Source organism: Elgaria multicarinata, chromosome 5, assembly GCF_023053635.1.
Source record: "Elgaria multicarinata webbii isolate HBS135686 ecotype San Diego chromosome 5, rElgMul1.1.pri, whole genome shotgun sequence".
In the NCBI taxonomy this organism is placed as follows: Eukaryota; Metazoa; Chordata; class Lepidosauria; order Squamata; family Anguidae; genus Elgaria; species Elgaria multicarinata.
In genome coordinates this window covers 32,226,463-32,370,641 of record NC_086175.1, presented here as the reverse complement: position 1 = coordinate 32,370,641, position 144,179 = coordinate 32,226,463, and the positions used below count along the sequence as shown (strand labels likewise).

At 41.2% G+C, this 144,179-nt stretch overlaps 1 protein-coding gene across 3 annotated transcripts; it reads right to left on the bottom strand.

The window, feature by feature from the left end:
• Positions 1-57,771: 57,771 nt before the first annotated feature.
• Positions 57,772-120,299, bottom strand: RBM26 (RNA binding motif protein 26). 3 transcript variants are annotated; one of them, XM_063126073.1, is made up of 25 exons: positions 120,144-120,298; positions 110,848-110,966; positions 109,813-109,949; positions 109,057-109,145; positions 108,019-108,236; positions 105,896-106,156; positions 105,230-105,469; positions 103,922-104,059; positions 103,305-103,445; positions 101,834-101,942; positions 99,656-99,815; positions 97,758-97,922; positions 94,615-94,746; positions 91,022-91,093; positions 86,748-86,876; positions 81,751-81,825; positions 80,127-80,297; positions 79,379-79,483; positions 77,949-78,158; positions 76,752-76,838; positions 73,370-73,483; positions 68,890-70,006; positions 66,885-67,118; positions 65,867-65,946; positions 57,772-58,124 (listed from the first exon to the last, which is right to left on the bottom strand). In XM_063126073.1, the coding sequence occupies exons 1-22, from the start codon at positions 120,212-120,214 to the stop codon at positions 69,917-69,919; spliced, it is 3,033 nt and encodes a 1,010-aa protein (XP_062982143.1). In that variant the 5' UTR covers positions 120,215-120,298; the 3' UTR covers positions 57,772-58,124; positions 65,867-65,946; positions 66,885-67,118; positions 68,890-69,916. The 3 variants fall into 3 exon arrangements, with proteins under 3 accessions (XP_062982143.1, XP_062982144.1, XP_062982145.1); XM_063126074.1 differs by lacking the exon at positions 86,748-86,876 and having other exon boundaries at positions 120,144-120,299; XM_063126075.1 differs by lacking the exons at positions 109,813-109,949; positions 120,144-120,298 and having other exon boundaries at positions 110,848-110,958.
• Between the last annotated feature and the right edge of the window lie 23,880 nt (positions 120,300-144,179).

Genomic DNA, 144,179 nt, shown 5'->3' with positions numbered 1-144,179 from the left:
GTTTGTCAGAAGTGTCAGATAAAGAAAAAAAGAAAAAGAATGGGTCGATAAATTAATAACCAAAAACAAGAGTTAAGGTAAGTAACTATATTTACAAGATCATATCACTAACAGTTAACATCTGGAAAAGACATTAAACTTGCATATAAACTAGTAACCACCATAGAATATACACAGAATTTTTTATAAAAACAAAACGATAAAAACAGGTCAAACGCATCTCAACAGAGGTGTCTTCTTCAGTGACCCCTAAATAAACAGAGCTTCTGTATAGGTATTAGACTGGGCTGACTCAAATTTAGAGGCCCAAAAATTAGATAGCCATTGTCACTCCCGTAGAACTAATTACATCAGGCTCAGTTTCGCTGTTGCTGGCTACAATTCACTCCTTCTACAGCTGATGTAAATTAATACCTCAGCCCACCACAAAATCAGCCCACATTCTTTGACCCTCGCTAGACTAGCAACTATCCCTGCAAATTTCATCCCATTCTACCAAAAATAAAGTAGGTTACTGGCCGTTTCCTTTAAAACGAAACACACACACAAATTATATTAAGGTATGTAGCACCAAACCCACGGCACCTATTTTTCTGAGATTTGGCAGATGTGATCCCCTTCTAAGGAGCTACTATTTTTAATGCATAATATCTGCTGCCTTAAGTCAGACAGTTGAAGAAAGCTTGACCACTTCTGACCCTGTAAACTATGCTGATAAATGGGGTCTATACCACTGACTGCACACAATTCAGCCAATTACCCTCAGTATCTAGTTTACATAAACTTAAATACACCAAAGCAGGGGAGAGGGTATGCAGAATCCTGTACCCCCCCAAATCAGCTCTTGAAATATTGTAGAGCAAAGAGGCATTCATAGGCAGCTTTAAAAGAAAAGAAGAGCCATATTTTCTCCATCTCCACGCACCCAAAAGAACGTATTCTGCACAACACAGCTATGAGGGTTTGAAGGCAACTGAATTCTTCTGTGCCCAGGTTTCTCAGTGGACATTGTCAAGTAGTGATGGGAATTCCTGGTTTCCACTTGCCCACTCTCCCATAAATAATTTTAAGGAAACTTCATCTTAAGGTTCTGCATTTTAAAATATAACTGTTTGCTTGCAAGAAGAGGTAACAAAGGCCTCAATACTTTGAGCCATCTGCACCTGTTACATTAAAGTATAGGTAGCCTCAGGAAAAAGCAAAGGGCTGTACTCCACATGAGCACTAGTACCAGTTCATGGGAGTTTGAAATATTTGCTTAAGTGCAGGATTATCAGACATAAAGCCCAGAAGCTGTATCAGCCCCTTTAAGGGCTCCCAATGTAGTCCATGGCAGGAGTGGACAAAAGGTAGATTGAAATCTACTGGTAGATCTCTGGGTGATTTGCAGGGAATTGACAAGGGTTTTTGATACTCAATTGTCTCACAATGGTAACAACTAAAAGCTCTCTCTCTGTCTCTGTCTCTGTCTCTGTCTCTGTCTCTGTCTCTCTCTCTCTCTCTCTCTCACACACACACACACACACACACACACACAGAGAGAGAGACAATTAGGTTGCTGAAAAAGAATGCTTTAGAGAAAACAGGGGTGGATTATTTTTGTCTACCCACCCCTGGTCCATGGCATTCTTGACACAACACACACATCACATCCATACATTATGGAATAACAAGCCAGTGTGCATCTGACATAGGTGCTCAATACCTCCTTTGATATCTGGCTTTTGGGAGACAGACAGAAACATTTCCCACTGTAGCTTAACCCAACTCGTTTGGGTCCACTTGAGATGGAACCTCACAAGTTCACCTCACTTTATTCAGTGGCAGTTCTGAACTCCCCTCTCACCCACCATTTGGAATTGTCAGATTAAAAGACACTACACTATTTTGGATGGGAAAAACAGGCTGCAAACTATGAATGGTTAAATTCCCTACTGCAGCAACCCAATTGATTGAAAGAGTGCTACAGCACTTTGATGAATAGAAAACAGAAGCTAAGAGTGAATAAAGTGGCTACCGGTATCCCAACTGAATGAAAGAGTGCTACTGCGCATTGATGAATAGAAAACAGAAGCTAAGAGCAAGTAAAACAGCTACCGGTATCCCAAGTGATTGAAAGAGCACTACTGCACTTTGATGGATAGAAAATGGAAGTTATAGTAAGAGCGAGTAAAGCGGCTACCGCTTTGATGAATGGAAAAACTGGGGTGCATTCTCTGAATGGGGAAAATCCCCTAATGGGGAAGAAGGGGCAACCTCACCCCATGACCAGGCCACAGCCAGGTCACAGAGGCACAGAGGATGTAACACAGGGGGAACGGGGCACACTGCCACGGCATTGCTCCAGAGCTGCATTTAAGAAAAACAACATATTAAAAGGACTTTCTAAAAATGTGCCTTTTCCAGAGCAAAGTAGATGGGTGGCTGTGGATTTGCGAAAGCATCATCTGTTGCAAATGACCCTGACATGCTCTCCTTCCGCATTAAATTAATGGTGTAGATTAGCCCCTGCTTCTCTATCAGTGTAATGGTAGCCACATCTGTTCCCTAGGACAAAGTAACCAAGCCAGCATTGCAGAATATGCTAGCTGTAGTTCAGACTATAATTCTGAAGGCAGATGTGACAGCCACCTTCCTGAATCAAAGCAGATCTAGGTCTGGTCAGTATTTGGAGGGGAGACGACCTGGGAACTCCATGTAGCCACCTTGAGTTCCATGATGGGAGAAAGGTGGGATATAAATGCAATGAATTAAAATAAATATAATTTGCATTAAAAATCCCACACTACATGTCGGAGTAACCATATTCACACATACACACAAATCCACATGATAGTCAAATTCAGGAGGAGGACTCAGTGGAAATCATCAGAGCTCTTCTTCAGAATCTTAGAAGCATAGAGCCAACTCAGCCATGACAGTCATGAACTTTTTCACCAAAATGTGTAAGAGATACACTTTGTGAATGGACTGCAATCAACATAAGAGTAAGTTTGAACTAATTAACAGGGTTTTTTTTAAACATAAATTGGATGGATGGAAAAACCTATTCAATTAAACACCTGTTTGGCGCACCGAATTTATTCCAGTTGATTAATGAGCCTGCAAGACTAAATAACCTCTCAGGAAAACTGTGTCTTATCCATAGGGTAGTTAACTGTCAAGAAGAAAGTCAAGTGTGCTGTGTATTCCCTCACTATATATGGACATTTGAAAGAGATTAGGCCTCCCAGGATAGAAACATTTCACAATATTAACATACAAGTAGCAAAACATTTGGAAGCAGAGGAAGGTAGAAAAATACTAATAAGACCACTTTATAGGTGGGGGAAAGGACATTGATGGCCTCTGTAGAGATTACATTTTTAGATGTATACCCAAGATGAGAAACCTCAAGCCTGGGGACCAAATCCATAACCGGCTGGGGGGGAAATCCGGGTTTCCCGGATGCCCCCCCCTTCCACCAACCACTGAACACTTATTTATTTATTTTATTTATTACACTTATATACTGCTCCCATAGCCAGGGCTCTCTGGGCAGTTTACAGAAATTCTAAAATTAAGATAGAAACAAAATTTAAGTATACAAAATTTAAAATTCTAAAACACAGAACATACACACATAAAGCATTAAAACCATTAAAAAACTAAACATGTGAGTGATTAAGATGTGCCGCCATATGCCTGGGCAAAGAGGAAAGTCTTAACCTGGCGCCGGAAAGATAGCAACGTTGGTGCCAGGCAAGCTTTGTCAGGAAGATCGTTCCATAGTCTGGGGGCCACCACTGAAAAGGCCCTGTCCCTCGTTTCCAGACTCCGAGCCTCTCTCGGAGTAGGCACCTAGAGGAGGACCTTAGATGTTGAACGTAGTGACCGGGTATATTCACGTCGGGAGAGGCATTCCGCTTGGTGTTTCCCCCAGATTTATGCATTTCCCCACCCCACCCCATTCTAAAAGGTTAAAATGCCTCTCCTAAGGCTTACTTGCTGGGAGTAAGAGTGTTAAAATAAACTATGCTGGCATTTCTTAAAATAAATAAATATATTGGGCTCACTCCTTTGCCTTTAGTCCCACACACCACTGGAACATGGTTCCTGAGAGCTTCTCCAAAATTGAATTCCACCCTTGGGCTGAAAGAGGTTCCCCAACTATAAATTATCTTAAATACAGGTAGAATTTGGGGGTGGGGGTACATGGGGTTTCATGGTTGGATCCAGACCTAGTCATAGGTCTGGATCCAACCAATAGGACTTAAGTTAGACTAATTTAAGTCCCATTGATTCCAATAGGTCTGCTTTAAGCATGACGAAGGCCTTAGCTAGACCTAAGGTTTATCCCGGGGTCGTCCCTGCCTGCTCCCGGGATATCCTGTGTGTCATTTACATGAACAGGGATGACCCAGGGATAAACCTTAGGTCTAGTTAAGGTCCTAGTCTGCATCCAACCATATGCATTTATCCTTTTGCTTATGTTAGGTTAAAACAATACAAATATTTAGAAAACTAACATCTGCTCATGTAAAATCTGATTTCCCCCCTAAAGGCAGGCTAGAAAAATGTGCCTATTTTACAAGTGCTTAATTCCTGGACAATATGCCACATACAAGCTCTATGTTTTGTGACATGATGCGTAGTCCGTGGATGAGATCACTTGCTTGCATTACTGGTTCTGCACGTAGTTCTAGTTCTTATTTTTGTGCTAGAACACTATACTAGTCTGGATTATGGTAGACTGATAGTGGTGGCCTCATATCATCTGGTGGAGGGCAGCTACCCTTTTCTTGTGTTAAAATTCCATCCTGGATCCTAATCAGGGACTTCACATTTCTCCCTGGCCGCAGTAAAAGCCAATGCCACCCAGATCTAGCTCTGCAAGTAGAACCCCAAAGGGCAGGGCAGGGCAAAACTGGTCATAGGCCCAGGCCAGATGGGAAATATAGGCCCCATTTCAAACTGCTCATTAAGTATTTTTAATCAGTTCTAAATACATATGAACTAGAATGATTTATAAAAAAGGTAATGGCAAGCACTTTTATTCAAGATGTATATAAGACATCACTTCTTCACATTCAGAAATGCTTTACGTGCTTTTCTTTGGGCAAATTCATCATCAACAACAGAAAAATCAAGCAACTTTGCCTTGTCAATGTTAATGTTCAAAACTGCTAATCCATTCAAAAGTTCTTGCACTATTGAGTAGGCCCCTTCAAAATCGTAGGCCCATGCCAACTGGCCCCACTGGCCCACCCTCTGCCCAGCCCTGCCAAAGGGTGGCATCCCAATACAAGCAGGCGTAGGTGCTGGCCTCTAGTCCTGAGTCATGGCTAATCCGTTACTGTATAAGGAACATTCATAAAGCTTTGGAAGATGGCTGTCAGTACTTGTCCAGTATAAGAAGCTGGCCACAGTAAGTAGGCATACTACAAATAGATTATATTGTAGCATAATGTTCTACATTCCTAACATGTGAATGAAGCCTGAGAAAGCAGATTTAATCCAGAGGTCCTTAAAACTATTCTGCTGTTGATTCAACCTCATTTTCTGTCATTTTTGTAATTTAGACAATTTCATTGTGAATTTATAATTTACCAAGCATAGCCTGCAAGTGATATTGCCAAACCAACCTATTGAGGGGGAGGCAGTTCCTTTATTTTTCCAATCTCACACACATACACACACACACACACACACACACACACACACACACACCGTGGGCTCAGGCTGCTAGAAGTTTGAAAAGAACATTCACCCCTGCAAAATGTGTCTCTGTCGTATCATATTTATTATTGTATGAATTATAAATGATGCTTTGATAAACCAAAATTGATACAAATCAAATTCTAAATATATTAATCAAGATTTACACAAGGCATGTTTCAGATTTCCCAATGCATGTTTAGGTAAACATCTTCTAAGTGATGAAGCAGAAAAATAGGCTGGAGAAGTGAGAGGGTAGAAGTTGACTTACAAATGCCAACACAACTCGGTGCCCCCCCCCCAAAAGCAAAATGCAGCCCACCAACAGCTTCTCCTTACCTGGGATTACAAAATAAGGTGGCTATATGTCCTCCAAAGAATACAGCCCTCTCGTTGAAGGGTGGTCACAGTCCTCTATCTGAAGGTGTCCGTCCACACTATCCTGAGCTGTCCTGTATTTCTATTTAAATCAGAACCATTACTTCTAACTTTGCATCTGTATGTATATATTAGCTTACGGAAATTTTATACATATTGATGTTCTCTTTTTTTAATGATGCATTTCCTGTTTCGGGGCAATGCGTAAGTGGCCACCCTCCTGCAAAAACAAAGAGCTGCACCTTGTCGGCCACAATACTCAGCAGCTAGGCTGTGTTCGGTTTGGTGGATCCCCTGTGGTACACACTTAATGTACAGAAATAAAGAAGGGCTAGGCGTGGTCAGAGCCCTCGTTGTACCTCTCAGTTTTAAGCATGCCCTATTCTGCTTCATTGCTGAATACTTTACTTCAATTGTATTCATTACTTCAATTGTATTCACTATGGAATCTACAGATTTCAGAACAAAAAGTTGTTAATATATTGTTGTGTATCGTTGTTTCTTCCTGTGGGCTCATTTTTACATTAAGATTACGTGGTACTAACATATAGATGTTTTTATTATATATTCTTCCTGGCTGCCTCCTAGGGAGAGATGCCACATCAAGAGCTACTCCATCTGCTTGGTTTGGTCCACCTGCGTTTGGCTCCTCTCTCCCAGAACTATCTCCTGTAGTCATTTAACTTTGGTATGGAATGCTATGAAAGAGTTGTGACCTTGAATGTGCTTATATTTTCCTCTTTCCCCCCAATCCTTTTCCTTTTAGGTCAGGCCATAACAACATAAGAGTAGCCCTGCTGGATCAGACCAAATGCCTACCTAGTACACCATCCTGTTCTCCACAGTAGTAAACCAGATGCCTATAGGAGCCCCCAAAGCAGGATGTAAGGACAGTTGTGCCCTCCTGTTGCTGTTCCCCAGCAACTGGCTTTCAGAGGTATGCTGTCTCTGATCCTGGAAGCAGTAAATAGCCAACATGAGCAGCCGTTGATAGCTTTAACCCCTTTTAAAGCTGCCCATGTTGGTGACAATCACCGCAAATTCCATAGTTTAAGGAAGTGTTGCATGAAGAAGTACTTCCTTTTGCCTATCCTGAATCTCCCACCATTCAGCTTCACTGGATGACTCCAGGTTCTCATATCATAAAAGAGGGGGCAAAGCACCTTCTCCACACTATGCATAATTTTATAAACCTCAGACATGTCTCCCCTTTTGCTCCCCTTACTCTTTGATTCCTTTTGTCTTGTGCATCTTAGCCATGATTTTAAATTGAAAACTGCCATGAGTGTTTTGGTGGAAAGACAGTATATCAGAACAGTAAATAAATAGATATTCCTCCCATATATTCAGGCAACAAGAGTTGTTTGATAGAGTGGAAACCCTTCAAACTATGGTACTCAATTAACCTCTCCATTAAACTGAAACAAGGGTCGGCAGATTGGAATCTGCTGGTATTTTGCTGGATGATTTGCAGTACATTGGCAAGAGTTTCTGATTCCCAATGGTTTAACAATAGTAAAACAAATAGGGTTTCCCCTGCTCCTCTAAACTAGGCTATTAGGGTCATATCCAATGTTAGTCCTACTTAGACTTGACCCAGTGAAATAAATGGGGTTTAAGTTAATCAAAACTAACTAAAGTCCCATTCATTTCATTGAGTCTACTCTAAGTAGGGTTAATACTGGATACAACACTTTGAATCCCTGATCTATGGAGACCCAGTTGTACTCATTATATATGCATGCCAGTGCATATATAATTTGCATATCCTGTATATAATGCGTGTGCCCTTACTTGACCACAGAATAGTTGTTTTTAAAAGGATATTGTTGTTTTTATGTACTTGATGGTTTTAAATGTTGTATACTTGTTTTTAATGCTCACTGTTTTTAACTTCTGTAAACCGCCCAGAGAGCTTCAGCTATGGGGCGGTATATAAATGTAATTAAATAAATAAATGAATGAATAAATTAGGTCATCCCAGTGTATGGCTCATGAAGTGGAGTTGGTATTTTGCCCCATCCCTTGTGCTGCCATTTTGCATTTGGCCTTCTTTGTATATTGTTCATGGACTACTAAAGGGATATCTAGAATGTTGTTGCCATTTTTAATTGAGAGATTATTTTAGATTGCTTTCTTTATGGGTTTGAGTTGTTCTTTAATCGTTTCTATTATATTCATTGTGCTTTTTTTTTAATGTACGCAAGTTGTAGGACAGCTAATAAATAAGAAAACAAGTAACTATTAAAGGAACTGGGATGTTTAGTTACCTGAAAAAGACAGGTGAAGGAGAGAGCAGAGCAGAGCAGAGCACCTAATAAAAAATCTTTTAAAGGTTTGCCACCCAGACAGAGACAATAATTGCTCACTGTTTCCAAACACAGTAGAGTAAGAGGAAATGGGTATAAACAGCAAAGCAGCAGATATGGATTAGTTGCTCTCTTAGCCATTCATAAATGGCTAACACACAGGACATGTTGCTTAATGATTTTTGTAATCAAGAGATTTTTTTAAAAAACCAGGAGATTGGTTAAGGAGACTCTGAAATGCATGTTTAGATAAGGGTGAGCGCTCAAAGGATCATAGGAAGCGGACTTATAGACTTATTTTGTTCGTCTATTCGCCTGATGGTGTCTACTCTGACAGCATCCCCAGAGGCAGAGAAACATATTTCATATTACCTATTACCTGAATCTTTTAGAGATGAGAGGGCTTGAAAGTGAAACCGAAACTGGTTGCAGCTAAGCACTCCATGGGTATGCTCTGGTCCCTCCCCATACAGGAGACATGTGACTATCGCCTCTTCCAACGTTGAGTACAAAACTAGAGAAAATGTCACCTCATAAATCTGCTAGCCCAGCTTTTCCCAGCCTTGAGCCCTCCAGATGTTTTGCACTATAGTCAGGAAGACTGAACATTGTAGTCCAATACATCTGGAAGGCTCCAGATCAGAGAAGGCTGAATTAGCCTCACATATTTTCTCTCCAGGACCCTGCCTTCAAGGCACCACATTGCTGCCACTCTGCCACCAAACACTGCAGTATCACTGCTTGGGGGTAGCAGCAAGTAATTCCCACTGGAAGAGGCAGTGCAGGTTTTCCAGCAGCCATTCAGCTCACCAGGTACTCCCCCTGACCCTTGCCCGGCTTCCAGCAACCAATCAGAGGTCACCTTCCACCTGGGAACACCCCTCAGTGCAATGCTGGAATGAGGTCAGACGGCAGAAGAGCCGTAGTGACCTCACTCCAGCAGGAAACGTCAGTGTAAATCCTCGACTTTTCCAATGTGCAGCTTTGTGGGAAAGCCCTGCAGTGGCTGTGAGGTGGCTGCTGCATCGTATAACCAATGCAGCACCATCACGCAGCCAACGCGGGGCTTTTTAACTGTATAGACAGCCCCCAGATCAGACAGAAGTGTGTATCGATTCAGAATAGTGATGGTGCTAAAGCTGTATGACAATATAAAAGAGCTTAGAATATTTTCATACTATTGTTAAGGGGAGGGGTTAGTTAAAAGCTTCAGCCCAACATCAGTAGCTTTGTGGGAATCTATTGTACACTGCTTGATTTCTCCTGATGATTCAGACCTGGCCACAATACAAACATTTTTATATTTAAATGTAATTATTGTAGTGTAATGATAGCATTTTTAAAACTTAGATGCCAAGTAATCCAAAAACCTCCAGGAGTTCTTCAGTCTGTATTACAAATCCCTTAACACTGGTACTCCCGATAATATCTTCATTTCCACAGACACAAAGCAAAGGTTTGGAAATTCTGCTTCTTACACACTCCATCCCAGGAGCCAAATTACCTAACACCTCTTTCTCTCTCTCTGGAAGTACTTGGGGAATAAGGGACAAGGAAAACTGATATCTTTATCCCCAAAGAAATAATATCAGTTCCACCAAGCCAAAATGAAGATGTGCAAACAGTACTTTTAATTCACTCCAGACCGTTTGTCATTTATAGCATTTTCTTTATAGTACATAGAAATGCAAACTCAGTCGCTAAACGAGCAATATTTTCTCTCATATACTTGTTTACAACGAGCGTTGGATGTTTGCAGGCAGGGGGTGCTGGAAAGCCATTAAAAAATGAATCTGGCACCCCGGCAGAAGTTTATATTGTATATCCTTTGTATATTTCATCCTTTTATGGTGCAACCATGAGAGATCTGGGGCCCTTTAGAGTTCTTTGTTTTTCGTCTTTCATTGTCTCAATTCAGCTCTGATGGAATTACAGCTGCATATCGACAGGGCAGTCTGGGGGGAACCTTTAAAAGTTTTTTTCCCCCCTATTGCAGTGTGTATGCGCGTATTTGTTTTTGTTTTGTTTTTAAGTAGCTTGAGCATTGCATTTCTAGGACCAGATCCAAAGTAGGAAAGAGCTGAACTGCATATTACACTACAGCCGCAAGTAACAAAACCCTAAGACAAGAGTGACCATGTCCCTTACTTTAGAGAGAAATGTCCTTTAATTGAAAGGCCATCAGATGACCATCCTCTGTTTGTCAGACTGTTCAGTCTAAATCCAGTTTAAAGGTTTGCATAAACTTTCCATATGCTGATTTGATAGGTGCTCATTTTGAAATAATTACTTGAATTTAAACAGAGCTACAATACATCTCACCATAGTGTTGAAGACTGTAACCGGGTGACCTGGGTGCCTGCTCAGTCTGCTGCCCAGGTGGTCATTACTGTTGAGCCCTTTCTCTTTCTTCTTACGGTTCTTTTTCTTTAAACCGGGGTTTCTAGGTGGCGAGCTCAAGGAAGATCGAGTAAATTTGGGAAGAGGGTGTGATTACATAAAGTATGAGAGAGACGGCTCTGCAGAAGAGCATGCAGAAGCTTTGATCTGCGTTTTTGTTCCCAAACACAGAAAAAGTGTCAACATCCTTAGGGAAACCAAGTAATGTAGAACGAGCAAGAGACTTTCTTTTTCCTCAACTAACCCAAATACACATATTTTAAAACCCGCCATTTCTGCCTCCCGTAATGCAATTCCGGGCTTCCAACTCTGTGGCACTGTCAGTAAAAATTAATTTTAAGAGTGGCACACAACAGCGACTCGAGCCTTTTGCCTTAATTTACTTCTCCACTAAGAGCGGAGATCAGATGTAGCACCGCAGAGGAAAAGGATGGACGGCTGTATGCTATATTGTAGGAGACGACAGTGCTAAATTAATCATGCCCTATCTGGAATTTGCAATTCTTTCAGAGATGCTCAAGACCGTATAAAAAATTTAGTGGTTAACAGTGAAAGCAGGCAAGAGGTTGCAAAGCAGAAAGCTTCAGAGGGCACTTTAAAATGTGAAAGATGCATTACAGTTTCTCACACATGAACACGATAGCACATCTGACTAAAAATATAATAAAATAAGGAGTGGGGTCCAGCAGCTGCAACAGGGAAGGGACTTCACTCCCAAGCAGATGTGCTGGGCATGACTGACACGTTTTTAGTTTTAGGGTTAGATACAGGAGGGGACATCATTGAAACAAGGGGCCGTTATAGGGGACTTTCACATGGTGACAGTGACACACTATTGTTTATACTACCAAGAGAGTATGCAAAATGTTTAAACATTCTTATTTTGCATATCATCAGGGTATGTCGTCTTTTACAAAGGACAGTCCTCTATTTTGGAGACATCCCCTATGTGAAGGGTTGTCAAGCCGAAGTCCTGGTTAAAGATTAAAAAAAAAAAAAAAACATCAGAAGGAAGAGCTCTGCCTTGAAGTGGCCCAGTCAACAGTTAGCATCTGGTCAGTAGATGGAGCAAGGCACACCGGTCACCTAGTCAGCACCTTTCACACTATTGTGAGATGTACTATACTTCCATTTAAATTATAGTTATTTCCAAATTTGCATCTATACATATGCACTAGCATATGCAAATAGGTGTCCTCTTTTTGAGGGAGGTGATACATTTCCTCTTCCTCCCCCCCTTTTTTTTGTTATTTGTAAGTGGCCACCCTAGCTACATGTGAGGACCCACCATGGTTCTCAGTAAATCTGCTTTTGCTTCCTGTCAGAGACTGCAAAAGTGTGGTGGGGGTGGGCGGGAGCAGGGTATGTTGTTTCAGAGAACTTCCATAGAGGTTTCAAAGGACAGTCAGCATTTTCCCAAACTCAATTTGTGGCTAACTTCTAAATCCTAAGTTACCTTGCTTTGCCATTTCTTGCTTTTTGGTTTTAGGTTCCTGCGAATACCATTTTTCAAATCATCAACTCCGCCTGTGCTGCTACTCTTGGCACTAGGTGGCTCTGAAGTGCCGCCAGCAACCAGCTAGCTGCCTGGTCTCCTGGAGTGGAGATTTCTCCATCAGACAGTAGATGCACCCCAGGTCAGGGTTTGCACAAAAATGTCCCCAACGTCCCCTTACATTTTGAATTGTACGTCTAAGATGTTTAAGTGCCTACCTGAAAATGAAAAGTGTGAGCAACAAGCAGGAATAAACTTGTGCTTGCAAAATGTGCATCCATCAATGTGTATTTTCCTATTTTCTAAAGACATTTCCAAGTCATGTCTCATCAGAACTTATCTTCAGTGCCCAGGAATTTGCTAACAGAGCTGGGCCTGAAGAGCCCTTCAACCCAGATCCTTCTTCAAAAGGCAGAGCCATGTACAAACACACACACACACACACACACACACACACACACACACACGTGTGTGTGTCTTCACCACGCTGGGGTGGAGCTGCCTCTATCTCAAACTCCACACTTTTCTTCCCCCAGGGAGGCATCAAGTAATCCTGAGAAAGGAGCACAGGGTTTCTGGGTGGCCATCTGGGATCTGGAGCCGCCCCCCCCCTCTTCCTGGTGGCAGTCAAAATGTTGTAGTCCCACATACTGTACACACATATATCTGAGCCTCCATGCCTTAATCTTCCAGCCCCAATCTTCCTCCTCTGCAGGTTGAGAACAACACTATATAAGACAACAGTATAGATAAGCTTGTACATTCTTGAATTTTAATCTTGCCAACTGAGATCTTGCCAAGCTTATGTTAAGCTTCAAAGGCCAAATGCGAAAGTAAATTCAACAAAATTACCATTCAGGCATATCAGAACAGACTTTAAGATTTGCTTTTCTCATAAATTCTTTTTTTAAAATTCTGACAGACAAGGTCCTGCAAAATCAGTGCCGTGCAGTGGTTAAGCATACCTGAAAGATGGCTGTCCAGCTGCCTCTTGAAGGTCTCTAGTGTGGGAGAGCCCATGACCTCCATAGGAATTGGTTTCGTTGTCGTACTGCTCTAACAGTCAGGAAGTTTTTCCTGATGTCCAGCCGGAATCTGCCTTCCTGTAACTTGAGCCCATTATTCCATGTCCTACACTCTGGGATGATCGTGAAGAGATCCTGGCCCTCCTCTGTGTGACAACCTTTCAAGTACTTGAAGAGTGCTATCATGTCTCCCCTCAGTCTTCTCTTCTCCAGGCTAAACATGCCCAGTTCTTTCAGTCTTTCCTCTTAGGGCTTTGTTTCAGACCCTGATCATCCTCGTTGCCCTCCTTTGAACCCCCTCCAGCTTATCTGCATCCTTCTTGAAGTGTGGTGCCCAGAACTGGATGCAGTACTCAAGACGATGCCTAACGGGTGCCGAATAGAGGGGTGTTGAATTTGTCATTTACTTCTATTAAATTTCATTCTGTTGTTTTCAGTGATTTTGATAAGCTGGAGCAATGGGCTGAAAACGACAGAATGAAATTTAATTAGGCCTCATCTTGAGTACTGTGTCCAGTTCTGTGAACCACACTTCAAGAAGGATGCAGTCAAGCTGGAGGGGGTTCAGAGGAGGGCAACCAGGATTATCAGGGGCCAGATCTACACTAAGCAGGATATACCACTTAAAAATGTTATTTATTGTGGCCACAGCTAGACCTAAGGTTTATCCTGGGATCATCCAGGGTTTGCCCCTGCCTGAGCACTGGATCCCCTGTGTGTCACCTAGATGAACAGGTTTGACCCCTGGACGATCCAGGGATAAACCTTAGGTCTAGCTATGGCCTAAGTATTGTGTTGGATTGCGCCACATGGCGCTTGCCTTTTAACGTTTTATTGCTTACCCTTTCTCTGGTTCTATTTTCTGATCTTATCAGTACTAAGTCATTATATGAGCTCTTATGTGCCTGATTGCATCGTTAGAAACCTTCCTTCCTTTTTTTCATATGTTTTTCCTTAGCCAGTCACCTTCCTCGGGGCACATTTCTTCTGTTTCCGCGCCCAAAGTAGCAGCAGTTTTTCCGGTTTCTTGCCTTGTGTTCCTGTTTGCAGTCACTTTCATTATCTGTTATCGGAGGATTGTTTGTTTGGAGAGGATTTTCGAGATTTGCAAGGTTAGTTTTTCTAGAAATATAGTAAATGCTACCTTGACCTTATTGGTTCTCTGTAGAGAATGCTGTTTTGTTTCATACCTTCATTTCCTGGTTTAATTCTTTGTTTTAACACACACACACACCCATTACAAGATATAATGTGTGGCCCAGAGTACTGTATTCCTACCAGAAAGGAAAACGGTAAGAAACATTGTAATACCTACATGTGCCCCGCTGCGTTTAAAATCGGTATAACATATTACATTAACTGACTGACAAAACGACATTATATATACCAGTGTAGATCTCCCCAGGGTCTGGAAACAAAGCCCTATGAGGAAAGACTGAAAGAACTGGGCATGTTTAGCCTGGAGAAGAGAAGGCTGAGGGGAGACATGATAGCACTCTTCAAGTACTTGAAAGGTTGTCACACAGAGGAGGGCCAGGATCTCTTCTCGGTCATTCCAGAGTACAGGACACAGAATAATGGGCTCAAGTTACAGGAAGCCAGATTCCGGCAGGACATCAGGAAAAACTTCCTGACTGTTAGAGCAGTATGACATTGGAACCAATTACCTAGAGAGGTTGTGGACTCTCCCACCCGAGGCCTTCAAGATGCAGCTGGACAGCCAACTTTCAGGCTTTAAGGTGGATTCCTGCATTCAGAAGGTGGTTGGACTCAATGGCCTGACTTCTATGTCAGGAATTTCTTGGAATGGCCGCTTTTGGTGGAATTTGTCTCCCAACAGTTATCGGGGTAATTGAAGTCCCCCATTACTACTACATCACACTTCCTTGAAATACTGGCAATTTGCTTATCAAAAGTTTCATCTTCATCTTTTCCTTGATTGGGTGGTCAATAGTAGACTCTGACTATCATGTTTCTTTTATTCCGCGCCCCATTTATTTTAATCCATATGCTCTTGATTAGGCTACCAGGCTCATCCTCCTGTATTTCTGTGCAGGGAAAAATGATCCCCACCACCTCAGATTCCAGGCCGCTATCTTGAGCCAGTCAGCTGACATCCAACTTCTCTGCCACTCATGGTGGCTTCTGCTCACTTCCAAGAATTCCTCAGGAGTATGCAAACAATCCCAGTCGCTTCAGATCCCAGGCCGCTGTCTTGAGCCGGTCAGTTGAAGTCCATTTCATCTGCTGCTTGTGGTGACTTCTGCGCACTTCCCAGAATTCCTCAGAAGTGAATTCCCTTTGTATGCTGGAGATGCAGAAGCTGACTTTTCAAAGTGTTGATGTGCATTCTACTGGAATACTTGGCCTGGTAGGGGGACCAGTTGTTTTCCCTGCAATGTTGGTCTGTACTCTTCACATGCTAGCTTGGGAAAACGAAGATGACAGTGAGCTTTGATTCATATGGATGCAGGATTGATCAGCTAAGCATTGGTATCAGCTCTGGCTTCTGCACTGAATGTGGCAGTGCTTTAGATTATAAAGGTTTTAGTCTTGTCACTGATCTGGGCTGTGGCTTTGGCAACAAGCTGGGCAATGCTTTTGGGCAGGGGAGCGGCACTGGCTTGGACCAAGAGGACGGCACTGGTTTGGGCACATCAGTCGACCCTGGCTTTGCAATAGACATCTCCACTGTTTTTTCCACACAGGTTGCCACTGGGTTTGGCGAAGACATCTGCACTGGCTTTGGCCACAAGGTGGTCACTGGGCTTCACACGGGGCGACACTAGCTTCGGTGAAGATGTTAGCACCAGTATTTGCCAAGAGGCCTGCACTGCCTTTGGCCAAGGGGTCTTCAGTGCCTTTGGTTGAAACATGGGCCCTGGCCTTGGCAAGGAGGTCTCCACTGGCAGAGATGTTGGCGGTGGCTTTGACAGTGCATTTAGATGTATCTTTGGTAGTGAGCATGTGTCAGGACGTGGCTTAGGGAGAGGTCTTGCTGTTGCATCCACTTTGCAGGATCCTCACTCCAGAGGGATCCAGGGCATTTTCAGTCATTTCTGGATTCTGCTGGGAGGAAGACACATCAGTTTATGCAACTGTTCTGTGTGTAATTCATCCTACACTATAGATACAATGTATTCTACATACTGTTTTATATGTTTATGTTTTTATGATTTGTGTTTGCCACTTTGAAATCTATAGATTTGAAACATCAATAAATACTAATAAATCAATAAATATTATTGAGATTGTTGTCTCTGCTGCATCTTCTGTTCATTAGTACCCCTCGTCCTGCAAGGAATGTGATAAGCCCACTTGCTGGTGGTGGTGAGTGTGTTGGAAATCCCCTAATACTGGGCCAAACCACTGGGCCTCCCTGTCTTTGCTGATTGGCAGCCATTCTCTAAGGTCCTCACAGGCATAGTCCTTTCCCCATGCTGCTCCTTCAACAGGAGTTTCCAGAGCACAGTTGCTCAACATTTTGGGGTTGGTGGGCACATTTGGCATTTTGGAAAGGTGTTGTGGGCACACTTACAAAATAAGACTAAATGAAAAGTCTTTTGCCCAAGAAAAAAAATATGAAGCAGATATGGAGCCTGAGCACCCAAACACAAAAACACTCCTTTGAACCCACATCAAGATGGTGCTGGAGGAGGTGTCTATCTCAAGTCAGCATTGAGTAAAGAGGAACCCATGAAATGAGGATCCTTTGCACTTGCTTACTGCTGTTCCCACTGCAATCCCAAGATTCTACTGGGCCAGAGACTCTTATGATGCAAAAAGGAATCCAAAGAAGGGCTTGGCCTGAATGGAAGGTGCTGGGAGGGAGGGAGACTGTTAGGGGAGCCAAAGAGTAAGTCAAATCACACAGCAAGTTAGAGGAATAAGCATTTGCTTTGACCAAAGTGTTCTCCCAAATGTGAATGGAATAATCTCGGTGCAGTCCTAGGCACCAGCCAAATGTCCTTCACCTTTTATATATAATGATGCTTGTTAGAGAAAACTATCTAATTAAACATCACATTCTTCTCCCAAACTTCCTTTTTTGCTTTGGATTAATTAATACACAATAGTTACCAGCTCCCTCGGCCCTTTCACTCAAAAGCCCCAATGAGATTTAAGTTGCAGCCATGGGAAACCAGAGCCAGACGGTTCGTCTTCTAATACCATCTCAGGATTGTAGTGGGAAAATAGGAAGCCCTCATGGTCACTTTATTCTCATACATTTTTTTATTCTATCACTCCGAGGGCCCCCAAAGTCTGCTGCACTTTCCATAGCCCTGGAAATATGCGAGCGCTATTCTTAAGGTGGCTAACTAAAACCTCATTGGCATTGCTGGGACAGAATTGTGACTGAATTTGCTGGATTGTGGCTCTGGACTCACATCCCCCCTTGCTGCCCCTTCTCTCACCTTATTGCAGCTTCCACATCGACGTATTTTACCTTCTCTAACCTGTCCAAAGGCTTTATCTCTTCCCCAACTCTGGATCCGTAACCTCACAGCTGTTGTCTCCATCAAGGAAGGGTCCTTCTGAACAATGAGGTGGAAGAATTTCCTACCTGCCACGATGACAGAAAAGGCCCTGAAAAGACAACTCTAGAAATCCTTTTCCAAAACACTGGAGAGGCAAGCTCCAACACACCTTACTGTCCAAACTTCCAGTACGGAATAGTCAATGAAGCTGCAACAATGCAAAACAGTTTACTGCTGTTCCCATGGTAACCCTGGGCGCAAGGAGAATATTCAAAGTGGGATGTGATGATGAAAGATGATGTCATGGCAGAAGGTAGGGTGACCGTATGGAAAGGAGGACAGGGCACCTGTATCTTCAACCTTTTTAGAGAAAAGGGAATTTCAGCATGTGTCATTTGTACGCATGCGGCATCGGGTGAAATTCCCTCTTCATCACAACAGTTAAAGCTGCAGGAGCCCTGCCTAGCATGACCAGATACAAAAGAGGGCATGGCTCCTGCAGCTTTAACTGTTGCGATGAAGAGGGAATTTCACCCGATGCCGCATGCGTACAAATGACACCTTTTCTTCTACAACTGTTAAAGATACAGAAGCCCTGTCCTCGTTTTCATATAGTCACCCTAATTAGCAATATCCTAGGAAACCTAAGGGAGTATCAACGGGTCACAAGTTGGACAGGTTTGCCTTACAGCAGCCGCAAGAGGCAAATTATGATGAGAAAGTAGGTTCATGCTGTCACGGCCTGAGGCGCGCTTAATATGGGATGCGCTTACCTCGCTCAAACTACAAGCCCACCATTAGGCCCTGCCTCCGGACAACACATTTCAGGCCCAGGAACCCTCATAACAGCATTCTGTTGTTGTTGTTGTTGTTGTTGTTGTTGTTAAACCTGAGAATAAACTAACTCTTGAATAAACACACCAGACTGCCTCAGCTCTCAGGCCTGTACTAAGGGGAAGGGAGGCTCCACCCAGGCCTCCAGAAAAGGAGAAACTAAAAGTTGCAGGCTTCTTAAAGATATAGACACACAATCACACAAACAGATCACACAAGCAGACCACAATTTTACAAGCTCTTTGGTATGTGCTAGAAATGTGGGGAATTCAAGCAAAGCCTGTAGGAAAGGCCCAGTTCCCACAGTGAATTCCTTGCTTCCTTCTCGCTCATTAATTTAGGCCCAAATCCATATCTAACAGTTACATCTTTGTAATTTTTTATTTTATTTTAGAGTTTTATTTTATTGTATTGCTGTAAACCACCTCGGGAGGGCTTCTACCCTGACAAGCAGCCAAGAAATATTTTAAATAAATAACTTAGCACCTGGACAGTAGATTGAACAAACACAAGGCTCACCAGGTCACAGTCGTCCCCACTTTGGCGAGATGTATTGGGCCTGTTCAGACAACATGCTAAGCCATGCTTAGCATTTTTATTCACCTTTGCAGCTACTGCCAGATGGCGTAAATACAGATGCTGTTTTATCCCTTGCCGCCTTCTCTCCTCTCTCGTTTAACATCAGAAACATAGTTGGGGACAGCCCTGCTTTCGCTGTATTGCTTTCCCTCGGCTTCCTTTCACCGTTTCATCACTTTTTCGCACGACAGCCCTTCTCAACATCAGCTGCGTCAGGTGAACAAAGAGAGATGCAAGTTATCCCCATTAGCGGCTCACTGCTGATTGTAGACCGCAATTTGAATTAATCAGTGCATGCTTGGCTGCAGCAATAAGCAGAAGGGAGACACAAATGTGCAAGTTTGTACTCCTCGTGTGCAATTGTCTTCCCTGCAAGGGATTTCAGATCAGAGCCAGACTTCCGCAATGCCACAAAGCTGAAGGCCACAAATGTACCTTTATGTTGGATCACAGACAAGTAGAAAAGAATATCAGCATTCTGCCTGTACAAGAAATTCTCTATGTATTACCCCCTACCCACCACCACCTTTCAAGTACCTTTAAAGTGGCTGGCTTAAATCGGTAACTAAGGTCACAGAACTGGTGCAGATTTAAAACAGCAACAACAACAGCAAGACACCAAGTCTTTCTTTCATTATTCTCTCAGACACACGTTGTAAAGATCAAGACAAATGCATTTGTCTCACTTCTAGATCCATTCAGAGTTTAGAACTATCGCATGACAATTGATAATGTCTCTAGACGGCTCTTAGTGCCACCAGTCGCAAGGCATTCTGCAGGTCCATCTTTTCCTCCTTAACAGAATTTTTGTGGGAAGAGAAAAGACAGAGGCAATTAATGGTTTCCAATTCTGAGTGCTGGTAACTGGGCTTTGAATGGACTTTTAAAATTGCAAATAACAATTTTAGTCTTTTCCACTTAAATCAGTTTTTCCACCTTACCCAGTTTTGGAATTTTCTTGTCTGGATCCCACACATTCACGCAAATGCCTGAACAGAGCTACTATGAACACTGTCCCAGTTTAAATGGAAGTGCATAACTAAAAGTCACCACCATGTGCTGAACCTGTGCAACTGGCAGCAGCTCCTGGTGCATATCTACTGTGTGTTGCAAGCAAATGTCCCTCTGTCAGAGATGGTGGCAGGATCTACACTAATGCACCCCTTTCCCCTGAAATTCTTGCAAACAAGGACTCTATAGATAGCTTTGTAGTTCACTCCTGTACTTGTTCACCTAGATGTAAGTCCCATAAGATTCTGTGGTCCTTTCTCCCAAGTAAACATGTTTAGCATTGCACCCTTAATCAGGATTTTGAGAACAATCTTTGTTGGCCTTAGCTGTGGTTTGATCTAATGCACACAAAAGATATTACTTGTGGGATCAGTTCGTTAATATTTCAGTGTTACATTCTCTACAGTCACCTTCTCCAACCTGGTGTGCTCCAGATGTTTTGGACTACAACTTCCAGCATTCTTGACTATTGGCCATGCTGGCTGGTACTGATAAGAGTTGAAGTCCAAAACATCTGGAGAGCATCAGATTGGGAAAAGCTGGTCTACAGCCTAAAAAGCAAGTTGTTTTGCAACTGATATATAATGGCACAAATCCGTACATTTGCCACTGCGGATTCTTACTCCCCCACCCTCAGTTCTTAACAATGCTGAATTTTGAAATTCAGGTAACAGGAGTAAAGTAGTGAGACACACCACCAAAATAGACTAGAAAGCATACCATTTGCCAAAGAGATATTAGTTGGAAACCAGACTGGGAGTTATACTGCAAATCTGAATGCACATTAAGCAGACAACACGAACTGGTACAGATACTAAGAAAACAGACATTACTGGAGGTTACATTAACTGGTAATGTTCAGTTTTCCAATGCTGATTCTAAGCATTCAATAGGAAGTATATTTAACCTTGCAAAGTGTTTCTCAGAATTTTAAGCGTGGGGAGGAAAGTTCATTTTAAAGAGGAAAGCACATTTTCTTATTCCCTACTGAATTTGTGTATATCCCATGCTTTCAGTTTGGCTTTTATACAAAGCTTCTTTTGATCTGCAGCTGCTGACACATTCCAAGAAATGATGATTTGGCTTTTTATATCCTACACTCGCAGCTTCATGTGTAGTGTAGTCCACAGTGTTAAAGCACGCAGAGCAGTGAAAACTGTGTAAACTCTGTGCGTGCGCTGGAAACCTACGATGCTTTGGATCGTGTCCATTATGTGGATGCCTTATTGGCTGCAAAAAAAAAAAAAAAAAGCATGTGATTCTGCTACTGTGTCCTATATTCAAAATGATTATCATGATACATTATGGAACAAATGGTTTGATTCTACTAAAAAGAAGAGATTTCTACATAAAATACATGGTGGATTTACAACCTTTTAATCCTACATCTCTACCTGATAAAAAGTCTCCTTTACACTTGAGAAGGATGATACAACCCAGATACCTAGGATGAGAGTTCACCCTGGGATAACTTTGTTGTTCTGTATAGGTGTTCACTCACCTAATTAATGTTTACACATGCATACCGTGGATCACTTACCACTTGGTCAATATTTAACTGTATCCACCCAACGACAAGTTCAAATACAGGATACAATCCAGTCAAAACACAGCTTATAGGTTATGTATGTAGAATTGTGTTCCTCTAGAAAGGTCATTTGTCTGATACAGCACAGCTCTTCTTACATTGCTAAAGTGATTTTAGATAAAGTTCTTATTCCAGTGTACAGAGTTTATATTACTGGAAATATCTATGTGTGTTCCTTTTTTTTTTCTCTTTTTTTACATTTACAGGTATTTGAGATGTCTGACCTTTCCATAAAAAATGTATCTATTCTGCACATCCTGCTTCCCCATTTGTTTGTGATAATGGCATGAATTTATTTATTTAAAACATTTATATCCCGCCCTATATCATTAAGATCTCAGGGCAGCATACAGAGGGTGACTGGGATCAGACTATTGTTGGATGAAGTTGTTTTCAGATTTTTTAATTGTCCTCCAATGGATTTTTGTCCTATAGATTATTTTAAAATACAAAAAACATGGCATTTTAGCTGTTGATTTTATTGAATTCTTTTTCACAATGCTACAGCAATCTGACTGTTATTCATGATTGTTCTGGGATCTGACACATATTAACATAGTCCTGGTCTTCACATAACATTAACCTATGGTTTATTTATCCCATGGATTGTTGTGATGTGCAAATCCAGCTGTGCCAACAAACCATGGTTTGCTAACCATGAACAACTCAGAAAGCGAATCCATGTTTTCTTGTTGGGTTGAGTACTCTATGTTGTTTAAACCATGGGTTGTTGTTACGTGTGAATCCAGGACCATGAGTTTTTCAGTGGTTGTTTTGCTAGACTATAGAAGCGTTGGGCAACAATTAATAATAATAATAATAATAATAATAATAATAATAATAATAATAATCCAGCTGCTCTACATGCTAGTGCTACAGTGCCGCAAATGCATTTGGGATACAGGTGAAAGAGGAGGGAAACAAACAACATAGGGGTTAAGAAAACAAACTGCAGCCTTTTCAGACATCTGTCAAACAAACTCTGTGTAGAGCAACAAAGCATGGGTTAAATAAACCATGGTTTGACATTATGTAGCTTTCAAAATATGTGATTTGTTTGAGGTGGCAGGAGGGAGTAGTGTAATTAGGCATAAAGATGGCTAGATTAGAGAGAGTGTCATTCCTGCAAGGCAGAACGATATTACTTGGATTTCCATTTGGAAGATCATGGAATCTAAATTATGTCCTACAAAATAATTTTTGGGAAAAGCTCAGTGAAATTTAGGAGGGAGTCCAAGTGTTTTCAACCATGTTCATATTCAAGCGCTACAATAGCTGGAGTTTGATAACACCACATCATCGTGCAGCAGCACCAAAAGAAGATGTAAGCTAGGAACTGCAGCAGCATCAACAACAACAACAAAAATGTACATTGCGAATATATAACTATGGCTCTATTCACTAACAAGCGGCTTTTTAATTATACATGGGCTTCCACAAACAAGTTAGTTCAGAGAGTGTTCAATTCACCAAGGCCTCTTTCCCTACACTCGGGGCTCTCGGTTCTGAGCAGTTTTGCCGCTATTGAAACAGCTGTGCAATTTCTGATTTGGTCATGGATAGTTTTAATGGTGGCATAAAATGAAGAAGAGAAGGGAGGGTCTATTATCCTGCCAGCTTCACACAGTACAACCAGCCAAGCTCGGCATCCACAGCACACCAGACAGAGAGTCCACTTCGACTGGCACCTGCCAGTTACTGTTATGAGTTTGGGCAGAAGCTGCAAGCTTTGACTCAGTGACAGGAAGCAATGAAGTGATTGCACTAAAGTATAGAGTGGAGGACTGTTAGGTGGAAGGAAAAGTACATGTAGCAGGGGGTGGGGAAACCACATAGAATAGGAGGGGTGGGTCAAAATATAAAGAGATTTGAGCAAGAATGGCCAACTTCTGTAGTACTGGAGATGACTCAACGCTCCACATCAGACTTCCCCAACCTGGTACTCTCCAGATGTTTTGGACTTCAATTCCATTAGCCCTAGGTGGTATGGCCAGTGGTAAGCAATGCTGGGAGTTGTAGTCCAACACATCTGGAGGGCAGAAGGTTGGGGAAGGTTGCTCCACCCAGCAGGCTGGGGCCCAGACAAGAAGATCCCTTCACTCCATAATAAGTTGGTGCTTGGTGGCAGTAAAACCTTCACAGTTGTGGAGTACATTTGCTCAGGCACAGCTGAATGGGGCTGAATAACTTGCCTCAGGGTCAAAGCTAGTACGCCAGTTCACCATTCCTGGATAAAGAGGCTGAAAATAAGTAATATAATATTGCCAAATTGTACAGCCCTATAAATGCTACTTCGGAAACATCTTAAGACTTTAGCCCTATGCAGGCATTTGTCTGCTCACATGTAGGGCTACAGGAGGGAGGGGGACAGGGGTATGTACAAACATCGCTATGTACCTGACTGCTGGTTAGACTTTCATGTGTTAAGAGCAAAGGTCTGAAAAGGGCTGTGTAGGCTTATTCAGCTGAACGCAGTTACAGAGCTCCCATGACTGGAAAGCCTAATAAGGCAGTGTTGGGAATCATGGGAAATCTGTCCGTGCATTCAGCTGAGCACTTTTCAGGCTTTCATGCTCAACATATGATGGTCTATCCAGCACTTGGGTGCATGAGAACATTGGTGGCAGGGCTTACATGCACACCCACATCCTGCTCCCCTTGCAAGCAGGCAAACACCTGCATGGAGCTATTGTCTGCTGAATTTGGAACTAAGATAATTTGAGGTAGCTGAAGAAAGAGGGATGTGAGGGTTTTCCACATACACCCATTCTACTTCTTTTAAACTTCCTGTTGCATTTGCCTGGGAACAAAGTCCTCAGTCCAAGCCTGTACAACATTGTACTCAATGGCAAAGTCTAATATTTCATTGCTGTCAGTAGAAGACATTGGCCTGCTCAGACAACATGCTAGGTCATGGTTAGGCCGCTAACCCTTTTGTAACCCTTTTAATAAGCATGTTTCAATCATAATTATATAGCCACCATTGTTAAGGAATGGTTCACATTAAGCCATAATGTTGAGCTCAAAATGCTTCACCATTATGGCTTAGCGTGTCATCTGAACAAGGTCTTTCTGGACATCCCGCCAGATGCTTCAAGGTTTGGGACAGCCCTGTTTTCCTTAGCTAGGATTAGGCCAGACCTACACCTTGTGTCAAAACATTATGAATGTGGAATAAAAAGCAGGATATAACTCTATGAAAGCGGCATATGGAATGTGGATTGTGCTCCAACAGTTATCATTGCACTTCAATACCACTATAAAGCAGTAGTGTAGATCTAGCCGAAATTCCCCTTGTTAATTTGGACAAGGCCCTCTTCTCTCTCTCTTTCTTTCTTTTTTGAAGAAAGTGAAGAACAAAATGATCTAGGGAAACTGTTTTATTAAAATAAAAGTAGTTTAGTATAGAGAAGAAGGAGACATAGCATAAAAATAACAAAATGCAGGAGTACATAGATGGATCATGCTTTTATACATTGCTTGGCTAAGGTAGGATGGCCAAGCTCCTTGGTGATCCCTACTTGCAGCAGCTCTAGCCAGGACATCTGTTTTCTAAGGAGGCATCAGGTAAAAGAATACAGATTCCCCCAGTTCCCATGTTCATTGTCTTTTAAAAGCTTACTCTTCTCAATGGGCAAAGGACTGAGAGCTGGGACACCTACATAAATGCTGATTAATCAGCTAAATCACAGACTGAAAGGAAGCATTGATCATTCTGTGTTTCTTTGTGATGAGTTTACAGGTGTTTTCTGGGTGGAAGCAAGGATGAAGTGTTCTGTCTATAGTCTGGTATAAAAGCTCTACTATAGTCCTCTCCAAGCCCCGCAGTTGGGTTTGATAACAATACCCATAATCTGCAATGGGTATTCTGGTTGGGAATGGTGTGCATGGTAGTACAACACATCTGAAGAGTACCGGATTGGGGAGGACTCCTCTACTATACTCAGAATTAAAGCCCCATCTCTTGACTCTGCAGACTACACCGTACCCCAGTAGAACAGCAGGTGCCAACATGTGTGGGACCAGCGGAAGCATTCCGGAAGGATTCAACTCTTACATTAGCTTAATTGCAGATCTAACCCCTTCTTATTATTAACTAGAAACTCACCCTACAATTCCTTTGCTCCACAGACACTAATGCAACTATTCAAAGGACTCCAAAAGATCTTTTCCTTATCTTCCCTATGCTTCTGCCCAACAACAGAAAACAAACATCTCAAGAGATGAGGAGAAATGGGAAGACAGCAAGTCTTTGTTTCCAGGGGCTCAATTTTAGTAGTGTGGAGGAGACTTCCTCATCTTTCAAGTCTCCAGGCAAGATTCTTCAGCAACACCTAGAATTGAAGTCCTCCACTCCTGAAGTGCTAGGACTACCAATCAAAAGGCACTGTGCAGTTATTCCACTCTCCCCCCCTTAACTGTTTTTGTTTTGTTTGGGGGGATTTTTGTGGTAAGAAAACAAAGGTAGAAGAAGTGGAGGGGAAATTCAGGAAGGTCACAAATGGAAGACGCTGGCCATAGCTAGACCTAAGGTTTATCCCTGGATCGTCCAGGGGTCAAACCTGTTCATCTAGGTGACACTCAGGGGATCCAGTGCTCAGGCAGGGGCGAACCCTGGATGATCCCAGGATAAACCTTAGGTCTAGCTGTGGCCAATGATGTCTGGCCTCTCTGTGAACTGTTGTGAATGAGGGAGGGCAATTTCACAATAAAAGCCTCACCTGGAAACATCCTAGCATTATAAACAATGAACCATACTAAGTATGCACATCAAAAGACACAAATCCCTTTGCTTAATAAAAAAGGGAGCATGTTGAACTATGTTGATTACCTCACAAACGGGGTATAAAAAGGTAACCACAACACACACTCTTAAAATAGCTCAAATATTGGGGGAGGCAGTTAAACAGCTTGATCCTGAATATGTCCAAGAGGAATCCTTTGAATGCTGCTAAAAATTCTCCCACCCTGAATCCAACTGGTACCCCAGTTTGTCCCATAGCGAATAAGACTCATTCATATAAATTAGCAAAATAAAACTGAGAAAGGAGTCAGGCTGCATTTTGGTTGAAAATGTAATACAGGTTCTGTCTTCTCCTGCTTATTCTGTATTCTGTATTTTATTTATTTATTACATCTTTACAATGCCCAATCGCTGAGGCTCTCTAGGCAGTTCACGATTCTGTACAGCAAGGGAGGGCAGAAGATAGATCTCCAGATGTTTTGGACATCAACTCCCAGCATTCTTGAGCATTGGCCATGCTGGCAGGGACTTCTGGGGGTTGAAATCCCAAGCCTCAGATCTACCTTCTGCCCAACCCTGCTGTACAAAATATGCAACGGCTGCTTCCGAGTAATCTAAATGTTTGTTCCCTGCAATGTTTTGATAATCATATGGGCCGTGTGTGTGCGTTTTGCCATGTCAGTGGTCGTTTTAGGGTAACTGACACTGGCCCTTCGAAGCGTTGCCGCAAACCTGCCCAAGCAAGCACAGACTTGGGATGGAGGACTCAGAAAGAATGCTGAGACATCAGCCTGGAAATTGCAGGGGAGCGGCGGCAGTGCAAATAAAGTAACAACATTTGTAAAGGGAGTCTGTGGTGGCTCTTTTTAATATCTTTCCTTGGCCCCGCTTCCTCTGCGTAACCCGACAGAGCGAGCTAGGAAGCACTTTCGAAGGCAAGCAAGGCCATCGCCACGGTCTCCTGTGTGCATTGTTTCAGTAGCGCTCGAAGAGAGCTGCTTTTAAAAGTTTATATTTTATTCAGAAAGCTTAATTGGGAGGTTTTTACAGCTCCTGATTAAACTGTGTATAACAAAAGGAAAAGTTAAAAACTGTTGGCAAATTGCTGCTGGCAAAAGGCATTCAAACAGCCAGCCCCAAACAAAAACAAAAGAAAAGCAACACACACACACACACACACACACACACACACACACGCAAAACAGGATAATAAAGTTTTTACATTCACTCCATTTTGGTTGCATATGGTTCCTGACTTTTCTCCTGCTTTATCTATTTAAATATCTATAAAGAATAGCTTTTATAAAGAATAGTATTGAAGGTGACTTTTCCTCTCTCCCCTGGAAGAAATAAGACGTTCTGTTAAAATCTGAACAACCGAAATAAAACAGTCAGCTTCCCATGTCATGGCTATCCAGACCTTAAAAAACCCTAAGTAGCCATGAATGGGTGGGAGTGAGCATGTTTGGCTTCTGGTCACCCACTTGCTCCCATTGAGTTAAACAACTGAGGGACTGGATTGTTGTCTGTGATGTCCAAACCTGGAAGTGTGGGCTGTTGCATTAGAAACAACCCACACTTGTAATGAATGGTTTGTTCTAGTGTTACATGAGTGGGGAGTGGAGGCTGCTGGTTCCAATGTCAGTGGGGTGGTGGTGGACCTGCTGTAGGTTTCAGTCAGAACACTAAAGGAGCTATCCAAGGAGGAGATCCACCACCCCACTGACATTGGAACCAGCACCTTGGACAGCTCCTTAACTGTTTTCACTGCCCCACTAACATTGGAGCCACCAGTCTCCACTGAGTGTGGGCTATTGCTCCCCCAACAACCCATAATTCTGCGTTTGAATGTCATAGACCACCACTCATGGACAGAGCATCCCTGGGTTGTTTAGCTCAGTGGGAGCAGCATTCTCACTCACTCCTGCTTCAAACACAACGTACCCTTTGCTGCAACATGCAAGCTGCACCCTCCAGTGCAGCTCAATTAACCCAATTAACAACAAAAATAGAGTCTACAGTGGGTACAGAGCAGCTGCGTGGAGAAATGTAGGTTGTTTGCAAGCTAAATATGGACCGTTTGTCACTCCATAGCCACTATGGAATGCCCAAGGGGTTAAATTTACTGTGTACATAAGCTCAATTTTGCCATAGTAATGCTCTATAGTATAGCACTGCAGTGTGGTTTTTCTCTTCTTCTTTTCTCCAGAAGGTACCCTGCAAACTGAGGTGCCCCACAGCCTGTGGCTACTTGGGGGAGGGGATTTTGGGGTCGAAAATGGCTCCTGGACCTCCCAAATTGCCCTTGGACCTCTCACTTTGTAAACTCCTGTTTACACCAAGTAGCAGTGGCTCTCAAGGGATTCGGTGTCTTTCCCAGTAGTCGAGGCAGTAAGCCTGTGTGCAACAGTTGCTGGGGAACACGGGTGGGAGGGTGCTGTTGCACCACGTCCTGCTTGTTGGTCTCCTGGTTGACGGCTGGTTGGCCACTGTGTGAACAGAGTGCTGGATGAGATGGACCCTTGGTCTGATCCAGCATCAGGGCACTTCTTATGTTCTTATGTTCCAGCTCTACCCAGGAGAAGCCAAGGATTGAAGCTGTGACCATTTGCATGAAAAGCATGTGGTTTATCAGCTACATCCATTCCCCCAAAGGGTGAAGGAGACAATACCTGGCAAACTGAACATATAGTCTGACCTGGTGTAAGGCAACTTTATGTAAGGCAGCTAGGCCATTATCCCAGTCAAAGAGTCAGAAACAGGCAACATCTAAAGACCTTAGGGGATGGGAAGGGGGTATCCAGGAGATGTATTCCATATAGAAGGCATATTGTCTGCTATTGGTGCAAATGGGAGTATTTACATGTTGAATTATTCTGAAACTAGTTGACACTTTAGGAAGCTATAAAACACCCCCACCTCCAAACAAACATGTCATCAGCCCAGCACAAGTTCTCTGAGGTTCATCTGCCACCTACATTGCGCTGATTTCGGTAGCAGGTGAAGACCTCTTTATTCACCCAGGCAGGCATCTATGGTTTTTTTCAGATTGTTCTATATCTGGCATGGTGGTTTAATTTTTCCCCCCCACAGCAGCTAGCTTCTGTTTGGTTATTCTGCTTATTTTTATGTAGTAGCGTTAAACTTTTCAACTTTGATATTTTGTATTTTATTGTCTGGATTTTAATGTCTTGTAGTTCGAGGCTTTAATTGTTGAAAACTGCTCAGAGAGCTTTGGCTACTGGGAGGTATAAAAATGTAATAAATAAATAAAATTAAATAAGTTCATGCTCTCCTCTCTGGAGAGGAGGCAAAGGGGAGGAATGGGAACTGCACTGTTTGTGTGTCCCAGATTCCCAATTTGGGATCCTCGACCCAATACCTCAACATCCTCAGTTTTCCCTCAGAAGTCTCATCCTCTGAACTTTTGCTTTCTCTCACAGCAACACCACATCACACTTCACTTCTCCAAGGGGAGAGTTATACAGATGCTAAATTTCTCTACGTTTCCCTCTCCCTGCTGATCCAGGCATATGCACTGTCCTATACACCTCATCAGTTTTTAGCGTTGCAAGGTTCTTTTTCTTCTCTGCACTCTTTCAAACACAAAACCACGGAATCCTCAGCCTCTCTACTCCACTTTCTTAGCACTTACCTCCCATACACTCTGCTGCTCTAGGAGGTGCTGATACAGGAGAGATGTGTTATTAAGAAAGCAACCACAGAGCAATAGAGGATCCCTGCCCTTCAGCTACCTAGCACAAGAGTCTTCAATGTTTTCAGACCAGGGACACACCTTTAGATTCATGTCTTAATTTTTGTATCCTCCATTTCTATGGTCACAGCACTGCTGTTGCAAACCACCATGGGTCAAACCATAGTGCAGGAGTCCCCAATCTTTTGGGATCTGAAGGGCATATTGGGGAGTTTGGGAAACTGTTCTGAACACCACCACAAAATGGCTGCCTTGGAAGATATGGCTGCCTGGGGTGGGGGGGCTGGCTAGTTAAGCAGTGGGGAAGGGGGTGAGAAATAGTAAGGCTAGAGGCCAAGAGGGAGGGGGAAATGGAAAGAGCTGCCTCCTGGCCCACCAAATCTTCTTCCACTTTTCCCATTTAGGGGTTTTCTAAACAAGCAATTCATAGCACGTTCATGACTGGCCACTCAAGGAAATTTGTGAGTCAGTTACATGACATTGTGAACAACCAGGACGGCTCCTGCAGGAACTGCTGCAAATTCTGTCATGAAAAGAACCACTTTTAAAGTGATAACATCCTTAAAAAAAAAAAAAAAGTGAACAGAGGGGAAGTATTCAATTCAAACCACATTGTCACCCCTCTCCGTCCACGTAATGCAGCCCATATCAATTGTGCCTAAAAGCAGTAAGCACAGATGCCCTTGGTAAGCAATGCAATTTCCCCTTAATCTCTCTCTCTCCCCCTCTCTCTTTCCACTCCCAGCCTCTAGCCTCATTATTTCTCTTCACCCACCCCTTTTCCTCACTATTTCTTTCCCTTTCCCAACCCCAGCCTTCTTCTTCTTCTTTTCTCTCTCTCTCTAGCCCCTCATCTTGCTTTTTCTCTCCCACTCACCCCCTTTATCTTTCTTTTTCTCCCTCCTCTATCCATTTGCCTTGCTTTCTCTTCTTGCTCGCTGAGCACATTCAGGAACAGGAAGGAGAACATGGCACTCAAACATTTTTGTTGTTGTTGTTGTTGTCGTCGTCGTCTCTTTTCTCACACATGATGTTTTTTTCTAGATGGACATGACAGTCTTTGCCAGGTCATGCTCTCTTTTAATGATTCAGGAATTTCCTGACAATTGAGCATGTTTTAAGTATGACTGCTTTCTGGATGTATTTTTGTAGGCCCAGTTTCTGAAGGTTTTCTCTATAGTTTTTTGGTGTGATACTAGGGACTGATGTGACTAACGGAATAATTGTGCCCTTTCCTTTTCCTGTTGCCATAGTTTTTTAACTTCCATGGCCAGTGGTGTATATTTTCTCTCTCTTTTAGTCTATGATGATGATGATGATGATGATGATGGGGACAGAGAGTAAAGACCTGTGTGGGCACCATTGGAGGTCTCCACAGATCATGCTGGAGACCACGGCAGACCACTTGTTCTGACCCACAAGTTGAAGATCAGTGATCCAGCATAGCTGTAATCCTGTACCCACTTACCTGGCAGTAAGACCCACGGAACTCAATAGATCTGACTTCTCGGTAGGTATGTGTAAGATGGCATTGTGTCTGGATCCAGTCCGCTGTTTTTATGCAGTAGAGATCACTCTGCAGTTTCTCACCATTTGGAGGTTGGATAAAAGGCTTTTAAACCCAAGTTTTATGCACCACAAATGAGCTCTAAAAACAACAACAAGAAGAAAAAACCCACCGCAGCCTCACAAAATTCATCAAGTGATAATTAGATAATGCCACTAATGAACTCTTGGTCTTTTGCATAATGCTTTAATATTCACTATACCTGCAGATAGCTCCCCGAAGAGAAAATACAATGCAGCAGCATGACTGAGAAACCAACTTCCAGCTATACAGAACTCATTGTAATAAGGCACAGGCTTTGGGGTTGGTCGCTCTGCTGAAGACAATGTTTGCTTGAACTATGGCTAGTATATATACATAGCTGCCACAACAGCTGAGAGCCAGTGTGGTGTAGTGGCTAAAGTGTTGGACTGGGAGTCAGGAGATCCGGGTTCTAGTCCCCCCTCGGCCATGGAAGCTCACTGGGTGACTTTGGGGCAGTCACAGACTCTCAGCCCAACCTACCTCACAGGGTTGTTGTTGTGAGGATAAAATGGAGAGGAGGAGGATTATGTACGCCGCCTTGGATTCCTTGGAGGAAAAAGGGTGGGATATAAATGTAATAAATAAATAAATTTTCATAATGGAGGTAGACCTCAAGAATATAACAGCAACCTATGCTGGATCAAACTAGAGTTCATTTAGTTCAGCACTTTTGTCTTCAGATGTCCAAAACATCTGAAGGGTACTAGGTTGGGGAAGACTGGTCTAGATTAAGGGAGCAGTTTGTCAAAGGATTTAGGGTCAATCCAGATATGAATGAACAAGATCTATGATCAGATCTCCTACTTTTTAAAAAAGAAGGACAAATGCAGCTACAGAGGCAGGAAGTTGATTCATAGGAACTTAGGGAGCTGCCTTATACTGAGTCAGACCTGGTCCATCTAGCCCAGTATTGTCAACACTGACTTGCAGCTGCTCTCCAGGGTTTCAGGCAGGAGTTTTCTCAGCTCTACTTGGAAATGCAGGGGTTTGAACCTTCTACATACAAAGCCAATGCTCTACACCCTTCAAGACGGTGGGTCTGTTTGTGTGTACTTGTGGACATGGGGGTGGGTAGATCTGTCTCCCACGTTCAGATTTTTAAAATCTCAAATTCTTTCCACTCTGAACTCAAAGAACTTTGCAAATTTGGTACATTTTATAGAAAATGAACTGAAACAAAATTCTGCACCAGCAAAATTCAGTAGTTACAGCTGTTCCCAGCATGGAGAGGCACCTGTCTGCCATATAGTTGTTAAAGATGAGGAGCTTGTGAGAAAAACGAAGTGGCAAGTGTAGCAAAGCATTATCATGAGGCATGTCTAGATGGGACGATATCCCGGGGATCGTCCCTGTGCGTCCACATGATGCACAGGGGATCCTGGGAGCAGGGAGGGATGATCCCACCCTTTCCCCAGGATATCGCCCTACCTTTTAATCCCAACTGTTCCCGTGGACTTGGAGTGATGCTGAGACTGTGGGACGTGTGGCAGTCTGTCCTGGTTTCATCCTGGCTCCTCGTAAGTAACTGCACGGAGCCGGGCATGGGGCGTGGAGCTCCTCAGGAGCTCTGTGTCCATCAGGGGTGGGGGAGGGGGAGGGGGAGGTTTTATTTATTTATTTTCAAAAACTCACTTTTTCGTAGGAGCACTCCTGCGCTCTTTTTCGATTAAAAGCAAAACCCAAAATGGCGGGCACAATGACCTCTTCCTCCCGGGACGTTGCGTGCCGTGTGTAGACTGAGGGGGGATTTCTCGCGATCATCATATTGCAAGATCTTCCTCCTGCACCCCCCTCGTCTAGCCATGACCATGGTTGAATACACAGGGATTTCAAACCCTTGGGCCTGGATGGACACATTATTATTATTATTATTATTATTATTATTTATTTATTTATATAGCACCATAATGTACATGGTGCTGTACAGAGTAAAACAATAAATAGCAGGACCCTGCCGCATAGGCTTACATTCTAATAAAATCGTAATAAAGCAATAAGGAGGGTAAGAGAATGCACCAAACAGGCAGTATAAAAGTCAGAACAATTCAAGTTTTAAAAGCTTTAGGAAAAAGAAAAGTTTTTAGCTGAGCATTGAACTTGTAGTTCTCAAATGTTCTGGAAGAGCGTTCCAGGCGTAAGGGGCAGCCGAAGAAAATGGACAAAGCCGAGCAAGGGAAGTGGAGACCCTTGGGCAGGTGAGAAACATGACATCAGAGGAGCGAAGAGCATGAGCGGGGCAATAGTGTGAGATGAGAGAGTCATTTTCCATTTCTCCCACGTCTGATTTTTGCAGCTCTCAAGATCTTTTTGTCCACAATATGGAGAACTTCACAAACTTTGGTAAATTCTTATTAAAACCAAACTGAAACAAAATCGTCACCTATCCCTATGGGTGTGGGGGAGGGGATTTGATTCTTCCCCTCATGTCACCTTACTGCTCCAAGTTCAACCCCTGCCCCCAATCCTAGAGCTACTCTTTGTCCTCTGGGGGTGGGAAACACACAATACCCACATGTCATCTGTATTTGTGAATTGTACCTTGCAAATAGCTTCATAGGTAGTGATTCAGATTTTTTAAAAAAACAGCTCAGGGAGAAAGGGTTAAATGTCCTTCCTCAAGCACCCCTTCCCTGATGAATCCAGGGCTCACACAGCTGCATCCACCCTTTAAAAATGTGGAAGATCCAATCACTGATTTCCTGCCATCTTGTTTGGTTGTGTCCTGAAACTCCCATTCCATTCCATACGCCTTGAATTTCCATATGTGCTACTGTGTTCTGCTGAAATATGGATGGGTTTAAACTAATTACTAAGCAAGGAACAAAGCACAATTTAAACCTTCACAGAAGTTTCAGGGTGAATAAGAGAGCAACACTCCCTTTGTACTAACCTACTATAGTTATAGTACATGCTTACTGGAAGTAATTGTTTCTGGAGATGATAAAGCAAAATATTTTTGGAGGCAGCTTAAAATAAAACTCTTTAATTAGTAACCATTATCTCTCGAATAAAAGATTCATTAGTACTAAGTCTTTAAGTCAAACTAAAGGATGCATTTGATTCCTACAGGGCCTCCAAATGTAAAGTTTAAAATGGAAATTAATGGAGTTTGTTCATTCGTAAGACTCCACAGTCCTGTTGCTAGTTTAGAGGGTATTCTTATTTCTAATATGACACCCTTATTTTGAGCGATGATCAGTTTCTGATGCATTTCCCCCTGCACAATTTATGGCAGGCTATTTTAAAGCTAGTAAAATCTCCACGGTGCACTTCATTTTCATGTGGGGATGCCTTTGGCTTAGACAATCTCCATAGAAGAATCTCCCAAATTGCAATGGCTTGGATCCTAAGGTAAGTTAAGTAAAGGAAATCCACAGAAGGAAAGGTTCCTGGCTAGGCAGACCATTTGTAAAGGAGGACAGGGCTCCTGAATCTTTAACAGTTGCATAGAAAAGGGAATTTCAGCAGGTGTTATTCGTATGCATGCAGCACCTGCTGAAATTCCCTCTTCCTCACAACAGTTAATGCTGCAGGAGCCCTGCCCTCTTTTGTATCTGGTTACCCTGAGTCTGCTCATACATCTCTGTTGTGCTGTGGTGTAGCAGTTAGAGTGCTGGACTGGGACTCAGGAGAACCCCGCTTCTAGTTGCCACTCAGCCATGAAGCTCCCTGGATGACTGTGGCCCAGTCACTAACTCTCAGGATAACCTACCTCACAGGGCTGTTATGAAGATAAAAATGGAAAGAAGGAGGACCATGTAAGCTGCCTCTCATCCTTTGCAAGACATGAATGATCACAGGAAGATTCAAATCGGTGTTAAAAGGATTTTTTATTGGTATTGACCATTATTGGTTGGTATTCTCATTCCTGTTATTCATTCCTGACTTATTGCTACTATTGGTTGGAATTATTGTTGCTGTGGAAGTGAGTTGGTAGAAAAAGACTGCTCCCCACCACAGCAAAAAGACTGACCACCACCACAGCACAAAACACTTCAGGTTGAGTGGGCTGTGGAGCAGTGGGAGAAGGTGGTGGTTGGTGAAAATTGGGCAGAGGCACCTTCCATGAGCAGAAGCTCACTGTATGAAAGGTGCCTGCACCTGGTTTTCTGGGTTTCTTGCTCTGAAAAGCAGGGAATCAATTCATTTAATTCAAGGCAAGCAGGCAGAGTGAGGCAGGACAGGGATGGAAACTTTCTCCATGAAACAATCATTTTCTTCTTTTTCTCTACCACCACAAGAATTGACCATATCAGGTCTGTTGCATTTGTAGATCTGAGACCCGGCACTATTTTCCCTTCTCTGTATCTTAGAATGCCCACAATATCCTTGGTGCATTATACATTACTCCCATTTTTCAGAGAGGGTTGAGGTCAAGAGTCACAGCATCCCTTTATACAGAAGGTTGATGAGGAGGCTAAATTTGAACCTACATCTCGAAGACCCAGGTCCAGCACCCAGCGGACCATGAATAGATTTAGGCAAAGGGAGACATGATGCATTGAAAGTTTATTGTTTCTAAACCATCTACATAAACTAGATGCTGTACATAAAATAAAGATACAAGCCCTGATGAATGGTACACAAAGAAAGGGAAGTGGAGGGGGGAAAGTAGAGAATGGAGATGAGAGGATGATAATGTGAGAATGAAGAGGTGAGTTGCATTTAAACCTGGTTAGGATCAAGCTGGATCTTTCTTTCCTTGTGCTCTTGCTAGTACAGAGGTGATGGAATTACTTAGCGGTCCTTGGTCTTGTGGCAATGACTGAGACCTAATTGTCCTTTTCTTTACAAGGTGGTTCTTCTCCCATTAGGGATAGATAGATTCTGTTAAATCCGTTCTGTCTGTTTCATGGATTGTCAGCTATCTTTTGATCTATCATGTGCACTTATGCTAATACTCTTAGTTAATGTGCATTAGCACTATTGTGCATTAGCGCACATACAAGTGCAAAACTGGTCTGCAAGTCCACAGAATCCATGTGATTCAGAAAAAGTCAGTCCACTGTGGAATCCATTGGAATCCATTGTGAGTTTCTCCAACATTGCTATCTCCCATGGACCCTTTCTCCACAAAGAAGGTGCCTTTTGTTCTTCTCTTTTGTGGGGAAATGCCACATTACATTGCAACAGAAGAATGGGCAGACCTCACAAAAACAAAACAAAAACATTTTTCGGAAAAAATCTTCTCTCCTACATCGAATAGCCTTGAAACAGTTGCAGCTTCCAATTAAAGAAGGTGGGTTTGGTTTTCCAGACCTGAATGACGTACGAGATATATTAATAAATATGATACCTATTGCTTAAGACACAGTATTAGAATAGAGAATTGGAATGTCCTATTTTGCCTAATCAATGGATTGCTGCCCTAGTGTCTGTATCTGAAGCTTCTATGGATCTTATTCAGGAAAAAAAAATTGCTTTGGGTTTATTGGACTATTTATTTATTTTATTTATTTATTTATTACATTTTTATACCGCCCAATAGCCGAAGCTCTCTGGGCGGTTCACAAAAATTAAAACCACATGCATTCCTTCTTAATAAGGAATTCCTTCTTAATAAGGGTTTGTTTAACATGCATAATTGTTGGAGGTGTAATGCACCAAATGCTTCTTTAATTCATATATTTTGTCAGTGCCCAGTAGTTGCTCCCATTTGGGAGGAGGTTATAATAATTATAAACTTCATAGTGAAACAATGGAACAATGTGCATAGCCTCTTAAACTACCTACCAGCTTCTTGGAAGTTAACGCAATGGATTTTCAGAGCCCTTATGACAGCTAAAAGATTTAGACTATCATGTAGGAAGGTTAAATGTCCACCTCCTATAATGCAATGGACTGAGAAATTAACAATGTATATAACAACGTGTTATATAGACACCACTTGCGAGTGGATAAGTACATGGCTATTTGGTTTGCTTTTCTTGAAACCTATGCATAACTCTCACTTTTTATTAATGTATGGTATAGTTGATGGGGAAAAAATGATGATATTCCTATGTATATAAAGTTTCTTTGTTTTTCTTTTTCACTATTTATTTTTGTTCTGTTTTGTTAACATTCAAAATAAAAAAGAGAGGTGTGTGAAGAAAAGAATCTGCTCTCTATATTTCTTCAACAGGGTTGAATTAGGCCAGAGAGCTCCGGCTATTGGGCGGTATAGAAATGTAATAAATAAATAAATAAATAGGCCTTGATCCATTTCAGTAAACAGCAATGGAACTGGATCCAAACATTCAATTTACATATATATTTAGGCATTTTTTTAAATATTGATGTTGATGATAATGATGACAACAACAGCATATTTGGACTAAAAAAAAGAAAAAACACAGAGACCCAGTTCACATGTAATGACGGCAAATTTTAGGTTAATTAATTAATCAATAATTTCTCGCAGTGTATGCCAAGCACCTTCTTCATCCATTTTGAATATTAATCCTCCTTTGGGCCAGCTGGGGGTTGCTACATGACATCCGAACCCAAACATTGATAGTTAGGTTAACATTAACCCACAATGTGCCATCGTTACATGCAAACAGGCACACACACACACACACACACACGTACATGCTAAAAAAATGCTCTGTGGAGCAGAAATGTGACAGTTATAATTACTCTTGGGGAGAAAAAGGCTTCATGAAATCTCAGTAAACATCCAATTTTCAGATGTTCCCTGGAATACCCGAGAGATTCTTCCAAAGAAATATGTAGTAACACTGGAGAACACATTCATACATAAATACACACGCGCGCACACACATCACAGAGAGAGAGAGAGAGAGCTCAACGTTTTAAAGTAAAGTTTTTAAAATCCTCTTAAAATAAACATGCTTTGAGAAAATGTTTTTATCCCCAGCCAAATTCTAATGTATCTCAGGCTAGAACGTATCCAGAACAAACCCATGCCTGTGGTATCAGAAGAAGGACATTGAGTGTGCTTCCTCAGATAAGTTTTTGTCAGAAAAGCTCCACAGAATATTATTTATCCTAATACTTTTTATTGGCTGAGACAAAAACAAACAAACAAAAAACAAACCACTCTAGTGGCAAAAATTAATAGATTTCTTGGGATTTTATTTATTTGTTGGGATATTTTTTTGTTATCAGGAAGAAAACTCTGCATGAACACTTAAATCTCTTTCCCTAGTTCAGTTCTCCCTTAATTTTTCTTACTCTGATATTTTCCATTGGCTGGGACAAAAAAGAACCCCAAAGATAAAAGTCTGAGTTTTACTTTTATTTTACTTTCCTGGTAATTTTGTTACTGAAAGAAAACTTTAAATGGTAATTGGCAGAAATTAGGAGATGTCGTTTACTACCATACAGGTGACAACATCCTAAAAGATTGTAGGTCGATGTAAATTCTTTAACATTTTGATTAATGCACCCTTGCATCCTTTCCAAATGCACCTTTTGATCTCAGTTGAAACCCAGTTGTCTGGTACTGCTTTATATTCCTCCAAAAAGTATCCTGAAAGCCTCATTTTCATTAAAAAATAAATAAATGCTGAGCGCCTGATAGCTGCCAGTCCCTTTTAGCAGCGAGTTGCACTTCCCAAAGGTTTGATTACCAAAATGCTGTAAAACAATAATTAGATAAGGATAATTTACATCAATACTATAAAATTGCAAAGAACAATATCCCAAGTAATTGCTCTTGACCAATGTAAATAATGCCCGTCCTTTTTATTTACATTTGGTTCCCCCCCCCCCATAAACTGCCTACTGGATTGCAAGGAAGTAAGAGCCTAGCAAAAAACTGAATCCCCATCTATCAGTATTAATCTCACACTTTACTGAGGCGCCATCCATTTATCTTTCCGACACAAATTAGAAATTCAAGAGTTTTAACAAATGAGCCTGCAAATGTAAACTTATTAGGCCATATATTTTTACTACACACTGTGCAGTGCCCTCCACAAAGCTGTCCCTTCAGAGAGTGTTTTTCTATTTTGTGTTATTGATGGCAGCTAACTAATCACATTTTTAATGTTGTCTTTGGGGAGGGCTGTTTGAGTGCATGGGCAAACTAAACTACCCAGAATAAATCTACCTTATTAAATGGTTGAAATTATGTGTCTTTTACGATAAAGAAACTCTCGAGCATTGTTACATTTGCTAACCTGCTTCTTCTCCCCCCAGAAATCAAAGCGACTTGGATTAATTAAAATAATACATCAAAACTGGGGATTGTACAGAACATGTCTGGGTATGAGGGAACAGACAAGAAAAATTGGTTAATTGGTCTCTTTATCCCTATTCACACGCCACCTCCACTGAAATAGGCTAGCTTTTAAAGAAACTCTTAAAGCTATCCCAACTAAATCCAGCAAGGAGCCAGATCTCTGAAGATTCCGCTGAAACAACAGATACAGCATGCAGTTTACCAGGGAAAGTCCATCTGTTTCATTAAACCACTATGACCAAAGCTACACTTGGGCAATAACGGCAAAATGCACCTTAAATCGTCCCGCTGGCCATTTCAGATTGCATAAACCTTCTTTGCATTATCACTAAACAACAGATTTAAGACTGGAAAAATAATCATTCCCTCTCCTCGAGGAATCCTCGGAGCTGCTCTTGAGCTTTATCACACCAGCGTTATACTGTGCAATCACTGCAAATTGCATGCAAAGGACTCCGAAGTTTTCCAGCTTATAATCTGTTTTATTGTGAAGTACTCCCATGCATCCTGCCTTAATTGCGCTTCTTAACCAAAAGAAGTGCAATATTTTGCTACTAGTTTTCGAGCGTATCATTTGTTGTTTTCCAAACGGCCACTGGGGCGCAGGAGCAGGATTTGAAGAAAAATTAAACAAATGCTTACATCTGCGTAAGCTTTAAAGATAAAGACATCAAAATTGGCACAAGAATAGATATTAAGGAGGACTTTAAGCATACCAAATTTGAATCAGATTGGGTCATCCGTTAATTTTTTATGATTTTTTTACATTTCCCCCCTTAAACCCATTTCCTGTTATGCAAATTTTCTAGCTGCCCGGTAGCAACAACAACGGCGACAGCTTAGCGCTGTAGGGGATAATTCGAGGGAAACAGGTATGTGGGATGAAGCTCCTTATCTGTGTAGAGCACAAACAGAATTCTTAGCATCTTCACCAAACTGCAATTCCCAGCATGCTTTACCTGTTCAAAACAAATTATACACCACATTTCTGTTTAGCCCCCATCCTGAAGGTGGCTTATGATATCAAGATTTAAAAAATCAACTAACTGAAAGCAAATTAAGGTGCTTTAAAAAAAACTGCTTTGGCCCATGGAGAACAAGATGAATTTCAATAGAGATAAATATGAAGTTTTGCATTTAGATAGAGAGAATCAGATGTGTCCATACAGGAGTGGTGACGCAGGCACATAGTGAACATGCAAAGCTGCCTTGTACTGAGTCTGACCATTAGACTATCTAGCTCAGTACTGACAACACTGACCGGCAGCATCTCTCCAGGCTTTCCCAGGAGCCATACCTGGGGATACCAAGGTTTGAACCTGGGACCTTCTGCATGCAAAGCAGGTGCTCTGCTATTGAGCTATGGCTAGGGTGACCATATTTTGGAAACCAAAAAGGAGGACAACATCGTCGCCATGTTAAAATTATTTTTAAAAAATAATTTTAAAACCTCAAACTTTTTTTAAAAATCCTAAAACTCAATAGATGGACAGATCTGTTTCAAACTTGGCATAGCTTAAGTCCTTGTTAAGAGCAATCATGTTGCCAAGTTTCATCTCTTTATCTTTAAAAATAACATTTTTTATTTTTTTTTAAATCCTCACATTTTAAAAAATTCCTAAAAATCAATGGATGAACAGATCGGTTTCAAATTTGGTATGGCTAAAGCTCTACCTAAAAGCTATCATGGTGCCAACTTTCATCTCTTTATCTTTAAAAATGATGATTTTAAAAATAATAATTTTAAAACCTCAATTTTTAAAAAAATCCCTAAAAAATCAATGGATGAACGGATGTTTCAAATTTGGTATGACTAAAGCCCTTCCTAAGTGCTACCATCGTGCCATGTTTCATGTCTTTATCTTAAAAAATGATGGAGTTATAAGCATTTTTGTTAATTCCCATTAGAGCTGCTCTTTGGGGAAAATCCGGATTTCCCCTCCCCCTCCCGGATTTGCCATCAGAACCCCGGACAAATCCGGGCAAATCCGGTCATATGGTCACCCTAGCTATGGCCCTTCCCTTGACAGCAGGGCACATCAAAATGTTCTAGGGCAGGAGTATCAGACCTCATTTCAGAGAAGTTCTCAGGTGCGGCCTTCCAATGGTAGGCCGCAGGTTGAAGGAAAAGGGGCGAGTCCCCAAATACCAGCATATTTTAGCTTAATATTTTACTGCCATTTTTACCATTTACCGCTTTTGGAGAGACATTCAACCTTTCAGAAGGGGGGTGGGGCAAACTGCACAAAAGCTTCGAAACCATCAAATGATAGGTGGTCGAGGAAAGGGGGCGTGGCCAACTGGGGAATCCTCAGGCCTGAGATCTGCGCCCCTGATCTAGGGAGTTTAGTACACCACAAGTTAAACATGAGTCAGCTGTATCATGAGGCAGCAGCTAAAAAGGCGAATGCGATTTTAGGCTGCATCAGCAGTAGTGTCCAGATTGCAGGAGGTAATGGGGCTGTTCTGTTTGATCAGACTTCACCTGGAGTAGTGTGTCCAGTTCTGGGCACCACAGTTTAAGAAGGACATCGGCAGACTGGAACATCCCCTACAAAGGTAACAAAAATGGTGAAGGGCCTGGAGATCAAGTCCTGTGAGGAAGAGTTGTAGGGGTTGGATATATGTAGCCTGGAAAAGTGACAATTATGATAGCCCTCTTCAAATATCTAAAGGTCTGTCACATAGATGGAGATGATTTTTCTTTCTTTTTTGCTGTGGCTCCAGAGGGTAGGACCTAATGCAGTGGGTTCAAATCACAAGAAAAAGGATTTATACCTAACAGGAAGAACTTCCCAATGGTATGTTCTGTTCAACATTGGAACAGACTGTCTCAGAAGCTGGCAGATTCTCCTTTAGAAGTTTTTAAGCAGGGCCTAGCTGGTTACCTCTCATTGTGCTGCACTAGTGTACTTCCAGCATCAGCAGGGGATTGGACTAGATCAGCCACCCTCCAACATCTGCCCTCCAGGTGTTTTTGGACTTTAACTCCCAACAGCTCCTGCCAACATGGGCAGTGATTAGGAAGGCTGGGTGCTGTGGTCCCAAACTTCTGGAGAGAAACATCGTTGGTGAGTGCTGGGCCAGATGATCTTTGAGGTACGTTCCAACTCATTGATTCTGTGACCGGGAGACTTATGCTATCAGAAGCATGCATGGTTATGGCCTCTCAACCTCTTATACTATGAATTACAGATTCCTACTATTACTCCTCCTCTTACCTATATGTGGAAAAGTTGGAACAGTCATACTTGCCTCAGTGTAGCTTTCCAAAAACCAACTTTGAGGGAAGCCAAGATAGTGAAACTGAGACCAAACCAATGGATTGGGTCCTGAGTTGCCCTTATGGAAACAGAAGGGCTCCTTCCATTCATGGAAGTGGTGCCCATCCAGCGGAGTTTCCTGCTGGTCGGAGCAGGGTTGGAAGTTTCCCCTTCCTAGCTGCCCCCAGTGCCACCACCCAGGCTGTTCTAGGAGGGTGGATTTTCAGGGGGCTGTAGGAGGAAGGGTGTGTGCTGCTGAACTGCCGTCCAGTGTCTATTTCTCTAAAGCTACAAGCATCTTTGACCAGTATGCTGGCATCCATAGCCCACTTGGAATAACAAATGTCTTTTCTGTGGCTTCCAGATCCACGAAGCCAGAAGCCTTTGAATACATCAAGCCTGCCAGAAATAGTAAAGGTCATCTCCTTTTCTAAAATTATTTTGTTTCATTGTTTTAAAATTGCTATTTTATTGTGATTATGATTTTATTGCTTTTAACATTCTAACAGTTTTTTGTGTATTTTATTGTTGTAAGCCGCCTTGTGAGGGCTTGTGCCCTGAAAGGCGACCAAGTAATGTTTTAAATAAAATTAATAAAATAAATAAATACTTCATCTCTTAGCCTACAAGGAGAGAAGATGATCTTCTTGTTTACGTGTCTCTCCTCTGATTGGTGAAACCTCTTGGGCAGTCCCCCTGCCCCAACCTGGCCAAACACAACAAAAGTGGAATATGGTTCTTAATTCTTTGACACTCTGTCACAACTGGCCTCTGAACCCTCTGGTCATCCACTCTATTGACTGCTCAAAGATCCTGTGCATGTTGCAACTCTCCTGGTGACCCCTACTTTGGGAGTATTTTACCTGAAAGAGTTTAGCATTTGTACTTTATTTTCAGGTATCCATTCTGCTTTCCCGTTTTGTCTCTAATTATATCCCTCTAATAAATACCTTCTTTGAGTTTGGACCTGACATGTTTGTTTGTTTTGTTCTTTTGTTACATATATTTTGTACGTGATCTTAAAAGGAACAGACAAGCAAAACATGAACATTTATTTATTTATTTATTAAACTTATATACCTCTCCCATAGCCAGGGCTCTCTGGGCGGTTTACAGAAATTCTAACATTTCCCACCGTGATCTTGAGAAACAGTCCAAATGCCTAAACAGCCTGACCAATGACATCTGTGCCAAATAATCTCATTATTCTTAATATTGAGCAAAAAGATGTAATTACTCCAGGAGCTTTTATTACTTTGTGAGAGGGCTTGTTAAATCATTTTAACCAATGATCTGTAGAAATGCTAATTGCCCTTTTATAGCTCCCTTCCCAGCAGCAAACACATACATGGGCAAGATGTAGACTCTCATCTTTAAATATCAATGGTATAATTAAAGGGGTTCAAAAACTGGGCTGGTCAAGGAAAAGCAGGACTTGAGCAGACCCGTGTGAAGGCTTGAGGCCAGAGTGGGTCTTGAACTGGTGACATGAGGTCTCAGGTGCACTGCCACCTACCCCTGGCCAAAAAGAAAGAATGATATTCATTGGCACCTATAAAAGGTTCCCGATTAGGAAAGCTTTTGCTCACTGGTCTGAGCCAGGGGTACAGGGGTACAGAATCTCAGTCCTGGGGCCTGAATCCAGCAAATGTCCATAGGTCAAATCTGACCTGCCTGGGGTACCAAACCAGCCCTCTGGGGTTTCCCAGGTGGCCCCACCCCTTTCCCCCAACTACCAACCACTTTTGTGCAACTCCCACCCCCCACCCGTTATAAAATGCTTTTCCTAAGGCTTAGTTACTGGCATTAAGTTTTTTAAGCTAAAGTACTGTTGACTTTGTTTCTGTATGCTGGTATTCTTGGGCCTGCCCCTTTCACCGTCTGCCCCTCCCACCACTGGAATGTGATCCTCGAAAGCTTCTCCCTCTCTCTGTCATCCCATCCATCGGCCTGCATCCATGGAGGCTCTCCAGGCGATTTGAAAACCCTGGAAAATTCGGCTTCTTAATCACGTGGAGAAGCTCCATGGATACAAGAGGCTGCCCTTTTCAGGCGAAGTCCATACACAAATACGGAGTGATGGATGTGATGACAGCAGGAGGGCAGGGTTCCTCACACATTCATTCAACACCTGAAGAGGGCTTGCACCTTGACCATTTCAGGCGTCCAGCTCATGCCACAAGCTTTGCAGCATCCTGTGATTTCAGTGCGGCAAAGGTTGTTGGTCTTTTAGGGTTGGATCCAGCCTTAGTTGAACCTGAGTCCCATTGTAATCAATAAGGCAAGATAGTCATGACTTAACTCCCATTGATTTCTGTGGGGACCAAGTTCAACTAACTTAGACTAGATCCAACCCTAGAATTCAGCCAATGGCTGGCTGAGGGGCTCCCTTATGCTGTAATCCGACTCCCCCATGCCATGGAAAGCTAGGCTGCTAATTGAACGTGCCTGTAAGGGAGTGCCTGCCTTATTTAATCTTCCCTACTTGCAGGTATATAAGTAAAGCATTGAAACGTGCTGACGGACCAGTGCTGCCTAATGAATTCTCTGTACATATCCCTAAGTAACTGAAACCCTGCCAGCAGCTTCATTTGGTACATTAATCCTTGGCTACCCTTGACTTTCGTCTCCTCTCCCACTGCTGTGTTCCTCCCTGCCAAAATTTAGATTGCAAGCCTGGATTCAATGAAGCTCCAGTGAGAGCAGGAGCCACTTCCATGAGGGATAGCCTCTTCGATTTCCCCTTCTAGCTACAGCCTCTGACACAGCCTCAAACACCACTCCAAAAGTGTCTGTGTCTCCCCCTGCAACCCGCCACAGCTGCACCAAACCTTAGGAAGAGCATGTCAGGAGGCGCAGGGGGCTGCAGCAGGAAGGAAGTGGGAAAGATCCATTCCGTAGGTGGAACTCTGCTTACCAAAGCCCTGGTCCATGTGCCCTCTGGTGGGCCCTCTCCTACTTCAGCGGGCTCTGATGACAGCAAAGGCAGCAGCACTCTAAATCAGAGTTGGAGGGCTCAAAGCCCCAGACATAATGCCACACCAGGGCAGGATCTACACTACTGTAGATACACTACTGGAGTGGTCAATGCCTCCCTTCGCCAAGGAAGGGTCCCAACCTGTTTGAAGGAGGCAGTGGTAAGACCCACACTGAAAAAGCCCTCCTTGGCCCCCACTGTATTGGATAACTACCGGCCAGTCTCCAACATCCCATTTTTGGGCAAGGTATTGGAGCATGTGGTGGCCTCCCAACTCCAAGGATTCCTGGATGAGACGGATTATCTAGATCCATTTCAATCTGGCTTCAGGCCTGGTTATGGGACAGAAACAGCTTTGGTCGCCTTGGTGGATGATCTTCACCGGGAACTGGACAGGGGGAGTGTGTCCCTGCTGGTTCTGCTGGACCTCTCAGCGGCGTTCGATACCATCGACCATGGTATCCTTCTGGGCCGCCTTGCTGGGATGGGTCTTGGAGGCACTGTTTTACAGTGGCTCCATTCCTTCCTGGATGGACGGACCCAGAAGGTGGTACTGGGGGACTCCTGTTCGACTCCTTGGCCATTGGCCTGTGGAGTCCCTCAGGGCTCTGTTTTGTCCCCCATGCTATTTAACATATACATGAAACCGTTGGGAGAGGTTATCCGGAGTTGTGGGGTGCGGTGCCACCAGTACGCTGATGACACCCAACTCTACTACTCCTTTCCACCCAATTCCAAGGAAGCAGTTTCTGTGCTAAACCGCTGTTTGTTGGCAGTAATGGATTGGATGAGGGTGAACTAATTGAAGCTCAATCCAGATAAGACAGAGGTGCTCCTGGTCAGTCGAAAGGCAGATCATGGAATAGGGATTCAGCTTGTGTTGGATGGGGTTACACTCCCCCTGAAGACGCAGGTCCGCAGCTTGGGTGTGCTTCTGGATTCAGCCCTGAGCCTGGATGCCCAGGTTTCGGCGGTGGCCAGGAGTGCATTTGCACAGTTAAAGCTAGTGCGCCAGCTGCGCCCGTTCCTAGAGATGTCGGACCTGGCCACGGTGACACATGCCTTAGTTACATCCCGATTGGATTACTGTAACGCGCTCTACGTGGGGCTGCCTTTGAAGAGTATTCGGAAACTCCAGCTGGTTCAAAGAGCTGCAGCCAGATTGCTGACCGGGGCTGGTTACAGGGAGCAGACAACTCCCCTGTTAAAACAGCTCTACTGGCTTCCAGTCTGTTTCCGGGCACAATTCAAAGTGCTGGTTATGACCTATAAAGCTCTATATGGTTCGGGTCCAGGTTATTTGAAAGAACGTATTCTCCCTTATGAGCCTGCCCGTGCTTTGAGATCTTCTGGAGAGGCCCTTCTTTTAGTCCCACCTTCTTCACAGGCACGCTTGGTGGGAACATGGGAGAGGGCCTTCTCATTGGCTGCTCCGGTGCTCTGGAACTCTCTTCCTGGGGAAGTTAGGCTGGCTCCCTCCCTGATGGGCTTTCGGAAGCAGGCTAAAACTTTTTTGTTCAAGCAGGCCTTTGGAGAATAATCCAGCCCTCCATCTATGTTAATGTTTTATAATTTTGTTGTGTATTTTTTAATTGTTTATGGTTTTGTTTCCCTCCCCCCCCCATGTATATTTTAAACTTTGTAAGGCCACCTTGAGGCCCAGCATTGGGCAAAAGGCGGGATACAAATAAATATAATAATAATAATAATAATAATAATAATAATAATAATAATAATAATGCTTATAACGGTTTATAATGGTTATGACAACTGTTCAGGCCCAGGACACATTACATATACCTTTTTCATACCATTTAAAAAGTGTTATATCCTGCTTGGTGTAGATCGGGCCTGTGTGGGGAGTTTAAATGGAGGCTTCCAGACCTAAACACTTTTAAAGCAGGGGTCAGGGCTGGCATCAGCAAGGGCCCCTATCGGACCCCTGAGCCCCCAGCTGTGTGCCTGTCTTATGGTGTGATTCAAAGCAAAAAAACTGTTTACTTTAGGGATGTGCTCCGCTTCTAATCGGACCGGCGAATTAGAAGCGGAGAGGGGTGCTTCGCCTCCCCTTAAAGCGGAGGCGAAGAGGATTGGGGGGCCGACGGAGTGTTGCGAAGAGGATCGAGGTGAAGGCGGATCCTTCGCCTCGATCCAGAGCTCCTCAAGAAAGGTAAGTGGGGTTTACCGGGCCCTGCCCGGTAACCCCCCCTCCCTCCTCTCCCTTACCTGCATCCGTCCGCGGTCCCTCGGCTTCTTCAATTGAGCCCGCGGCTGGTTGAGCCACGGGCTCAATTGAAGAAGCCGAGAGATCGTGGACAGACGCAGGTAAGGCCCCCCTCCCCCTTGGTCCCTTGCTGGGCTCTGCAGGTAAGGGAGAGGAGGGAGGGGGCCTTACCTGGCGCCACTCCCCTCCACTGCACAGCTCCGATTCGGAGCCGGAGCTCCGCGGCGAAGAGGAGCGGACTATGGGTGGAGCGGCGCGGAGCGGAGTGGGCCGATCCGAAATTTTCGGATCAGCCCGCGGGGCGGATCGGGGGGGTCTGTGCACACCCCTAGTTTACTTCCCACCCTTGTCTGATCATTTTGGCCACGCTACTACTAAAAGCGTTATAACAATAAATTATAATTAGGAACTGTTCAAGCAAACACTCGCATGCATGTTAACAGAAATCTGTTCTTATGTTCCCCACCTTCTCTCAGTCCTATATGCACCAGTTGCTGGGGAACATGGGTGGGAGGTTGCTGTTGCACCATGTACTGCTTTGTTGGTTGGCCGACAACTGTTTAACCACTGTGTGAACAGAGTGCTGGATTATTATTATTATTATTATTATTATTATTATTATTATTATTACCGTATTATTATTATATTAATATAGCACCATCAATGTACATGGTGCTGTATATAGTAAAAGAGCAACACCCTGCTACATAGGCTTACATCCTAATAGATGGACCCCCGTTCTGATCCAGCAGGGCACTTCTTAATTCTTATGTTCTTATGACTCTACAGGATAAGAGATTTCTGACAAAGAGTTGCACGTGGCCGGTAGCAAATCAAACCATATGTGTGGGGAAGTTTCCTAGTTCCAATAGACAGACAGACAGAGCAAGCAATGGGGAGGGAGATTATTTGCCCAGGTAGACAGGGGGAAATGAGAAACATCCTTGCACAATACACAGAGGTACTAATGGGAGCGGGAGAAAGGACTGCTGTTAATCAAATGTCAATAGATGTCTAATAGGAGGATAAGAGGAAGCTGTATGTTTGGGACCTGGGGGAACGGCACAAAACAGTTTCCCACTAATATTTGTTCAAAAATTAAATGGATCGTTAGACTTTGCACATACCTTATGTCAGTCCTGTACAAACATTTCATCAAGCCATTTCATAATCTGGGCAAGAAAAATGATACTACAGAACTCTCCAGAAGTAAACTTGGATTACAGGTATTCAAAAACTCAATTAGTTCATTTTACGAATTAAGATTATGCCATGTAAAATGTGGAACAATCCACGTACCACCTAAACCTATCTCATTCTTTAGTCTCTGAAACAATATATTTAGAATAGGTAAGCTGTTAAAATTTCGGTAGCTATGAGTTATACCACCTCTCTTTTAATTAAGTTCCATCATTTACATATGATTATAATGAAATTTACATGCAGACACACCAAGTGGACATCTCTCTTAGATTGGTTTATTTGCACTGGGTTGCATCCAATAGTATCTGTCTGCCAGTGGAATGGATTCCTCTTTTCCACTACAGCTCCTTTCACTCCTTTAAAATGTCAGTCTGGAGGGACTGGGGGACCCTCTAGAGCAGATTTTGGGGTGATACAGAGGGCTGGAGAGGGCAGAAAGGGGAAAGGAAAATTCCATTGCATGGGAGGAAGTCTGCTCATAAAACATAGGACTTAGCCCATTGTTTTATTTAATGTTTTTTGGATGGCTTGGTATTTCTATGATGTATTTATCTATTGACACTATGGTTATTTGTAATTGTTCCTATTAAATTAAATTATATAATTGTTATACTTATTGCTCTTTTTATTACATAATCACCTATTGGTCCTGTGGGTACTTGTGATTGTTCGTATTTGTTTGGTTTTTAAATGTTACCTATGTTGCCGTTCATTTGATATGTTGTAAGCTGCTTTCAGAACAAACTTGTGCGAAAGTGGCACTCACAAAAATGCATGAAGGCAATGACAAAATCCGAAGCTCCCAGAATTCAACTGACTTCCACTAAACACATTTATTTTTATTTATTACATTTCTATACCAATAAATAGCCATGATGTTCGTCTACTTCCCTCTGATCTTTTACTTTCAATTGTCCCTTGTATAATAAGTTGGAGAATGGTGTATTTTTCTCCTCGAATAATATGACCAAGATACTGAAACTTTCTTCTTTTGATGGTATATATTAATCCTGTTGGTTTGTTTACCCTATGCAGTATGTCCTTGTGATGGGCTTGGGGGGTGTTGTCCGTTTAAGACTACTGACAAAGTTGGTCTCTGGGCAGATCTGTGCTCAGGATGCCAAGGACCTTGAGTAATTATTGTGTCGACTCATCCTACAGTGCACCTGGCTGATAGTCCCCTGTTGTACATGCAACCTAGCCGATAAAAGATCAAGGCTGAGTCGGTTGCGGGGCTTCCTTGCAGCAGTGTGATCCTGGTAACATAGGCTGAGAGGGAATGTTCTTTTGTCTGTGAGGCTACGGCCCCACAGAGGTAGAGTTTGTGTAAAAATTGGTTCAAGGGCTGGATGTCTTGGGAAAAGAGTGGCTGATAGTTCAGCAGGGGGAAGGGTTGAGTGTGTGAATGTAGAGTGTTGTGTTTGTCCTTCCTGCCCTTCTTGTGTTTTGTGCTGTGTCTTTCCCCCTATATGTGTTGTCCTGGCCCTGGCACGCGGGAACCCTACCAGACTTTTTTGTGTGTAATTAATAAACTGTTTTAGACCCTACTGTGGTGTGACTGTTATTTCTGGCATGTCAGACTCAGCCCAGATTGGGAGCACAGGAGCTGGGCTTCTTGACAGTCCTCATTTGTTATTCAGTCAGTCCATGGTATCTTCAACACTAAAGTGTTAAAAAAAAATAGCCACACTTTTTGTGTGTGTGAGAAATACTAAAGAGCACAAATAACTGGGGTACTAAAAGTTGGAGGAAAGACATTGGGAGGGTATAATAAACGTCCCCCTCTGACACTACATGGCAAGCGGTGGAGGGGGGGAGCATTATGGTCCTCTAGATGTTATATAACACCTATAAGCTCCATTTAGCATAACTGAGTCAAGGATGATGTACATTTCAGGACATCTGGAGGACCCGATGTTCTCTATCCCTGCTTTATGGACTAATTCCTCTAGGCTGGTTAATATGTGGATTCCATTATTTGACTTGCATTTGTGAGTTGGACCCCCACCCCCCCAGGGCTAACTGCCATCTTCACCCTGTGGGGAAGAAGATGCGAGGGAGACTGGAGCAGGCAGGGACCATCAGAGCCTGCTTCAGTTTGAACCCCCCCCCCCCCAGGGCTAACATCTTCACCTTGTGGGGAAGAAGGAGCTGTTGGTTTGCCCCTCCATTGGGAGATGAGGGGACAGAGCAGGGCCTTCCCACCAGCCTAAACAGTCTCCTTAATTTCTTTTTATTTTCTCCCTCTTCCCTCCCTATCCACTTTTCCTTGTGTGTCGTGTCTTTTTTAGAATGTAAGCCTGAGGGTAGGGACTGTCTTCTTTATTGATACATTGTAAGCCGCTCCGAGAGCCTTTTGGCTGAGGTGCGGGATAAAAATACTCTAAATAAATAAATAAATAAATAAATAAACATCACACATCAATCAACTCAGAACGGTATCTTGTTTGGCACATAATGTTTTTCCAGTGAATTCTGTTTCTGTATTTAGTTGGCAATCAACTGTCAAGTAACCATTGTTTAAAAATCAACTGATGTATATATACACATGAACTACGCCTCTGAATCTAAGCCTCAGATTTTTTTAAAAAATGTTTTTTTAATACAATAAAATTTTAGATCAGTTTAAAATATCTCCAGGCTTTTGTTTCCAGTTGAAAGTTGAATTCAGGCAACTTAGGTAGGTAGTGATCCATTTGTGTAGTAGAGGAGCAGGCCTAAAATAACATGACCGGGGCTATTACTCATACAGGCCTCCAGTTGGAGCACACATGCCACATGTTACTTTTCATGCATGTCAAGGAAAGGATGTGTGTCTGTTCCTCCACAAGTGGCGCACTGTGGCTTTAATCTTGCTCACTGCCAATTTCAAGCCATAGAAACAGGCTTGGATCCTGATTTGAATACTGCTCACAGGATGCTCCTACTGGTGGAAGGGTCGGGGGAAGACCATTTTTGTTTATTGTCCTTTCCCCTGTGCCCCCAATAATCTGCAGTGTTCCACAGTAACCTGGCAACTCACTGGTGCAGAGAGCTTAATTTTAACCTCTGGTGCTTTTTATTTGGTTTCTCATTTTTCAGTGCCAATTAAAATGCAGGCTTTCGTATGTAAGAGGTGTCATTACTGCCTATGCTTTTCAAAATGTAAAGGCCGAGCAATGCAATTCAACAGTGAAACTCCCTGAATGAGGCATGTACTAAGTTGAAGTATCTTTCACACTTACATCGTAGCCCATTATTTTGGCTTAAGTTGTAGCACACAATTTTGCCCCTTCATGAAGGTCTTCAGTTTGATGGGGACTTGGCCTGTGCCTCAGGACTGTGCTTTCCTGACACCATGCAAGTGAGCATTTGTGTGACTAGGGGTTCACGCATGTGAACCTATGAACAATTCATCCCACATCCAAAATATTTCAGCACACACCACCTTTGAATGGTTGAAGGTGCACACATTCACACAGCCCTGTTCTCCATGCATTGGGGCCATAACATCCGGTGAAATGTCTGAACTGGCCCAAAGATGGAAGGCGTGCCTCACATGTTTTATAGTTTCACGTTTAATGGATTATATATATGGTTTTGACAGTTATTTTATTATACCTCTATCCAACTCTTCGTTTTATAAGCTCAGATCACTTACGTTTGGCTCCTATGCATTCTCTCTCCCAAGCATCTTACAGGGCCAGTCCTGCCTAGTTTCAAAAGAACAGCATCATGTTCTTTCAAAGTATCATGTTCTTTCTCTGGGCAAAAGTTACTACAGTGGCCAATGGTCAGGAACCTAGAAGCTGTAGACCAAAACATCTGGACAGTTGGGGAAGGGTGGTCTAGATCAGGGATGGGCAGCTTCTGTATTGTGGAGTTGGTATTCTCTAGACAGTAGTCTGGGGCTGGAACAATCCAACCCCCCTCTCTTGCATCACCTAGTAGCATGGGCTTCATAGATATAGAGCACATGAGCATGGGCAGAATGAGATTGTTAATTGGGGAGGGTAAGCCGTCAAGAGGCAGAGTGGCAGTGTTCCTTTGTATTTTGATGATGTGCACGAGACAGGAATACAATAAAATGGGTGAAACCACTAATAAGACAGTAAAAAAGACTCATCTGGCATTTTCAACATTTTCTCTTTTTTTCAGAAAAAGGCAAGCCAGTTTGGAGATGGGAAAGCAGAAACATAAAAACGGTCCATATATTGAAGAATATTAATCTATGCAATGCTAAACCACTGTGTTTGAGTCAGAATAGAATGCAATTAGCAACTTTTTTTTAAAAAAAAGTAACAATATATCCTGTAACCATAATCAAAATCACAGAGAATGAGGGAGGGGGAGGGGAGAATAGCAATCGCACCCCAGCATACAACTGGGAGGGGGGGAATCAATTCCAGGGGATGTGAATGCAGTTGTCTTACAGGTTTTTTAATTATGTGTTTGTTTGCCAGGGTGGCCTAATTTAGTCAAGTATATGAGGCGACATTAAAAGCTGGTAGGAGAGGTAAGTAATCCCCAGGGCGGGTAGCTTGTATAGACAGTTTAAAAGGTACATGTACAGTAGCATAAAGCTGCAGCAAATTTGAGGAGGGGGCCTGCATGATGAACAGTGAAAAGCCAGCAAATCAAATTTTTCACAATTAGTTGAACAACAACTGTGACAGGTTCAGCGCTTAGCGTTTTCATTTGTGTGCTCAAATTTGGTTATCTGTCCTCTTTTATGCAAATGTGATGTGACAGGGGAAGCTGAGAGCACTCAAGCAGGCCGATCACTCACAACAGGAGCTGGAGCCGTACAGCTGAGCGGCTCGGATTAAATGGACTGATTGCTGATGGAGAAGTGACAAGGAGGAAGCATGGAACATCTCGTGAACTGATTTAAAACTTCTCAGGGAAAGGCAGCACAGAACCTGACCTTTCGTGCTCTATCCTGATCTGTCAAAACAGTAAGAGAGCAGATTCCAGTTGTGTGTAGACTTCAGTGAACCCACTGTGTTTGTCCTCCATTAGGAAGCAAAAGCATCATGACAACTGTAGTAACTGGGTTATGCATTTCTTTATGAGCATGTGGCATTTTGTGGTGTGGTGCTTGAGAGAGATGCGGGTGGTGGAAGGGAGAGGAAATAAAGAAGTGAATGTGAACAAAGAAGATGCTAGCTCAAGTTATTGGGTTATAACTTGTCAAACAATTCACCTTATGCTTAATACATTCCCTCGATGTAAATACAAATGATTGAGCGACAGAAAGAACTGGGCAGTAAATCCTATGGCGCCCCAGAGGATACGATTACGATGTCCGATTAAACTGGACAGCAGCCTCACCCTAAACCTGTCTATTCATTAAAGTCCCACTGAATCCATGAAAGAAACTTTCTAAAGAGATGTGTACAGCTCCACTAAAGAGAAGTAGGTATGATTTTGATAGGAGAACTATAGGCTCAAAGATTTTCTGCCATTTCTTAGCAACAAACTTTCTCTGGTAATATAAACTAAGAGAACTCCCTGTGAGCTAGTTTCCTCCAGTAGGGTAAATAAGTTGTGCCAAGAAAGCTATTAAAAAAAGGCTTCTTTCAGAAAATGGAAGTCTTGCCCAAATGAGAAGGAAAACAAGCACAAACTTGCACAACAGAAATGCAAGGAGAGGAGACAATAAGGGATGCAAACAAGGATCCCTGACCATTGGCCAGGCTGACTGGGGCTTATGGGAACTGTAGTCCAAAACATATGGAGGGCACCAGGTTCCCTTCTGAGATAAATGAATTCTTTGCATCCGTCTTCGCTGCAGAAGATACCCTTGCCTGAACTAATATTTTCAGGAAAGGAGTCTGAGGAACAGCAGTGACAGGAGATGACATTCTAGATCTTATTGACAAATCTCTATCTATAAAAGCTGTAAGTATGTGTGTGGGCTTGTATGTCCAGAAATGTTCACCCACTTCCACATTAGGCACAAGCCTGATATTTGGCATGCTGATAGGTCTTCATGAACAATGTACCAGAAAAATCTTAAAACCTGATTTTTTGGGTTTTAAGTATTTTTAAGAATTTAATAATAAAAAACATCGGTTTACACCTACAACTCCCAGTATGCCCTGGGAAGGATGGCACACTTACCTGGCTTTGGCAGCCATTGTGAGTGTGTGGCTGGGTGGGTGCTGTGTGCCTTTCACAAGCCAGTCTCCTAAGGTCTGTCTCGAGCAGTCAACCCAATTCCACATCCAAGACACTCCATCCTGATATCGTTTTCTCAGAATCTGCCTCCAACCTGAAGGGGGAAGTGCGTGCACAGCCTTGGCCCTTAAGAGAGATGCAGGAGAGGCACTCTGTGCATGTCCAAAAACATCCTGTCTGCTGTGGTGGCACAACATTTGAAAATGGCCCCCTGCAGTGCCCCTCCCTCTGTCACCAAGACAACAGGCAACAGGGTCTGGGCTTCCGGCTGCATGTCAATGATGTCATTAGCAGTCTGAGGGAGTCTATGGTGGAGAATGGGGGCCGGCCAGGAGGCCAAGCAGCAACCACTGAATCCACAACATCAGTAGTCCAAGGGCAGGGAAGATGATGAGGACGAGCAGCACATGAGGGGTCCGGGCGCTGCAGTGAGGGGTGGCTCAGTTGCTGGGATACTGCAGAGGGTTACTCCAGGGCTGTTTCTCCATCTGTCCCCTCCTTAAAGATGAATAAGTCACAGAGATATTTCTTATTTATCAAAATGTGATAAACTGTATTCAGGGACCAAGCAAAGCTGGATATATCAGCTAGTTTAAAATAAACAAATCACTGGGTCCAGATGGTAGCCACCTGAGAGCCCATAACATTTTATAGTATAGTTTTATACTTTGTTTTTAATTTTTGTGAACCGCCCAGAGAGCTCCAGCTATTGGGCGGTATAGAAAAGCAGTAAATAAATAAATAAATAAATAAAAGGTGAAACTGCTTATCTTCTAAGAAAAATATGTAACAACCCATCAACGAACCTTACGTTAAAACTCTGGATTGTTTGTCCCTCAACAACCCAGAGTTCTGGGTTCACAGGTCACATCAAACAATCCAGGAATGGGCATTCCTAGGTTGTTGTTGAAAGCAGATGCAAAGTGGAAGTGGCGAGTAGGCAGGAAGCAGCATGCTTGCTCTGGCGGGCCCCAAGAAATAGTTCAAACAAACAGTGGAGGTTGTCGTTATTTGTGAACCAGGCCATAACTTTTCATAAACATTTAAGCATTGGAAAGTGCTTTTTTTTAATGTATTGGGGTGGGTGGGGAATTAAGCTATGAATATATACGGCAGTCTTGACCAACCTGGTACCCTCCAAATATTTTGCACTACAATTCCCACCACCACTGATAATTGGGAAGACTGGTTGTGGCTGATAGCCCAAGACATCTCGAAAACAAATAAGCTGTTATTTGTTGCTCCAGAATGAGTAGTCCACCTTTATTTTTATGTTATTATAAAATATGAACTTTAGCAATGCCAACAGCCAATCAAGCTGCCATGAATACCCTGGTTGACTCCAGCGATTTGGGGTTCTGGTTGCTACCAATTATAAACCCACTGTTGACGATCTTGCTTACTTTTACCTTTCAATGGTCTTGCAGTGATTTCTCCCTCTCTCTCAATACTAAAATCCAGGCCATCGAATGAAGCAAAATGGCGAGAGATTCAGGAAAGACAAAAGGAAGTACTTCTTCACTTAGCACATAGATAAAACTATGAATTTTGTTTCCACAGGTTGTAGCCACCAAGTTGGATTCATCGAGGATTAAGTTGTCAGTGGCTATTAGATACAATGGCTAAATATTATCTCCAATATTAGAAGCAGTATGCCTTTGAACACCAACTGCTGGGGAACATAAGCAAGATTGCACTCATGTCCTGCTTGCGGGCTTCCCATTAGTGTCTGGTTGGCCACTGTGGGAAAAGAATGCTGGGCTGGAGAGGACTTTGATCTGGCCAAGCAGAGCTCTTATGTTCTTACCTTTGTTCCTTAAAGTGAAAGGTGTGTATTGGAAAAGATAATCACATTTTCCCCTTGTGAGCAAAGTTTGACACAACAAAAGTTGCAAATACCACCTAAATACACTGCTTTAAAAATAATGTTTATTATAAAAAAATACAGGAAATCAATTTAAAGAGCTTTCTGTATAAATGAAATTGCACGAGCCCTTTTCTAGGACAGAAATTCACAGAAGTGCAAGTGTTACATTCATGTAGCCGACAATACAACAAATATAGTAAGACATCACAAACTGTCTCATATGCACACGTGGAACTGAATCAATTCAGAACTTTTAATCAATTCAGAATTCAAAACTTTTTCTGCCAGAGACCCAAAGTAAGGAGATGACTAGATGAATATTTGTAACGTATGTATCTCATTCTTCCTCCAAGAGAGCAAAGCATAGCATTCCAGCCTCACGATCACTGTAGTCTATGAGGTAAGACAGAGGTAATTATCAGTCCAGAGCTGTCCAGTGATCCTCATAGTTGAATAAGGATTTGAAGTGGTGTTCCCTAAGTTTCGTCCCAGCATACCAACCACTGCCTTTTTTTAAAGGCAACTCATCCGTTCCAAACAAATAAGTCTTAATACTACTAAATTAAATATGAAAAATAGGAGTAAGGGCTTTATTATTATTATTATTATTTATTTATTTATATAGCACCATCAATGTACATGGTGCTGTACAGAGTAAAACAGTAAATAGCAAGACTCTGCCGCATAGGCTTACAGTTTAATAAAATCATAGTAAAACAATAAGGAGGGGAAGAGAATGCCAACAGGTACAGGGAAGGGTAAGCAGGCACAGGGTAGGGAAAAACTAACAGTAGAAAGTAACAGTAGAAGTCTGCACAACATCAAGTTTTAAAAGCTTTAGGAAAAAGAAAAGTTTTTAGTTGAGCTTTAAAAGCTGTGGTTGAACTTGTAGTTCTCAAATGTTCTGGAAGAGCGTTCCAGGCGTAAGGGGCAGCAGACGAAAATGGACGAAGCCGAGCAAGGGAAGTAGAGGCCCTTGGGCAGGCGAGAAACATGGCATCAGAGGCGCGAAGAGCACGAGCGGGGCAATAGTGTGAGATGAGAGAGGAGAGATAGGAAGGAGCTAGACCGTGAAAAGCTTTGAAGGTTAACAGGAGAAGTTTATATTGGATTCTGAAGTGAATTGGAAGCCAATGAAGAGATTTCAGAAGCGGAGTAACATGGTCGGAGCGGCGAGCTAAGAAGATGATCTTTGCGGCAGAGTGGTGAACAGAAACCAACGGACTGATGTGAGAAGAAGGAAGGCCAGAGAGAAGAAGGTTGCAGTAGTCCAACCGTGAAATAACCAGTGCATGAACAAGCGTCTTGGCAGAAGAGACAGACAAAAATGATCGAATCCTGGCAATATTATACAGGAAAAATCGACAAGATTTAGCTACTGCCTCAATATGAGGAATAAAGGAGAGCGAGGAGTCGAAGATAAAGCCAAGGCTACGAGCTTCCTTGACCGGAGTAAGCGTAACATCATTGACAGTAAGAGAGAATGAGAGATGAGGAGAAGGTTTAGGAGGAAAAACAAGCAATTCAGTCTTTGCCATGTTAAGCTTCAAGCGACGATGAAGCAGCCAAGCTGAGATATCTGAAAGACATGCCGAGATACGATCGTGAACATCAGGAGAAAGTTCCGGAGATGACAGATATAGTTGTGTATCATCGGCGTACAGATGATATTGGAGACCATGAGATTGAATAAGCTTGCCCAAGGGCAACATGTATAAGGAAAACAACAACGGGCCAAGCACCGAGCCTTGCGGAACCCCTACTGAAAGGGGAAAGGAGGAAGACGAGCTGCCATTAGTCAACACGCTGAAAGAGCGACCCGCTAGATAGGAGGCAAACCAGTTATAGACAGAGCCACAAAATCCAAGGTCATGAAGGGAATCTAAGAGAAGATCATGATCAACCGTGTCAAAGGCTGCAGTTAGATCAAGGAGAATAAGAACGGAATAATGGCCTTTAGACTTGGCAGTAAGGAGATCATTGGTGATCTTAGTAAGGGCTGTTTCGGTGGAATGCAGAGGACGGAATCCAGATTGAAATGGATCCAAAGCAGAGTTACTAGAAAGAAAGTCAAGACAGCGAGAGTAGACCGCACGCTCCAGGATCTTTGAAACAAACGGCAACAAAGAGACAGGTCGGTAGTTAGACAGAGATAGCCTATCAAGAGTAGGTTTCTTGAGAATGGGAGAGACTGTAGCATGTTTAAAAGCAGAAGGAAATGAACCAGAGGACAGAGAAAGATTAATAATATGTAGCAAGGAAGGGAGGATAGCAGGAATAAGATTAATAAAGACGCGAGAAGGAATCGGATCACGAGAACAAGTGGAAGGCTTCGAAGAGCGCAGTATTGTAGACAGTTCATCCGCAGAGACCGAAGGAAACGCAGAGAAATTTGCAGGAGGAGCTGACAGATGAGGAACAGGAACTGGAAGAGGAGCAGAGCTGGCCAGATCAGAGCGGATAGTTTGGATTTTAGCATTGAAAAAAGAGGCAAAGTTGTTAGCAGACAGAGAGGCGGGGAGAGATGGCGGATTAGGCTTCAGAAGAGAATTGAAGGACGCAAAGAGCCGCTGAGGATGCCTAGCATTTGACTGGATCAGCGTTGAGTAGTACTGCTGTTTGGCCAGTGAGATGGCAGAAGAGAAAGAGGAAAGTACAAATTTGTAATGGACAAAGTCTGCCCGGTCCCTGGTCTTACGCCAAAGGCGTTCAGCTGCCCGAATGGCTTGAGGTAGCATGCCATTTAACTGGGACCACATTTTTCCTACGTTGCAAAATCTGGCCAAACTGTACCAAGCTGATCTCAGCTTTGTTATTTCCTTCCTTTGCACATAGATAGGAAACTGATAGAACAATTTTCCAAGGAAAAGCCAAGCCACCAAAGAAACAAGTATTTCAGCTACACAAGCTACAGAATTCTCATACCATATTGAATGGTGGTCTCTGTTGTGAATGCTATCTTTATAGGTACTTTGTTCAAGAGGACTAATCAATTACTGCTCCTACTAGTCTAACCAACTTTCACTCTACTCTGCTTGTGTTTTTCCTTCCTGTCATTCACTCATCCAGCCTTGTTTCCCCCCTCCCCCCATTCAGGTAACGATCTGTCTTATGAGAATGGTTACACACCTCTCCCACCAACCAGAAGGAAGTATCTTATACAGCTACAATTGTCGAGGAGGGTTGGTTTCCGAAAGAACGTTATCATCCTCAGTTCTGGAATCCACAGGCGTGTTGTGATTTGCTGAGCAGGATTTCCCCCCTCCCCCCAGTAAATTGAAAAGCAGTGAAAGTGTTGATGCCTTATTCCCCACTCCCAGCAATCACAGAATAATCCTAGAAGTGTGACTATGAATAGGGGAAACTGAGAAAGAACGAACAAACAGGGAGAGCATCACTCCTCAGGTGAAGAAGGAATGCGAGAGTCCAAGGCTCATTCACAGTATCAAAATGTATCCAATGTATGCCGGAGATGCAGAAAAGGAAGGAGTTGAATTTCCCACATTTGGTGGAACTGTAATAAGGCGAATGAACATTATATGAAGACATAATAGGATAGGATATACAATGATACCCACAAATGATTGGATTGGGTTATGTTAAAGGACACGTTAGAAGAAAACATAAGCTATTAGTTCTTCTTAAGTTAATTCTGGCATATCCATCAGCAAAAACAACGAGAATAGCTCATCTGCATTTGTTGGTTTGTGGTAGAGGAAAGTCTGGACTATGATGGTTATAAAAAAACTACTGGTTATAAACTTCTATGGGAAAGAATGACTAATTCAACAGATACCTTTCAGAAGAACTGGACTTTACTCTGTCAATATTTAGATTTATGTAGGCCAGGAGAGCTAGCAACAATGGATATTTTGACAATGTGTAAAAATTAAGAGAGCAATCCTACCCTTCAGAAAGCCAAGAGATGGAAACCTCTGAGATAGAAGGCTTCCAAGTATCCTATGCTCTGCTGGGCTTCTGCCAGCAGAGCATGAGGAGCGAAAGAGGTGATTTTGTGACCTGGTTTACACAACCCAACGACCCACGTTGGGTTGTCAACCTTGTTTGTTCCAGGATGGCTTGTCGTGATGTCCCAACCTGGCACCGTTTCCTCACACACACAAGCCACCCTGAGAATCCATAGGTTGTTGTTGAGTTATTGTTTTCAGGGTAGCTTATAATGAAATGCAAACCTGGCAGAGTAATTTATGTATGGGTTATCAGAAAGGCCGGTCATTCCTCATGATCTCGCTACCAATATCCCAGCTCTATTACATCTTGAAATGACACTAGTAAATTTACTCCTCCACTTTGTCGCCTCCCTAGACAGTAAAAATGTCCCCCCACCAACTTTGGGGAGATCTGTTAAAATAGTTTTTTTTTTCACCTTTGGAGAGACCTGTGCAAATATAGCATTTCTGGGCAGAATCCAACACCTACCTGCCCTCTTCAAGAAACAAGCGCTTCTGCTAATTTTGGGGCTTCTCTCTGGAACTGCTAACTTGCTATTTTGCAACCGGTAGGGGCAGCTTGCAGACTGGAAGTGGCGGGGCTGGCCACGTGCATACCAGAATTGGCAGCCAGCTCCACTAGCAGATGGGCAGCATTGGATCCTGCCCATTATTATTTTTTTAAAAAAAGTTTTAGTGACATTTGCATAAATTTGTGGAAATCACTCAGAAAGTTAAACTAACTAACTAAATAAAAGTTCCATTTCTGCAATTATCCCTGAAGGTGAAAAAAAATCTACAAAATAAACTCTACTCCACGAATGAGCGATTTGCATTCCCTAGCGGAGTAGGCTGCTGAGATTGTTCTGCAAAGGCCTGTGGGATATGTGCTGGGAGCTGGCAGGAGGACTAAGGGGGAAACAAGGTACATCAAGCCACAGATCATCTGATTGTCTGTTGAGAGTAACGTGGGTTAGTGATCAAGTAAGCAACCCACCATAGATTATTTTCGGGTTGGCTTATCATGACATGTGAACTGTGGAACACATCCACTGCTCAGAGCAGGGATGAGAGCTGGGAGGCTGGTGGATCCTGTAGACCCACAACGCCTCCCCTCCCCAGCCACACTCCCTTCCTCTTCATTTACATGGAGCCCAACTCTGGGTGAGGAAGCCACCATAGAGCTTTCCATGGCGGGGGGGGGGGTGTTGGAGGGAGAGAAAACACACACTCAGGTTCCCCCCTTCCCCAGGCATAGCCATTTCTATGACCTCAGAGAGGCAGGGGAATCCACCATATGCTGTATTCTCTGGGATGCCTTTTAAACAAAATAAAAATCTTTTCTTTTAATTGCTTCTTGTGTCCTGCATTCACCCCCCCTACTCATGGTCAGCTTTCATAGGATCAATATTATTAAAGCTATTATCTGAAAAATGAAAGAATGACATGGGTGATGGAATGAGTAAATGAAAAAAATGGGGGGGGGGGGGAGAGTGACAGTAGAGTGCATAGAAACATGAATGAATTGCAGGCATGATGAGAAGCGGCCGAACAGTCAGAAAAAAATAGGAAAATGAAATGAATGGGAAGAGGAAAGGAGGCCAGAGTGCCGCCCCAACTATTACCCAGCATGCTTGGCTGTGAGATTTTAAGTTAATCAGGCTGAACTGTGCTGTCTTCAAGTTGCTGGTTGAAGCACGCTAGCTTAAGGCTAAGCTGTCCAAAGCATTACAATCCCGAGTAAGACATTGGGAACAATGAATTTTTTTTTCAATATCTTAACACATAGATAATGTTTTCTTAAATGGTCTTGGAGAGGATTTTTTTTTTTAAAAAAAACTGTTTAAAGACTGTCACAACAATATGAAAACGTAGCTGATCTTTATTTTTGAATTTTGGTGAACATGCAACTTTCCTGTCATTAAAAGGAGTGAAAATGCAGATTGCTGAAGAAAACGGTAAGAATACAAGCGACCATTTTTAATTTGAAGAGGGGTAGGCATGTTAGCCTGTTGCAGCAAAAACAATGAAGGGCCTTGTGGCACCTTAAAGGTGAACAAATTTATTATGGCCCAAGCTTTTGTGGTCCAGAGCCCAATTTGTCAGATACATGGAATGTCATTTAATTTGTGTCATTTTTTTTCTAGCAACTTGAAAGTCCACATTTTCAATTAATTTTACTTTACTGTAGCTTTACAGTTTGCAAAATCCCATGATCTGCGTGATGGACTGGAATGTGAGGTGCCAACTCTCACGCTAATAAATTCAATATAAACACTGAGAACCTTTTACTATGGCTTATGTGGAAAGATCAGAGGAAAGGAGTCAAACACTTGGTGTGGCTGGCTGGCTAGCTAGCAAGACAGCATTATGACCATCTGGAGATTATGTGAAGAGAAGTCAGAACTATTAACGGCAACTGGAAAACAAAACAGAAAATTGCACAGCTGTGGAATCTCTCTCTGTGGGATTAAATATTTTCTTCCTATTTACTGCGTTGTTTCTGTGTTTTGTACTCCCTTTAGCAGCTATATCAGTGAAGGAGAGATGATGTACTGTATGTGAAGGTAATAGCTCTGACTATTTAGAATTAGTAAGAGTTCTCCAAATGCCTTGTTGATCATGACACCATAATCAACTATAGATCATGACACCATAACCAACTATACATTTTCCAGGAAGCAACATAGTAGCTTACGAGGTTAGGACATTGGGTTAGCAAAATGATAACACCTGTAATCCCATTCTCTCAATAGCTCTCAAAGCCAAGCAGCCTGGACTTTTAACTTTCCATGAAACCCGTTTTTACATGTAGCCTTTGTAAAAAAAAAAATATGCAAAATATTGTGCATAGAAATGCATAAACATTCATTCATTGGTTTAGAAAGGCCCAAAAGAAGAGAAATGGACTTCAGATGAGTTGATAAGTGCAGGAAAATGAATTTGGCTTCACTTACATTAATGCAGTGCCCCCTAGCCTTCAAGAGAAAAAGTGTGCATATATATAGTACTGATCAGGCTTAAAATGTTTTTACTCCATTCTCAGATATGGCTGAAAGATATTCTTTTTGTTAGAAAGAAAGCTTTCCCTTAACTTTAAGAATACCTGCAATGGATGAATACTCTCAAAATCAAACATTCTAGCATCCTTTTGGCATTCGTCTACATCCTTGCTACAGATGATGTGCGTTAGCAAATGATGAAAACTTTCAATCAGGAAAAGCATGGCCCTGAGGGACTGTAACTGTCAAAGTGCACATATGAATCAAGTACTGATTTATCAATGTGAGCGTTACCATTCAAAAATATTTCAGCCAATTCCATCTTTTAAAGAGGGTTTTATATGTTTTCAAAGACTTAAAAACTTTACATTTAGCTGTTGGCAATTTTGAGCAATTTAATTTTTTGCTATATAACATCAACCAGAGGTAGAACAATTTACCCTCATAATTACATCTTCCAGATTCAACAGCAGTGCAGCAATGACCCTGTTCAGATGATACGCTAAGCCATGGTTAGGCTGCTAACCCTTTTGCTGCAAGCGTTTAGTGAGCATGGTTAAATCGTGATTATGTAGCCACCATGGTTAGGAATGGTTCACATGACACGCCAAGTCATGGTTCACATGACACGCTAAGCCATAACGGTTAGCTCAAAACACTTAACCATCATGGTTTACTGTGTCGTCTGAACAGGATCCATGTGTTTAACTTGAAACACAATGTTAGTGTTTAAGTGTTCTACACCATTAAAGGTGGCCTAAAAATAATTTTTCATATATTGATGGATGGATGGACAGATATTTGTTCTCATTTCAGGCACAGCTCCTACAGCTTTCAGTGAAACTAAAATGGATCTTGTCACACCTTCCTGTGCCATTAACCCAGGAGTAGGCTGGGAATACAGAAGAGCCATTTTGGCCTAACCATGGCTACACTTCATTCTATAGATGCCATTCTACAATGACATTTCTTGAACACCAGGGTTTCTGCCATGCCAAGTTTGGCAGGAAGGTGGAGAGGGAAGGAGAAATATTTAGTGAATAACTATTTAGAAGCAAATGTTAGGTCACTCTTTCTAGTGTGTAGTTTTATATAAACAGTTAAAATACAATTGTTAGATATGCCATGCTCTGGAGAGCTTATAAAAACTGACCGGTTATTTTGTAATTGCCTTAATATTTACCTTTTCCTCCTCTTAAGAAATTCTGGATGATTTTGTGGAAAGGGACAGGTCAGCCTTCCATATGTTGATCAACTGATTGCCTGAAGATTTTGGAGGGAAATAGAACAAAACATTATTAAGAGAGTTGAAACAAGCAACTGTGTCAGGAAGTTCAATTAGCACAAAATAAGCAACAAAGCGAGAGCCAATGTGGTGTAGTGGTTAGAGTGTTGGACTGCGACGTGGGAGATCTGGGTTTTAGTCTTCACTCAGCCACGAAGCTCACTGGGCAACTTTGGGCCAGTCACTGACTCTCAGCCTAACCGACCTCACAGGGTTGTTGTGAAAATAAAAAGGGAGTGGAGGAAGACCATGTAAGCCACCTTGGGTTCCTTGCAAGAGGAAAAAAAGGTGGGATATAAATGTAGCAGTAGTCGTCATTGTCATCATCATCATCATCATCATCATCCATTGTGAAGCTACAAAGAACTCAATGGAACATGCTTTTAGGATCATGCCAAGCAGCTCAAAAAGTGATTTTTAATCACGTTTGGCTGGTTTGCCAACAGCAGGCTATGGAATAAGTATATATCAAAGTTAAACCTCGGGATTGTATTCAATGTTAGTCCCACTTAGAGCAGATCTATTGAAAAGAAAGGGACTTAATTTAGTCTAACAGTGGATTTAATCAATTGGCCATAATCTCTGAAACTCTCCCAAATTTACATTGTCATTTTAATGAACAAACTCCATCACAAGAAATATAGGGAAACACCATTTTGGATAGCCCCCTGACCCTCCAGGGAGACCTTTTGAAAGTTCCATGAACATCTTTAAGTTAACCTATCATAGGATCCAAGCCCCTTGGTCCAAGTCCATTTAATGAAACAGGTTTCCAATGTGACACTGTAGTGAACATGTTCCTTGCCCTAGAAATGGAGCGTATACAATACAGTCGCAGGAACTGTTTCACTTTCACCTTCTTTTCAGAATAATCCCAAGGAACCTTTCAGAAAAGGGACATAAATGATAAACGTACCTAATTAAAATTAAGGGCACCTTCGGACATCATTTTCCAGGGGCAAAGCCTTTTATAGCATTCCATCTGTGTAGTAGTTTAAAATTTTCATTTAAAACTTTGCACTGGTTCAGCAATTCTGAGAAGTTGGCCAACTGCAGTGACCACAGACATTCTCCATTTTTCCATCATTGCTTATGAGACTCAAAAGTACAGGGAAATCTTTGAAGCTGAATACAGCAGTTTGGGAGTGACCTGAGGAATAGAAAAAAAACACATTTCAAGAGTATGTGGGTATTTTCGTAAGTGGCATGACAGTGTCTTATGCAAATGTCTCATTCGCTTCATAGCTGTTGACCACACAATGTAATAAATGTAGCTTGCAAAAGCACCCAGGGCTGCATCAGGAAACAAAAAAACATGGGTGAATTTAGATTACCATTTATCGATTAGGAATTTACAGTTTGCAGGTAATCATTCGGCTAAACTTCCCAGCAGTTAAGACAAAAATGGGTTAACTGCTGCATTAACCCCCAAACAAACCAGTGTTCTGGGTTTGCACGTCACACTTCACAACCTACAAAGGAGCAGGGCGTTGGTTGTGTGGTAAAACTAGAAGAGGCAGGTGTACTGCAGGTAGTGCCTGCTCTATCCTACCCATCCTCAATGACTCATAGTTTTTTTTAACTGAAGGTTTGTCATTACACACAAGCCAGGTCACTGAATAGCTTATTCAGAACTTTTTGAAAAATATGTTCTTAAAGTGAGTGCATTTTGTACAAAATAAAATGCAACGCCTCTATAGAAAAAGCTCTTCTTGCAAGCATTTACTACACACCTGTGGAATGTTAGTACAGTGGATATAACCTGGCAACTTCACAATTATTGAAATATATGGTTTCCCTTCAGTGAGGTTGTGGAATCATGTGCCTTCAAGATCATAGCCCTGGCTTTCTAAAAGTGCCTTCCTAAACATGATGCTCTTCAGATGTTCTGGGCTACATAAGAACATAGAAAGCTGCTTTATACTGTGACGGACCACTGGTCCATCTAGACCAGTATTGTTGACACTGTCTGGCAGCAGGATTTCAGGCAGCAACTTTTCCAGTTCTGCCTGGAGTTACTGTGAATTGAACTCGGGACTTTCTGCATTCAAACCATGTACTTTACCAACTGAGCTATGGTCCCTTTCACTAAAACTCCCAGCATTCCTGACCATATACCATGCTGGTTGAGGCTCATGGGAGTTGAAGTCCAAACATCTAGCAGGCACCAAGTTGGGGAAGACTGATCAAGAAACGACATTTCTAGTGTACGTCAGTGGTTTGTCTCCCAATGTAATTAAAGGAAGCTCATGGAAACAATGCTTCCAGTTCCCTCCTTGCTGTTGTAGCCCACTGTAACCCACAAAAAGCTTCTCTGGCGGATCGTTGGGGGGACGGGCACTCTTGAACAGTGTGAGAGGTGCATGGGAGAGGAGGGACAGGCCTTCCATAAACATCCTTAAGGTAACTTATCTTAGGGTTCAACCCAGATATTGGGGTGATTTCTCCCTTCTGGAGCAGAGCCACCACAACCCACCCCATATTGTTCCAGAGGGCCGCTTGAACCTCCAGAAATACCATTTTTGTGTGTCGGGGGGGGGCACACAGGTTGCTGCAGAAGGAAAAAGCTTTATTATCTCTTTAAATGTAGCACTTAAAATTGGGGGGAGGATGCAGAAAGCGGGAAGTGCAAAATAAGCGCATTATAATCTGTTGTGAAATTGCAGCTTCAAGATGGGAAGGGACAGGCAGGTAGGCCCTCTCAGCCTGGCTGGGGCCAATTGTTTCTAAGTTCTTCCCTAGGATAAATTCCATCAGAAGCTATCCCACCCTCCTTAGTTTTTAAGCAATTTAACTGGACGTCTGCATATTCATGTTACTCCTTTCTTCTACTGTGCCTTACACCCAATTAAACTATAAACCCTTTCGATTCTTTGTTCATTTTTTGTACTTAAAAAGGAATAAATAAAATTAATACCTACCGGTTTCTCAACCCATTTTACTATATTTCTTTAAGCTTGAGTTTCACCACACAAGGAGCAGGTTCTCTTCAGTTCCCAGGATATGAGAGCGATTGTCTAATCCTTGAGCAAGAATTCTCAAAGCCTCATTTCTGAAGTTAGGTAGCCACTTTGCCCTAAAGTGTGCTTCAAAAGATTTTGAGCACGCAGTATATACGTAAGCTAAGCATATGGCTTCAATGCCTTGTTTTCTATAGTTTTATTGTTTATGAAGTTGAAAAAGTGACAGTGATTCAGCTCTTTTTTTGAGTATGGGGTGGGGTGGGGTTGCCACTTGGAATGGTCTCATTCTTTTTTTTTCTTTTAATTTTTTTTCTCCGTTATCATGGGCTATAGTATAACTTCATTATTGCTTTTTTTTCCTCTTTTTTTTTTTAAGACCATTCCATTTCTTTATTTTTTTATACATCTTAAAGGTGATAAGGAGATATATGTAAAGCAGTCATACACTGTATCATTAAAACTCATACGTAAAATACGTACACAAATCCAACAAAAGGCTAGTACATAGTAAAGCCTAAGCATACTACTATGCAATATTATGAATACATAACTTTAGAGAGATTTCAGTTTAGTACTGTTATCTATCATTTCTGAAAACATTCACAAAGATCTTAAATGCAAATTTTCATTCCATATTTGGAATAAAACAAAACAAAAATTAGCTATGTTATAACAACTGTTGGTCATTTGGTTGTGTGACCAATTCTTTAAATTACAAAGAATCCAAAGAATTCTGTAATGTTTCCATAGAAGTAATAAAAACATTGCATATGTTCCTAATATGATGTCTTTAGCAATCATTTACCGAAATGTAAATGCAACTTGAACATCAATCACTCAAAATACAGGATCAATCAGCCACTTGTGTCTTATCTGAAACCCATCACTTTCACCCAAACTCCTTGTAGTACAAATATGCAAAAGTACATTAGGAAATGCTAATGCAACACAGGTACAGTTCTAGCGTTGTCAATAATAAGCTGAATCATCTTCTCCAAGAACGAGATTCATTGTCGTCGTCATCTTCATCATCATCTTGAAGCAATGAGTCATCTACCAAGGATTCTTCCTGAAACTACAAAGGAAATGCTTAATAAGACATGAGTGGACAACATGCACTCCACTAACTAAAAGAGGATGCAGTATTTCAGGACTTTTAAGACTCTGTAAATTGCTACTGCAACTCGAAAAAATGGGGAAACAGACTGATTGAGTTAGGATGACACTGCAGTGTGAATGATGAGCCATGGTGCCCATGGGCATTAGGCTGTGTATGCAACCTCTGCTTGGAGGATGTTGTGTCATGTGAACCCATCGAGCATGGGTTATGTGAGGGTTAAACAACACTCACATAACCCTAAATCATACCATGGGGTCATGGGAGGATTGCACCTCGAGTAGGGGCTTCACATCCAAATTGGCAGCCAGATACACAACCTCACTGTGGGTTAAATAACCCACAATCAGCTGCCACGTCATGTGAACAAGCCCAGCATCTTTGAAAATCGAAGTGTTAATATCTTCCATCAAAAGTATTGATTTCAAGTTAGCAAAAATCTCTATCAACCAAGAGACACACATCTCATGTTGAGATTCTAGTATTTATATCAAGCTGTTATGCTGTTACAAACTGTACAATCATTAACATCTTTGATTGATTATGTAAGTGACCAACTCTTACCTGTTTTCCCAGTCAGAAAACAAAGGCTAATATCTAAAATGGCTTCCATAGCCCGGACTAAAAAAGACTGAAGGTCACAGTGGGCATGTTATGTGCAGGGGTCTCTGTACGCCCAAGTGAGGGCTCAGGCTCACACACATTCCCCTCTTCCTGTCACAAAGATTAGTTTCACTTCATCCAATTACTGGTTTTGTCATTACCCAAAAATCAGGAATTATAATTTGAAACGAACTCTAGTTTCTATACAGCTTGGGACCAGGCTGCTTGAAAGACTGCCTTTCAGTCTTTGGGAGAGGCCTTTCTTTCAGTTTGGTAGCAACACAAGAGAGGGCCTTATCGATGGCTGCTCCCAGGTGTGGAACTCCCTGCCAAGGGAGGCTAGGGTGGTTCCTTCTCTGCTGTCCTTCCACCAGCAGGCAAACACATTTTTATTCAAGCAGCCTTTGGTGTGTAAGCTGGTCTGTTGGGTTGGGTGCTGTTTTTTCTGTTATTGTTGTGTTTTTAATTGTGTTCCTAGAATCGCAAGCCACCTAATTGCCATTTCCTTGGTAGAAAGGAGGGGTACAAATCAAATCAAATCAACCAATAAACAGTTTGCTAAAAGAGTCAATAATTTTAAAAAAAACAGGGTTGTTTCTGGATTATTTAGCAACTGATGAGTTTGTTTAAATCATAAATCTGGGGTTGCAAATAACATGCCACAATTTGAGGAAAGTGACACTAAACTTTTCAGGAGTCCTCCTGTCTTTGCCAGGCATGCAGAGCTCATGCCCACAATGCTAAATCTTAGCTTTGTGTTATGTGAGAATGTGGCGAATAGCTCAGTTTGGACATAATCCTAAACCATAATTTAGCATTATGCTAACAATCCTTTAACTTGTGTGTTCCTCTCTCCTCTTCCAGCATGGCAGCAAGGAGGAGATAGAAAGATTTTGCTTCTGTTTTAGACTAAACACAATTTGTTGTTATGTGTGAGCCTAGACAAACTGGGGTAGTCTTGGCTTGCATGAACAAGCCAACTTTAAATTGTGGGTTAATTATCAGATCAACCATAGTTAACATTAACCACAGTTCCAGGTTCACACATAATAAATGAGTTAGTAGAGAATGGAAGTGGAAGCTTCCAACTGCCTCCTTGCAGGAACATTGGAAGATGAGAAGGAAAAATATAAGCTCAAAGCTCACTCATGTAACACCAAACATCATATATTTGAACCCAACCATTCTGTGTAATAGTGACCAGCCCAAATGAGGTTCACTAGAGTTGAAGTCCTATGTTTTCTAAACATACAGGGCAATATCCAAGCAGGCTGCTCCACAAACAGGGCCTACTGTAGATTCTGTTCTGAAAGTACTGCCCGCCTCCTGAGCAATGGGGATTTAGCGCCTTGAAATGAGCGGAAATGCTTGTTTCTGGATTGGGACAGGTTGGCAGAGCTTCCTTATGTGAGCTCTTCCTGCCCCGTTCCAGAAACAAGTGTTTTTGCTTCTTTCTGGTTCCTAGAGGAAGCACTAAATCTCTGTTGGGCAAGCAGTGGGTGCCACTTGCAGAATGGAATCAGTGGTGGCCCCGCTTGTGCAACAGCCTGCTTGGATACTGCCCACAACACAATAGCAATCAGGTGGATGCATAAATTCTTAATTTAATCACCTGCATTTAAACCTGATTGTCCTCTTGCTGCATGCTCAGAGAATACACACTGTCTAACAAACCCATTTTTACAAATCTGTAAGTTCTTCAAGGACAGGGACCTATCCACACATTTTCTGCTTTTTCTACTAGTTTTTTGGACAGGGTGGAACAGAACCTGAAAGAAGCACGCACACAAGCTCAGGCTGTCCTACTGTACCAAAATATCCCCAGTCACAAAAAGCAACTTCAGGAATTTATTTAAACAAACGTAACCTTTTTGCAATTAACATATACTACTAGAGTTCAGAACTAGAGACAATCAATTCTGGGTGAGAAGTTATAAAAGTAATTTTCACAAATGAAATATGCATCTTCTAGGACGTTCTTACACAAAGGTCAGAGCTGAAGACCATAAATAATAGAAAATGTCCTGACACTGGAACAGCAACTCTGACAAAATTTATGATGAAAGCTGTGTAGATAGATTCTCACTTACAATTTACTCTACAGCTAATACATTTAGGAGCAGTTGATTACAAACATTCTATTTCAGTACTCCTAGATGTCTGTGCTAGAAACAGTAGTGAGCTTTTATCTTAGGAAAAACTGACATTTAAGAAATGCAAAGTGCTTGAGAAAACTTTGACTGGAAATCCATTACATATGGGAAATTATTGAAGAACAGAGGGGCCTAGTACATTAATAGCAGAAGAGAGCATAAAGTAATACAACCTGGTTTATTTATTTACAATATTTATATACCACTCCCCATTCAAAATTTCGGAGCAGTGTACAAGACAAAATACAATAAAAACAGAATAAAACACTTTAAAATAGATTTTAAAAGAAGCAAAATGTTCAGGGAACCAGAAAGAAGCCAATACATGTAAACCAGAAAGATGTCAATACATGTAGGACAGGAATCATGGCTTAATAGATCATCTTTTAAGAATATGAACTAGTAAAAGAAAGAATTTTCAAAATATAGGTACTCTATGTTCTGTGTCAATTGCTGTGATACGAACCACAAACCATATTAGTACTGTGAAACTACCAAGAGGCAGAAGAGACCAAAGCAGCAGAAAGTGACTTTAAAAAAACTTTCTGTAAAGGCACACACTTACTTCTTCTTCATCTGGCTCTGTCTCCTCTGTTTCCACTGCTGACATATTTATGACCGGCTTGTTCCAGGCCAACTTCAGGTCTTGCCCTTTGAATCTAGCTCCATGGATAGCAGCCTAAAAGGGAACATAAGAAGAGTCATGCAATAGCATCCTCCTGGTGTTATGTAAGCATACTGCCTCTGATATTGGAGGTAGCATATACTGTGACCAGAAGCCATTGATAGCTTTATCCTCCATGAATTTGTCTAGTCCTCTTTTAAAGCCATCCAAATTGGTGGCTGTCACTACAACTCATGAAAGCAAATTCCATAGTGTAACTATGCGTTGTGTGAAGAAGTGCTTCCTTTTTTATGTCCTGAAACTCCCACCAATCAGTTTCAAGGAATGTCCCCAAGTTCTAATATTATATGAGAGAGAGAGAGAGAGAGAGAGAGAGGGAGAGAGAGAGAGAGAGAGGATTTCCTATCTACTTTCTCCACGCCATGTTTAATTTTGTACACGTCTATCATGTCTCCATTTATTCACCTTTTTTCCCCCTAAGCTAACCAACACCAGATATTATAACCTTCCTTCATAGGAAGAAGTTGCTCCAGCCCCTTGATAATTTTAGCTGCCCTTTTTCCAACTCTACAATAGTATGGGTTGTCATTAAATTGTGGGTGAATTGTACAAAGAAACAGGGTTCACAACCCATCAATAAACCATAGGTTCTCTTCCTGGGATGTTCATGGTTAACAACCCATCGTTAAACACAGTGCAGGATTCACACATAATGATAATCCGCAAGTTAGCAACAACTCAAGATTCAATGACAACCCACACTCAGGGTTGTTACATGCAAACCAGGCCTCTGGATTAATTGTGTGTTAAATAACCCACAATTGGCCTAAGAACTAACTGAATGTTAATTGTGGCGTTGTTTGACCGACAGACCACGTTTGGAAAAGAGGGCGGCGTTTGATGGCAATTCATGAATTTACTTGTTATTAACTAAGTGCCTTAGGCCACTTAGTTAATAACAACCAATGAATACCTTGATGTCAAGGTAACAACCAATGAATGCAGCAATTGTAGATTGTTGATGCATATTGGAAGCAGCTCTTGCACAGTGGCTAATGAATTAACCAACAAATTGTCACTGAACACTATCATTACATTACGTACCAATTGGAGGTTGCATATTCAAAACAGTGACAATACACAATCCTGGCAAATCACGGGTTAATTAACCATGATTTGCCACTGTTACATGACAACTGGGTCTGTGTGTTCAAGGGATTTCTGGATTTGTCTTTCTAGAACTACAATTCACTTCATCACATGGCAAGCCACTTTTGAAACTGACCATCAAAATCAGTTTGTGATATGGCATCGGTGTTTGCTGTTGAGAGAAAATAAAAATCCCACTTGGCATGCTCGATCCTGACCCCAGTTTTCAATGCCAGTGTGACTACAGGTGTTCGCTAGAGTGTAGTGTAGGCTTAGTATTATATCATAGATTACCAGATGTTATCTTCACACAGAAGTTTAAAATCAAACATGGATTCAAGACTTTTCAGATTTTTTAAAACAATGCCTCTTTATATCAAGAGAGCACAATACAATGAAAAAAATGAACTTAGGAAGTTCTGAATTATTTCAAGATGCAGGTAACATACTGTAAAAAGCAACCAATGGTTACTGAACAATCTCCTCATTGGTGTTTTGCTTCTGAAATATTGATAATTTTTAATCTTCATATATTACTACTATCCAAAATAAGTTATCCTGAAAATAAAACCAGTTGATGTAAAAAAAAAAAAAAACTTAGTGAATATAACGTCTTCTGCTGAAAAGCATTCCATTTTCTGCAAAGGCTTGGTAATTGAAATGTAAAAAAAAAAAATTTAACCTATGGGATATTCATGCCTTCTTAAGTACCAGATGCATTAAGTGGCTGCTTTGGAAATAGTATGTTCAAATTAAAGTAACATGAACTAGCATAAATCAGCGTTAGCAACATTCCGAAATAACTGCCACAGTCACAAAAGATTTATAGTACAATCTGAAAGTACAGCATAATGTGAAATGTGGAAACAATTACATGTTCAATGACATCTGAACATGAATTGTGTGATATTAAAGTCCCCAGGTATAAATTTTAAATCTGTACATATAAATTTATGATAAATTTTAAAAGATTCCACGCCTATTAAAATACAGCTAAGGAGGGTTTTTTTGTCCGTGGTCTCATCACAATGTCACAAACTGGAATTTTAAATAATACTTATATATGACATTTGAGTTCAGAAACAACTTGTAATCTTTGAAAGAAATTACTGCAACATAAAAATGCAACATTTGATGACTAGGGAACCCTCCTCTCCCAAGCTGATATGCACATGACCATAAAACTTAAACCTTTTTCATTCAAGGCAATAATATATTAGTTACCATTCCTTCAAAGAAAGCTTTAGAGATTAACTTTTACTACCAATTACTATTTAAAATGTATTTGATTTACTAACAGCTAGAAACTGAACATGCAGATTTTTGATTTATACATATGAACTTTTTTTGTTGGTGGTTTTGTTGCTCTGCTTCTGTTTCAGAAATTATCCACATTCATTGCTTAATAAACTTACATAACTTCGAAACTGAGAATAGTGCACAAGAAAAAACTTTTTATGATCCCATATTATGCATGACATAATAAAACAGGTTATTCAATTTATTGTATACATTCATGCTTTTAGTTTCATTTTCGGGGTAAGGGTCTTTCCAAAGAAATTTGTCACAGATTTTTTTTTTGTACAAAACATTTTTTTTAATCATTCAATGGCAAAATACTACCAAAATTTACCACTTTTTAGAGATTGCAATTTTAGGATCCTAATATTCATAAATGGGAAAATAATGCAACAAGGAATCCATACGGAAGCTCTAGCACTGATAACTTTTATGACACACATTTCCTCTTGCTTTTTCATCTTCAAGTAAAATCTGACATAGAAAACTAAGCCAAAGAAAACTCCAGTGTACTAAAAGTTAATAATAAATAGAACACAGGCCAATGTTTCCAACTTCTCTAGGCTACCAAAAAAAGGGCTAAAGAAAAGTGGGAAATTACATTTCCAGAAATTCTTCATTGCAGCTACCCACTCTTGACCATCTCTCCCCCAGTATCTTAGATTGTGATACAAAAATATGAGGCAGGGACTTCTCTTTTCTATTGTCCCGCTTATTTAATGTAAGCTAGAATAAAACTGTGAATGAAAAAAGAAAACCTTAGTGATACAATTATATGGAACAGAGAGCCCCCTATATAATAATATTTAAACACAGGTAAATTCAACCTTGCCTTTTAATATGAAAGCCACTTAGAAAAAAAGGATAAACTTACGGCTTCAGCATCTCCTCTTGTCTTGAAAGTAATCACTGCGTGGAGAGATGAGTCATCTATCTGGCAGTCTTCAATTTCACCATATTGCTTTTTAAGAGGAAGAAAATTGTCAACTAGTTGAAATATTTCTTCTACATGCAAATGCTAGGCTCATGGGATGGAAAGACTATTAAGAGTCCTGGCTTGACAATGTGACCTAATGATCCCAAATCTACTATTCTACTATGACAGCTGCAGAACCCAAAACACTTCAGCAAAGTTTTAAAAATAGGGAAACTGAAGAATGTGCCATGAAACATAATCCAACTTAAAGATCAGGGAAAAGAGAAATTCAATTTTGAACAAATTACATCCAGCACTCTGTTTATGAAGCTTATAACATTCCAAAGAAGAGTCCAAGAATGTCATACATTAGCTATGCTTGAAGTTCAACCCGGAACTTTGCTTGATCTGGACTCTGGATCAAAAGACAAGTCATTTTTTAGTTCTCAAAATAACTCATGTGAGGCTACTTTAAGCTAGAGCTATTTGACAATGAACTCCTGGTAGGAAAACCTAGGCATCATTTGTTTTATTCAGGAAATGACAGTGTACACTGGCTTTGCTGTGCGACAGACACACAGACCCATGGTTTTCTGTTGGTTTAACCACTGGGTTGTTTAGCCCCTAAACAACTTATCGGTTTGGGTTCACACAGCACACTCACAACCTTTGATCAGGCCAATCAGAGATTGTTTACAGAAAATGAAAGCAGCATTAATCCATGATTTGCTGCTGTGACGTGTGAATTTGCCAATATAGTTGCAACACCCCACCCTCCAAACTGAGATAATTCTCATGTAGAAAAATCATGATATGAGAAGCATCTATTAGTTGTATCTCTTTGAATAATCATTGCTTTTTACCTTTTTAGCGCAGACAGACAAGTCCAGAAAGGCATTAAAGCAAACCTGCTGTACATCTGTAAGAATCAGCCTTCCCTGTCTTTTACCATCCTCTCCTGCTCTTTTTCACATGACTTTCCATGACCTTAGAAATGTATTATAGTATTTCCTAATCTAAGGCATTCCAGAAGTTCGATATAAATTTGAACCCTTTGGCCAGGCATTTCATTTTCACTGCCTAAACTGTCATAGAAGGTTAGATCGCCAAGACATGCCCCATTCAGATCAGAAGAAAGGTGGAACTTGTACATACCGCAAAATGAGGAAGGAGATCTTCTCGGTCATTCTCTGTAAATGCAGAGATTTCAAGTGCCCTCGGACGATGGTCCACCACATCATGAACAGAAACTCCTCTTCCTCGACCCCGTCCTCGTCCTCCCCTACCTCTCCCACGACAGACACCACGACCTCTGGTGTGAAGTCCTCTCCCACGACCTGAGGAAAGAATTCCTCGCTTCGCAGCCTAGCAAGTAACAACAAAGTTCAGTGCTCATACAAGCCCAAGTGCTTAATATACATTATTATAGTTGTTGCTGTTATTACTGTAATCCTTACAACAACTGATTATTAGCCCCATATTGCAGATGAGGGCTCAGAGAAAGAGAATGAAATGCCACATAAGGCTACCTAGTCTATGGCAGAGGTGAGATTTGAACCAAAAATTTCCTAATTCATAGCTTAGTCCTTTAGCTACTATACCAGCTGTTTTTAAAGAACACTGAAACTAAAACAGATACATTTAGAGGAAATTTATGTAACAACGTTCACACTGAAAGCAAGGAGCCTAGGAACTCTTGTCCACAATGACCTTCAAACATTCCAGAAACCTGTGTTTACCCGTTGATCTTTTCCCATAATCCACGTAAGTGAATGTCAGACTGTTTTTTCTTGGTGCTTGTTCATGCACGTCCCATTTAGAAATACTGTATGCATGATGGGGCAACAGACTCTCATGATCACCCCCAGCCTATGTATGTTGTATAGAGTCAGGGGGGTAAGGCAGGCAGAAAAGAGTTCCTTGAGGCTTTTACCTACTTTTTATTTCTCTGTTCATTGGGACAACATGACAGCTATATGTGGTGCCTGCAAGTTATCTAACAGGGAAGCAAATGCCAAAATGAATATTGGAGATGGTAAGACCACTTCCAAAGAAATGAAATTTGAAAGAGAATTAATAAAGTTGGCATTACATCCTGCTTGATGTTCGTATGGTTTGCAAACACACCTCCAGACTTTTATCACAGTCATGTGCTTTAAAGGGACCAAAGCAACTATTTTGGATGAGATGGCCTTCTGCCATACAATACAATAACTCTAGGATTAATACAGACCCATTTTGGTTAATATATTATTAGCATGCCCACACTCTTTTAAAAGCAATGAATCCTTGGGGGTGGGGGGAAAGGCAGTTCAATGAATGGTTACCAGTTCTAAACACCAACAGCACCATCTATGGGCACATTTTAAAAATGCATATGCTGCTCACAATGTTGCACCAGATGACTTATATTTAGAGACAAGAATTGCTGGCAGACAAGTGCATAAAAGTGAAAAGAGGGCTAGGATCTCTCTATTCCAAGAGAAGAGACTCACTAATGTCTTTTAAAACAATCTATACACTATGCAGATGATTCTGGTGAAGTAAAAAGGCAGCACTGATCATCAACACTGAAATAAACTTACTTCAAGCTGCAGTTCTGTGTACTTTCTTCTTAGTTCAGTAATCTCTTCCCCAGCCTGCATCTTCTTATACAAGTCCAACTCTGTATCCAGTAGCTCTTTTTGCATCTAAGGAGTTACTAAAACAATTTAGTATCCATTTCTTAACCCCAATGGAAAAACACAGCATTAAATAACCACTGGTATATTACAATGGGGCGGGTCCTCAGCAAAGACATTAGTAGACCTCTAGGTGAAGGAAGATTGCTAATTGAGCAGAAGGGCTCACTTTTTTTTCTTTTAAATGGGGACAGAAACTAAGGTCCAAGAGCTGCTTTTGTGCATGAGAAAATTGTAAAACCAGCAGGATAAAGCAGTTTTCGATTATCACAATGCTCCTCTTTCCACAAAACACACATAAAGAAAACTGTGGTGTCAAGAACACCTTGGGATATGGCATAACCTAGTTATTTGTCATGACCAGGTAGAAGGTGAATGGTGTAGGGATAAAGTACTGGACATGGATGGTGAAGACATGAGTTCAAACCCTGTTTGACCATAAAACTCACTTGGTGGTTTTAGGCAAGACATTACCTCTTTGCTTAATATACTTTTTGAGACTGTTGTGAAAGATCTTTGAAGGAAGGGCAAGACACAAGTGTGATCAAGACATTTCTTTCAGCCACTTTAGCAACTTTAGACATTATAACAGAATTAAGTTTTATTTTTTAAAGCAGACTAAAGTGATTTAAAAAGAACAATATCTGAATACCTGTGTCTTTGTTTTCATGTTTTTCAGTGGAGTGCTTGCTGGAGAAGAGACTCCTTTCAATTCATCCTTTAATTTGGTGATACTATTAGTCAAAGTCTCCAGAGTTTTCATGATTTCGGCCTTGTCCTCTGACTTCATCGTTTTATTCTTCTCCAGCTTTGAAATCAGCATCTATTGAAATAACACATATTAATACTGGGAATCTTTTGCAAGAGCACCATTTCTCATCTTCAAGATATACAAAAAAACCCCATTTCTATAAATCCCCAACCTGCATGCAAGTTAAGTTCATTTTCCTCCAGACACAGACTAATATGGAAACTTGCAAAGTATCGAAGCTGGCCTGAATACGATCCACTAAAAACAGCTGAAATGGTGGCAGGAGAGGGAGATTTGATACCAATTCTGAGAGTGTAAGAAGAGCTATGCCAGAGCAGACCTAGGGTCTGTCTAAGTCCAGCATTCTGTTCATAGTGGCTGAATAGCTGTCTGTGGGAAACCCACAAGTAGGACATCAGTGAAATAGCACTCTCTCTCTCATGCTCCCCAGAATCTAGAGTACTACCTCTGATACTGAAGGTAGCATTTAGCTATCGTGACTAGTAGCCACTGATAGCTTTATTCTCCATGAATTTGCCTAATCCCCTTTTAAACCCACCCAAATTGGTGGCCATTATATCTTGTGAAAGTGAATTCCATACTGTAATTATGAGCTGCGTGAAGAAGTATTTCCTTTTATTTGTCCTGAACCTCCCACAAATCATCTTCATGGGAGGACCCCGGCTTCTAGTATTATGAGAGAGAGAGAGAGAGAGAGGGGGGGGGGGGAGAGAGAGAGAGAGAGGGAGAGAGAGAGAGAGTCTCCCTATCCACTTCCTCCACACCATGCATAATTTTTATAACTTTATCATGTCTCCCCACATTAGCCATTCTGTAATGTAAGCAATCCCAGAAGTTGTAACCTTTCCTCACAGAACAGTTGCTCCTGCCCCTTGGATCATATTAGTTGCCCCTTTCTGTTTCCAATTCTACAATATCCCTTTTTAGGTGCAGCGACCAGACCAGTACATGGTATTCTAAGTGAGATCACACCATAGCCTTGTATAAGGGCAGTATGATATTAGCAGTTTTATTTTTCAATTTCTTTCCTAATTATGCCTAACATGGAATTTTCCTTCCTCCCACCCATCCCCAGCAGCTGCACACTGGTTGACATTTGCATTGAGCTGTCCACCACAACCCTTAGATCACTTTCTTGATTAGTCCTTGCTAGCTCAGATCCCATCAGCTTATATGTAAAGTTGGGATGTTTTTCTCCAACTTGCATCACTTTACACTTGCTTACATTGAACCGCATTTGCCATTTTGATGCCCATTCTCCCAGTTTGGAGATCCTTTTGAAGTGCTTCACATTCCCTTTTTGTTTTAAACAAAAACCACCCAAATTTTACATACTTTTTTGGATCCGATGACCACTGAGAACACAAGAAAGCTTTGTGTCTTATCAGAAACTCCACTTAGATGCTTTTACAATACAGAATTTTACTGTGACATAACTAGCACTTACATCACGCTTCATTGCTGTTTTTCAGTAGTAATCCAACCACAGTAATGTTTACGTTACCTTTTGTGTTTCAATGTGCTTTTCTAAGATCTCTTGCTTTTTCTTTCTCACATCTTGCTGAAGTCGTAGTGCCTCCTGCAAGCATAAAAAACATGAACATCTCACTATCTTATAAAAATTAAACTGCCTCCAACTATCTTTGCTGCTGAAAATGGCTATTGAGTAATTCACACCAAAGTTAAAATTTTGACTCATTTACCCATGTGTTCTCCAATTTAGGGCATCCATCATTATGCATGGAGAATAAGCTAATAATGTGGAAAAAACTGGGGCGCAACTGGGGTTTCTTTTCTTACCAACTTTTGTTATAATTGGCACCGACAGACCAACTTGAATGAAAACACCACTTGCAGTAAATACAGTTATTTAATTTAAAAGATATTTTTGGACCAGATACTTCTTTACATCTGTTCCTCTGGATGCTGCATAGATTCTATTACCAAGTTAAACAGAAACATATTAATTTAGAACCATCCCCAAACCCTCTGAAGAAAAATAGGCAATCGTTTGACAATTCAAAATGAAGAAATGCTAACACGTTTAAGATGTGTGCACGTTTAAATCTCTTCATTGGCTTCCAATTCACTTCAGAATCCAATATAAACTTCTCCTGTTAACCTTCAAAGCTTTTCACGGTCTAGCTCCTTCCTATCTCTCCTCTCTCATCTCACACTATTGCCCCGCTCGTGCTCTTCGCTCCTCTGATGCCATGTTTCTCGCCTGCCCAAGGGCCTCTACTTCCCTTGCTCGGCTTCGTCCATTTTCGTCTGCTGCCCCTTACGCCTGGAACGCTCTTCCAGAACATTTGAGAACTACAAGTTCAACCACAGCTTTTAAAGCTCAACTAAAAACTTTTCTTTTTCCTAAAGCTTTTAAAACTTGATGTTGTGCAGACTTCTACTGTTACTTTCTACTGTTAGTTTTTCCCTACCCTGTGCCTGCTTACCCTTCCCTGTACCTGTTGGCATTCTCTTCCCCTCCTTATTGTTTTACTATGATTTTATTAGATTGTAAGCCTATGCGGCAGAGTCTTGCTATTTACTGTTTTACTCTGTACAGCACCATGTACATTGATGGTGCTATATAAATAAATAATAATAATAATAATAATAATAAGATATGTTCCAAAGATATCCCTACATTTTACATAGATTTCATCACTGAATCTATTTTGGATGTACTGGACCAACAAGAATCTAGCAGAGGAAAGTAAAATATCTACAGTACAATGCTTCACTGATGTCACGCATCACCCTCCTGGCATGACAAGGGATATTTAATTCTGCATTGTTCAAGCTAGGAGTCTATAGAGTATTTCCTATAATTTTGAATGTAGAGGACATATGTTATGGTTAATCTGCAAGTTTCTGGTGAGTAAAAACTACCTTGAAATATTGGGAAGGTAATGTCAAATCAAATATATGGGCTTTCCAATTTATACATATTAGCAGCCCAAGAGAAATTAATATTAAACATTGCAAGAATGCAATTACATTTGGACTGCTTTCTTAGACTATTATTTTGAAATATTTCCTTTCTTTGTTTAACTTCCCCTGACTCTTAGAATATTAAATAGCAAACTGACTTGTTTTATTTAATATAAAATATAAATATTTGCTTATCAAGGTTGTAACTGAATACTTTCATACATTTTAAAATAATAAAAGTGATTAACAGGAAGATTTCTGCCAGGTTGGGTTAGCAATGACAGTCAAGTTCTTCAATTGCATAACTATAAAGTACATATGAACCCCCTACCCCAAACTTTTAAAAGTATGAATTAGGGGAAAACATCACTATAACTTTCATAGATTTCTCTTATAAAACAACATAAACCACTGAACTATCTGCACCATCATGACTCTTAACGGCAGATGACACATATCCCAAAGGTATCTGGAAAAAGAGATATGAACTCTTCAAAGTGAAATTTTATATTCTGATTTAAGTCACACTACCACAAACTCGTTCGCCTTTAACTAAGTAGCAATTTTATCTGACAAATATATGAAAGGCATACTAAGAAACTAGAGTAATTCTCCCCCCACCCCTGGTTCCCTCAGTAATGTTAACAATGAACTAACATAACAAGATATAACACAACAGACTGAGGTCTAGCAATTATGGGTTAATATAGATCACTTCCCTTAATGAAGGAATCTGAATATTTGGTCTCTGGGAGTGATCAAACTAGCCTATAGAATTAGTACATTAATGTGCTTAGCTAGTAAAACCAGACCTTTGCAAATGGAAGCCAATGTTGTTCACATCTGTACTGTAATCTAACAGAAATGTGATGAAATAAGAAGACCCTATCATATTATTTTAACTGAATGTCATTTTGATTATTTTTCTGTGGTTATAAAGGCCAATTGCTGAAACAAATCTGATCTGAACAGCTATGATATAAAGAAATTATCATGCTAACTTTCTACTGTGAATGTCTGAATTGGTTAATATAAATACTACATTTGTAAAGAATCAAACTGATGTTTTGAAAGCAGATATATACAAATCCCCCCCTTTTTAGAACAAACCCACAGATATTTGATAATACTGCATAAATTTAAGGACAAGACATCAATGGTTAAAATCCAGGGTAAGCCCTAGAGTAGACCCACTGAAATTAATAAGACTTAAATTAGTCATGACTCACTTAAATCCATTTCAATGGGTCTACTCTAAGTAGAACGTACATGAATTTTACCCAATGTTTTTAAAGTTGTATTATGCATAGTAGTCCTTTCTGGCTGTAGGGATGAAGGAGATAAAGTTCTATGACAGTTTTACTGTGCCGTAATTGTAAAAGCTCACCAGAATGACAAATACTACACAGGAGAACAACCACAGAGGCTGCATCTCCTGATAAACCTTACCAGCTACATTCCTCATTTGAAATTCTAAATGGCTCAGTTCAGACAACACATTAGTCAACACAGTGTGAAAACTCCACTCAACAGTTGAGTTTTTAGGGGGTACTCCCCAAACAAGATGTTCTAACTCCACCGTTTATGACTGTGGGCTACTGTGGAGTTGAGTAAAATCCATTGTGATGTCTGATTGACAGTTCCTCCGCCCCCTCTCCTCCCCGTCCTCCAGATGGTATCCCATCAGCCACTACTGTGAAAAAACAATCCCGGTGGCTCTCCTAGAGCGGCACTCACTCGTTTCACTGATCCTGCCAGGGAACTCTGTAGCCAGTGGGAAAAGTCAACTCAACACAACGGAAAACTCCACAGAGTCCACCACACAATGGTTGGGCAGGAACTCTTCTCGGCACAGCGTGGATATTCTTTGTGGAGTTTTCCCACCAGACAACACATTTCTCAATAGCACTGTAAAAACTCCACCATAGAGAAATGTGTTGCCTGAACTGAACCATCATCTGCTCAAGCACTCAAAGAAATGGTCATGTTTTCAGCAAATTTCAAGAACTAATTACTTTCCTCTGATAAACCATGTTTGTTTGGATGAAAAAACTAACATTTCTAACTTTTCTTATAGGAATATAAGATTACAATGCACTTTTCTGAGACTTATTTACTAAGACAGTTCAGAAGAACACTATGCAGAATGCAATCTGTTTGCCGCAAATAGGTTGTAAAAGAAAGACCCTTAACAGAAAATGTTGGTATAACAGTGTTTGTTTCATCCTCATCCAAATCAAACAGAAATGGAAATAGCATCATCTCTAAGGATAATGTGGAAATGTAAAAAAAAGTTTAGAAAAAAGCAAGAGCTCAAGGCAGAGAATCTTTCCTAGGAAAAGGATAAAAAGATCAGGATTGTTTAATTTTAGAAGAGGGAGATAAATAAAGGAGAAGAGGGTATAAGGTCAAAAGCAAAAAACAAAGAAGCACATTAATAGAAATCAGAAAAAATAGTCCACCATGTCATGAAAAAAACAGAGACCATCAAAAACCTACACAGCAGGAAAAGTAGCACTGAATACGTAACCACTGTAACACGACACAAAAGAAGTTTGTTATGTTCTGCCCTGAGATATTTAGAGAAACAAAGCAATATTAAACTGTCTTAAGAGCACAACTATTTAAAATGGTTATAATATTGGTGGTAAATTGGCATTGAAAGTATAAAGCCTTTAAAAGGAGCATCCTCTGTGGTCTCCTGGTTGTACAAATGAAGGGTATAACATTTTAGCAGGCCAGATATATTTTTTAAAAATGCCGTTATGGATTATAACTACTCAGTATTGGAAGTTCGGCACCGAGGCAAGGCTGTGGCCTTAATCATAATTATAAGAAAGGAGCACTTCTTGTATAACTCCACACCATCCTCTCCTTCTGCACACAATTCCCCACCCTTGACTTTGCTTCAGAAAACTTTTGCAGCATGAACTCTGCACCGGTGTTTTCACTAAAGCCATTTCTAACTATACTTGCAAAGTGTGATTTGGAGGTAGATATAGTTAGCAAACACAGCTAGCTCCAAAAATCAAAGGGAAGAGAATTTGTATGGAAGACGAGAAAAGACAGAAGAGAGAAACCTGCAAGTGATCCTATCACCTAATCATGGTAGAGATCAGAAACATTATGATGCATCAAGAAATGCATCCTTCACCCAAAATCACAACTGAGAATACAATTCTATGTGAACCATAGAAAAACAGATGATAAAAGTACTATCCAACAAGTCTTCAGCCTGGGCCATATAACCCTAGAAGACAGAATTATTCCAATAGCACATAATAATAACTTGCTATCTCTGATACAATGAGAAAATTACAGTTCCTCCTACATGTATCCATGAAATCAGTTTCAGGTTTACTCGGTGCTGCAAATGTGCATCAATAAAACTTCTCAAATTGCAACTGGTGAAATGTTTTTTTTTTTTTTTTAATTAAACACAAGAAGTTCTGGAGAACTCAAGGTAACTGGCTTTTGGAAATTTAAGCAGTTATAACAAATATATAGAAGAAGTTGCATTTTTCTAAATCAATGTTTTCTGTTTTATAAAAGAAACATAGTTAAATTTACCTGTTTTTTCTTCTGTGCTTCACTAGAATCTAGCACGGAAGTGTTAACAACAGGCAACGTTTTCTGAGCTGCCTTCAAAGCAGCTGGGTTATACACTGTTTTTGTCAAGCCAGTAGAAGTAGACAACACCTACAGAAGGAAACCATTTTATTTTATGCTGCGATTGTGAAGACAGCAATAATGTAAAAAAAGAAAATGAAGCAAAAGAGTCAAAGTGAGAAGTTAAACAGAAATGTATACTGACTTTGAAGTTAGTCTTCCAAAACATTTTACATACAGTATGGAAAACAGCGACTACAGAAATGGGAACCTGAACTTTATTAACATGTGTCAGTGTCAGCATGCGGATTGTGGATGATTTTTATGCCAGTGAGTAACGTCAGACTACACAACATCAACTGCCCATTACAGAGATTTGGAGCTTCCTCACTTATCTTTAGATGAATATTGTAAGTGCTGGCAAGTGGCATCATTTACAAAGCCATAAAGCTTTTTAGCTAGAGGGTATCTAACCATATAGACCAGGGATGGGCAACCTTTTCGGCCCTGAGGGCAACATGTAATGTTAAGTAGTAGATCAGGGGCCTGTGTGCATATACACATACGCACGCACGTATTCTCTCTCCACACACACACACACAACCCCACATTTCAGCATGCAGGGATAAAGAGCTTTAAATGTCCCTCCCTGCCTACTGAGATCAGGGGATGGGATCGTGAGGGGGTTTAAAGTCTCCACCCTACCTGCCAGTGATTCTGATTCAGATCTCAAGTGTGGGAAACTTAAAGTCCCTTTCCCCCAGTGATCTCTGCAAAGGGAACACTGATAGGGATGGCTGATCAGCTGGGGGTAGCCAGGGATATGTGGGGAGGGCATCCCAAGCTGCAAAGGGAGCAGCCAATTCCCCAGCTACCAGTGCCTGGCTAAGGTAATTGTATGCTACTATTGTATGCCTAGGAGGAACCACAGTGAGCCTGTTCAGACAACACACTAAGCCAGGGTTAGGCCGCTAACCCTTTTACAGCAAATGTTTAGTGAGTTTGTTTAAACTGTGGTTATGTAGCCACCATGGTTAGGAATGGTTCACACGACACACTAAGTCATGGTTCTCACGACATACTAAGCCATAATTATTAGCTCAAAACCACCGTGGCTTAGCGTGTCATCTGAACAGGGCCAGTATGGAATATGCTTGGTCAAAAAACAACAAAAAGTGTTAGCTCAAACAAGCAAGCCAAGCCAATGCAGCTTGGAAAGGTAAACATCCTATAAAGTCACCTGTAACACTGACGTTGACTTGGGGACAGGTTTCTTTCTAATCTGGACATGTTGTTCAGTTAAGGCCAAGTATACAAACAAGCCACTTAAGAAGTACTCTCTAGAAAATCATAGCAATATAGCCAAGAGAAACCTCTTCTACAGCAACTGTTTACTGGAAGGCTAGAAAGTCTTTCATGGATAAACACAAGCTCCCCAGAGATTAATATTTCTCTAAGCAAGTTCCTAGTAGAGAAAAGCTTAAAAACATATCACCTCCTACCCCCATCACTAGCCTCTAAGTGCCTCCCCACACACAATGGTCTTCACTTAAGGACTGGAGATGGTCATTGGGAGTTTTACTTCTGCACTCTGAATGAAAGATCTCCATTCCACATTTCAAACTGCTTTCGAACTTTTCTCGGTTTTAAGAGTGGTTTGCTAGGCAGAGGACTGTTGCCAGAGAAACATATTATAAAAGCCTAAATTAAAAAGATGTGTCTTCAAATTCTTTCTAAAAGCCAAGAGAGTGGGAGCCAATCATAGTTCTTGTGGGAGCACATTCTACAGTTTTTGGAGCAACATAGGAGAAAGCCCTTTCACATGTGCCCGACAAATGGGCCTCTGCAGGTATGATTTATTAGCAACGTGGAGTTGCTAAAAAGCACAATAGTTGCCATGCAGGTTGTAATGGGATCAGATGTGCCCCTGGGAAAGATGGTATGTGATGACATACCATTTCTCACAAGGACATTGAATAGAAAAAAATGATAGCTGCCCCTACTGGTATGTAACAGCAGCTATCTTTTCTTCCAGAACAATGTTATCCCGGATGGATTGTTATCAAGTATGACCTTGCTGCGAAAAAAACTAGTACTATCCTGAAAATTTTGACCATTCCATTTTCGGCATTTCATGGGGGGTGGGGGTAGGGAAATGAAAACTCGGGCAAAAGAGACTGGGAGAGGTAAGAATTTCAGAGAATTTTCTCCTTGGGGAGGGGGACGGGGTTTCCACATATCTTTTAAAATGTATCCAGTTGTAGAAGGGTATTCTTTTTTTCTAAAACACCCCCAGCATTTTCAGGAACCCAGGAGTTCTTGCTGAATGCTTATTGGCAAGGGTAAGGTCACATGGTCTCCAATAGGCATTTACTAAGAACTGCTGGGCTCCTCCAAATGTTGAGAAAAGGAGGAGCTGAAAAACTAAAAACATAGGAAGAAGGACCCTCAGCAATCTGCTACACTTAAAAAAAGGTAGCCAGAAAAAACATTGCCTCTTTCACAGGGAGAAAATTCCCAAAAGATGGGGGGCAGGATTCGGCACAGCACTAGAAAAAACTTTTTTTTAAAAAAGGCAGTCCTTTGACCACCTCCTAGGATTTAATAGTGGTGTAGATTCCAGAGGAGACCATGTTTCAAACTTCACTAAGGTAGCTGCAGAACAGGTGAGTTCACTCTGGTATGTAGACCCTTGAATTCCTCAATCTTCCCTGTGAGCTACTCTCAACATATATTGAGAAGCCAAAGGTGATGGCTACTGATTTTACATACCTGTCATAGAATCAAGAGATAAACAGCTTTAACTCAAAGGAGAAATTAAACTTGGAAAATCAGCAGTCTGACTCTAAAGAGCACTATCAATCTATCTACGTCAGAAGCCTAGCAAGGTCCTTCCACTCCCCACAAAAATAATAGCAAAGGAAAAAACAGTTAACCCTTGCCTCACGCTAAGGCCTTAGCTAGACCTAAGGTTTATCCCGGGATCGTCCCGGGGTCATCCCTGTTCATGTAAATGACACACAGATACCCCGGGAGCAGGCAGGGACGATCCCGGGATAAACCTTAGGTCTAGCTAAGGCCTAAGTTGCATATGAAAGGATCCATAATAAAAAAGAACAGTAGCTGTATCTGGTAGTTTGTAACATTGCAGCTTTAATAAAGCAAGCCAAATGGTTTTATACCAGAGATAATATACTGAAGCCTGAGTTGAGAGGAGAGTTTTTGTGGTTTGTTAAGGTACTCCTTATGCATTCCAGGCTATCAAAAAAACTGTTTTGAGTATTCGCAGACATTTAAGGCCTCAACCAAAGTCCTCAGTTACTATTCCTCCAACCTTTTTGCTACATGGCTTCTAATGGATATGAATATGGAAACTTTTATCCAAGTCAAATGAAATATTTCTTTCATATTGATTCAACAAACCAAAGAACCTAATCCCACAAAGTGTAGCAATAGATAAATTAGCGGTTTAATGTACTACACCCACTCTAAGTCTGTACCTCCACTTTCTATCATGTGGTTTCACTAGAAAAACAGAATAGTTCTAGAGAGAAATGGATGCAGTCACATATCTAGGGAGGCCATGCAAGAAGCAGAGAAGCAACACCAAAACCAAAACGCAGAGCAATTGACCCCATGCCAAGAGCATTCCTGGTTTTCTGGAATGAGGCAGTACACCTCAGCTGGTCCAACTACCACTGAGTATCCTAGACCTCCAAAAGGGCAAAATCACAGTAAGGGATGCTTATCACCATCACGACACCATAGGCCATTTCTCAATCTATCATAATTTCGCCAATTCACAGGCCCTCTGCCACCCAAGCTCAAGCTAGCCTTGCTAACAACCCCTTAACAACCACAAAAAATGCATTCTAGGCTACCAAAAGCTACTGGAGTATTCACAAACATTTAAGCCTCAATTAAACACCTCAGTTACTGTTCCCCCACCCTTATTGCTGCATTGATTCCAATGGGTATGAAAATGGATGCTAACAACCCTGTCATACAAAAATGTCTGCCCAAATGGCCACAATTTAGTTTTCATGAACATGCCTTCAGAAATACAGCAGACTTGAACTTTATCAACTGCATTTCAGTTGTTCAATTCATTCCAGCATTCTATTACCAGTTTTAAAACAGCATGCAGCCATTTTGCATTTGCAACATGCAAAAAGCATGCCTCTGATTTTGCAGCGATACAACAGTTCACTGAGCAAGAACTATTATTTTCTTACCTTCTCAGTAGTCGAAATAGGTGGTTTAGGTACAAAGCCCAACCTGTCCTTCACAGATAGCTTTGTTACATTCTAGGGAAAAACAGGAGAACTTCTTTAAGTGTTTGTAACAATGTGGTAACACACCTTTCTGCATTAACACAAGAGCTGGTTGCCTGGCAGGATCTTGAGGGGAGGCATACATACGAAGAGTTTGCTCTAAAATAATTGTAAGCAGCAGGCCAAGGAAGAGAAGCGCCAGAGCTTACAAAATGGCTGGAGGGAGCCCAGGATGAATAATGCAGCAGGATACTGATGAACTCCCTTCCCTCCGACAGAGGCCACACTGCTTCTGTGCCTAGGTTCAAGCTCTGTGCCATCCACCCCCAACATGCAGTAGCTGTTTTGGGGATGAAAATACGCTGCAGGCAGATTTAAGGGGGAAGGCACTGCCAGCCCCATCTGCTAAGTACAAAAGAGAAGGAGAATAGCGTAAGACAAAGGTCAACACTAGCGGCTGATGGCTGCACACAGAAGAATGTCTTATCTTTTCTCAGTTATATGATGTCCCCAAGGTCTCTTAAGGAGGCCACTCATTTAAAGTATACAGATGACCCAAACCCTCTTACCCCATCTATGCCCAAGGCCTTGCCCAATGTAAAAATGCCAGTTGTGAGAAAGAGCACACACGACGACTAATGTTCCAACCCTCTCCTCTCACCCATCTCTAGAAGGTGGCAATAAGGATGGGAAAAGGTTAAGACCGTATGGTTAATCAGGACCTTGACATAAATTCCTCCCTAGACTTCCCAAGCAACAGAAAACCTGGCCTATGGTGATCCACCTACACATCAGATGAGAACTCAGGACAGTCAACCGGTGGGGGGAGCTACACCTGAATATTCAATTTATTGTGATGATGCACACAATACTTCAAAAACCTGCTCTAGAACATTATCTCTCTCCAAAGCACTTCTCCATTAGATACGTTTAATGTATACAAATAATTTAAGGCAACCTTGCAATTTACCTGTCAGCTCCAGCTCTAGGGCAAGATCTGTGGCAGACTCTTCTTATAAAAGAAGCTGCTGCACAGTAAATATGAAGCTCTTCAATGTCAGATGGAAGAGTAGCGAAACACACTTATCCAGGCTCTGGACTGAACCTCAGTGTTTAGCCCAACAACTGAGACTTACCCTAACCCTGATAGTATTTAAACCCATCTCACTTAAAATGGCATCAACATTCCACTTATCCAGACATGACTATGTAGGTAATTCTAAGGAAGAAAGTAGGCTCCGCTGATGAAAGATACTTACTTAAATATGGTAACACCCCCCCTTCAACGACAGGGGTGCAGAACCTGGCTCAGGGTCCCAATCCAGCCTTCTAGGGTTCCCCAGATGGCCCCACCCTCCCAACCCCACCCCTTTCCTCCGAACCACCAGCTGTTTTGTGCCTTCCTGGCCTTTGAGCAGTTTCCCCCCCATTCTAACATGTTTAAAATGTTTCTCCAAAGGTTTAGTTACTGACAATAAGAGCTTTAAAGCTAAAATATGCTGGTATTTTTGGCCTCAACCCTCCCCTCCCCACCACTGCAATGTGGCCCCCAAAAGCTTCTTTGAAATGGAATTTGACCCATGGGCTGAAAGAGGTTAAGCACCCCTGCACTATAGTGCAAGACAGGCTCAAGAGCTTGTGAGGACAAAATGAGCTGCTGTAATAAGGAAACTACTCTCCTTTCCAGCCACCAACAGCCACAAACCACATCAAAGTGCTTATAACCTAGGAAGGGAAGATGGTTGTGGGCCCCCGTGGATACTTTTCCTGCAGCCCTTAATTCCTTGCAAATGAGTGTTTTACTTACTTACTTTATTTATTTATTTATTTATGCATTTATATCCCACCTTTTTCCCCCTCCAAGGAACCCAAGGTGGCATACATAATCCTCCACCTCTCCATTTTATCCTCACAACAACAATCCTGTGAGGTAGATTGGGCTGAGAGTCTGTGACTGGCCCAAAGTCACCCAGCGGGTTTCCATGGCCGAGTGAGGACTAGAACCCAGATCTCCTGACTCCCCAGTCCAACACTTTAGCCACTACAACACACTGGCTGGAGCAATTAAAAGTCCATGATGTGAAGAAGCAACCCCTGGAACAATGACAGCTGGAATAAGCAACCTGGTGCCCTGCAGATGTTTTGGACTAGAACTCCCATAGTTCGTGACCGTTTGCCATACTGGCTGGGGCTGATGGGAACTGTAGTTAAAAACATCTGCAGGGCACCAGGTTGCCTATCCCTGATGTAGAGTATCTTAACCATTAAGAGTTGCTTTATCCAGAAGGAAAAGTGCACAGGAACAGGAGAAAAGAACACAAACTTTAGCTTACCAAAACATACCTTAGTCAAACATACCTTATCCTAGGCAGGCAAACAAAGATTTGCATGTTTTAGTTGAGAGTTCCAAAAGCAGATCTCAGATATGCAATTGCTAAACTTTCCCATGTGTTTGCATGTATGGGCTGGGGGCGGGGGAGAGGAAGATGCAGGGGATAGGCAGAGAACTGATCTTATCCCAGCAAGGCACAATGTATACCAAACCAAAGGTGGACATTTTAAATTCCTGCCTGCATCAGGTGGCCTCCCCACAAACAAAAGGGAATGGTTCAGTTGTGCTTCGATGGGCACCATAAACATTCCCCAAGGGGATGGAGCAAAAGATAACAGACACCTACGTTTGGGGGAAGAACCAACATGACAACAGAGCAGGAGTGTACTTATCAATACTTAACTGCCCCCAGGGAATAGTCTCAGGAATGCAAGTAGCGTTTGCAATCACAGGCTTGGGGTTTCAAGAAGGTGGCTAATCAATTTGCTTTGTGCATCTCTGGATCTTTGGGCAGGGGATACACAATTTATATGCACTCTGGCCATGTTGTGGGAAATTTTCAAGACTCAATGTTAAAACCCAATCTAGTTTATACAATGTTTTCTCCACACTGTGCTCGTTGGCCTTTTTATCTGAAGAGCAAAAGACAATGTCATCTTATGTCGGAACCAGGCGTTATGGAAAGTATGCAGCTGCCACTGAAAACAGCCATGCCTCCTCCTCCTCCTCCATTTCCCCAAGAACATCCAGTAACTCAAGATGTGTTACACAATGACTTGCTACCCAGATTTCCCTTAACAATAGAAATTAAAACTTTAAGATTTGTCAACTTATCATTTTAAGCATACAGTTGTTCCTTAAGAAATAATTGACATTTTGTAATATTGATATATTTTGTACATAGGGTTAACATTATCTAACTAGTATAACCTAAAAAAAATCTTTGTCTTAGCACATTAATAAGTTAACATTTGAGCATTAAATACACTCTAGTTCTCCCAAGACATTGTTTTATCAAGTAAAATGTCTATCTATGAAAGGAAGATCTAATCTGGCTCCACAAATTCAAACATACCTTTTACAAAATATTTCTATTACATTTAAGAGGTGTTTTTAAAAAGAAGTTTACTAAATAAAGGTCACCCATTTATACTGTTTAACAGGAAATTGTTGTTTAGATTTTCAGTTTGCTAATATTTTGAGAGATAAATATTATAGCCACCTGAATAGCTTCTGTACTGGCACTCTGAGCTTCAGCAGGCTCAATGTTACTGGCAGGTACCGGACCTAACCGCTCCTTGACGGACTGCTTCACAACAGGTAAAATGGGTTGCTGGGCTAAGGGCTGTATTACCTTAAAAACAAAATCAAATCTTCATAGTAGCACATGAATATTTTGATCCAAAGACCAAGTAGTTGCAAGACTTTTAAGAACAGATATCCCCATTCTTAAAATATTATGCTCTGCAAACTTAGGAGTATTTACTTGATAGTTCAATATCCTTAACAAAGGATCAAATATTATAGCATGAACATTTACATTTTTCAGTACAATAATTTATTAGGTTACAGTTCTATACCACTTACTCAGGTCTAAAAACAAATTACTTTAAAACTGAGAACAGACTTCCAGTTCTTCCCAGTCTAATCCTAGTTTGTTTTGACTAACCATAGTTAGAAAAGTGATAGTTTCCGGAGTTCAGACATCACAGGGAACCGTTGCATTACTGTCACTATTTGAAGATTTAAAATATAAAAAAGAAATCAAGGAATTGATAACGAATTTGCTGACTGCAGCAAGATTGATTGTAGCTAGGAACTGGAAGATTCAAGGGGATTATTGTATTGAAGAATGGTACAAAGAAGTATGGGATATAGCTATTAATGATAAATTGACATGTAATATTAAAGTGAGAAGAGGTATAGTTAAATCAAATGATTTTGAAGGAATCTGGAAACAGTTCCTAATATTTGTGTTTTCTAAGGGAAGTGGGAAACCACCAGCAGAAGAAAGTATGAGATTTTGGAATCAGGAATAAGATCCCGAGGTGGGGGGTGCACTTATATGTTAAGTTTGATTATGTTATATAGATATGATATTAATGTTACTCAACATTTATGTAGTATGTTGTTTTCTTTTAATTGTAATGGTGTATGATTAAGTATTGTAAAAAATAAAAAATAAAAAAAGACATCACAAGGAACCATGATTATGTCTAAAGCAAAAGCTTTTGATCTCCCCTCAGACAAAGAAGTGTCTAAGACAGAGGCTCATACATGGTTCTTTCTATAACATTATGTTATGTCTCAATCAGGTTGTCATATTACTTTTATTAGTACATTAGTTATTAAAATAATCCTTAGAGCAATTAATATACTACCTTCTAGAAACAATTCACACGTGAAACTTCTCTTATTATATTATGTTCTCACCAGCAGGCCTTTGGAGAATAATCTGGCCCTCCATCTATGTTAATAACTTATAATTTTGTTGCGTATTTTAAACAGTTTTTTTTTTAAAAAATATATATTACAATGTATGTTTTAAACTTTGTAAGGCCGACTTGAGGCCCAGTATTGGGCAAAAGACAGGATACAAATAAATAAATAAAATAATAATAATAATAATAATAATAATAATAATAATTTCTGCAAAAATAACTGAGCTGACGATATTTGGCTGTGGGCAGAGGGACAGAATTAATTCTATTTATGCCAAAACTGCCTTCCCAGATAGCTCTAGTACAGCTATTGCTATGGGGTGGCTAGCAAGAAAAGTGCTAACACCCGCAATCACCTGGCAATGAGGTTTTCAGAAGAATACAGGCTGTTTTTACTTTTCTTTTTTTAACAGTCTGGAAATTCCTTAAAGTTATTTTCTGTTTCACATTCCTTCGTTTGCCATTCTAATTTCTTGCAAAGTCTTTATTAATATCCTTGTACTTTCTTTCCAGTAAGCATATTTGCTATTCTATTTTCTGTCATTACCAATGAAATGTCCTTCTAGAATTGCTTTTTATGCTTCACAAACTATGGTGACTAATATACCATTGTATTGGTATTTATAAAGCAAACTAAAGCCTGATTCTCAACAGGCTTACTCAGTGGAATTTACTTTTAAATATTTATATATAATTTGGATGTCAGTTTTGGTCTTGTTGAAGAAATAAAAGAATCTTTATTTTAAAATAGCAGGATATGTGATTGCCAGTCATATATGGACATCAGAATGAGTCCCTTAGATGCGCCATTCAAAGAGTTTTTAATGAATTATACAATGGGTTTTTAATCAGATCCTAGAATGTCTTTGGTTGATTGTTTAAAAATTTTCTTAGATAAATGTTGCCTACATGTGTACTGTCTGTTTATACATTTTTACATAAATGGTTTTGCACTTAGTGTAATATATTTTTAATAGATTTAATCTCTTTGAACTGACCAGAGAGCTTTGGCTATGGGGAAGTATAGAAGTAGAATGAATGAAACAAATATGATCTGCCGATAAGGGTTTAACAGGGATGGCCAACTCGTGTACTCTTAAAGGCTGATCATCTTCCTCAGCTAGTGGCCCATGGTCACTTTGTGTTACATTTTGCCAAAGATAGAGATGGCCTTGTAGAGTAGAATGTTCGTGTTTCCAAAATTTGAAAAAAAAATCTTTTTTTTTTTTTTTTACAAATCAAACAGTGATCAAATATTCTACCATTTTTAAAATAATTATTATTATTATTATTATTATTATTATTATTATTATTATTATTATTATTATTATTGGGTAGGAGCACATTTGGGGGAGGGAGCAAAGATGTCACAAAGAAAGATCTGGACACTCTAGCTCACAAGCCATTACTGGCTATCCCTAGTTCCTCTACGCAACTCAAAGTATCCCAAAATTTGATCATTCAAGAATAAGATTGATTCCGTGTACAAAAGGTGTTATTTTTTTATCTTTTCTTTTTGTCTATTTTTTTATAACTTTTCTTTTTCTACTTTCATTAAGCCTCTTTCCCCTAGAAGTTGTGTCAATCAACTTTTTTTCCTTGTATATTATACATATTCATATAACTGTTGGTTTGATATTAATTGTTAGGGGATTGTTTGTACTCATTCCTTTTTTGTATCACTTTAAATAAAATAAAAATTGGGGGGGAAAACTCTGCTTTATTCAATTTTCTTATAATTAAAAAAATGTGAAATGAAATCATCATCATCATCAGAAAAACTACTTAAAATTTAATCTTGCTTTGTTAGCAGCTCTTGTGGCAGGGTTGTCTGGCAATAAGCTGCAACACTCAAAACTCCTATTTGAGTAGATTCTTAGTTTAAGTGGGATGTCAAAATGAACCAGGTTTCTACCCCTTTTACCTTTTGCACTGAAGCTGGCATTGGTAGAGCACTGCCTTCTCTATGCCAATAGACCTTGATAAACCGATTATTTAACACTGCTTCTGTGCTCGATATAGCTTTCTTTGCCTCCTCATGGGTAGCAAACTGGATGAGGGCACCTTCTGGATCTCCCTGGTAGGCAACCTATGATTTTCAAGGACAGCCAAGTATAAGCATTGTGATATAAGCAAATAAGGGAACATGGGCTTGCTAACACTATTCAATAGTATCAGTGTACATGGCACAACTAGTGAAAACAAGTTGCACTGTAAAATCCAGCCCAACCAAGCCATTGTGCTAGACATTCAGAAATAAGATGAGCCCTGCCCCCAAGAACTTTTACATGCTAACATTTCAGCATACTCAGACTTCAAGGAGTTGGGGTGGCACTAGCAAAAGGGAATGGAGACAGAATTGCTAATAATAATCTACTTGGAACACCAGCATAGAATTATTACTTTGAAATTAGGAATGAAGACATAACTAATCAACACTTGGGCACTATCCAATGAAACCTGCTAAAGAAGGGGGGACAATATGTAATGCATACTAATTAATGCCCCCACCCCCCAAGGAAAGGAATGAAGGCTCTTATTTACCTACCATATTTTTACTATATATTTGTGGAAGGGAAGTTGGAACATTGATATCCTGAGCTGGATAAAAACATGTTACTACTCACCTAAACCCATCTTTCCATATCATGTTTTAATGTGTGTAAATCTGCCTTCTTCCCTTGAATAGTTTTACCATCAGAGGCAGGGGAAAGCAGAAAGGGAAGAGAAGGCAACAAGCCAAGTTTGACAAAGACAGGTTGCTTAACTGTAGTTCTTCAAGTGGTCATCTGTGCAGTCACACATATAGGCTCTGTGCCTGCACAGAGCCTCATTTCAGAAAACTTCTATAGCTAATGGTGTTTTTAGGCAGGAACTCTTCCCAAAGTAAGGCTCCATGCAGGCACAGCACCCATATGTGTGATGCACAGAGATCATGAAAAAGAAACCTAGGAGAAAGCCCTGCAAATGCTCCTTCCTTTTAGGAACTGCAGTGCCAAGAAAGCACAGCAAGGCTATTCAAATAATCAAGACATGAGTCTTTGTGACATCAGCAGCCCATAGACCAATTCTGTCATTCTATCTGTATATAATCTGCATAATAATTGCTCTAAGATGGGGCTGAGCAACTTTAGAGCATCTGGGAAACAATTTCCACCCACCGGTGGCCATACCACCACTCTGACAGCAAAATCACCAGCGCTAAATTGCCACCAAATTTCAGCAGCAAAGGAAAAAAATCTGTTTAAAACAAAGGTGCTTGAAAAGTGCAAATATCAGTTTAATGTAAAATTGCACTTCCAGAAGCCCCAGGGGAGCACACTTTTGCATTAAAACAAGGCACATGCTCCACAGGACCTTGTTTTAAATGGAAAATATGTGTTTTTTCTCGCTGCCGTGCACCACCACAATTCAGTATAATTCAGCAGCGCAGTGGTGATCTGGGGTAGAAGGGCTGCAAAAGGCTAGGGTGGACTGAATGGATGTAGCCCACGCGCTGCTCATCCCTGCTCTGAGAGGTGGCAGTAGAGGCCTGCAGTAAGGCAACACATGTAACAGGAGACAGACGCAAGGGTGTTAAGCACTCATTTCATTTGCTGATATTGCTAAGTGACAGGAGCAGGAGGGGAATGAAGAAGTCAGGAGAGGGATGAAAGCAGAAAGCACAATCATTTCCCATGTGGATGTTTATATTAAGAATAAATCCCCCCCACACACACACACAAACACAAAATATTCATTATAAAAGCACCCTCATGATCCAAGTTATAAGTGGTGCAGCAGTTCCAATAATGGAACGAAGTGGTCAGAGAAATTACCTACCTGCAAATTTACTAAATTTCCAAATTTGCTGAAGTGCTCATTTAGCTTGCTGATACTGTTAAGCTCTGGAGGAACTTTCCTCAATTCGAGTTTGGTATTTTCATTTCCAAACTGCACCTTCTTCTGGAAAGCTGGACTGTTGGTTCTATTAAAGTTTTGCCTGAAATACAACAATGACCTGAGGATTGTCTTGAGCTGCTAGCAATATGTTACTTTGCAAAGGCCCAGTTAAGAATTCAGTGAAAAGGTTTTTAGTGTTTTGATATATTTTATACTTTGACACCTCTGTAGAAAGCGTTATAGAAATTTGAATAATAAAGTAATTAAACGAAGGCCAAATTTCAGTAAATAGTTTTTAAACAGATTTTGGGGGTGGGGGGAAAGAACACATCAAGTCACATCAAAGAGCTATCTAACCATATGAACACCAAGCTTAAGGTCATCATCAACCAACTAGCCAGCATATATATTTCCACACCAGCTGTCAGTGGCATTTGTGGGGCAGTATCTCTGCACACAACTGAATTATTTCCTTCCACCCTGCGAAGGATTCCCTCTCAGTAGCTGCCTCTAAACTGTCAGAGGTTTTTAAAATTCACTTGCACTTAAAATGCAGTTTGGAGATTTGACATAGTTTTCTTTTAAAAGAAAACACACACACACACATTCCCAGGTGTCCTGGGAATTGATCCCCTTTAAGCAGCTCTTGCATCAAGTCATCAGAGATAAGTGAGTATAAACAGCAGTTTGGGACCTCTGGGTGGGAGACTCTGGATTTGGAAGGGGTGGGTCTGAAATTTTCTGATCAATTTCTGCAGAGGTACCCATTTAGATCACAAACTTTGTCTACTTTAGATTTAATTTTTTTAAAAAACGGTATGAATTTCCTCAAGTTGTAGATCTGTACTTATGCAGACCTTCCTGCAATAATTTGTAGGCACCCTTAATTCATGTTTCTATGATTTGTACTTTAAATGTTACAGCAGCTTGGTTCCTCATGGGCCAATCAGAGTTTACAGATCCTAATTTACTGTAAGTTCATACCATGTTGAACCAAACCTAATAATGGCTGGATGCACACCCATTCAGTGTGGGAAACAACACAGTATGGGTTGTTTCTCCTGCTCGCACGACTGGTGTTAACCGAATTACCTGCGTCACCATGTTGGCCAAATGTGGAGCATGGTGGGATGGCTTCTAACCCATCCCACAACCCATGATTTGTGGAGTTTGATTAGAAGCTTTGTTTAGACAACACAGCAATCTGTGATGACATGGCAAGGGCAATTACGTAAATGCCTGTTGCAGCAATAGCACGCAGGGGGGCAACAAGCCATACTGTGTTGTTTCCCCCCCGCCCCCTCCGATCATGAGAACCTGGCCAATGTGTAACTGACTCACAAGTTCCCATGGTAAAAACTACTGGCATTATTTCAAGAATTAAGAGGATGCATGACAGTTCTTTCCCTCATCTAGAAAGAAATCAATAGTGATTGGCCTTTTAGTTGTTAGTAAAACATCTGTTAGTAAAGGAGTGTGGACAAGTGTTGACTATCACTGTGCCCACCACACACAGGTAGTTGAAGATACTGTATTGTGCATCAAGCAGCCTGTGTGATAAATAAAACAACCTCTCCACTGTGAATATCAGTATGAGGGCAGGTTCCTCCAAACCAAAAGCAGACTTTTTAATGGGAAGGTCTTGAGCCCCTGCCAAAGGAAGTGAAGCAGGTGGCTACCAGGAGGAGGGCCTTCTCTGCTGTGGCACCCCGGCTGTGGAATGAGCTCCCTAAGGAGGTTCGCTTGGCACCTACATTATATGCCTTTAGATGCCAGGTGAAGACTTTTTTATAGCATTTTAACAGTCTATAAATAAATTTTAACTTGGTGTTTTAAATTTGTAATTTTGCATTGCTGCTGTTTTTATCTGGTTGAGCTTTTATATTGTATTTTATATTATGGTTTTATACTGTTGTTTTATACTTTGAATGGTTTTAATTTTTGTGAACCGCCCAGAGACCTCCAGCTATTGGGCGGTATAGAAATGCAATAAATAAATAAATAAATAAATAAAAAATAAATAAGGAGATGAAGTCTTAAGCATAGAAAGAGGGAATCTGAAATATATTACACAGTTCGTGCATTATTACATGGTTACCAGATCTAGCAACTACTCACTTATCAAACCAATTCTTCTTTGCTGGAACTCCATCACCTGCACCAATCGTTCTTTTTCGGGACTCAGAATCTACCACTATCCTCATGCTATTTTTATTAGGAGGTTTTTCTGTGTGGGAGAAAAAGAGTACACTGATTAATTTTTAAAGGATGTTTGTCTGTGCATTTTATAGTAGGAATTTCTCTCCTTATTACCATCAGCTGACTTGCTGCATTTTTGGAACACACTAAGTGCTGTACTTCTTCAAACCCAAGGTCCCTTTGGTTCAGTAGTGGTCTCCAACAGATACCAAAACCAGATGCTTCAAAAGGAAGCGCAAGAAACCCCACAGGGCAAGTACAGAATACATTGCCCAGAAAGCAACATTTCTTTTCAACTCTGGATATTTAGCAGATGGCTTATGACTTGCAGCCTGAAAGGGATTCCTTTGATATTTTCCAATATTTTTGAAAAAGAAAATAGACAAGAGGTGGGAGGGGATGTCATAGAGGTACAGTGCAGGTGAAACATGGCTAGGAGATCAGGAATACTTTACAGGCTCTCCTACTATTCTCCCTCCTTCCCTGCACACAAATTTCCTCTTCCCTTTCCCCTCCCGCTTCAAATTGCACTCCCCCAGCCAGACACAGGCTCCGTTCAGGAGACACCTTAAACCATGGCTTTAACCATGGTGGTGAAGCCAGAAAGTTGGGCCGTGTTCAGAAGACACCTTAAACCATGGCTTTAACTATAAGGCTTTTTGCTTTATTCACCATGGATAAAGCTGTGGTTTATGGTGTCTTCTGAACACGGCCTGGCTTTTGGGCTTCACCACCATAGTTAAAGCTATGGTTTAAGATGTCTTCTGAACTGGCCCACAAAGATAGAGTTACCAGGGAATGGGATTGTGATGGGGGAAATGGTACACACAGGAACAGCCGTCCCAGCATGTCATCCTCCCCATTATACTCTCACTCCTGTTGCAAACATCTGGTGGGCTGGGGGAGTAGCAAGCCTGTGAAGGAGGACATTGGGGGCTTGGATTATGCTCGTGCACTCAATGCCTCCAAAGGCTGCCCAGATACAGAAGCCCTCCTTTTGACACCACCACCTTCAGAGGTGTGTCTGGCGGTGACCCGAAAGAGGAGCTTTTCAGTGGCTTTTCCCAGGCTATGGAACTTCCTCCCAAAGAAGTCTAGGTTCACTGCCTCTCTCCTGCCCTTACAACAGCAGGCAATGATTCAAGGCCTTTGGTCTGTTATTGGGTCTGTTGGGTTGAGTGCTGTTTTTATTTTTTATTCCGCAATTATTATGCTTTTATTGTATTCTAATGTATTTTACTGTTTTAATCAATTTCAATTATGCCTGTAAGCTGCCTTCAGAGCATTTTTTTGGGTAGAAAGTTGCAGTACAAATCAAATCAAATCAAAAAGTACATTTACAACCATGGGATGGTCTTACAACCACAAAACTAGGAATCTTTCACCATACCTCTTGGTGGCAGGTCCATATCACCCGATGTGAGTCCTATCAAATTTGGTCTTTGGGCATGCACTCTGTGTCTATACATGGGCCTCGAAGTGCTGGTTATACTTGGCGCTTCAGGATTATAGCCATCTGTGTCATACGTTTCTGGTAAAGTAGAAATTATCTAGTTACATTACAATGTACAAAGGCTTATAAAATTCCAAGTTCAAACTAAGAGTGACAACTGAAGCAACTGTGCAACACTCTCTCCACAACTAACACAATTTGTACAGGACAGATCAAAACATGCTTCTCCTATGGAAAATGTTCATCAGAGGTCTGCTTGCACAACACTGACAAAAGGCAAGATCAAATAATAATAATAACAACAACAACAACATTGCATTTTGTCCTACAATATTCTAAACATCCACAGAATCTAAGGCCGTTTCTACACCTGCCTTTTTTCCAAGGATCGTCCCAGGATCATCCCCGTACATGCAAATGACACACAGGGGATCCCGGGAGCAGGCAGGGATGATCCCTCCATTTTCCTGGGATAATCCTTAGGTGTAGAAAGGGCCTATGTATGTACATTTGAAGACACTTCTTATCATGGATATAACAATGCAGTATGGCACCTGTAAATAAAGAAGGTGGAGCAGGGGGTGGCTGGTGATGAATACCCGTCGTTACAACTGTAGGAACAGAACTGGTTGCAGAGTTTGGAGGAGCATCCATACCAGAGGGCTGCAAAGGTGGAAGTGGAGGTGGCGGTCCTGTCAAAACCAGAAATAATGAAGTACCAAAAGCGAAGCAAAAACAATCACACACAGCCCTGTTAAATCTTGACCACGAGTGCGTTCTGGATCTTCAGAAGCTGACAGCAGCACAGTGAAGTCTAGTGGTAGAATCCTTCACTTCCTGCTTCAAACTGATTCGAGTTGAAGATAGCCTTCAGCATGCAGTTATACGTTTTAGCCAACATTTATTAAGTATGTAGTCATCAGGAAAGAATCTGGTCAAACCATGTTGGTTTACCACAGAACAACATTACCACATTCTTCTCTACTGGTGGGAGGTGAGGAATAGCAGAGGAGAGGCAGGAACAGAAGCTCCCATTACTGATTTACAGCTTGCTGCCTGAACTACAATCAAAGTTCAGCCGCCAACATTTTAACTGAAGCAGGCAATAGGGACCATGTAACACTTATCCTAAAAGATATACATTAGTTGTCAGTTCATTTCAAAGTACAATTCAACATGCTAGTCTTGACCTACAAAGCTAGCACAGTCTGAACCCTGTGTACCTAAAAGGAGCAGCTCCTTCTCTATATTCCCCTCCCATGTAGTGAGAACTTCTCAGGCTGTTTTGAAAAGGTCCCTGTTGTCTGAGCTGGTCCAGGTTGCTATGCAATCTAGTCTTCTCAGTGATGGAAACCCAGCTGCAGAACTCTTATCTTCCTCTCATTTTTATTTAGAAGGCAGGTGAGAAACATTTTCCCCAGCAACCTTTTATCTGAACAGAATTTTAATGTCAAGTATTGTTGTGTTTTAGTTGTCTCATGTGCATTTATACAGGTGGATTTTTTTAAAGCGTTTTGTTTTGTGATTGTTTACTGTATTGTTTATTGTGGCTTTTATGGATTTGATACCATGTTGCAAACCATTCAAAGAATCACTATGGAACATGGTATCAATATAATATATACACACAATTTTAGTTTCCCAGGCTGCTGTTACTTGCCCGGAGAAATTTTAAAGTGTTCTGAATTTCCACTGATTTAAACAAAATTCAAGCATGATTAATACACTCTACTTTGCATTCACAGTGAATAGTTTATAACCAACCCAGACTACAAAATCAGTCCCACAACATATAACATAGCTCCAACATAAGAAACACACACACTAAGACACTGTCTACATATTGAATAGGAACACCATACCTGTAACAGGTGGAAGGCTGGGTGGTAAAGGGCCTGGAGGTGGAACAGGAGGTCTAAGGTTCACAGGAGGAGGAGTAAGAATAGGTGGTGGGGGAGGAAGTCCTGGAGGAGGTGGTCCTTCAACAACTGGGGGCTGTGCTGGAAAAGGCAGAATGCCCGGAAGGTTCACGTCTTCTACAACTACGGGGTCGCTTCCATGATCAAAAGGACACATATCTCCTCTCATACAGAATCCCTTTTCTGAAAGTTGTTTTTTTTTAAAAAAAGATGTTACCAGGAAAGTTTGCAATACTCTGAATATAAATTAGCAACTTCTCATTCAGTTTATTTATGAATTTACTGAACATGAGATTGCAGTCTGATAAACCTTTCCATTGTAAAAAGAAAAGGAAAGAAAAAGACAGCCATCGTAATTTCGCTGTACTTTTTATATTTAGCTTTAACACAATAAAATATGCAAAATAATGAAGATATTAAATCAAGTAAGTGGAATATTTAAGACCTGTGAAATATATAAAGGTCATTTTCACCAATACCTGACAGGGTAATTGAAGAACTCTGAATTTGTTAGGTGGAAGCAGGAATGGTGAACTTAAGAACTGCAAAAATGAAAAAAGACACATGTCGTCATAGTTACAATCTTTAGGTTTAACTTTCTAGGCTTACCATCATAGTCTCTGCAACGTTTTTTGGGCAGTGGAGGTCTCCCATAGGAATTGTGGTCCAACTGTTCTTCATGAAATTCTGACCAACTTTCAGTAGTATTATTTCCATGGTGAGCAGGAGCAATAACTGTTATAGTGCTACTTAGCGTAGGGACAGGGTAGTGGCCAGATGAAATGTTTGTAACAGAAGAAACAGGAGTATAGTTGTTTTCTAATGGCTCAGTTCTGTCCAAGTCATATTTTGGCTTTCCCAGATCCCTTTCTGCAAGAAAAATGTTTGAAAGTCGTAGAAGGTGCAAAGGCAATGTAAGCAAGTTCTCCAAAATAATGCAGGCTGACCCATTTTTCTAAAATTAAAAAAAAACCCTTCAAATCTACATAACTATCAACAATCATACAGGACAATCAATGGCAATTTCAAATTACACTTACAAAACATGATTGGTTACGCATCTTAACTCCTGAAGCACATATATAAAAGTACTTTACAGGGGAGAGTAACTCTAGCTTACATTAATTTGAAAGCCAAACCAAGTAACTTCTGCTGTTATATCCAGGGAGAAATTAGTAAGTACCTCAGAGGTGTGTGATCTGTTCCATAGTGGAACGAATCACACACCTCTGTGGGCCTAGCTGTGGGCTAGACCTGTGGGCCTAGCTCACCCACAGGTACAAGCGTTACTATCATAATTATTAAAATGTATATGGCAACCTGCTACGACACAGGCTCTGAACAACAGGCTTGGCAGCGGACACGCCTTGCTCAAGCTTATCTGGTCCCAAGTTGTTAAAGGCTTTGTAGGCTAAAACCGGAACTTTAAAATTGTTTCTGAAAACAGACTGGAATTGGGCCAGTTTGCACAATCAAAATAAGACACAGTGGCTTATATTGATCATATGAACCAGGTTAATATAGCAGCTAAAACACTGGCATAATATAATCAAAGCTGCCTAGTCCCAGTTAATAATTTTATGGTTCTCTTTTGAACAAACTGCAGTTTCGGGGCCATTTTTAACAACAGCCCTATGTACAATACATTGCAATAAACAGGTTAGTGGAAACATTGCCAAGTGATGCCTCCCACACCCACCTTGGAGGGCCTATCCAGAAGGATTACATCGTCAAAGGTATCAAAAGCTGCTGAGATTCAGGAGAATCAACAGAGTCACAGTCTCCCCACCCTGGCCACCTGGTCTCTCCGAGACAGTTTCAGTCCAAAAAACCAGTCCTGAAGCCTGACTAAAATGTTATCTAGATAATCAGCTTTATCCAAGTGTCAATGGAATTAGTCAAGCACTACACTCTCCACCACCTTGTCCAGGAGGAGTCACTGGCCTATAATTGCGGTCATCTTCCAGGTCTGGGCTAAATTTCTTCAAGAGCGATCAGTTTATGGCTTCTTTTTAAAAAAGCTGGGACCTCTCCCTTTCTAATTGAGACATTTACGACCTCCTTGAACCTGCTAGGTATCCCTGCTAAATTTAATAACCCATTAAGAGCAAGTGTTGAGCATACAAATGGTTGGCTAGACCCATTCAAGCACCAATAACTGAAAGTCATCCAACAAAAATGGTTCAGACAGTGCTCTGGACAACAGAACTGGGAGACAGGCCATTTAAATAAATAAATAAATAAATAAATAGATCCCTTCTACTTATAGTGTGCACAGTGAGGAAAAGGCATGGAGGAAAGAGCACAACACTGGAAGCCTGCTCCTCTTCTCTCCCAACAGGATGAACAATTCTGAACAGGCCTTAAATCAGAATATGGCTGCAATCCAACTTACTTACATAGCAGTAAATCCCACTGCTCATAGCAGGTTTTACTTCTAAGTTAACAAGCACAGGATGGAACTGCACTTAACTATTTCAAGAATAATTTCATGTGGCATATTTGTAGATCATCATCATGGTCATCTCAAAGGAAAACCTCATGGCTTCTTTGAAATTCACATATTATGTCATGCTAACGCATAATCATAGCACTATATATTTATTACTACATTTATATTCTGTCTTTCTCCCAAGGGAGCTCAAGGCAACATACATAGTTCTTCTTAATTAGTTTTGAGATAGCACTTCCTTTTAATAGTGCAAGTCAACAAAATAAAGACCACTCAGTACCTCTGCTCCGTGTTCTACTTCTAGTTCGACTCCTGCTCCTGTCCCTATCTCGATCCCGCAATCTTTCCTTGCTCCAGCTTCTACTGCGACTCCTGCTGTAGCTCCGGCTCCGGCCCCGCCTTCTGTTATAACGGTCTCTGTAGGACTCTCTTCGTGGAGGATTCCGATCATATTCTCTCTTGCGGGAGCGTTCCTCTTTCTTTCTTTCATCCCTGCTTCTAAATATTTTGGATTGTTATACAGAATAAATGCTAGATTCTAAATAGAATTGGAACCTGTAACTCATACCAAAGATTAAAAATGTAACCGTTTGTATCCAAATTTGTGAAAATATTCAACAAAAAAATTATATGAATACATACAATATGTAAAAACCACAATACTGGGCAAAAAGTAAATACTGAACCAGCACCACGTATCACCTTCCATAGGCCCTTTTTAAATCAACTTTTCTTTGGGCTTGTTCAGGTGCTTGAATAAGGCGCTCCTATCCAACCCTCACAATAAACCCTCTGTAGATGCAGGATCATACTGGACACAAAGCTGCCTTTTGAATGTCTGAATAGCAATTTGACTTTTGTTTCATTGCAATATACACCACTTATCCAGACAATCATATTAATAATGCTGCAGAGATATTGCCCAGAGTAGTTGATATTGGCAAATTTCTAATACAGAATTATTCATCTTGTTTTGCAGTTTAGCTACAAAATTACTGCACTCAACAAGCAAGCAGTAACAAAAATTTGTTTTAGGATTTTCCTTAACGAAACTCTTTATTTTGCATGGAGATTTGCTCATTTGTGCCGTTGTGTCCTAACTATGTATTGAGAAGTAACTGTCTGAAACCGCCCAGAAAGCTTCGACTATTGGGCGGTATGGAAATGCAATAAATAAATAAATAAATGAAATAATTACCGCATCTAACATATTGAGCAAAACCAATGTCAGAGCATTTATATATGGTAAAGGGTAACAAAGCCTTTGAAAAATCTGAAACCTATATCGACTGAAAGAGTGAGAACAGTAAGTGATTACCTGGTTTCTCGGTACCGTGAGCTTGACTGAGGGGGACTATGGTTTAGCCTTCTTGAAAACTTTTTCTCTCGCTCTTCCTCTTTAATTACCTTGGCGAAAAGGGAAGATGAAAATCAAGGCAAGGTATAGCACAGAAAAATTTCTTCTAGCAACCAAATAAAACTGAGTCATATGCAAGTCTCTACTTTAGAACATTACTCCAAACCCTAAGCTCTTCACAAATGCAACCCTATTGAAGATGCCAAGACGTAAGAATTTTCCAGTCAGAAGAGTAACATGAACAAGGTCTTTGAGACATTTTTATGCTACTCAGTTGTTGCTACTACCTCTCCAAACAACTTATTTCTCATAACCTCATTCACATGTTCTGGTATTAATAACTATGGTTTCTATCTCTACCACAGCCTTCCTCAAACTGGTGTCTCCAGATAATGTTGGACTACAATTCCCATTAGGCCCAGCCAGCATTGCCAATGATCAGGAATCATTGAACTTGTAGTCTAATACATCTGATAGCACCAGGGTGTGGAAGCTGCTCTACCATATATGGTAGGGGTTGAACCAAAGTTGAAATCTACTGTCAAGAAGCCACCAAGGTTGAAGTCTGTGCTCAAAGAGCCACCCATCAGGAGTATTATGACCACAATAAAAGGGCATTAAAATTCATCCTAAATTAAAATAGAAAATCAAATATACAAAGCCCAATAATTGTAAGGTACAAATTGAGCACCATAAGCATGCTTGACTAATTGCTACCTCTTCCTTCTTCGTGTCTTTTTCTTGATGCTGAAAGAAGTCTGATTTCAGGCTTCCTGATGATGGCTGCTCTGGTGGAGGTAGGTAGCTCTTTGTATTCACAGCATCAAAAAGTTTTTCTACAAATATCTGGGTCTCTAAAATGTAGTCCAAACAATATACAAATTAGCATTTGAGAAATAATTCTATGGCAAGTACTGCTCAGAATCTAATCAGTCATTTTGCATCAGTTCAGCAAATGGACACTCACATGCTTGCAGTATGTGATAACTGCATGCAGGAGAAAAAGTAAATGGCAAACGGTGTGTTCAACTCTCTGTACCCTACTGTCTACCCTCTTCCACCGTCATCACAGTGCTATACCAGAGACCATTCCACAGAACCCTCAAGCTTGGAAAGGCAACAACATATTGTATTCTCCAAGAAGACACCACCTAAAACTACAAGGAAGAAATCGTAAAGGCATGCACTCAGCTGCTGAAATAATGAAGTTTTCAAGTTGGAACAACCTTTGAAAGAACTGGAATAGGTCCTTCAGTCACCACATGGGAAAAGTGGAGCAAACAGAGCATAGAAGGGGAGGAGGGAAGCACATGATGAATAACTGTTTGCGGGGTGGGGAATTTACATATAATTCCAGCCCAGGGATAGGCAACTCCAAAAGCTTTGCACTACAATCCTGTAACCTGACCAATGGCCATGTTGGCTGCAGCTTACGGCAATTGAGCCAAAACATCTGCAGGGCACCAGATATGCCTAATAACTATTCGAAATGCATAATTCAGAGCTTCCAAGAGTAAAACTCACAGTGTATTTCTTTGCTATAATAGTATTAGAGTATTTGTGCTAACATTTAGATGTTGTACTGTACTTACTATATTTCTATGAGGCAATAAATTGTTCGGTTGCATATCTTTTGTTCTACTTAATGCAGTGCCATTCAATCCAAGATGTAATAAAAATCAAATGCAGTGAATCCTAAATGGTGTCAGAATTCATATCAACTTCTGAAGCTTTGTATTTACAAGAGCTTACCCTTTTGAAGAAAGACATCCAACTGATCAACACACAATGCCTTCAGTTCTTTCTCACTTTTATCCTTCTTTACCAAAGCAAGAACATACTTAGCCAGGGCTGATGGATCTGCATCACATCTGCAAATGAAGGGAAACAAGATTGTCATCAATAAAGATACCTTAAAAAGTTATATTAAATCAGTACAGCATGTTCAGTTTGTTCCATATCTCTACTCTTTCGTTTGGTGTTTTAACAAATCAAGTTTCAATTTCTACTGAAAAGGGCAGTTCCTGGATTCCAACTCTCAGTCATAATGCAATCTATTTTGAACTACCATTGTGGTCAAGGCTAAACCTATTCGCCCTCCCTGACTCAGAGTGATCCAGCCTTCGCTGACAAGAATTGAATGTGTGTAAATATTTCCCTATATGCTTAGCATTTCACTCGCTAGAGATGTAAAATTTCCAGAAATTTTGAAACCGTAGAAAAGAAACAGTGTCTGAAAAAACCGGACATTTTCAGAAAAATTGAAATAATGCAATATTAGCACTTTTACAGGCTTTTTCTTCAGTTTTTCGGTGAAAAAACACAAAAAAGGCTTTGGAAAAAAACGGGGGGAAAACATCCCCACCCCCGAATTTTCCCTGTTTTTTTTCCGGGCCTTCACATCTCTATTCACTCCTCAACCAAGCTTTCTGTGACGTATTAAACCTTTGCCCTAACTATAAACGTAACATTTTGATAGTTAAAGGAATTATGAGTTCTGCTGCTTTTACTTAAAACAAAATCTGTTTGATTCAATGACCTGGTTTGCATGTAATGACAGTCATGGTTTAAACAACCGATGAATTGTCATACACAAACTGTGTGCCTGACATTTCTGCTTTTAATCAACAACCAACAATTGGCTCATTTGTAGGTTGTTGAAGGTGATGTGTGAACCTGGACCAATGGGTTTTTTAGGGGCTAAACAACCCAGCAGTTAACCCATTATTGTTCTCTCCCTCTCATTCCAGACAGCCCACGGGTTGTTTAAACTATGGGCTGTTGTTATGTGCAATCAGGCCCAGTGGAATAGTTCTACCATTGTATTTGGGGAGGGGTCGTGGCTCAGTGGTAAAGCATCTGCTTTGCATGCAGAATGTCCAGGTTCAATCCCCATCATCTCCAGATAGGGGAGGAAAAACTCCTGCCTGAAATTCTGGGGAGCTGCTGCCAGTCAGTGTTGACAATACTGGGCTAGATAGACCAACAGTCTGACTCAGTATAAGGCAGCTTCCTATTTTCCTATTTATATTATCAATGTGCTTACTATTAAATTTCTAGCTGTTACTCATTATTTTTACTGACTATATATATTTAGCTCTTGAGATATCACATAGTGCGAGAAGAGAACGTATAATACTTTTAATAAATAAATAAATAAATAAATAAGCTCTTCATCATCAACAACAAAAGGACAATAATTTTACTTCTTAGTGTAAAATTAAATATTAATTTCATAGACAGATTTTTGCGGAGAACTTTGCATGAAGTAATGCATTTGTGGCCTATATCAAGGTTTCTAGAGTGGTAAATGTGTTTCCAAATGGCAAATGACATTTTCTGACTTTAAAAGGAATGCTCTGAGATTCTTCCAGGATTGGGTTCAGAAATAATGTGAAACCATGGTTTGTTTTACTGGCTGCATTTGGACATAGCATTAACTTATGGATTAGTGTTACATGAAAGAGCTTCAGGCACATATACCATCACCCCCCTAGCGCTGCTGAAAGTAGGGAATATTTAACTCACAGGGCACTTGCCCCAATTGGCTGGCCCTGTTCTGAGAAGCCAGCCTAGATGAGCACTCAGCGAAGCGCACTTTCCTGGGCCTCCAGAAAGTGCGCAATTCCCCCGACACATCATTAGCATGGCCTCTGGAATTGCGTCCTTTCTGCCCCCCTAGAAAACGCATTCTGCCTTCCCCCCGCGCCAAGCATGGCCTTCAATGCTCTCTTAAAAACTTGCATTAAGAGGATCTTTTTGTAAAAAAACTTACACATACAAAACAACAACAACAACAACAACAAGAACTGCAAATGCAGAGTCAATCACTTCACACTTAAATTCCTTATTTTGTATCAAATCACAAGGTAAAGAAGAGTAGAAAGGAAGAGACACTTTTAAAATAAGCAAAGCAGGTCAATTGCCCCCTGACCCCAGCCCCTGCTTGGGAGGTTTGTTTATTTTTACCTCAAAATTTCTAGAGAATCCTTTAGTCTATTGTTTAGCAGGTGTTTAACAACAGAGGGTGAAATCAAAAGCATGTCAAGACTGGCTGGGAAATGCTGGGAGGTGTAGTAGTTTTTATCTGTGTAAACATGCATAGGATTGCACCAAAGCCTTGAATAGAGACCTAACATGATTTTTCATTTACCTGTTCACTAACACATCCTGCTATTACCAGATCATTTATAAAAGGCAATAAAGCCCTCTAATCCAGAGGGGGTGTCTAGGCTTCTTTGGTGGCCCCTACCCTTCAGATTTTGAGATCTAACCAAAACTGTAGGTGGGATGGTGGGATGGTGACACAAACATCCTGCTGTAGGACCCAACTGAAATCTGACTGCCATTTCATCCTGGTGTATCTACTTAGTACCTAACAGATCTGAGTGTACATTTGGAGGATGTACACAACAATCCGTTTTTTTACATCAAGATTAATGTTCTGTGACAGTCATGCTCAAAGCAGCCTTAACGATGGTTCAAGGAAACGGAGAACATTCGAAAGGGGTAGACGTCTTTTAAAGACTGAATGTTCTTTGAAATTAAAAATTAACTTTGCACTATTTCAATTAGCACTAGCTGCTTCAGAGGGAGAAATGCTGTTCCACCAAGGGTGAGCTATACCACCTGCTCCCCTCCCCCCCCACCTGGAGGCTTTAAAAGCAAGGCTGGAGCTGAAGAGAGGTGCTGCTTCAGGGGGAGAAACGCTGTTCCACCAAGGGTGAGCTATTCCACCTGCTCCCCCCCCCCCCGGAGGCTTTAAAAGCAAGGCTGGAGCTGAAGAGAGGTGCTGCTTCAGGGGGAGAAATGCTGTTCCACCAGGGGTGAGCTATTCCACCTGCTCCCCTCCCCTCCACCTGGAGGCTTTAAAAGCAAGGCTGGAGCTGAAGGGAGGTGCTGCTTCAGGGGGAGAAACGCTGTTCCACCAAGGGTGAGCTATTCCACCTGCTCCCCCCCGCCCCCGGAGGCTTTAAAAGCAAGGCTGGAGCTGAAGAGAGGTGCTGCTTCAGGGGGAGAAATGCTGTTCCACCAAGGGTGAGCTATTCCACCTGCTCCCCTCCCCTCCACCTGGAGGCTTTAAAAGCAAGGCTGGAGCTGAAGGGAGGTGCTGCTTCAGGGGGAGAAACGCTGTTCCAACCAAGCTTTCTTTTCTTTTTATCTTTTTATCTGGTTGGATTTGCTGTGAACTTGTACTTAGTATATTTTTGAGTATCATTGTGTTGCTGATTAGTATATTGTTAAATATTGTTGTAGTTCTAATTTTTGTAAACCGCCCAGAGAGCTTCGGCTATTGGGCGGTATAAAAATGCAATAAATGAAATGAAATGAAATTATAACAATATTCTTCAAGAAGAAACAGCACGTTACTGGCACAGAGCTCAATATAATATTTAACATCCCATTTAACATGGCAACTACTTCCTATACTTAAAAGACAAAAAATATAATTTTATCCCCCCCACCCCCAGGCCTTAATTTAGAGCTGAATTAAGCACCACCAAGAAACAGAAAATTGTGTCTGAGTATAAGATTTTAACAACTCAGTCCTATGAATGTCAACCCAGAAGTACCACCGAGTTGAATGAGGCTTACTACCACCTATTTCAGTTCAATACCACCTATTGAACTCTATAGGACTTACTTCCCAGGATTACAGTCTAAGTGTTGTGCTGTTATTTTATCAACTTAAATTCTAAAAAACAATAATTCAAAATGCTGATTTTTGTTTTTAATCAGGTGATAGTGCATCTGATATGTATTCTGCATGGTATATGGCCATTAAACTCATGTAACATGGGCTTCTCCTGAAGAGTCAGGTAAGTCTTTCTGGAATGAGAGTGATGTCAAGTAAGGAAAAAGCAAACAGGTAACATAATGGGAGAGCAGCTGCAAGAGATGGTGCTGGAAGGATAACCACAGCATGAGAGATTAGCAGGCATGTTGAAGTCCCAGGTTGTGTAAACCCAAACTGTAACATTTATAGCTTCCTATGGCATGTTTCTACTGTATACATTGGTTCAGAGGCTTGTATCCATTTCAAATCTTACAAAGCCATGTGTTTAAACTATGGGCCTAAATCCAACATCCTGGTACTAGTTAGCGGAGCTCTGGTGCCTTTTCCCATTATCCAAGAAACTATGCAAGATGCAAGCCACTTTTCAAACCTAAGATCTACAAGCGAATGTGGAACAGCTTGCTTAAGAGGGACTTTAGTTGGATTCCACCCCCTTACAGAAGATAGTTCAGAATGTGGTTTCCACTAGTGCAAAACTAGTGGAATGACACCATTGGACACAAGCCACTGTATCATGTGTATTGAGCAAGGGTTATACGCAGTTACTAAATAAACCCTTCAAGTCTGGACAAATAATACAAATATGCTATACAATAATTGAGACAGGCAAACTGGATGCAAGCCACTGTATTATGTGTAGTGAGCATGTTCACTTTATAATGAATTACAGCAGCAAAATCCCAGGGTATTTAACAGGCATAGGAAACACTTTCCATTTTAATGAGCTTATGCTGCCACAATGTCGCTGCATCATCCAAACATTCAACCACTATTTCCCATTAAGTTGAAATTAGCAAATAAGATAAACCTGTGTAATAGATATAGTGCCAACAGAGGTAAGGCACTATAGGTTGAACATCCTAAAAACAGTCTGTGAAAACCAAAGCAGAGCAACAACTTCAAATGAGACATAAATATGATTAAAAGCCCCAGGGAGCACTGCAGTGAATCAACACTCGTAACAACACTGTAAGCGTTTGCCCAATCTGCATGGATAGCTTCTCCAGGGATGCCTGCAATCTGGAAGACAGATATATGAACAAGGAAAATAGGGGAAAGTTTATATATTCAGAATAATACATCAAACCTATTTTCAAACTGCCTATTCCATATTTACTGATTTTACGTTAAGAAAAAATGTAATAAAAACTATTCTGTCTGATAAAAGACGAGTGGCCTCTTAAGATAACAGCCTGATGAAAAAAGCAAAGTTACTTGAATGATCTTAGAGAAACATCACAAGATAGTCGCCTCTTCATTTGTGTATTAAAAAGTCACAACAAACAAATAATTCCAAGTCATATAACGAGCTGCAAAACAAACAAACAAACAAACCATTTTTAAAGAAAAAAAGGAGGAGAAAGCTTGGTCTAAACATTGTTTATTTATTTATACAGCACCATCAATGTACATGGTGCTGTACATAGTAAAAGAATAAAACAGCAACACCCTGGCTTACATTCTAATAAAATCATAATAAAACAATAAGAGAGGGAAGAGAACGCACCAAATAGGCACAGGGGACAATAAAACTAACAGTGTGGAAGTAAGAACAAATTCAAGTTCTAAAAGCTGTAGAAAAAAGAAAAGTTTTCAATTGAGCTTTAAAAACTGTAATTGAATTTGTGATCCGCAAATGCTCTGGAAGAGAATTCCAGGCAAAAGGGGCAGCGATAGAAAATGGATGAAGCCGAGCAAGAGAAGTAGAAACATGGCATTCAATGAGTGAAGCGCATGAGCAGGGCAATAATGTGAGATGAAAGAAGAAAGGTAGGAAGGAGCTGGACTGTGAAAGCTTTGAAAGTCAACAGGAGAAGCTTATACTGGATTCTTAGGTGAATTGGAAGCCAATGAGGAGATTTCAGAAGTGGAGTAACATGATCAGAGCGATGAGCCAAGAAGATGATCTTAGCAGCAGAGTGATGAATAGAAACCAACACACTGATGTGAGAAGAAGGAAGGCCAGTCAGAAGGAGGTTACAATAGTCCAGCCAAGAAATAACCAATGCATGAACAAGAGTTTTGGCAGAAGAGACCGACAAAAACGGCCGGATCCTTGCAATATTATATAAGAAAAAATTACAGGATTTAGCTACTGCCTCAATATGAGGAGTAAAGGAGAGTGAGGAGTCAAACATAAGGTGAAAATTCAAAATGGCAGAATAGACTCTCTCAGATCATGTGTGTGTGGATGCATGTGGAGGGGCAGGGGAGAGATCTTATTTTAAATGTAAAAATATTGTGTCGCTTCCATCCCACAAACTCCTAGCACAAAAAACAGACTGGGTTAGAACCTTTTTCCTTGCTGTGCAACTCTGTTATTTCTAGGAATTGCATCCCCCACCTACAGCCTAAAATGGTACAATTCAATCTGTCAACTCAGTCTTCTACCACCTCATTCTGTTGCATGCAGAGACCAAATCTGTGTTCTTGGGGGGGGGGGGGGGAGAGAAGAAAAATACTTCCATGTTTGATATACCTAATGTTTAGCCACCAAGTGGAGTACTTTAGTATGCTATATACTTAATACCCATCAACTCAGAAATCTTCGGCTGCAATCTTATGCACAGTTGAAACACAGCAAGAATTACTTCTCAAAATGTTTTTAATACATTTTTAAAAAGGTGAAAGTAAACTTGACCATCCTGATATTGCTATATTGTGCTATCCTTCCCAAGATAGGCAAACAGTGCAATGCTATGGTGTTTCTATCTATGTCTCTCTGTCTTCTAACCTTTAAAACTCCAGGGGCTTGTTCAGACAACACACTAACCATGCTCAAAAATGGGATCCATAGCGGGTTAGCGGGTCGCATGGCAGGGCCCCATGGGTAATTCTGTTCATATCACTGCGGGTGGGGGTGGGGAATATGGCAGCAACCAAAAACATACCAACAAGAGCGACCACCACTCCCAACAATGGACACTCTCCCTGGTCGGCGGCCATTTTTTCCATTTTCAATGGAGCAGCTACTGGCTGCCTATTCGGTATGTGGAGGATGATAAGCGATCTACCTATGGAGGGGAGTGGGTAGCAGAACCACAGGACACAACATGGACCTGCAATTGTGTGGTGGGCCTGCCTGTCATGGTTCAATTGTCCCTCTTCTCTCCATAGTTCCCCTATCCACCCATTCTCCGTGCAAGTCAGAACAGGCCCTAGGAATGCATGAACTACAGTGCTGCATTTCCATCAATTCAAACAGAAAAAGTACTATGGTGGCTGCATTTGCTCTGTCTCTTCTGTTGTTAAGCAAGAGAACCACCATAAAGGAGTTCTGCTTTCCGTAAATGAGAGACAACCAAAATAGTGCTATGCAAGCTGTACAACCTTCTATCTGTTATGACAAGAAGAGAGAGAAAGAGAGAGCGCACATGTGCACGTGCAGCAGATGCCATAATTCAACACTGGGTTTCCCCAACTAAGTGCTGTGTTATGATAGCAATAGGAGGTAGGGAAAGAAGAGATGGGGCTTCAAGTAGAGTACGGACAACCACCCCTTAATACTGAATTTCAAAACTGCATGAAAGTGTAAGTATCTCACATAGGATCACCAGATTCATGAATGTTATTTGTTTATTTTATTTTATTTATTAAATTCTATACTACCCAATAGCTAAAGTTCTGTTGGTAACTCTTACATTTGGGAAGACTGATACCACAGCACTTCATTGGCCATACACAATAGCTCAAAAATCCCTCTTTTATTTTCAAAATTGATCCAGCATCCACAGTTTAGAATCTGGTCATCTACTTTTCCAGGACTACTCATACATTAAAAACCTTATCTTGTATTTACATACAATTTTGGCTATTCTAAGATAAACTATCTCTAGGAATGTGTATGACAACCACTTCTATTCAAGGCCCCTGCACTTCAGCCTTTGAAATGAGAATCACAGGGTTGACCAATAACAACATCAATTGCCATTCTTTAACCCAGCAAAGTTTTCACTACACCAACACCATGCTTTGCCACACATCACTACTCCTACACGTGTTCTTGCAAATCAGATACACATTGCAGTCACTTCAAACTGATGGACGTTCCATCCAAGTTAAAGGATGGATGTTCCATCCAAGTTAAAGGAAGCTGCACAGTCAATCTCTGCTATGAGCCTTACTATTCAAAAGCCTCAAAAAGTGAACCAAAGAATTTCATTAAGGATCTGCTTTGGTACGTTGTTGGGCAGCATTTGAAACAGGGAAGTTCTCATCCGTAGTGAATGACATTTTGAAAATGACTTGTAGCTGAACTTTTAATTCCCTGGTTGCTTACTACCAGCTGTAAGTAACACTGAAGCATAAACTCTGAAGTACACAGCTTAATCACAGCAATGCAAACAGAAGTATAAGCAAAATAGAGTGATTTCCACAAACTAGCAAAATTTAATGTCACCCAAATCATCAATACAATGGCAGTAAAATTATATAAAGCATGAGCTATTTTTATATTTTATTAAGTTTTGACACAAATATCTAAATCTAAAAGATATATGTGCACAATCAACTGTAAACATGGAGCATGCATTTAAAATCCATAGGTGTGGAATCATCAAATATTCAGTGCACAGGAAACTAAGAAAAACAAAGCAAGGAAAGATTAAGTTACACATCCTCTTGTATATTTTCAGTCTAGTGCCTGGACCCCAACTCCCCGGTAGCAATACTTTGGCCTTCCCTAACCCGCTGCCTTCTAGATGTGCCAGGCTACAACCCTCATTATCCCCAGCTCAGATAATGGGAGCTGTAGTCCAACACATCTGGAAGGCACCAGATTGGAGGTGCTTTAATCTGTATGGCCTAGTTTTCACTGAGGCAATAAACCTGTATCAGTACAAACTGAAAACGGGGGTTCACACGACTAAATGCTTCTCCTTACCCACCGCCTCCCAAAAAATCCAACTAGAGGTCAGGGAGAAAGGTTTTGGGATTGTACATCAGACCACCCCACCCCCGTTACATTGACCCTGCATTATGAAGATGCAGAAAGGGGTTAATATTTCTACAACTGGAAGTGGGGCTCATATAGGGTCCTGTTTATAGTCAAGAAGAGATTCCCAGTGGTAGGGCTCCTATGGGAGCAGAAGAGTGCTTTTGTCAAGATGTACTATTTTATCATTTCTTGTAAACTGCTTCGGAATTTGTAAAACGGGAACGCACACACAATGCAAAAGGCAGATATCAAAGATGTTACAGGGTGCAAAAGGGGGAGTGGACGGAGCGAAATCGGGGTCCCCCCGTTACTCACATGGGCTCCAAGGTTTTGCTGAGCCACGATTTCAGCGCCTCGAAGTTTTCTATGATCATTTTAGCCACCATCCAGAGCGGCCCGAGCCCCGCCTCCCCAGGCAGCAGTGGCCAAAGGTGGCAGCGAGGGCCCAGGGCCCAAGCCAAGGAAGGGGGCGGGACCAGCAGCGGCCGTTGACACGACGGCCCTCCGCCGGCGGCCCAGCCGTGGATTCCGAAGCAGGCCGCGCAGCCCGAGACACAAGCCGGCCTCTCCCCCCCTACAGCCCGGACCCGATCCAGCCGGCCCACCGCCTGTTCCGAAGGCACAGCCGCTCGCGCGCGGTTACTCCTTCCCCCAGCCCCCTCCTCACGGCTTTCGCGCAGCTACCACTGCTGCTACCGCCGCGCCAGAACAACTAAGATGGCGACCAAGGACTGTCGCGAGACTTGGAAGAAACCTCGCGAGGAAGAAACGGGATGCGGGAGGGAGCTGTGAAAATAAGGTAGTGGAGCGCGGGTGGCGAGGAGGCGTAGAACGGTGGGGAAGGAGCAAGCCCAGTTCTCCTCAGAGGAGGTTGGTAGCGCCCGTTTGTGCGCCGCGGATGCTACCTTGGCGCATTGCTGGCTGAAGTCTCGTTTTCCGCCTCTCCTTTCTTTTTCTTTTCTCTTTTTTAAAAAAAGCGGGGTTCCCGCTCCAGGAAACTGTAAGAATAGGCAAAAGCTACGTGTGCTAGTTTCAAGCCCGGTGTCCTTCCTGTTGCTCTGACTCCTAGTGGCTTCAAAATGTATTCTACGGCGAGAGCTACTCTCTTGTGACTTCTTAGAAATATTCCCCTCAGTTGGCAGACTCTAGACCAGAGGAGGAAATTGTAAACAGTGGGTCCAAAATGCCTTAAAATACAAAGTCTGACATTTGGAATTGTCACATTTACAGTTTGCTCCCATATAACTCTCTCTCTCTGTGTATATATGTATATACACGCCCACTCCATGAATCTTAATAATTGAGCTTTAGTCTATTAATGCTACAGTAAATTTATTTCCCTTTCATGTGCCACAAGAGTATTATGTTTGGTAAAACAGACTAACAGCCACACTTCTGAAATTTGTCTCTTCTCCTAGGGAGACTTCTCCTAAGTCTCCCTAGTACTTAAACTATTCTATACTCATTGGGGCTTTCTTCTAAGATGCAAAGCAACTCCCATCATCCCATAGGATTACAGTGCCAGAAGGTTCCAGGATTGATTTCAGCCATCACCAGGTAGGGCTAGGAAAGCATCCTGCCTGAAACCCTGGAGAGCTGCTGCCAGTCAGTATCAACAATACTGGGCCAAATGGACAATGATTTGACTCAGTGCTGGGCTTGACGAATTCAAGGCTGGAGTTAAAATTGCAGGAAGAAACATTAACAATCTCCAGGCTCATCTACACCAAGCAAGATATTCCACCATGAAAGTGGTATGAAAGCAGTATATAAAAGGCAGGAGCCACACTACTGCTTTATAGCGGTATTGAGGTGCACTGACAACTGTTGGCCCATTGAGACATTATGTATACCACTTTCATACTGTTATATGCTGCTTGGTGTGGCTCCTGCCTTTTATATACTGTTTTCATAGTGGAATATCCTGCTTGGTGTAGATGAGACCTCTGATATGCAGATGACACCACTTTGATGGCTGAAAGTGAGGAGGAGCTGAGGAGCCTTATGACGAAGGTGAAAGAAGAAAGTGCAAAAGCTGGGTTGCAGTTAAACCTCAAAAAAACCAAGATTATGGCAACCAGCTTGATTGATAACTGGCAAATGGAGGGAGAAAACGTGGAGGCAGTGACAGACTTTGTATTTCTGGGCGCAAAGATTACTGCAGACGCTGACTGCAGCCAGGAAATCAGAAGACGTTTACTTCTTGGGAGGAGAGCAATGACAAATCTTGATAAAATAGTTAAGAGCAGAGACACCACACTGACAACAAAGGTCCGCATAGTTAAAGCAATGGTATTCCCTGTAGTAACCTATGGCTGTGAGAGCTGGACCATAAGGAAAGCTGAGCGAAGGAAGATAGATGCTTTTGAACTGTGGTGTTGGAGGAAAATTCTGAGAGTGCCTTGGACTGCAAGAAGATCAAACTAGTCCATACTCCAGGAAATAAAGCCAGACTGCTCACTTGAGGGAATGATACTAAAGGCAAAAATGAAGTACTTTGGCCACATAATGAGAAGACAGGACTCCCTGGAGAAGATGCTGATGCTAGGGAAAGTGGAAGGCAAAAGGAAGAGGGGCTGACCAAGGACAAGATGGATGGATGATATTCTGGAGGTGACAGACTTGACCTTGGGGGAGCTAGGGGTGGCAACGGCCAACAGAAAGCTCTGGCGTGGGCTGGTCCATGAAGTCACGAAGAGTCGGAAGCGACTGAATGAATAAACAACAACAACAGCTATGCATCTTTACTAAGGAGTAAGCATAATGGGCTTTACTTCTAAGTATACATGTGTAGGATTGTCCTATGAAATGCAGTTCTAATAGTCCAACAAAATGTTTATTCAGAAGTAATTTAAGTCCTGTCGATTTCAATGGGAACCATTTCTGAGTGAGTTATATGCATAAGACTGTAGCCAAAGTGTAGTTGGATATCCTTTCCATCCTTTCCCCTCTCTTGCTTTTCAGTTCATGTTCACACACAATGTTTTAGTTTTGGATTATTTAATTCAGTGTCAGATTGCAGTTCTGTGGAATAGAGTTTGGTATATGTGACACATACACAATGAGTGTTCATAGCATGGGGAAAGTGTTCGTTATATCTGGTGGGGCACAGTGCTAGACTTCTTTTTCCTGAGCTCAAAGCAGTGACCTGGAAGAAGGGTGGGCACACATCAGGCTTCCATGATTTACTTCATTTTTTACTAGAACACAGAGGTCCACCAACAAAAGTCAGGTGCAAAACAGTGCTTGTGGTGAGAAGCCAACACTTAAAATTAAAGAACAGGATGTCTCTGCTCATTTTCAGTGCAGGAATCTGCTGTTAGTACCAGAGTTGAGTTTACAGTCCTTTCATCACCAGTTCTACTCTGATTTGCCCCCAAGTTTTCTTCAATTAGCAGTGTAATTTAGAAAAAGAAAGCCCTTTTTGTTTTTACTGTTGTTTAACAAATGAAAGTCAGCAATTCTTGCAGATCAAATTACCTAGAGATCTACCATGTAGATCCTGATATGCTTTCTGACCTAGAACCTCTGCAACTGAAGCCACTCAGGCAGTAAGACAGCTTGGAGAAGTACTCGGTAGAAAGTATTTTTGTGTTCAGTTGGCATTAATAACCAAAAGACATTGTATAGCTATTCCTTCTTTTCCTTCTTAATGGATTTTTTGTGATAAGGGAAAAGGATGTAGGAAGTATTTCACAGTCTTTGTGGCTCAAATTAAGCCTTGACTGTGTGAAGAAAAGGGCAGTGCAGTTGCAAATAAAATACAAATCTGTCACATAACCCAGTCAGACCCTTATACTTTGGATTAGTTGATATAGAACGCTCATGCTGTTTCCCCCCTCTTCCATCCCTATTTCTTGTTCCGTGTGTGCCATGTCTTAGATTGTAAGCCTGCAGCAGGGGCTGTCTTGCTTTACTGATTATATATAAGCTGCTCCTGGAACCATTTTGACTGATGAATGGGACAAAAATACTAAAAATATATATTGCCAATTTTTGCCCACTCTGTAACTGAGTGAACAGGATGTGGGGTGTTAAAGAGCATCTCTCTCTCTCTCTCTCTCTCTCTCTCTCTCTCTCTTTCTCTCTTTCTCCTTCTCCCTCTCTCCACTGTCACCTACCAGCAGCTATTCTATCAGATTGCAGCACAGGGAGAGACGAGAAACAGACCTATTCCATTGACTCTGCTGAGACCATTGGCTCCTCTTCTCCCCTATCTATTACCTACCAGTAGCCATTTCATCCCATCTGATCATTACAAGAACTAACTTTAAGAACTGGTGCCCGAGTTTGCTCCTTTCCTTCTTCCTCTCCATTCTCTCTTCCTCTCCATTCCCTTTTCCTTTTGTGTCATGTCTTTTAGACTGTAAGTCTGAGGACAGGGACTGTCTTCTATTTATTTATCTATCTGTGAGAGTCTTTGGGAGCCTTTTCATCTGAAGAGCAGGGTAAAATGGTTTGTATAAGGCCTCAGTTCCATTACACTGCCCTGAATATGCTAATAGGGAATGGTAAACTGTATTAATGATTACAGGAAGAAATATTAACTTCCAGATCTAGCTGGATTGGAGAAGGCAGGCAAAACACCAATTTATAATCCATGTATTAGGAAGTAACATTCTTTTTCCTAAATTAATATTAATGCTCATGATATAGTAGTATGCAAACCATAGCTGTATATAGACACTTAGATTCACAGTTTATGGGTTGCATCCAGTGTTCATCTAACTTAAATCCCATTCATTTTAACGACCATACTCTAATTAGGACTAACTTTGGATACAACATACATGACATGTGAAGTGTTCCTGAGGAAGTTGCTCTGTCTGATGACTTCTTAAATCTTCGGCAAGGGTCTAACTACACAGTGCATGCAGATACATGTAATGAAGATGGCTGCTTTTCTTTTCGTTTTTAAGGGTACCATTTTTGGGAAGAGACTTATGGAGGTGCTTCAGTCTCTCTCTCTCTCCCCCCCCCCCATTTAGCTGTATTTCTACTCCATGATCCACCAAATTGCTTTTGTAGAACTTGGAATGGAAATACAACCAAATGGAGATATGATCATGAGGGCATTAATTAGACTTGTTAATATAATCAGTATTATTACTAAGTTTGTCCAGCTGGCTATTGCAGTTAAATGTGACACCTCTAAAATCATGTAATGCAAGTCCTTGAAAGTTTTAAGACTACATACCGAGGATGGACCTGAACTGAGGATCTCAGGCTGAAATTCTCCATGTTCCAGGAATGCATCAATACCCTTAGCAACACATAGCCGTTAAACAATTGTTTGTAGAATGCAATGACAGTGTATGGAATTTGGTGACATCGAGATGAGGCTGTGGAGTCCATGGAGTAGCTGGTGTGTGAAGACTGAGGTTTGGCACTGTGAGCCAGATTTTTTGTGTCCATGAGGTATGGAAATGGACACAAGAGGGATGTCACCATCTGGCATAAGATACAGGCAGAATGGATTTCAGGTAAAGCATATTCCCTAATTTTAATAAATATTCAAAGAAGGAGAACTGTGATCACCCATGAGTAAAACACAGGAGTCAGAAACATACTGCAGTCTATAAAATATTGATATGTTCCTTGCAGATATAAATAGTGATAGAAAGAAATTGTCATTTTAGTGGACATGTGAACATTTTACTGTAAATCTTTGGATCAGAAATTCAAATAGAATTTCTGTATTTAAAGTGCAAGACAAAATATTTAATTCTGGACCTTAGAATCTTTAAACGAGAATTCTAGATAGATTGGAGACTATATTGGAAGTCCTGTTACTTGAAGATGGACCTTCATAGTAATGCTCATATATTGGTGTGAAAAAACTTCTCAGATATTGAATGCATATTTGGATTTTCATAACTTTGAAAAGTTATTCAGTTTTTCTTTCTGACAAATTTCCTTTCATTCCACATCCTTCTATTTTGATTTATAAAACTTTTCACTTACAAAAAAATACTTGACACTGTGTCTTTGGTGCTTGTTATTTCTTTTCTCTTACCAACGCTGCTAGAATCTTACTGTGGTTCTCTTTCTTCACTGCTGTTTTCTGCTCGTGGTATAATAAAGCTGTTGTAGTGGCTAAGAGTATGAGTTATGAATCAGCTAGTCCCTGTGTCAACTGTTGACTCAATAAGTAGCCTTAGGCAAACCAGTAATCTCTTCACCTCAGCTCTCCATGCACTTTGGAGATAGTAATAAATGACCTGCCTTACAGTATTATTATAAAAATTACAAGCAACAAAATAATGCATGTGAAGTGCTTCGCATTCAGAAGTGCAATATAAATGCTACGTATTAAATATAAGTAGAACCAGGAACAAAATTTTGCAGTCGATACCCATCTCCTAAGAAAACAAGAAGAGACCTACTGGATCAGGTCAGCATCCTGTTTCACAGTGTTCAGCCAGATGTTTGCAGCCTATGGGAAACCGACAAGCAGAACATGAGGACAACTGATATTCAGAGGAATGCTGCCTCTAATCCTGGAGGTAGCATAGAGGTATCATTACGAAGTAGCCATTCTTGATAGGCATTGTAATGTCCAAAGAACACCTTGTCTAGTGCAGACCCTTTAAGGTAGACCTGCTGGCAACATATCCTCTTCGTTTTACAGCTGCCACGATGCACTCTTACTCAGCCTGAGTTAGGCACAAATGGACGTCTTCTGATGTAAGGAGACTTTAGTCTGAAATAAGGGAGACTGCCAGCCAAACTTCTAATCTTCAACTGGTCAAGCTTCAACCCATGCTCTCCCTCTATATTTCCCCGTGGCTTAAAGTTTTTTCTCCAATTGGTTGAGTGGAGAGAGGAGTATTATTATTATTATTATTATTATTATTATTATTATTATTATTATTATTATTATTATTATTATGCTTGTTCCGTTTTTTGATTAGCTGAAGTGCCACCAGGCAGTTTTGTGGAAGAAAATCCAATGAGCAATAGACAGAGTTTTGCAGTTCAAAATGCGAGTTCTGCATGTTTAAATGAACAGAAATATGCTCCTGGTTATTCGTCCTTGTAGAGGGCTTCCCACCCTCCCACTTCCTTCTGTTGACATTTTTTTATTTCCTCCATTAAAAAAAAAACAATAAAGCAGGATGTCTGCCCTGCTTTCCCCCTCCAATTTGACAGTTTCAAGCCCCACCTCCAAATTGTGCTCTCTCACACACACACACTCAATCACACACGCAGGGAAGAGGAAATGCTTGGAACTCTTCCAGAACATTTGAGAACTACAAGTTCAACCGCAGCTTTTAAAGCTCAGCTAAAAACTTTTCTTTTTCCTAAAGCTTTTAAAACTTGATTTTGTTCTGACTTTATACTGTTAGTTTTACCCTACCCAGTGCCTGTTTACCCTACCCTGTGCCTGTTTGCATTCCCTTCCCCTCCTTATTGTTTTATTATGATTTTATTAGAATGTAAGCCTATGCGGCAGGGTCTTGCTATTTACTGTTTTACTCTGTACAGCACCATGTACATTGATGGTGCTATATAAATAATAATAATAATAATAAATAATAACTAAACTAGAGGAGAGTTTGGCCACAGCTAGACCTAAGGTTTATCCTGGTATCGTCCAGGGTTCACCCCTGCCTGAGCACTGAATCCCCTGTGTGTCACTTAGATGAACAGGTTTGACCCCTGGACGATCCAGGGATAAACCTTCGGTCTAGCTATGGCCTTTGATGACGCGACAGGACAAAAATGTAGAAGGAATTCAACAATGGAGAAGGAAAGAAATAGAGTCAGATAGCTCTGGGGGCCACATAAAGCCAAGTCAAGGGCCACAGTTTTCCCGTCCCTGCACTAGAGGGCCACTTTGAAAAGAAGATGGTGGCTGGCTGGCTGAGGTCCTACCTCCCCCCTCCCAAAATCCACTGCTGACTGATTCTTGGGTCAGAACAGCCAGTGCCCCTTAGTTGGCAATTGGAGAGTAGCAGATTTGGCCCTAAGGCAACTAATTGCTGACTCTTACTGCAGGCGTGGGCAACTTGTGGGGCTTAGACCTGGTTGGACTGCAATTCTCATTGGCCCTAGCCAGCAAAGCCAATGCTGTGGGATGATGGTGGTTGTAGTGCAGTCTTGCTGTATGATGGAAAAAATTCAGGCAGAAAATATCCTCAAAATGCTAATTTTAAATATGATAGAAGAGGGATTATTTTCTTACCACTTATCCTTGTTGATTGAATTGAGTATTTTATGTGTATATTATCAGGACCATGCTAATTAGTCCTTAACATTTCAGCAGTCATTTCAGTCAAAAATGTATGTTCCTCACAATTTCAGTGGAATGGCAATTTTAATGTTAATGGTGTTAATGACTGTGATTTAAACAAGCAAAAGGCTGAATTAAATATATTTGGTGTAAATATATTTGCTTTTGTATTCAAGCCCCTTGTATGATGAATTAGAAATCGAGTTTATTTTCTTAACTGCTCTTACAGTCCCACCAGAGGGAGCTCAAACATTGGTTTTTGGGTTTTGTTGTTATAGTGGTTTGGTTTGGTTTTTGGTTTGGTTTTTTTTTATTTGTTTTTTGGTATTCCTTAATTATGGTTGTCCAGTTTGCGTTAGACATTTGAACATTTTTGTCATAATAATATTTCAGAAGTGCCTGTGAGCAAAAAGGAAAAGCAAGAATTCTGCAGAGTGATAAAAAAAACCCACTTAAATGTTTCCAAATGAGTATTGAACGCATAACATTAACAAAGAAGCATGTTTTTCATTGTGTTAAAAAATGCCCAAGTGTCTTGGTCACTAGAGATAACCAAGAGATAGGCCGAGAGATGGGGTTATGCAGATAGACAAATAGCTACCTGTCTTTCCGAAAGTGCATAACAGAACCTGAACTATAGTAAAAGGGGAGGAAAAGAGAAAAGGCTGTTTTACCAACCACCACCCTGTTCAGGTGCTAGCTTCAATTAGTTAATAATACTGAAAGATTTATTGATGATGCTTCGGGGAAATTAGTAAGGCTCTTTTTTTTAAAAAAAAAAATTGTACAAGTCATTATTAATAACTTTCTCTTATGAATGGAATATACCACACCCAGCTCATTCTGGTTCTTTCAGGAATCTTCCAGGAGGTATAACCTCTGAAATCTTAGAAGGGTTTGTTGTGGCGGGAGTTGTAAAGAACAAAGAACAATAAATATATCAAAATGTAATTATTCCTTTCCAGCATAGCTCCAGTCTTCATTCTGGAAATATTTTATGTTCCCCCAGGTCCTTTCCTCCTACGTGTTTATAAAACATTGCAATACTATTGTTTATCACTTTACTTTACTCCTCAGTTGTCAGATTTCACTTGTCCCAAGTTTCTAAATGTAGCTTTTGCTTTACTCAAATATAATCACTGGACCATTCTAAAATGAGGCATTTACCTGTGATAAATGGTTCTTCTTTCAGGTTGTTGAAATTGTCTCCATATGCGTGCACTTTGGTTTTAACAGTAAAAATGAGATGTTCATAATGCTGCTATAGCCATTCTCTGCAGACATGGGCTTACCTAAGTCTATAGATTTGAGCTATTAATGTGATGTATTGTTGTTCCATAGTTATTTTTCAACAACTATGCAGTGATGCCCAGAGTAAAGTCTTTCATTAAAGTAAACATAGATATAATATAGACAGGGCAGAAAACCTTTCTCATATCACAAGTGGGGCCTTGCAGCAAAAAATTGCTGTATGGGCTGCTTCTGTTGAGGGTTCCAGCCAATCAGTTTCATTCCCTTTCCCTGCTGGTTTTCCTCACCTCACCACCAGTCAATAGTCTGACCATGATACATGTCCCTTGGGCATACTCAGTCTTCATTAGCCTATTTTAGGGTTCCTCCTCCTTTCAATCCCCCCTATATTTGCAGGGGGGTGGGGAGAGACACTTGTGCTCTTTTCCAGCAACATTATAATCTTGTATTTCTCTACTGATTTCTATGGACAGTTCTCAGTTCCATTCCTTGGAACATTTAAAAATAGCTTCTCAGAGCTTTATCCCACGTACCTGCTTCCCTCGGATTATCCCCGTAGCTCTAAGCTTTCACCATTGTTGTTTTTGCTACCAGGCGACAGCAATCCTTTGCATACCAGAAGGTGAGTTTAAGGGGGGAAATGTAAAAAAAAAAAATCATAAAAAATCAAAGATGACCCAATTCAATTCAAATTTGGTACACTTAAAGCTCTCCCTAATATCTATTACTGTGCCAATTTTGGTGTCTTTATCTTTAAAGCTTATGCAGATGTAAGCATTACTTTAAAATCCTGCTCCTGTGCCCCAGTGGCGGCTCGGAAGATACGCTCAATAAGTAGGGGCTAAATACGGCAAATCTTTTTGCTTTCTTGCAGAATTAAGGCAGGATGCATGGGAGTACTTCACAATCAAAGCAGATTATAAGGTGGAAAACTTCTGAGTCCTTTGCATGCAATTCACAGTGATTGCACAGTATAACACTGGTGTGATAAAGCTTTCAATGTACACAGGAAGTGACCTATCCAGACAATATGATGGTTCTTTCTACCTGATAATACCTTCCCTCTTCCATTTCCAGGCACAGTGAGCTATTCCATTTCCCCTCCCACCCAGTTTTCAGGGGTGGTGGTGTGTTCTTTTCTTTTCAGTCTTTCAACCTTCCATGCCACTGAGTTCTTATGAGGCTGTTTCTGAAGTCCCCCATATTACCCCCCCCCTTTTAAGCATCTGTAAATCTCAAGAGTTATCTTCTGCCTGCTGGTACTTCATGTGTGTGTGTGTTTGGTGTGTTTTGGCATCATAAGCATGAGCACAGGGAGACTTAAATTAGCATTAGAACAAATTATTAATCAGGGCAGACAATTGATGATTATTGGGAGAGGGAATCTCGATTGTGAACCTGAAATAAGAACTGGACTAGAGTGGACTAAATATGCAGTTCAGCTAAATATAGAAATTACCATCTGACTGAAGAGTTTCTGGGAGGATATGATATTGCCTATAAATACACTAAGATACATGCAGATTAGACTAATCTAGCAGAGGATATACACAGCCAAAGAATAGCGCTGTGATTGTGAGGCAATCAAACCTGTCAGACATGTCACAACGAAGTAACAAGGCATATCAAACTGCTACTTTTAGTATTAAATTAATTCAAGATATAATTTTGTTGTTAACCAGAGGTGTTAATTCGCTTAGAACGACCTTGGAAATAAGCCTACAAAAGTTACTCAAAAATGTTTTATTACATTGTCTGCCTCCTTATGCCCATTTAGTAATTTTTGGTACATCTACAGACATAACAACAACAACAACAACAATAATAATATCTACTCTCTTCCCATTTACAATAGCTTCCCCGCTCCTGTACATTAATGGGAACAAGTTCCATTGTTCTCAGTGGGGCTTACTTCTAAATAGACACATATAGGATTGCACTAGATGGCAGTTTCACACTTTACGGTATTGGTGTCACACCAATATTTCCTGCATCAAATGCATAATGTGTGGCCATCATACAAGTGTTCACACCAATTTTTAAACATCCACGTACATGCAACTTGTGCCACTAAGATTTCCTAGATCTCTGTGTATGGGTGTACAGTTTACAGATACACATAGGATGTCAAGACATTACATGTTTGCTGCAGAAAGCACCAAGTGTAACACCCGCAAAGCAATTGTAAAGGGTGGAGCTGCCAAGTTGGTAGTTTAATGACACTACAACGGATTAGCATTTCTGCTTTATGTACATACACATTAATTAAATGAAATTTCATCTTCACTTTATTTGATGTTGCCCATCATCTGGCTATGACAGCTTACATCTTTGAACTAACTGCTTAAATTTGAGATTTTATTCCACTCTCAGAGGAAGTGTTTGCTTTTTGACAGTCCTTTTCTTTCAACATGTTACATTTTGTTTTCAAGAACGATAGCCCCTGAGGCTATCAGCTGGGGGGCAAATCCATGTTTTCTTTTGAAGCTTTCTTTTTTCTTTTTTCATTTCTAATTCACAACAGGGGACAAAGTTCCGATATGTGAGCACTTGAAAACACGGACTGATTATTATTCATTGCCTGCTTCTAATCCAAAAATATGTACAAAGTGTCTCCAAACTTATTGTTGGCTGTAGAGGAGAATCATTAAGGATCAAAAGGTGAAAACAGTACTAGCCTGTACCTGAAAGTCTAATTCATTATCATAGCTCTGCATCTCTTTCGCTAATGGTTTGAGTGAAAAGTGTGCTGCAGGTAAAATTAGGTCAGCCTTGTATTTTATAGAGAATGAATAGGGAACTGGTTCATGGGTTTGCCAGTAAGTGGCATTAGGCACCTGCCCAAGATAGAACTTCGTTAGGGGTCACATTTTTGCTGCAGCAACAGAAGATAGAATAAGGTCTGTCTTTACACTGTCATGTTGGGGCGCATGCATTTCTGCTGCCTGTTGTTTAACTGTAAATGCTCCAGCCCCATCTCAAGATTTTTTTTAGGCTAGATATAAAATGAGGCAACATGATATAAATTCTTACAAATCCCAATTTGGTTTTTGATCACCCAGAACAAAAATAGTAGTTTGGGCTGTTAATTCTTTTAGAACTTTTTAAAAGTATTATTTACAAGTTGATTTATAGCTTATTTTTCAAAATTGTTTAAAGTGGCTTTCTAAAACAACCAAATAAAGTACAAAATGCATATAAACCGACAATAACATCTCATTTGTAAAAGGCCAAACACCTCCTGTAAAATTAACAGCACAGCCCTATAAGTGGTTACTCAGAAGTAGGTCCAACTGAGTTCAATTAATTTTCTCCCAGGTAGGTACTATAGGGTTACAGCCTAAGATATTTAATCCACATAAGGGTTTCTTCCACTACAATGCATGTACTTCATCCACCTGCCTCTGCAGCTACAGCGTACTAAGAAATCACCTTCAAACCAGAAGTTCTCCTTGGTTTTGGGAGGATCCCCACAACATATTCAACTCTTTGATTTCACTCCTCTCTCAGCAGAGGTCAGTTATTGCCCATTAACCTACACACAAATTGACACAGTGAGTATGAACTCCCTTTCATGTGTCACCACCAGTCACAAACACACAGAGATCTTTCTAAAGCGGAGGAAGGCAAGATGAAGCAATGGTAGGTTTCACTTCCTTTTCCTGTACGTATGGTTCTAGGTGGAACAGCTGGCTAGTGACTCATATTTCCTGGTTTTTAAAAGCTGAGGTGGCAAAATAAAATCTTGGTATGATATGCTTCTCCCTCTGCCCTCCTCCCCCAAAACCACAGTGTTGGTTAAGATGTCATGGTAAGAGCCTTGCTCAAAGAACTGTCTTCTAGAGAAGTAAGAAGTGGACTGGAAGGAGCAGGGAAGATCCCACAATCACTTGGGGTTCTTGGGTTAGTCAATCATAATCTCGGATTTGCAAGTTATACTGCTTTGCTGATGTGTTTGGTTAGTTGCTTGCTTTATCAGGCAAACTACGGCCTCATCTACACCACGCAGGATATTGCAGTATGAAAGAGGTATGAAAGCAGTATATAAAAGGCAGGAGCCACACTACTGTTTTAGAGCCGTATTGAAGTGCACTGACAACTATTGGGGCCCATTGACACAGACCACATGCTGCTTTCATACCGCTATATCCTGCTTAGTGTGGCTCCTGCCTTTTATATACCGCTTTCCTAGTGCAATATCCTGCTTGGTGTAGATGAGGCCTACGTTTTGGAGAATTAGATTTCATTTTATTTATTTACTTACTTTCTTATAGGCCACTCTTCAGCAACTGCTCTTCAGCAAACACTTAAATTAAGAAACCACAATAAAAAGCATAAAAGCAGAAACTTCACAATAAAAGTACACAACAGAACAATACAATGGAATGTCAGCAAAAAGATGAATCAGCATATGAGATGTGCTCGCCTAGTTTTGAAAATATATGGATATATATGTGCTTGGAACTGTAATGGTATAGATAATAAATCCTATTTCTGTCTCAGATAGATCCAAAACAGAAAAAGAACGATTATTACAAACAACAATAACAGATTTATCAATTAGCAAAAATATATTATCCAGTGCTTTTGGAACATGTCAATGAACTAGTCAGACGGGCATGATACCATGTACTGCATGTTTCCTATATGTTCGGTTCCTTTATTTATACAATGTAATCTCCCTATCAGCTAATATATGCTTTGTGTTGTATTTTCATTTCGGTTTTGGAAGTGAGGTTCACCTGTTTCCTCCAGGACTGGCAAACTTTCTCAGTGTAATCTGTGGAAACTAAGTGGGAGGATATGATGCAGAGCAGATCCAGGAGCCTCTCCAGGGGTGGGCAACTTGTGGCCCACCAGATGTTTTGGCCTACAACTTCCATAATCACTCACCATGCTGGCTAGGGCTGAGTGCTGTTGCCTTCCCAGGGAGAAGCCACGTATCATCTGAGCTTCCTGCCACTTTTCAGAAAAACTTGCGTACTCACCTTCTGACACAACTGTACTAAGACACTGGAATGATTCTGAAGAATACAGCCGCATCTTTAAACACAACATGGGAAGTAGCCCTTGGACTTGTTTTGACCCTTTTGTTCTTGTTTTTCTTAACAACAACAACAACACATCAACTGTATACCATGGGTGCTTCCAGATGAGGTTTTTTTTATCACACCATCACTCTGCCTCATTCACAGAATTTTACCAGGAGTCCTGAACACATCATTATCTTCCACTCATAACCCTCCCATATTTTTCCAACGCTTCTTCCATCTTTTTTCTTATCACAGAAAATCTGTTAAGGCAGAAAAGACAGAATAGATGCACAATACCTTCTATCGGTTAGTGTTGGGACCCCTCTGTCTGGAAAACCCCGATATGATACATATAAAAACATAAGAAGCTGCCTTATACTTAGTCACACAATTGCTCCATCCAGCTCAGTATTTCCTACAACATGATGGATAGCAAGCAGCTCCCTAGAGTTTCAGGAGTTTTCCCCAGCACTACGCTACCTGGAGAAGTTGATTGAACCTGGGACGTTCAGTGTCTACCACTGAACTGTGACCTTTTCCCTAGATGTGACCCCTCTTTCATGCAGTGCAAGTTCTTGTCTGAGAATTGAACCCAGGACTTTTCTCACCCAAAGCAAGTACACCAACAAGCTGGACATGATTGTGTTGTCTGAATGCAGCATTTTTTCTGCAGGGTGGGTTATCTTGTTGGCAAAATGCAGTGCTTTTTCCATGGGATGGGTTATTGTATTGTCTGAATGCAGCATGTTTTCCATAGGGTTGCTTGTTAACCGTGCAGTCTGGCTTGTTAACCACCCTGAACAATCCCATGGTGGGTTAGCATGTTGTGTGAACTCAGCCACAATCAAACCTGGCTACAAAGTTTCATAATGCTAGCAAAAGGTATTTGGTTTTAAAATTCCTTTCATCCAGGGTATTGTTTCATTCCTTCTCCTTCTTCATCAGTGTTTTTAATTTTATATTTTAATTCTGAGAGTGTGTATGTCCCCTTAATCCCTAAAATTTTCACCAAAGAGGCTTCTTTTCAACATTACCTTTTTTCTAACTTTGAATATCACCACATATTTTGAAAACCTCACTTCATCTCCCCTTCCCAAATCCCACCAGTAAACGTGGTAATGTACAATGAGTGACACCAGCCAGTTGTGTGCTGATTTGGTGTGATTTGTTTCAAAAACAAAAGCCATCCTTCAGTCATCACAACAGAAAGGACTGTGTATGTACTGTAAACAGGGCAATGTACAAAGAACATGAAACATTCTGCAGGGGGTCAACATGAAGCAATGCATTAAGAGACAAAACATGAAGGATTGCAATTGATCTGCACCAGAGTGGACATAACCTTAAGGTAAACAAGCTTCAGTTGCAGAGCTCTTTTCTGTTTATATGAAAACAGCCTGTGTGGGCTTCAAGGACAGATTTGACTGGTAATCAGATGCCTACCCAGCTGTCTGCTGTCAACCAAAGAGGTCTGCTAGATCTGAGGGTGTTTGGTTTGCCCTTTCATGTAATCCTAGTGTGGGTATACTTGGGGATGGATATTCTTTCCTTAGGTAATAGCTTGGCTCAGCATTTATACCAGGCTTTTTAGTGCAGAAGCAGCCTGGGTGGAGCTCTTAGGGTTTTCATTGTGATTTTTTAAAAAATGTTTCTTTGTTTTTAAAAAAGGAAGATGCGACTTGTATAAGTAATGAAAACATACAACAGAGCTTTAACTGCATTCTGCATGCCTATTTAGATCATGAATGGGTTCACACAACATGACAATCCAGAGTATGGGTTGCTGTTGAATCATTGTTGTGTTGTGTGAACCCAGCTACACAAACAAATAATAGTTTGTTGAGCGTGAACAACCCAGAGTTCACAACCCAATAATAAATCATGGGTTCTCCTTGTGGGTTGTTAGTATGGTTGGATTCACACAACATAACAATGCACAATTCAACAACAACCAATGATTCAACAATGCACCCACAATGCATACTCTGGGTTGTTGTGCTGTATGCTTTTCAACTGATTTGTTAATAATCTGGAATTAGGAATGCACAGCAAAGTGGTCAAATTTGGTGATGACACCAAATTATTTAAGGCAGTTAAAACAAAACGGATTATGAGGAGTTCCAGAAGGTCTGTTCAAACTGGGAGAATGGGTATCAAAATGGCAAATATGGTTCCATGTAAGCAAATGTAAAGTAGTGCACATTGGGCCAAGAATTCCAACTACAAGTATAACCGGATAGGATCTGAATTACTAGTGACTGACCAAGAAAGAGATCTTGAGGTTGTGGTGGACACCTCAATGCAAATTTCGACCCAGTGTGCAGCTGCTGTGAAAAAAGGCAAATTCAGTGTTACACACAATTAGGAAAGTAACTGAGAATAAAACTGGCAATATCATACTGCTCTTATACAAATCTATGGTGTGACCACACTTGAACTACTGTGTACAGTTCTGGTCACTGCACCTAAAAAAAGATATTGTAGAACTCGAAAAAGTGCAGGAAAAGACAACTAAAGGGATCAAGGGAATAGAGCAACTCCCCTATGAAAGTTTACAAGAGCTAGGATTGTTCTACTTTGACGAAAGGTGAGTAAGGGGACCCAAGATAGCGGTGTACAAAATTATGTGTAGTATGGAGAAAGTGGATAGGAAGACATTTTTCTCCCTCATAATACTAGAATCCATGGTCATCCAATGAAGTTGATTGGATGAGAGATTCAGGACAGATAAAAGGAAGTACTTCTTCACACAGTGCACAGTTAATCTATGGAATTCACTACCACAAGATGTAGGGATGACCACCAATTGGATGGCTTTAAAAGGGGTGTAGATAAATTCATGGAGAATATGGCTACTCATGGTTACCAGTCCTGATGGCTAAGTTCTACCTTCAGTATCAGAGGCAGTGTGCCTATGTTTCTGTGGTACATGGGTGGGGGGTAATGATGCACTCACATCCTTGTGGTTTTCCCGTGGGCAGCTGTTTTGACACTGTGAACAGAATGCTGGATTAGATGGACGCTTGGTCTGATCCAACATGTCCCTTCTTATGTGAGCAATCTCCATGGCAACAAAACTTTTTATTTAGTATAATAAACATAATGGGCCATCTACAGTTTGGTTACAGCTGCAGCAGGCTTGATTTTAGCAGGAAAGCATTTATTTCTTCATATTAAAGAAACACTGCCATCCTAGTCACACCTACCTGAGAGTAAGGTCCATTGAATTACTTTGAATTAACTATAGGTTCAAGTTATAGTTACTTAATTGGTTAAATCAACTTTAATGTGTCTATGAACAAAGCAGCGGGTGAGACTCCCCCCACCCTAATTTTGTTGTGCATTTCTCAGCAAGCAACATCCGGGCAACCTCAAAGTACTTTGGTGGCCTAGGCAAGGTACAATTTTGTCGTCCCTCCCTCCAACACTACTGCTATTAGTTCCTGAATAGCATGAAATGGGTTCATGGGAGGAATATTACTGGGATATTGATTTCTTTTTGTTTTTAATTTCTTTAATATTGCAATGTTTACCAGTGTCTCTGTACTTTAAGGTGCTTTTAACTTTTGTTTGGAACACAATATAGGCACTCTTTAAACCACTGGTATTCAGCTTGTCCAGACCAGTGCCCTGCCTTTCACTCTCTGTTTTGGGCGGGGGGGGGGGGGAGAGAGAGAATCCACACTGTCATACAAACACACACAAAAGCACTTCTCTGGACAGTCCATTCTCCTGTTCCACAAACAAACTCCCATTGATTGTGCTCAAGTGCTCTCACTGGCTGCGCACCCCACAGCTAGCCAATTGGTTCACCTCACTGCCTCTCTTACTAGGGGAAACATTGTCATTTAAAATGGTGTGCGGCTGCAGCTTAGACAAGCCAATGCAGCATTTTCCTTTACTTTGTGCCAAGCCTTCTCCAGCCATTATTGCTTCTGCTTGCCCAGGGATTGTTTGGCATGCTGGATCTCTTGATGTTCTAGATAACTCGCAACTTTATCTCCCCCTAGAAATGGCCCTGGCACCATCTAGGTCGAAAATATATGCGATATCAGCAGAGCGGCATCTTTAAACGTTGGTCTGCCCCGTTCTCATCTAAAGCAGAAATAGGGGAAACACTTTAAAGCAGGGGCATTGAACCTCTTTCAACCTAAGGACTGAATTCCATTTTGGAGAAGCTTGGGGAGGGGATTCCAGTGGTGGGTGGGGTGAAGGTACTAATACTACCAGCTTATTTTAGCTTAAAATCCTTACTGCCAGTAAGTAAACATTTCAACCTCTTAAAATGGTGGTGGGAGGGGGTGCGCAAAATTTGGGAAACTACCAAACAATTGCTGGATAGGGAAAGGGGGTGGAGCTAGAGGAATGGACCTTGGTGTTCTGGGAAACCCTGAGAGCGGGATTGGGATGCCAGTCTTGAAGTTCTGCACCCCTGATTTAAATTAAAGTGATACACAAGTGGAGGGTGATGACGCCTGTGGTGCTTCCTCTTGCTCCCCCTGCCCTGTGCTTGTCACCCAGCTATGCTCAGTTTGCTGAGCTGAGGCCTGACTCAAACAAACACACTCATGGGAATAAGGGACATGTGTGGAGGGACAGTTCAGTAACCCCACTTAGACATCCTTTTGCAATGCACATCCCCATTGCTTTACACATGAATGAGGCACAGTCTGCTACTGTCACATGTAGCTGCCTTAGAAGAGGCATTCTCTCCTGTGCCTCTTTTAAAATGAAATCACAACCAGAAGTGTGTGTTTTCTCTCCCACAAGATCTTTTATTAAAAAATAATCAAAAAGAAAAACTGAGTTTCTAGGAAATGATCTTGGGGTTGTTTTCATTTTATGATTGCTAGAAGTACAGCTGGCTTATCCATTATCTAGAGATGAGAGCTGCAGGAAGCCAATTTAGAGGCTTCCTAACCTATCTGATTACATGCTCTGGGGCTTCTCATATTATATTTCAGGATACAATTTTGCTCATCAGATGCTTCTAGCTTGTCCATCAAAGAAGTCTAACAATTGCTTGAATATACATTGATGTGAATGAAATCAGTTTTCCTAAAACATCTTTTTAATCAGAGAGCAAATGTTCAGAAAGCAAAGGGAACCACATAAAGAAAACCCAAAACAGAGGGCCTGTGTCAAGATCTGTCCCCACGCTGCCTGTAACACTTAGGCAGACTTATGATGCCATCATATGCTCTGTGTGTGTCTCTGGTGCTTCAATGTTATGGGGTGTTTGGGGTCCCCCCTCTATTTTCAGGGAAACCCTTAGCCAGGATATTTCCTGCTTTGTTAGGCTGGCCCTAGCCCTGATCCTCCCAGCTAATCCCATGCTCCTGAGCTAGTAACCTAGCAGTGATAATACCTGCTTGTCACTGGGGTGGTCAGGGTGGGTGGGCAGTCTGACTTGCCTAGCTCCCTTCTCCCAATTTGTCTCAGACTGCACCATTCGGAAAGGCCCATGACCAATCAAGCAGCCAGAGAGACAACCATCCCAAGTCATGCACTCTGCTGAAGTGAGGCACACTGGTGCTGCCACTGTTTCATTTCTTTTGTTCAAGCTAGCATGATATGAATGGGGGCAGCAAGGTGTTGGAAGCCTGAGTTTTGTGAGTCTTGCAGCCTCTTCTGCTGCACCCACTAAGCTAGCCTGCTGCGTTCAGGTGCAGTGGAGGATGCTGTCCCATCATCAGTGTTGAAGTAAGATTTGGCTGCCAATTTGGTCAGCTTCTGTACATGGAATGTAGTGGGGGACATCTTTCCTTTGTCTCAGGTAGTAAAATGTCATGGGGTGGCCCTGCCCTTTATCCCAAATGATGAGACATTCCAGGGGCAGAGCTTACCCGGGTCTGGTTTCCTTTAGAAGAGGGGAATGTGCGTTCCTCCAAATGTTATTATAGTACTGCAATTAATCTATATTTCTGCTATACTTAACACTTGAACCTGCAACCATTGTTGGATTGCAGCCCCCATCATTCCTCACTATTAGCTGTGCTGGATAGAGCTGATAAGAGTTGCAGTTCAACAACATCTGGAGAGCCACACATCCCTCCACCCCTGCTTTAGAAGTAAAGACCAAGGTATGGTCAGTCCAACATTCATGACAATATTATAGAGTTCTATTCTCACCCAGTCATAAACACATTCTTTCTTTCTGCTCCAATTTGTATTCCTCTTATGTGTATCTTTTTTCTTTTGCTATCGCTGCACACTTCTTTCTCTCCAACCCCTTCGAATATCATTACTTTTCCCATCTACTCAACTGTATCTAACTTTATATGCTGCAGGTGTTTTTACTGTTCTTTTTCATGTGATGTTGTTGGCAACTTTTCTACTCTTCCTATAAGTTACTGTTTTGTTTTATTAATATTATTTTTACCATTATCTATCAAACCTGGGGAACCCCACCCCAAGAATAATTTTCTCATCTTATTACATACTAACATATTATCTGTGATACCAGTGTGGACCTTATTGTCATACCTGGCTGCATGTTGAACAATTTGAACAAATCAAAATAGTTAGAAACAAGTAAGACCTACAACAAAATGAGTGTTCTTGTTCAGGATTCTAGCCAACCAGCCAATATTTTCCAATATATTCCATTCCTACATTCTCCATAACAGTCAGTTAGCATTCTGTGCCCACTGAACATATTCCGTTCTCATTGTACAGCGGGGTTTTGTTTTTCTTGTTTTTTTCTTGCTTAAGTTACTTTTTGCTAAAGCACATAAGCAAGTCTTGGGATTTCCCCAATACTAGTGATCCCTCTCTCTTGTGCATGGATGATGCCATTTTGGCTAGATCCACCCACAGAGAATGAGAAGGGAAAATATGCAGAATCGTATTTAATGTTAGGGGAAATCAAGGCTGCCAACTTTTGTGCTGGCTTTTCCTTTAGCAGCAGCTTGGTTTGCAGATATTAGCAAGAGATTATGTTTACATCCATGCTATGAAAAATCTTTGCTGATTTCTAAAGATCAGGCTGGTGTTAAATAACAGGCACTGGCAGGCCAAGGGGTTTTTTTCCTTGTTGGTTGACAACTTAAGAGAAATGTCACCTTTCTCACAACAATTCCATCCTGCAGTGTGCCCAGGTAGTTTTGTACCCAAAGCCTTATGAAAATACAAATTTAATCCCAATTGTATAGGGATTAAAGGTTAGCATTTCAAATTTAGCATTAGAAATATTTCTCCTAGATAAAAGTGATTAGAGGACCCTGAAATTTCGCAGTTCTCATGGTCAGACCCTTATCTACTAAATCTCCATTCCCTCTGTAATAGGGTGACCCTATGAAAAGGAGGACAGGGCTCCTGTATCTTTAACAGCTGCATAGAAAAGGGAATTTCAGCAGGTGTCATTTGTATATATGGAGAACCTGGTGAAATTCCCTCTTCATCACAACAGTTAAAGGTGCAGGAGCTATACTAGAGTGACCAGATTTAAAAGAGGGCAGGGCTCCTGCAGCTTTAACTGTTGTGATGAAGAGGAAATTTCACCAGTTTCCCTATATATACAAATGACACCTGCTGAAATTTCCTTTTCAATACAACTGTTAAAGATACAGGAGCCCTGTCCTCCTTTTCAGATGGTCACCCTACTCTGTAAGGGTGGAGGGCTTACTGGGGTTGTTTGAAGCCACTGATGTGATATCTGGGCAACCACCATCTATGACACATGCCTGCCCAAATCCTGTGGTCATCCTCTAAGCCTGCTGTAATGAATGTGTCCCAGTTGTTGCATGTGGAGTTCCTTTAACACGGGGTGAACAGCTTATGATGCTCTAATGTTGTTGCACTGCAACTCCTATCAGCCCTAGTTAGCATAGTCAATGGTGAGGGATGATGTAAGTTGTAGGCCAAAACAACTGGAGGGCCACAATTTGCCCATGATAAATTACTGGTGTGATGATCAAAATAGCAACCAGCTTCTACAATTGCAAGCATATACACAGTGGTGGCCATCTTGGCTGAACCAGAGGATTGGGCTGTGCATTTGTCAATCTCCTCCCACCACAGAAGTTTCTGCAGGCTGGAAAAAGAAAGACCAATAATTAATGCAACTTATTTTACAGCAGTCTCACTAAACAGCTTTCTGCAGCTTCAGTACATCTATTTTTGTTCAGTTTTCTCTGTGTACGTGCTTGCCTATGACAACTTTCTCCAACCTTTTGCCCTCAAGATGTTTTGAACTACAACTCCCAGCATACCTGATCATCGGCTTGGGCTGATGGAAGTTAAAGTCCAAAATGTCTGGAGGGCACCACATTGGGAAGGGCTGGTCAATGAAGTTTATGTTTGCCCTAAGCCTTATGTATCATCAGTAAGGGTAAATGGTGTCCCTGAAGGTTTTATTGTTTGCTTTTGCTTTCCACTGTGATGTGGAGTTTATTTGGAGCTCCTTGTTCTGGAGTTACCTTTGCGCAGCACTCCTGCTCTCTGCAGGTAGCATTCTGTGGCCTGGAGAACATAGGCTGGTTGCAATGGATGGTAGTGGAGGCATGTAGCGCTGCTGCCCACGCCTGTGTTGTTAACACAGATCAATTGAGTTAGTGTCTCCTCTGCTCCCCCTATCATCTTTATATCTAAATTTATATCCTACTTTACATCTTTATATCCTACTTTAATTTCAGCATGCCAGGCTGCTGTTAAATTTACAAAAGCAGGACAAGGTCCTGGGAAAACAGTATCAACCTTGGAGTTAAGGTAATTAGCCTCTGGAACCTTTGATTTGATGGAACAGAGGAAGTTGCCTTATAACAAGTCAGCCATTGGTCCATCTAGCGCAGGGTTGTCTACACCAGCTTTCTTCCATCCTGGTGCCTTCCAGATGTTTTGGACTACAACTCACAGTATTCCTGACCATTGGCCATGCTGACTGAGTTTGTTCAGAGTTGAAGTCCAAAACATCTGGAGGAACCAGGTTGGGGAAGACTGCTGTACACTGGCTTGTAGCAGCCCTCCAGAGTTTCATACAAGGGTCTTGAGATGCATGCCAGAAATTGAACCTGGGCAAAGCTGTACCACAGAACAAGAGCCCTTTGTACCACAGAACGACAGCCTTTCCCATAAAGTATGTCACAGCTGATCTGTCAGTTTAGATATTTCTATGTACCCAATACACAACTGAAAGATTCATCCAAATTTGTGGGGGAATTGGATGCCATATTGGTGGCCTCATACAATTATCTATTGAAAACAATCATTTTAAAGATTCCCATCCCCCTCTCCTGCTTAAATTTTTCACAACCATCAATTATAGATAATTCAAAGGGATCACTTTAGTTTCCTACCCAACCCCCCCTTTCGGTCTGCATCAGTTATTAATGTGGAATTGACTTTTCATATCTCGAGTGTTATGACTCAGAGTTCCAGCAGCTAATCATGATTGCAAATAACTGGAGGAAACTGCATGGTCTACATTATAAAATAAGAACTAAATGAATGTGCTTGGTGACCATGAACAAAGCAAATGTGTAGGACAGTGGAGTGGGTGGTAAGAAAACTTTTCTTTTAGAGGTGATCTCACTTAATTTTCCACCGCCTCCTACCTTGTGTAAGTGGTTATAAAAGGGAAGCTGCCTGCATGAATCAAGACCTCTGTAGCTATGGTAAACAAGAACTCCTGATGTGTGATACAGGAGCGAATTAGGTCCACTGACCCCATAGATGTAAGAGGGATTGTGGCTGGATATAAACAACTACCAACTCTAAAGCATAACAGTATTATTTCTGAGTCCATTTTAACAAAGGGAACTGGAATTAGAAAAAACCCTTACAACTTTACAGCTACAGAGTAACTGAACAATTCATACAGCAGTCTCAAGC

Bases quoted from the DNA above. Each gene is read 5' to 3' on its own strand.
- RBM26 (XM_063126073.1), bottom strand. From the start codon at position 120,214: ATGGTGGCTAAAATGATCATAGAAAACTTCGAGGCGCTGAAATCGTGG. The intron at 105,470-105,895 runs GTAAGCCTAGAA...AACAACTTTCAG, and splicing joins ACGTTGCAGAGACTATGATG to AAAAGGGATTCTGTATGAGA. The intron at 86,877-91,021 runs GTAAGAAAATAA...TTCCTTCTGTAG, and splicing joins CTATTTCGACTACTGAGAAG to GTGTTGTCTACTTCTACTGG.